General features: G+C 38.9%; 8 protein-coding genes and 1 non-coding gene across 15 annotated transcripts in view; 4 read left to right on the top strand and 5 right to left on the bottom strand.

Annotated features, from left to right (window-relative positions):
- Positions 1-4,524: 4,524 nt before the first annotated feature.
- On the top strand, positions 4,525-8,568 carry LOC124876006 (endosialin-like). Its single transcript, XM_047378469.1, has 2 exons — positions 4,525-5,404; positions 6,656-8,568. Exons 1-2 carry the CDS (start codon positions 4,975-4,977, stop codon positions 8,365-8,367), a joined length of 2,142 nt encoding a protein of 713 aa, XP_047234425.1. The 5' UTR covers positions 4,525-4,974; the 3' UTR covers positions 8,368-8,568.
- A 4,474-nt stretch (positions 8,569-13,042) lies between these two features.
- dpp3 (dipeptidyl-peptidase 3) lies at positions 13,043-27,620 on the top strand. 3 transcript variants are annotated; one of them, XM_047378376.1, is made up of 19 exons: positions 13,043-13,152; positions 17,584-17,744; positions 17,909-18,053; positions 18,148-18,237; positions 18,362-18,499; positions 18,864-18,938; positions 19,405-19,495; positions 19,611-19,741; positions 20,791-20,921; positions 21,236-21,294; positions 22,965-23,159; positions 23,268-23,380; positions 23,486-23,578; positions 23,717-23,779; positions 23,882-24,006; positions 24,904-25,024; positions 25,265-25,444; positions 26,695-26,857; positions 27,078-27,620. In XM_047378376.1, the coding sequence occupies exons 2-19, from the start codon at positions 17,620-17,622 to the stop codon at positions 27,218-27,220; spliced, it is 2,181 nt and encodes a 726-aa protein (XP_047234332.1). In that variant the 5' UTR covers positions 13,043-13,152; positions 17,584-17,619; the 3' UTR covers positions 27,221-27,620. The 3 variants fall into 3 exon arrangements, with proteins under 3 accessions (XP_047234332.1, XP_047234331.1, XP_047234330.1); XM_047378375.1 differs by lacking the exon at positions 13,043-13,152 and adding an exon at positions 14,247-14,374; XM_047378374.1 differs by lacking the exon at positions 13,043-13,152 and adding an exon at positions 15,542-15,690.
- Positions 14,116-14,197, bottom strand: trnas-gcu. The gene has a single exon. It is a non-coding gene; the product is annotated as a tRNA-Ser (tRNA).
- Positions 27,621-31,217: 3,597 nt separating the features above from the next.
- On the bottom strand, positions 31,218-41,515 carry LOC124876810 (ras and Rab interactor 3-like). Its single transcript, XM_047379823.1, has 7 exons — positions 41,338-41,515; positions 38,676-38,878; positions 37,994-38,197; positions 36,799-36,913; positions 35,528-35,600; positions 35,290-35,381; positions 31,218-33,233 (listed from the first exon to the last, which is right to left on the bottom strand). The coding sequence occupies exons 3-7, from the start codon at positions 38,195-38,197 to the stop codon at positions 32,182-32,184; spliced, it is 1,536 nt and encodes a 511-aa protein (XP_047235779.1). The 5' UTR covers positions 38,676-38,878; positions 41,338-41,515; the 3' UTR covers positions 31,218-32,181.
- Positions 40,865-52,170, top strand: LOC124876794 (RNA-binding protein 4-like). Its single transcript, XM_047379803.1, has 8 exons — positions 40,865-40,942; positions 41,555-41,734; positions 43,247-43,431; positions 43,592-43,774; positions 43,872-43,981; positions 44,226-44,495; positions 44,592-44,842; positions 47,740-52,170. Exons 2-8 carry the CDS (start codon positions 41,574-41,576, stop codon positions 48,233-48,235), a joined length of 1,656 nt encoding a protein of 551 aa, XP_047235759.1. The 5' UTR covers positions 40,865-40,942; positions 41,555-41,573; the 3' UTR covers positions 48,236-52,170.
- A 2,247-nt stretch (positions 52,171-54,417) lies between these two features.
- On the bottom strand, positions 54,418-100,318 carry LOC124876793 (phosphatidylinositol-binding clathrin assembly protein-like). Its single transcript, XM_047379801.1, has 19 exons — positions 99,478-100,318; positions 86,925-87,067; positions 78,338-78,413; positions 77,877-77,979; positions 77,697-77,790; positions 74,641-74,752; positions 72,549-72,655; positions 71,193-71,234; positions 68,095-68,180; positions 66,278-66,380; positions 65,708-65,841; positions 65,502-65,599; positions 63,388-63,501; positions 63,275-63,305; positions 62,459-62,600; positions 60,551-60,574; positions 59,965-60,021; positions 59,758-59,877; positions 54,418-57,448 (listed from the first exon to the last, which is right to left on the bottom strand). Exons 1-19 carry the CDS (start codon positions 99,605-99,607, stop codon positions 57,434-57,436), a joined length of 1,731 nt encoding a protein of 576 aa, XP_047235757.1. The 5' UTR covers positions 99,608-100,318; the 3' UTR covers positions 54,418-57,433.
- A 6,542-nt stretch (positions 100,319-106,860) lies between these two features.
- On the bottom strand, positions 106,861-113,287 carry rab38c (RAB38c, member of RAS oncogene family). The gene is made up of 5 exons (XM_047379712.1): positions 113,183-113,287; positions 112,812-113,003; positions 112,344-112,477; positions 110,245-110,382; positions 106,861-108,241 (listed from the first exon to the last, which is right to left on the bottom strand). Exons 1-5 carry the CDS (start codon positions 113,247-113,249, stop codon positions 108,086-108,088), a joined length of 687 nt encoding a protein of 228 aa, XP_047235668.1. The 5' UTR covers positions 113,250-113,287; the 3' UTR covers positions 106,861-108,085.
- A 1,380-nt stretch (positions 113,288-114,667) lies between these two features.
- Positions 114,668-119,601, top strand: LOC124876517 (ras-related protein Rab-39B-like). Its single transcript, XM_047379374.1, has 4 exons — positions 114,668-114,973; positions 115,818-116,050; positions 117,584-117,854; positions 118,676-119,601. Exons 2-4 carry the CDS (start codon positions 115,836-115,838, stop codon positions 118,829-118,831), a joined length of 642 nt encoding a protein of 213 aa, XP_047235330.1. The 5' UTR covers positions 114,668-114,973; positions 115,818-115,835; the 3' UTR covers positions 118,832-119,601.
- A 5,383-nt stretch (positions 119,602-124,984) lies between these two features.
- slc7a3a (solute carrier family 7 member 3a) overlaps positions 124,985-143,404 on the bottom strand; it is an 18,935-nt gene continuing 515 nt past the window's right edge. The window contains exons 2-13 of one of the 5 annotated variants that reach the window (XM_047379358.1): positions 133,152-133,268; positions 132,616-132,987; positions 131,590-131,751; positions 131,122-131,311; positions 130,933-131,048; positions 129,738-129,960; positions 129,507-129,646; positions 129,109-129,211; positions 128,713-128,942; positions 128,460-128,626; positions 128,265-128,373; positions 124,985-128,173 (exon numbers count right to left, since the gene is read on the bottom strand). In XM_047379358.1, coding sequence (XP_047235314.1) covers positions 128,019-128,173; positions 128,265-128,373; positions 128,460-128,626; positions 128,713-128,942; positions 129,109-129,211; positions 129,507-129,646; positions 129,738-129,960; positions 130,933-131,048; positions 131,122-131,311; positions 131,590-131,751; positions 132,616-132,982 — 1,962 coding nt within the window. In that variant the 5' untranslated portion in view covers positions 132,983-132,987; positions 133,152-133,268 and the 3' untranslated portion in view covers positions 124,985-128,018. Of the gene's footprint in view, positions 128,174-128,264; positions 128,374-128,459; positions 128,627-128,712; positions 128,943-129,108; positions 129,212-129,506; positions 129,647-129,737; positions 129,961-130,932; positions 131,049-131,121; positions 131,312-131,589; positions 131,752-132,615; positions 133,269-134,950; positions 135,070-142,925; positions 143,071-143,404 lie in introns of those variants that run through there. The other 4 variants (XM_047379355.1, XM_047379356.1, XM_047379357.1 and 1 more) reach the window with 4 other exon arrangements.

Here is a 143,404-nt window from a genome sequence, read left to right as displayed (position 1 = left end):
TATAAAACTTTCTCTCTGATCTCAATTCAGACAGAGATTTGATGTTAAAAGTTCATTGAAGAATGCTATATCAGGAACAGTAATTTGGGTGTTAAATGAGTAAAATCCAAAGGATTCAAAGCTTCTAGGGTAATCAGAGCCAACAGTGACATGTTGCAAGAGGTCAGAAGTCAAAGGCTGACTTTGAGAGGCGAAGATATAAAATAAAGAGATCTGTATGTTCCATTAGAGGTCTTTGGGTTGGTGTATAGAGAGATATGAACACAGTGTGTCTAGATTAATAGGAACAAAGGGAATTAGGAGAGCACGACTATGGAAAGGAGAGGTTTTGTCTGCTCTATAAATTATGTTTCTGGTATGTTTCTGCTGGCTTTTCTGTCTGAGAAAGAGGAGGAGCCAAAGACAGGCTCTTATGAATTCAGCAAGCAAAGAATGAAGGTTTTGGGGTGAAAAACTGATATCCTGAATGAGGAAAATGGCAGTCCGATTAAGACTAACAGAGAAAGGTTGGCAAGAGGGAGCTTGAAGGAGAAAAGGGACCCATAGGATTAAAAAAAGTTAAGAAAGGTGGTGATGAAGGTTTGATAGTAGTCCAAGAAAAGCAGAAAGAAACGAGAGATTAGGTTGAGAGGTGGGCAGCAGGACAGAAAGGCTCTTTAGGTTCTCCAGGATCCTGAGGTTTCATGTTCTCTCTCTAACTACAGAGGTTGTTACATAACTGGAAGAGACCGCTGAATAAAAACATTATATATATACTGTCTGCCAGAATCAACACATCTCATCTGCCCAGAGAGAACAGAGGCTTGGACAGAGTTCGGCTGTGGTTAATAACTGCTCTTGCTGCACTTAATGCTTCACTTTTCCATCTCATCATTCTTTGTTAGGAGGCTGAGTGAGTGAAATTGGGCTGTCAGTTTTTAATTTGCATTACACATCTGCTTTGTTGCAAATTTACTGGATTAAATTGACATTAAGTCTCCCTAATTTTTGTTGAGGCTGTCATATTTTCCAAAAATAGAAAAACTGATCTTTTGTGGAGTCTTTTGTTGTTTTCCAGTTGAGTTTATGTGCTAATTGTACAGTGCTTTCAACCTTTCCACGGTCTGTAACGTTACAAAAACTTCAGTTTATGTTAATAGTATTTTATGATGGACCAACATAACATAATTCAAAACTGGAAAGAGGAAAGAAGATCATCTGTAGTTTTCAAATTCTTTACAAATAAAAATATGAAAATGTGGCATGCAATTGTATTCAGCCCCCATTGAGAGGTGGAGTCTAAAGCAGGGTTATGTTTTAAAACAATACCCTAATCTTTAATATTGTTGGAATTGTACTTTTGTTTTACTATTTTTTCACTGTTGGTTCTATTAGACCAACAATAAATATCAATAAATTTGAAAATAAGATTAAATACAGTCACTGCATACAGCTTAGTGATAAGAACAACATTTTTATTGATGCTGATGGCTGTGTGCAGGAAGGATGTTCTTTAGCAGCCAGTCTTAAAGCGGATCTGAAGAAGCCTCTGACTGAACAAAGTTGTACAACGGTCTGATGTAGAGGATGCTCAGGGTTCTCCATAATATTCTTCATTTTATGAAGACTACTTTTTTGCTCCAGAGGTTCCAGAGGAGTCCCCAGAACAAAACAAGGCTTCTTTATTAACTTGTTTAGTTAAGTCATAGGCTCTGGTTCTGGTGCTGCTACCCCAACAGATGATGGCAGAAGAGATCGCACTCTCCACAATGGACTTATAGAAGATATGCAGCATCTTGCTGCAAAATACTAAAGGACCGAAGGTTCCTCAAGAAGTACAGTCTGCTCTGCCTCATCTTGTAGGCAGCTTAACTGTTGCATCTCCACTCTGGTCTATTGTCCAGGTGAACACTGAGGTACTTATGCTCCACCACCACCATCAATAGTTCTCCCATGATGGAAATAGTGTTTGACCTATTGCTGTTTTTCCTGAAATCTACAATCATTTAATTTGTTTTAATCACATTCAAGATAAAATGATTGTTTCCCCACTATGACACAAAGTATCAGCTCCCTGTACTCAGCTTCTTGTTTATCTCTGATACACCCCATGAGTATTTCAGTTGATAACATACGTTTGTATTGTACTACACGTGCAAGGTGTACACAATCTAAATGAATGGTGAGAGTATAGTCCTTTGTGGTGCTCCTGTGCTGCTGACTACCTGGTTAGACTCACAACCCTTCAGTCTCACAAACTGTGGTCTGTTTGTCAGGTAGTCTTTGATCCAGGAGATTGTTGAGGCCTCCACCTGAGTCTTCTGGAGTTTCTGAGAAAGCAAATCAGGTTGGATTGTATTAAATGCACTGGAGAAATCAAAGAACATGATCCTCACAGTGCTGCTGGCTTTGTCCAGATGACAGTGGGTTTGTTGAAGCAGGTGTATGATGGCATCTTCAACTCCATCTCCATGTTGATAAGCAAACTGCAGGGGCTCCTGATGGTTGCCTGTTTGCTTACTTAGGTGAGCCAGCTGGAGTCTCTCTAGGACCTTCATGATGTGAGATGTCAGGGCAACAGGTCTATAGTCATTGAGGACTGATGGGTGAGTTTATGTTGGTACTGGAACAAGGCAGGAGGTCTTCCACAACACTGGAACCTTCTCTTGGGTCAGGCTAAGGATGGAGAGGTGCTGCAGAATCCTACAGAGCTGTGCGGCACAGGCCTTCAGGACTGACACCATTTGGACCTGCAACCTGGTTCCAGTTCAGCTTCTCCAGCTGCCTCTTCACCTGACTTCTAGAGAGAGATAGGTGGAAGGTGGAGACAAAGGGAGCAATTGCTTCTTCTGATTTTGTTGAAGACAAACATGTACATGCAGTAGGGTCCAGGCTGGTGGTGGAAGATAAAACATTTGAGGTGTGACAGGAAAGCTTTGAGTCAAAGGAGGGTGGGACATCTGTTTGGCAGTGGGCAGAAGACGAGGATGCTGAGCTAGTTCCTGAACTGAACCTATTGAAGAATGTGTTCAGTTCAAAATGAGAAATACAATTTTTTAAATAGAATTTATCAGAATGAAAGAGCTACTCCACCATGCTGCCACCTTAAGCACGGCACAATTCTAGATTCACTCACTCCTAGTAGGAGCATCATGCTGTGGGGATGTTTTCCTTCAGTTGACACAGGAAAACTGGTCAGAGTTGATTCAACGATGGATGAAGCCAAACACAAGGCAATAGCGGAAGAAAACCTCTGAGATATGACAAAAGATTTGAAACTCGGGTGAAGGATCACCTTATAACATTACAATGACACAAACATCCAGCCAGTGCTACAATGGAATGGTTAGGATCAAATCTCTCCATCTAATCTAAATGTGCTTGCACACTTTTGCAAAGAATTTGTATTATATTTTAGCCTCTAGATGTTTACAGCTGGTGGAGATATGCCACAAAAAAGACTTGAAGCTGTAATTGCAGCAAATGGTTCTACAAAGCATTTACTCAAATTAAGTGAATACAAATGCATGCCACAGTTTCAGAATTATATTTGAAACAACTGAAAACAACTGAAAACCATGTATCGTTTTACTTCCACTTCATAAATATGCTCAACTTTGTGTTGATCTAGAACAAAAAAATCCTAATCCAAGACATTGGCATTTGTGGTAGGAATGAGAATTATTTTGCTGACACTGTAGATTTTACCTTGTGGCTTGCAGTTCCCTTCAAGGCTCAGGTCATAGCTAATGATTTCATTTAATATTCTCCAGCTTTATTCTTCACTCAGGCAGAAGGAAAATAAAGAAATCTGAGTTTTCTTTGGAAAAACGCAAATCCAGTCTTTGAATTCCCACCATGTTGTTGATAGTGGATGGAAAGTGTGGCGGCATGGAAGTGCACCCCACCGGTCACTCCTGCCCCCTTGACATGGAGAGGTCAAGCTGATGCACATCTGGCATTTCCTGTTTCTTCTCTATATGCCCCCAAGTTATACTCACACACACACTGAGGAGTACACATAAACATCTGTGCCTCTGCGGAGTTAATTTTTACCAGCAATAGGATGAAGTCACCCACACAACATTTCAACAGGTATTCTTGCTCCATAATGTTTCCATCGAGCAGTAAAAACTTCCAGCTGGCATGAACCAAAAGAGAGAAGAGGGGGAGTGAAGTTTATGGAGTGAATGTAAAGAGATTAAGGTCAAATCAGTGAAGAAAAACTAAGACGGACAAACATCAGAGGGACACGATTGCAGCATCTGCTGAAGCAGACCAACACTTTCAATGTGCTGATACTGTGCTGCATTAATCTTAATGTTTGTGTTTATGTGTGCACATACAGGACAGTTTCATCATATGGATTCATAGCTCTCTGAGGGTTTTCAAGTCTCCAGCTACTCCATTCACCCCGAGCTTCCCAACAGACAAACACATCATCCTCTCCAGTGCTCGCACATTTTACCAGCCCCCTCTTCCAAAAGCGCACAATTCCCCTCAATAATTTTCCTCTACGTAGCCTTCCATCCCCTCCTCAGTCCTCCCCAAGTCTGTCTCTCTGCCTAATGCTCAGTCTAAAGTCAGCCTTGAAGAGGCAAGAACCGGGATCAGATATAGCACAGGGTTTCTGCTCCGGATATTTACTGACTTTATATATGGAACAATTCATCCTTCCTTCTGGGACCTGGATAACTGGACTGTATTTTCAATTTTACAGGATTTAATTGAAGTTTGTGCAAGGATTCAATTCATGCTTCAAAAAATGTTTAATTGTCAGCAATACTGATAGTTTGAATGAAAGTTTATCTGCTTTACACTGGAGGGGTCTTTTTCCAGTAAAGATCATTTACAGATGTCAATTCTGAAGTTTTATCCTCCAAGATTTGACTAAAAAATCTTAAATTTGGCTAATATTTAGAGGTCAAAAAACACATTGTTAGAATATTTATTTTGAGTAACAACAACATTTTATGTCAGGTTGCATCCCACCTTATGTCATTATTGACAATGCTAATTATCAAAAGGAGAAGTAGCAGCAGCATGGCTCTCTTGTGCATCGTGTGGCTGCTGACAGTTTATTTGGCTCCTGGGAGCCACAGCCAGAGAATGGGGGAGCCTGACGAGGATCTGACAGCAGCTGGAGCTAAGCTGGGTGAAAGGGACGCCATCTGCAACCAGAACGGGTGCTACGCTGTCTTCTTCCAGAAGAGGAACTTCAGGGAAGCTAGGCAGGCCTGCCTGGATCAAAGTGGGACCCTGGTGACGATGCACACTCACGAAGAGGCGGGTGTGGTCCATAACCTGCTGTCATCAACCGGGGTGCATGGCTCCAGGGCAAGGCTTCGCCTCTGGATCGGACTGCACCGACCTCCACGCCAGTGTTCAGCCACAAAACCACTGAGAGGATTCGTCTGGGTCACAGGCAAAGTCTCAACTTTTTGACTTTTGCAATTCACAAGTTTTGATTAACTTTATATAAGTCATTCTATATTATGGTTGACTGTAGAGATGCACTGATTGGTTGATAAAATGTTCAGGTTTTTGTAGATGCTGAAAGAAAGTGCACCAAAGTTGATAGGTTTACGGACCAAAACCAATGAGAATTCTTAGCTTTGATGCAATTAATGAATTAAAAGAAAAATCTGATTTTTAGTGTTTGCTGATTGGTTTATTCTGTGCTCCTTACAGTACAGCCAGTGAAAACCCATTTGGCATACCATTAAAAGGACCAATTTGCCACACCCCGTCCTGTCTGGTCACTCAGGACAGTTGGTTGAGCGCTGTGCTCCCTGGATGGTTAATGCATTTTCTTCTTTTATTTCACAGACAGACTGGGTGCAACTTGGAGATTTTTACTCCTTTTTGACCCCATTATTACTCCCCCAGTCTGATTTAGTCATTATATACACTGACAAAAAACAGATGTGTCTCTCTTGGTCTACAGTTACAAAGGGTATTTGGGTTTTTAAGAGTTGTATGACCTGTTTACCTCTGTTTTTCCTGTGTCATGATTAAAATAATTGCTTCACTTACCCATACCAGCGCCTTGCCATGCAGACATTTTTTTTTTTTTTTTTTTATGGAGGATGACACCACAAGACATGATGGATGGGAATGATTTATCATTTCCATCAAGGTCTTAACAACATCACTCAAACAATGAAATTAGTTGCCTGCTTGTTAAAATCTTGCTTTGATCATCAGTATCTCCCAATTTGCTAAGAGGAAGCAATTCTAGCTCCATAAATGGAAATAACACGGGGACAAAAGGGCCCTGTTCCTACAAAAAGAAATTAATTCTAAACTCCACACGGGACTCTTGTTTATTTTAGTGACATCTAGTGGTGAAAAACAGGCTTTTCTCAAACTCGTAAAATAACTGCCATGCATCAATAACACGAACAACCCCAAAGAGTGCTGGAATATTCTTTTACAAAATGCATTTAGATTAATTTGTTAGAAAATAAAAAGCTGAATAAGATTTTATCAATTTTTCTCAAGATGATATAATGCTTTGATGTCATATCAAGTCAAAATAATACCATAAAAAGTACCATAAATAAGTTGAAAAGAAAATTACACCTGTACCATGTCAGGTCTGAAATAAAGCTCAAAATAAAATCCTGTCGTTAGTTTTTTAACCGAATAGGTATATGTCCTTCTCTTTTAACAGGAAACCAGGATGCCCAGTTTACCAATTGGATTCGTAAAGAAATGCCCAGCACCTGTGCCCTCCCCCGCTGTGTAGCCATGACAATGCATACGTCTGACAGCGGAGAGAGCGGCGATAATTTCCGTTGGGCTGAGGGTCCCTGTCCTATGAAACTCGATGGATTTATTTGCCAGTACACCTACAGGGGCATGTGTTCCCCCTTGGAGGATGAGGGTAGGGGTCCTGCCGTTTATGAAACCCCATTTCATTTCAAAAGCACCCAGCTAACCCATGTGCCCTATGGGTCTGTAGCTCACCTGCCATGTCCTACGGACAGCTCAAACCCAGCTGCACCTTCCAGGGAATCAGTGCTGTGTATTAAGAGGGATGACGGCACAGTGGGCTGGCCCAAAGATCCCCCTCTTTGTTCATCCAGTATAACTACACGGGATCAGGACTGGTGTAGTGGTGAGCATAATTGTGAGCAGCACTGCCAGAATACAGACGATGACTACTCCTGTTACTGCTCTGAAGGCTACATATTGGATGAGGATGGCTACAGCTGCAAGCTGGACCCTCTGAGCCAAACTGACCCACCCAAGCTGTCAGATTCTGCTTTTGCCCCAGACCAGCCCCTTGTCAATCGGATGTGTATGGATATGGGTTGCGAGTATGACTGCTCAATAACACCTCGGAGCATCCGCTGCACTTGCCCCCCAGGCTACCAAATAGGTCCAGATGGACGCAAGTGTTTGGATGTGGATGAATGCCAACAACAGCCATGTCCACAATTCTGTATCAACACTCCAGGCACATTTCTCTGCATCTGCTACCCAGGGTACCAGCCAGACAGTACAGACGAATGTGCAGACATCGACGAGTGCCTTGATGAAGGCACCTGTGAGGGCTCCTGTGAAAACACTGAGGGGTCCTTCACCTGTCTGTGTGACCATGGCTACATGTCAAATAGCGACGGAGACTGTATAGATTTGGATGAGTGTGAGGAGTATTCACCCTGTCACCAGCAGTGCCTTAACTTTGCTGGAGGGTACCAGTGCAACTGTGACAGTGGCTTTGAACTGAAGGAAGACGGACTTACCTGCCAACCTTCAAAATATGATGAAGAATATTCCACTCTGACCTCTGACCCCAGTAATTATGATGATCAGGATATTCCCTGGTCCACTCGTGATCCTTATGTAAAAGCTGATGGAAACTTTAGTGTCAATTGGCTGACAGACGCCCCTCAAGGACTCACCCCTGATATGGCTCATCAGTCAGATAACCACCTAAACCAATGGGATCATCTATCACCAAGGCAATATCAGACAGTTCCATCCCCAACCCAAAAAATGAGAACAGGCAACAACATTGAAGATAACGCTCCCACAGGAGGTAGCAACCCCAACAATCGGATGGTACTTGAAATGGCAAATAAGTCATCCAGTGAGACTGAGGAGGCTAAGAAGCCTAAAATGGACAGTACAAGTGAAACCAACACTACATCAGAGATTAAAGATGGATCTGTTGATGGGAAACGCAAGCATGACAAGAGCTGGCTGCTTGTGGCTCTGCTGGTTCCTCTGTGTGTGTTCCTGGTAGTGATGCTGGCGTTGGGAATTGTCTATTGCACTAGCTGTGCAGTAGACAAGAGCCTCAGCTTTGCGGACTGCTATCACTGGGTGCTCCCTGCAACACCCCCAGACAGGAGGGAAGGCAAAACCCATGCATGAACTTTATCATTAAGAATACAACAAAAGTTATTTCTTTACATGTTTGATAACATTATTCTGGTTTTTTTTTTTGACAAAATTGCTCACTAAATGTACAATTTAGATTTAATACCAAGGACAGACTCGAAACATTTCTGTTGCACAGCCTTTGTAAATAGTTGACTGTCATTTTACAAATTCAATAAAAACAAACAAACTGAATAAACACAGTGTGGTCTTTAAAAGAAAATAGGATAACATCCAACCTCTTGACATAACTCTCTTAGAATATTTATTTACTACAAATCCAAAAACATTGAAAGCTAGTTGAAAAGGACCTAAAAGAAAGCAGACCTATAACATCCTAAAGCAAGTTTGATCTCAGCAACTTCATAGTGCTTATGCAATATATTATGAATATTTAAACCACTCTCATGTCTGCATTGGGCAGTTATTCACATAGAAGTTTGATGAATATTTACACAAGAAATTTAGTAAGGAGATGGGGCAGAAGATGGAGTAACTGCCTGATAGAAAAGCGTAAAAGTAAAAAAAAACAAGGGTTGAATATGAAATGTTTGCTTATGACACCACTCTGTTTTTATATTAGATAGTTATTACATTTAAATGTTTAGTTTAAATGTGACGTATAGCCAATGTTCTCCAGGTACTCTGGCTTTCTCTCACAGTATAAAAACATGACTGTTAGGTTAAATAGTCTCTCTCAATTGCCCTTAGGTGTGAATGGGTTTGTGCATGTTTGTTTGTCCTGTGTGTCTCTGTGTTGCCCTGCGATGGACTGGCGATCTGTCCAGGGTGTACCCCGCCTCTCGTCCCTAGACTGCACCAGCTCCCCCCGCCACCCTGTATGGAAAATGGATAAATGCATGGATAACCATCTGTTTCCCCATAAATAACTGGCCAATGCAACAGGTTATAGACTCACAAAGAAGTAGTCACATGAACTGCAATGACCATTTGAGACTGGTGTTGTTTTGGGATGCTAGAAGTTGGCTTTAGTCAAAAAGAAGATGCCATGATAGTTGTCTACTGCAAGGAAGATGCTAACTGCCAATAAGCTTTTAACAGAACCAGAATTCTTAACTATCCCTTTAAGAGAAGTTAGCGAAAGTGTCACTTCCACCTACCATAAACAGTTATTTCTTGTAATATAAAATATAATGAAATTGTGCAATAGACAAAAATTTAATTGTTATCATTATTTTTGTTGTTCTCAAATTCTCACAAGGGTTCAGCCTACCTGCCAAATGTTGTATGATGTCTAGCTAGAAAAAAAGAAGCGGAAACTTTTTTTATTACCTTACTATTATTCTTTAAAGGTTATTAGAAATGATCTAGAGTTTAAGATAATAAATGGATTGAATGCTCTCAAAACACATTTTTGCATTTGCAACTTAAATTCGATAAATTGCATGCACTTAGAAAATTAAGGCTGACTGATCCTAATGAAGTAGTAACCAAACAGGAATCCGACATCTTGGTTGAAATTTAAATTCCCTTTGGTTCTTAAAGTGCCTGTGACATTGCTTTTCATGATAAATCCAATTAGGTCTACATTTATGAAAAGGAAACATAAAAATTCATGCCACTGAAATGAGCGGTTGTTGAGATATATGGTCCTAAATTTCACTAAAAAGGCATTTCCAGACTACTCTTTTGTGATTTGTTGCGCTCTTTTATAACGTCAGAGGGGAACCCCTGATAAAGTGACTGCTGCTACAATGGCTAGCAACACAGACAGCAGTGAAGAATCTCATATTCAGCCCTGATGGCTGCTGAAGAGGTCATGCAATCATATAAATCTGGTGGATTGGAACAGACCCACATCTAAAACATGTAGTGGTACTGGAGAAGCAGGGTTGGAAAACACTGGTATAGATGGCCCTCTGACATAATCTAAGGAGATTGTGTTGTCACCTATCATAATTCTGGAGAAATAAATTGCTGAAAGTGACACAAACGTATATAACAGATAAGCATTAGTAGGTACTTTGACCCGTTATTTCTCCAAAAATCTAGATAAAAATTATTAAATATTTATTTTTTTACATAAACATGTATATGAAAGCTGTAAATATGTATTAATATAAATGTTCTTAAGGTTACTTTTCTGTTTTCCTCTTAATTTCTCAACCGTTGCCTGGATAGGCGTCTGGTCTGCTCTATTACCGTGAAGCACCTTGTACAGGTCCTTCTCAAAAAATTTGCATATTGTGATAAAGTTCATTATTTTCCATAATGTCATGATGAAAATTTAACATTCATATATTTTAGATTCATCGCACACTAACTGAAATATTTCAGGTCTTTTATTGTCTTAATACAGATGATTGTGGCATACAGCTCATGAAAACCCAAAATTCCTATCTCACAAAATTAGCATATTTTATCCGACCAATAAAAGAAAAGTGTTTTTAATACAAAAAACGTCAACCTTCAAATAATCATGTACAGTTATGCACTCAATACTTGGTCGGGAATCCTTTAGCACAAATGACTGCTTCAATGCGGCGTGGCATGGAGGCAATCAGCCTGTGGCACTGCTGAGGTCTTATGGAGGCCCAGGATGCTTCGATAGCGGCCTTTAGCTCATCCAGAGTGTTGGGTCTTGAGTCTCTCAACGTTCTCTTCACAATATCCCACAGATTCTCTATGGGGTTCAGGTCAGGAGAGTTGGCAGGCCAATTGAGCACAGTGATACCATGGTCAGTAAACCATTTACCAGTGGTTTTGGCACTGTGAGCAGGTGCCAGGTCGTGCTGAAAAATGAAATCTTTATCTCCATAAAGCTTTTCAGCAGATGGAAGCATGAAGTGCTCCAAAATCTCCTGATAGCTAGCTGCATTGACCCTGCCCTTGATAAAACACAGTGGACCAACATCAGCAGCCGACACGGCACCCCAGACCATCACTGACTGTGGGTACTTGACACTGGACTTCTGGCATTTTGGCATTTCCTTCTCCCCAGTCTTCCTCCAGACTCTGGCACCTTGATTTCCGAATGACATGCAGAATTTGCTTTCATCCGAAAAAAGTACTTTGGACCACTGAGCAACAGTCCAGTGCTGCTTCTCTGTAGCCCGGGTCTGGGGAATGCGGCACCTGTAGCCCATTTCCTGCACACGCCTGTGTACGGTGGCTCTGGATGTTTCTACTCCAGACTCAGTCCACCGCTTCCGCAGGTCCCCCAAGGTCTGGAATAGGCCCTTCTCCACAATCTTCCTCAGGGTCCGGTCACCTCTTCTCGTTGTGCAGTATTTTCTGCCACACTTTTTCCTTCCCACAGACTTCCCACTGAGGTGCCTTGATACAGCACTTTGGGAACAGCCTATTCGTTCAGAAATTTATTTCTGTGTCTTACCCTCTTGCTTGAGGGTGTCAATAGTGGCCTTCTGGACAGCAGTCAGGTCGGCAGTCTTACCCATGATTGGGGTTTTGAGTGATGAACCAGGCTGGGAGTTTTAAAGGCCTCAGGAATCTTTTGCAGGTGTTTAGAGTTAACTCGTTGATTCAGATGATTAGGTTCATAGCTCGTTTAGAGACCCTTTTAATGATATGCTAATTTTGTGAGATAGGAATTTTGGGTTTTCATGAGCTGTATGCCAAAATCATCCGTATTAAGACAATAAAAGACCTGAAATATTTCAGTTAGTGTGCAATGAATCTAAAATATATGAATGTTACATTTCCATCATTACATTATGGAAAATAATTAACTTTATCACAATATGCTAATATTTTGAGAAGGACCTGTATGTGTGAAGCTAATCTTTAAGAGAGCTCACATCGGCTGGCCTGACTGTCGGCCCACCTGACCGCAGTGAACTATGCTGGGTGACACACAAAACACAACAGCAATAATCCTGATGGTTATGCCAGACAGGACTAAAGTATTGAGCTGCTGCGCTCTGCATATTCTATGCGGACACAGCGCTCAATGGTTCTTAGAGTATCCACGATGGCGTTGTCGATGCTAACATTCTAGAGAGCAATTATCATCCAAACAACTCAAAATGGGGTCATATGATAAATTATTCCCCTTCAATTTGATCTGCTAAGGTAACCAGAGCTGAATGAAGTTAAAGAAACTCCACCATCCTTTCTAAACTTTGATCTGGCGCAGTAGCTACTCAGGCAGAAGGTACCCAGGAAACAATCATGCTCAGCCAATGAGGATGCAGGTCCAGCCCGTTGACGCTCATTGGTCCCACAGTCATTATGTTGTAAAGTGACATTATGAAATAAATAGGCCATGGGAAAAATTGGCCCTTTTGAAATAAAAGCTGATTTTAAAAAAATGTCATTTTGAAATTAAAAAAACAGCTGGAATTACATAAAAATAGCCTCAACAGAAATTTCAATTATTAGGTAAACATTTTATGTGAAAATTATTTTTATATCATAAAGCTGATTTTAAATGGTAAATGAAATATATTTCATATATTTCAAATGAGCTGATAATTTAATATGGATTCAATTATTTCAGAATTTCGTTATTCAGTCACAATTTCAGTCACATTAAATCATTATGTATTATTTATTGATGTAGATACTTATTTCATAATGTTTAATTTATTTATAAAAATTTTAACACTTTGGCGTTCCATAAATATGATGGCAATTGCTGCCCAATTTCTTAAATATTACGATATTTTCTTTCAATATCTGTATTTGCGTGAAAAGCGTGTCTCAGGCACTTTAAATACAAAATTAAGTGAGCAGCAGTTGGCGAAGTCCGCTTCTCCTCCCTACTCCACTTTACCAAAGGGGGCTTCGAAGTAGTCCGTGAGTATATCCTAAACAGTAGTTTATTTTTCTTAACAACGAATAATTTAGAGTCATTCACTTGTAAAAATAAATAAAACGCGTTTGTTAGTTCAACAGAAACTCTTTTTGTTTAGGCTTGTTGGTGCGCTAGCCAAGGGGCTAGCAAGGAGCGGCCACGTGTTGTCTGATAGCTAATAGCTGTGAAAAGAAAGTTTTCTGCTAAATTAATTTATTGTGTGCTAGTACATGATTTGATTTGATTGACTTTAAAGTTATGGGGTAGGTGTGACCTCTATGATTAAAAATTCTTGGACACCCTCATAAACGGTCAAAAGTAACCCAATTGGAGTGTCATATGTGCCATATTGTGCATGGAGGTTTTCCTATTTTGTGATTTTAAACATCTATAAAGTGGGCCATACCAAATATTGCTGCCTAATGCTGTCAATCAAAATTAGCCTTGGGGGAAAAAGATCTTCAGAAAAGTAAGTAGGCTTATATTGTAACGTGAAATTCTACTAAGTTGACGCTCAGAGTTTCTTAATTTCACGGAGTTTCTATCAGGTGAAATCAGTTTTGACTTTCGCATCAGATTACGTTTTGCTTCCACTATAAAACTCAGGCTCATTTGTTTATAGGAGAGGAGAAGCTCCTAAAGTAGTAAATTACTGTGGGGGCATTGACTTTAATGATTCTGATCGGCGTACTTGAATGCTTTATGATACTGTGATCTCCGTTCTTGACAAGGGAATTCAGATGCCCTACAGTCTGCTCTTGTTGACTGGCTCTCGGTTTGGCTGTGTAATAACTGGATGGGCTCTGCAAATGTAGCTTTTTGATGCACGCAATTCCTGAGCTGAGATGTCGGACGTTAGGTTGTGACGACCAAAATGCTGAGAGGACCATTACTAGTTGCCCTACAAAAGAATGGAAGAAAATATAAATAAAATGCCACTACGTCACAGACCAAAACATAAATTTCGACGAGGATGGGATTCGAACCCACGCGTGCAGAGCACAATGGATTAGCAGTCCATCGCCTTAACCACTCGGCCACCTCGTCACGTACACGTATGCACCGCGGGATAAAAATGACGTTACAACACCCGCGGACTTGTACTCTTCTTGTTTTGATATCACAAGTGATGCCTGGTTCACACGGCACGCTGCCGTGTGTGGTGTGTCAAGAGTGATCTAGTCTACTCGGAAGCACGTCGGAACCGCTCCGACCTCAAATCAGGTTAATACAACACATTGGATAGCCTTGCCATGTCCCGATTTCCTACCGTTTGGAGTGTACGCAGCCTGTTGAATGTGATGTGTAGCCAATGAGAAAGCGAGGTGACAGAAACACGGAAGGGATTTACTTTGAACTCACGTTTGATCTCGAGAGGGTTTGAAATCTGAACGTTTGAGTGAAATCTGTCCGTGTGTGGTGTGTTGTGCTTGTCGTCCGGCTAGACACTGTAGGACCGACCCAGTTACACCTACGATTTTCATCGTCACCTGTAGGGTCTCTCATGTTTTGAAAGTCAGCCGACAATATGAAAGTACCGCAGTGTGAACCAGGCATAAGAAATCGGAAAAAGTTAAATGTGTCTACTTTCTTCTTCTTCTGTGTTATTTTTTGGCAGTTGGCAAATAACTTGAAGATGTGCATTACCGCCACCGACTGGTATGGAGTGTGGTTCTTCGTGGTTTTAAATCTTATTTACTATTACAACAATCAAATTCTATTTATTAATTTAGTGCTTTTGAAAAATCTAATTATAATTTGAATATGTTTGCTACCTAAACGTCTTTGCAAAGTATCTCTCAATATAAAATTGTCTTTAATACCTACAAATTCTCTCCTTGAAATTGTTCTTTCTTGTTCATATTTCTGACACTTCAATATTACATGTTCTATTGTTTCCTCCTCTCCACAATAATCACATTTTCCTGTATTATGTTTCTTTATCTTGAACAATGTAGAATTAAGTCCTGTATGTCCTAGTCTTAATCTTGTAATTCATCTTTCCTCTTTTCTACTCCTTCTTCCTGTTCTTACTTCTCCTACTATCTTGTTGATTCTGTAAAACCATCTTCCTTTCTTTTCTTCATCCCACCTTTTTTGCCACTCTTTCCTGATTCTCTGTTTAATTATATTTCTTGCCACTGACCTACTAATATTTATTATAAAGCTAATGTTGTTTTGTGTTGCCTTCTTTGCTATCCTGTCCGCCTTCTCATTCCCTCCAACTCCTACATGTGCTGGTACCCATAAAAACACTAATATTAATCCCATTCTTTGTATTCTAAATAAAGTATGTTTTATTTCCAACAAAATGTCTGGTCTACCCTCTGAATGATTATGTTTTAAACTTAATAATGCTGAACTTGAATCTGAACAAACGATTGTTTTTGTGCCTACTTTCTGGTTGGTTAAACCTTACATCAACTACAAAATACGACCTTCTCATTGGTTGAAAGGCGGGGCTAGCGCTGAATGGGCACAGGAAGTGAACAGCGTGAGATTGCACTTTGACGTTAGACGCAGACGTTAGCAGTTTTAAGGTAACGGATTTTTCAGTTTCATGTGGATCTTTTAAATCGCGTATTAATTAGAAGCCAAACGTGTATGTGATTGTTTTCACGTATGCTTGAAACCCAAGATATGATGTATTAATTTTATATCAGTGGGTTTGTACTCCAAAGATTGCAGTTTTTAGCCGCTAGGAGCTAATGCTCACATTGTTAACTCTCGCCTTTACTTAACATGTACTTTAAAAAAAAGACTTCAGTCGCGTGGGTTGCTTAAAGAAGCGGTACTCACGATAATTATCGAAAACGAAGGCAATTTCGAAATATTTTTCCAGATTGGTTCCTCTTAAACATATCTCATGGTGAAACAGCTGGCTCCAAAGCCCTTGTATGCTTGGTGCAATAAATCTGTTAGTCTTTGTGTTCTCCTTCATGCTTCTAAAGTATCCTTAAAGAATTTCAGGTTTAGAAAGAAAGCTGCAGACATTTTCTATTATGAATTATTATTAGATAAATAACTAGCAGCTTGATGGCAGCAATTAAAGCACCTTGAATTAGCTGAATTCTCACATCTTATTGCATAAAAAATGTGCTGTTTATTAAGAGAAATCAGCCTCTAAATTTATGAGCTAATTTATTGAAAGGAAGTATTTTTTTTGCTGCTTTGTCGAGTAAAACTCCATGGAAATATACACGCAAAATGTCCATGTGTCAAGGTATTTCACTTTTGATTTTGATTTTATAGCAAAGCATCAGTGTAATGTGAGCCATTTAATATCGTATATTTGGGGAACCAGATCACAGTAAGCTTAGTTCCATAAAGATACATTCAGAACTCATCTTACTTTAACATGGTTGCAATCCCACTAAATATAATGCCTATTTATGCTTCATTTTATCTTATGAAACAGCTAGTAATGAGAAGTGTACTATAGTTTAAATTTATGGGAAATAATGTTACAGAATAAAAAGCATCAATTTTAGTTTCTTATAATCAAGGCATTAGATTATGACCTTTTAAAGTTTTGGCAATGTGATGTTCGGCTATGTCTTTTACCAGAGCTCTATGAAATCTGTTTTATTCTTAATTCATTTATTTCAAATTTTTTTATTTATTTTGAATGCAATGTTTTACAAGTAGACTCAATGTAGATGCCTAAAAAGAATTTTATTCATAAACTTCATTAAAACATTTAAATCTATTGGGATTAAATTATGGGATTAAATGTGTTCATGAATCTCTTTACACCCTGCCTATCAGCATTTTATGGATGTTTTTGTAAAAGAAAAGTAGGAAACACCTTTTAAGATAGGACTTAAAAAACTTATAGACATGTAGATAAAAATGTCAAATATTACCTTAGAATGTGCCATGGTTGACAATAGTATTGTGACTGTTTATCTTACCTCTCTCATGAGTGATTTTATTTTTTTGTTTGTTTTTTGTGGCGATTAATATTTTGTCCCCACAGGCGAACCCGCTCTGTTTCAACATGGGGTTAACTGAGTGTAAAAGGGTTGCCATTAAATTCTAACTGTACTCGTTTACAGCCCTTCTGTAAGCGAGCATCTCATTCTGTTGACGGTCCCTGTATAGTTGAGCAGTGATGTGACTCGTTGATAGTTCAACTTGTAAGATTGTTTTTTTTTTTCTGGTACTGCCAGTTAATCCTGTTGTGTTTTACTTTCACAATCTGTTTTACTGCCCTTAAGATGCTGAAAGCAAAGAGGTGTGCTTTTAGAACTTTGTGAGCAAATATATTAGTTTGGCAGTCTCGGCTAAGTGATAATGGGGACATTACTTGGGTAAATTCATAGTTCCTCCATCGGTCAAGGCGTCATTGGGTAGGACATCCACCTTGACTTATTTTGTATTTGTGATTTATTTTTCCTACGTTTGTCTTTCCTTTTTTCACTTTTTTGCAGTACCTTATTAGCGTTACTCACTTCCTTTGAACAAAGATGGTGGATTCTCAGTATTACCTCCCCAATGACATTGGGATCTCAGCTCTTGACTGCCATGAGGCCTTTCGTCTGCTGTCACCTCGGGAGAAGAAGTATGCCCACTATCTGTCACGGGCCGCTTGGTAAGTTACAAACCTCTGGGTGGAGCCAGGCAGAAAAGACTGACAGAAGGTTAATCAGTCAAAGGAAAAAAGGCCATATTTAGGTGCTGAAATTGACTGGAGTTAGGCAAACTGAAAATTGTAACCTCAGTGATTAAACTATTTTTTGTGTGTGTGTGTGTTAGGTACGGTGGTCTGGTGGTGCTACTGCAGACATCTCCAGAGTCTGCAAACATCTTTGTCCTGCTGCAGAGAATTTTCAGGAAGCAGACTCCAGAACAGCTGGAGGACGTTGCTAAAGCAGCTGGTCTGAGCTCTGATGAGTACCAGGTGCATAGTCATATATTTTATAGCTGTTTTCAGTACAATCATTACAAAATGTTTCCTTTATATGAAACAGCATTTTTCTGCATGTTATCTGTAGGCCTTCTTAGTGTATGCTGCTGGTCTATATGCAAACATGGGCAACTACAAGTCTTTTGGAGACACCAAATTCATTCCAAATCTACCAAAGGTAAACAAACAAATAATAAAATGTTGGTTGTAAATGTAGTTCATCTGCTTTATAATCACTTTGAAAGGAGGTTATGAATTTAGTGCATACCTGAGCGGTGCACATCTGTTGAATGTTTATCCAGGACAAGCTGGAGGCTCTGGTGAGGGCCAGCCAAGCGTTTCAGGAGAATCCCACTGCGATGGAGGCTCTGTGGAACAGCAGCTCATGTCTGATTTACTCCCTGGAAGAGAGACAGAAACAGCTTGGGCTGGGCAATAAGGTGTTTTTTTTTTTTAACACAGATTCATTCTATTTTCTCAGGTGAAATCATTTTGCATTGTACAAAGAAAACATATTTAATAACAGTTTATGTTTTAGTCCATTCTCTATTGATTCCCTCTAACGTTTTTTTTTGCATGCAGTTAATTTTCCCAAAGAAATGAAACATTTGAGTCACATGTAAAGAGGTTCTGTTCTTGCTCTGGGTTCTGTTATTCCCATAGTTTTTGTTTTTGCCTTTGTTGGTTCTAATGCTACAGGAGAGCCCAGCTGGGGAACTGTGCTGTCCTACAAAGGGATGACTCTGAATAATATATATAAAAAAATTATATATATATATATTTTTTTTTTCTGTCTATTTTTAGGGGATTACTACATATTTCTCAGGAAACTGCTGTCTGGAGGATGCTGAGCTGGCTCAGAGGTTTTTGGACTCAAAAGTGAGCAAATCCATTTTAAAATTAAGTATTTTTTATCCATCATTCTGCTTTTTTTTTTCTCCTGTCATATCCTGCGATCTATAACATTTTTGTATCTTTGACCTCTCACATCTAATCTAGAGATGAAAAACACATTTGTTTCTACTTTCTTCATATAAAAAGTGATAACAGTAAAATTGTTAGTTTGAATAAAGCAAACGTTGACCAATTACCCACACCTGATAATGTTATATCCAGTGTATCTGAACATATTAAAAGTTTTTCGACAAGACATTTTCATACTAAAAACAGTGTTTTTAACTTGGTATAACTTCCAAATTAAAGAGTGGACCTGGCAGCGTTCGGGTATGGTGTGTTCACTCATTCCTGATCTCATCTCTTGTTGCGATATCAGTCGTGTGCATTCAAAGATGAGAATCAGTTATTGTTTAATCTGTTCAACCTTCTTCTTGTTGCTTGTGTCCAGAAACTCTCTGCTTATAACACACGTCTGTTCAAGAGGGACAATGGAGGAAAACCCTGTTATGAGGTGCGCTTGGCTTCGGCTGTTCAAAAAGGTCAGAACTGGTGGAAAATGACAACTGACATTATCATTAGTGACATAAATTGAGTGATTTATGTAATACGTTAAATGTAGAGGTTGCATAAAAAATGTCCTTTATTACCTGACAGACTGTGCGGTTGATGGGGAGTGTGAGTCGTCCTGTGGCAGCTTCAACTTTGAAGACAAAGAGTTCATTGTTAAGCGGGGAGACTATAGTCCTCTAATGGAAAAAGTTTGCCATTACCTTCAACAAGCCCAGGTGAGACAGGAAAAGAAACTATTGGCCATAAATCACCTGGTTTTATGTTTTTAGCTTTTTTGACAGTGACAAAAAAGCTTTTCTCCTTTTAGAATGAGACAAGCTTATATGTAAAAAAATAATGATATCCAATTTATAAAAAATAGTAACTGAAGTGATCATTTCTCAGACTAACATCAGTTCTGTCACTGGTTGATGTTAACATTATTCCTAATAGGCCAGTTACAGTCAACAAAGCTCAGTTCCCAGTAATAGTCTATATCTGTTCACCACTATTGTACTTGAAAGTTAATTAATTACATCATCACCCCAGAACAAAGAGAGCATTGATGGTAAAAAGGATTTCATGTTGACTTTAGTTGATAATTTATGCAGGTAAATATATATATATTACAAAACCAATGCAATGAAGCATCCCAAGGTTATTATTTTAGGGTTCCCATAAAGTCTTAATGTCTGGAAAAGAATAAAATTTTCCTTTATCATTTTACAAACATGGAAAGGGGGCAGTAAAGTATGGAAAATCTAGATAATTATTCAATTATCTAAAAAATCCAAATCAGAAATTTGTAAAAGAGATTGATTTATTTTTAAATTAGTGTTTAATACCTATGATTTAGAGGTATAAATCTAGATTAAATAGATTTAATTTATGACTACAGTTTAAAAATTTGTCAAACATATTGATAGTTAGTGCTTCTGAGTTACTGAGAAGCCAGAGATAAATGGATTCATTCAGAAATAAAAAGGTCACAAGACAAATCATTAGCCAACATCAGCATCGTGCTGTTTTATTATTTAAACAACTGATGTTGTAAAACCCGACAGGTAAATGTTTCAAATTCAAACGTGTAGAACATCGAGTTTGTGGCATTTTGAGATGGAAACTGAAGGAAGCTTGAAATAACAGCCTTTGAATGAACAGAAGGATGCAGTTGATTATGCTGCTTTAATTGGAAAGTTGTTGAGTGTATAAGAGATTTGTTTACCTCAGAGTGTTTTTCCTTTCTGCTTTCCTAATTCCGCTTGTATGTACTGATATCAAACAGGCCTATGCTGCTAATGAGAACCAGAAGAAGATGCTGGAAGAGTACCGGCGCAGTTTCGAATTTGGTTCTATCGAGGCCCATAAGGAGGGATCGCGGTATTGGATCAAGGACAAGGGCCCAATTGTTGAGAGGTGATAGACAGACTGAAATGATTTACAGTTTTAGTGGTCATGACATGACCTTACAGATGATATCAGAGTTTCTTACATGAAATTTGTATCATTTGTGACTTCCAAGTTGTTGCTGTGTACAAAACGCTGTAACCATGACAGTCTTTACTTTCGTTAACGTTCACTTCCTCATTGAGCTTGTTTAAATACGTTTTTTATTGGGCGCACACTTTCAACATCGACCTTTGGCCTAACTACAATCATTGCCTCTTTCTTTATTGACCTCTTAAACGTTTGTCCCTCTCTGCTCCTCATCCCTCTTCACTTTCTCACAGTTATATAGGTTTCATCGAGAGCTACAGAGACCCATTTGGCTCCAGAGGAGAGTTTGAAGGTAACTACAAAGCTGTCTGATAATACCTCTCTCTTAAAAACCTGGCTGACCTACTTGAAATTAGTTCTTAACCACATATTTGCTTCAGCAGCGTTAGATGATAATTTGGGGTTTGATGCTACTACCCTGTGGAACCGGTCATTTAAACCCTTACCTTTTTAAACCAGGTTTTCCAGTGATGTACGTAGTAGAAATAAAACAAATGTTAAAACAAAAAATGAACATGTTTTGAAAAAGTTGGAGTCGTATTAAAATGACCCAAAGAAGAAATCCAGCTTTCTAACCCACAGACCCTGTTCAGATCTTCTACTGACAATCATCCTGGTGACTGCAGATATAAATAGACAAGCCTTACAACAGCCATTTAAATCTCTCTTGAGGGCTCTGGGTCAATGATTCAATCAGATTTAGTGTGTAATTTAATTGTTATCACACCCTTTTCCCAATTATTTTGGTTGTAATGGACTTTTATGAAATGTGACAGATTAGGTCCCCTGATCAAAGCAAAATAACTCAGAAAGACCACCTGATGTTAGATATAATTTATTGGAGTCATAAAACTCCCTTTACTTATAGTAGATCATTAAAAAATACTTGAAGTTGTTGGTTGTCAAAGCAGGGGTGAAACGTCTCCTCAGGTGGGCACGGCTCTATTTTATACCCAAAACAGTTTAGTACAAAATGATCAGAACTACGAAGTCACATTGGAGAGAAATGACCAGCACCTTTCCTCAGCAATCAAGATTTTTGTTACCTGCGTTACATGCAAAAAAAAACCTATAGCCACGTCACTCAGTAGGCTGAGTAACTTACAGGACATCAGCAGGTCTACTGATGTTTCTGTGACATCAAAGATACGTTTAATAACAATATTCAAACAATACCTTGCTGGAGATTCACTTGATTTGCATTTTTTGCGACAGAAATCTTGACGAACCTAATAATGTAGCTTAATAGTTGCGATATAAGAGAAATAATGAGGAATAAATAGCTAAGCGTGGCTATTTTCACCAGTAAAACGTCTTGCTGGCTGTTTTCCTTTTAAACGCTGTTATCGAGCTCATGGTGCTATGTTAAAGCAAGTAAAAATGCTACACGGCACTGTAGAGCTCATATTCTGATTCACGGGGGCATTTTACAGTAGCGGGAAGCCTCCCATTGTCCCCAGAAACAATCAGAATAAACATCCTACTGCAGAGAAAACGTAGTCACCCACCCTGCGTCTCAGAATCCACTGATCAATATAATTTATGACAGATCATTTGTTACTAATGAAGAGACTGGCCAAAAGTTTGTTTATTAAAACAAGTAATAGAAAAAACGTTTTTTCTGTTGAATATATCACCTATTTTAATACGAAACTTGTTTAACCATTTTAATGTCCCCAGCAGTCGGATCCACCTTAAGTGCTAATTCCTGCCTCTCCATCCAGAATAAAAGTTAAAATTTAGAGCATCTTAATGTTAAAGTTTAGAGCATGATTAGAAAACTGAGGCTCAGTTGCTCTCGAATCGAAGGTCCAACTTTTTAATTCCGTGGAAATCTCCTCAGGCGAGTTACTGAACCGAGCTCTAGATTGATGTATTCATTGGTGCTATGCTTTGTAGAACCTAAAGAAAGCCTAAAGTGTGTGTATTGCATCTAACTTTGAGTTGTGACCTTGCTTTTAGGATTTGTTGCCGTCGTGAACAAGGCGATGAGCGAGCGTTTTGGAAAGTTGGTGAGTTCAGCAGAAGTCCTGCTTCCCGAGCTGCCCTGGCCCCAGGAGTTTGAAAAAGACAAGTTCCTTAAACCTGACTTCACCTCCCTGGATGTTCTCACGTTCGCTGGGAGTGGAATTCCAGCTGGGATTAACATCCCAAACTGTAGGTGCACAGAGAGTCGGAGCTAATTTTGGTTCTGCGGGTCAGTTCTTCTTTTCCTTTTGTTTTTTAAAAAGCCTTGAACGAATTGTGTTTTCTTTGTGGATACAGATGATGACATCAGGCAGTCAGAGGGCTTTAAAAATGTGTCACTTGGGAATGTGCTGGCTGTCGCCTACGCCACACAAAAAGAAAAACTCACCTTCCTTGAAGAGAACGACAAGGTAGCAGCCTCTCCTTGCTCATACATAGTGTGTCTCCTTAAGGATTTCCATAAGTATGAGGTCACTGTGTCTGAACGGATGCTTCTATGTTATTTTTTGCCTCAGGATTTGTTCATTAAACTGAAGGGGCCATCCTTTGAGGTGCAGGTTGGTCTTCATGAGCTCCTGGGTCATGGAAGTGGCAAGCTCTTTGTCCAGGTCAGTCAAACTCTTGTGCAATACTTTAGTTATACACTCAGATCAGCTAATTTTTTCTCTCCAGTGTATAAATCAGAAATGAGAGAGATTGTTGTGTAAGGAATGAAAAATGGATTCTTCCTTGTTTACGGATCTAAGGATGACCATGGCAAATTCAACTTCGATCAGAGTAAGGTGGTCAACCCAGAGACGGGGGAAAAGGTGAGTTTCACATGATTGTGCCGAGATTTCTGACTGTATAATAACCCTCATTACTAACTGTGGTCGGGGCATGAAAGCTAAAGATGTCCCATTACCTCACAGGTGTCCAGTTGGTATCGGGGCAGTGAGACCTGGGACAGTAAATTCTCCACCATTGCTTCTTCTTATGAAGAATGCCGAGCAGAATGTGTCGGCCTCTATCTATGCCTGAACAAGCAAGCGCTGAGGTATATTTTGAACTGTAGTATAATGTACCTTATATGTATCTGTTGAAATTACTTGACAATTTAGATTCTAAAGGTAACAGCATTTTTATATTAGTGTTATTGTCAGAGTAAAAAGAAAGTTCACCGTCTTTCAGTTCTAGCGTTTTCCGTATCAGGACATAAGCCACCAAAGGTATTTGATTTATGGATCATCAGCATATGTGACCACCTTTATAAAAGCAGAGTTTCAATGGTCTTCATCTTACAGGTGTGTGTTGAAACAAAGAAGGTAAATCAACAATAACTTTAGAGGAGTCATTTCTACCACCCCTCAGCCAGTGTTGTCAATTTAAAGTCCTCCATTTTACTGAGCGAAAGATTGCTTACACAATAGAGAGCATGTGACACTGTTGCCAATCTACGCAGGAGTGGATGTCCCACCAAATTCACTCCAAGATCAGAATGTCGAATGTCCAGCGATATGTTAAAAACCCCAAAGCTCCATCTCTGACTCAACAGGCCTTAGTTTGCATGCCCAATGTGAAAATTAATGATGGTAAAATTTGAAAAAGAATGGCTTGTTTCCAAGAATGCAAGGAGAAGTTACGATGGCCCAGTCAAAGTCCAGGACTCAACCTGACTGAAAAGCCTTGTCGAGTGTGTTTTTGTACACCTGTGCACATTTAAATGTTTGTAGAACCAGGACAACTGGACCTTTTTATGCTCTGATATGCAAAAACCCGAGATCTGAAAGAGGATCAACTTTCGATCTAACATGACTACTTCTGACAAACGTCTTAATAAGCTCATAAACAAACGAACATTTAAAAATGAAACATTTCTTTTCATTCCTATTTTGTGGTGGCTCATCCCCCTGAAGGAGGCCAACATGCCCTTACATGTATGTGTCTGTTTCAGTATTTTTGGCCATGACGCACAGGATGCTGAAGATGTGGTCTACATCAACTGGCTGAGCATGGTCAGAGCTGGACTTTTGGGTCTGGAGTTCTACACGCCTGAGAGCAAGAGCTGGAGACAGGTAATCCATCTACCTGAGGTGCAGCTGTAGTTGCCTTTACTTTGTTTTCAACATTTCAGTCCTAAAGATATCTGGTGTTTATATAAAATGTCATCTTACACGTAATTTAGCATGTCTTTCCTAGGATTCGTTTGCAGTGTCTGTGATGTTTTACGCTTTGTTTATGTTAAGTCAGACTTTGTGCTCACATGATTGTCAGAAGATGTATTCAGTATGTTACCTTATATCTGTCTGCCTCAGGCTCACATGCAGGCCCGATTCGTGATCCTGCGTGTTCTGCTGGAGGCGGGAGAAGGCCTGGTGGGCTTGGAGGAGGTGACTGGGCAGGACGGCAAGCCCGACGCACGAATCACACTGGACCAGAGCAAGATCGGCACTGTGGGCAAGAACGCCATCCATAGTTTCCTCTGTAAACTGCAGGTACGTCCAGTTATGAGACATACACAACAGCTATACTATACACCATTTGTTTTCAAGTTTATAGGAAATTAAGGAAGAAAAACTTTAATCATCAGTTGGAGTGCCTTGTGAAAATGATTCATTCCCCCCTGAACTTCTTGACATTTTGTGACATTATAAACACAAATAGATTGTATTTTATTTGGATTATATGCAATAGAAAAAAAACAAAGTAGTGCCAGATTGTCAAGCAGGGAGAAAATTATATGATAAATGTTAGGGTTTTTATTGTCAAATAATATAAAATGTGGCATCCTAAACCATTAAATTGTAGCGGTGGTTGAGTGTTTAGGGTAGTTGTCATGTTGGAACATGAACCTCCGCTCCAGCCTCAGCTATTCTGCAGCTTCAAATAGGTCTTCTTCCTGAATTTTCATGTATTTAGCTCTACCCATCTACCCCTCTATTAACTCTGACTGTGATGTGCAATGTTCACTTTCTGCCAAACAGGCCACAAAATCTTAATTTTGGCCTCAACTGACCAGTGCACGTTCCTTGACCCGTTTGCTGGGGCCCCTACATGGCTTGTGGCTAACTGCTAACTGGACACCTTTTTTTCCCATTCATTCATTCATACTTCTATACAGCTTATTCCATAGTGGGCCTTTTTTTCCATTTCAGCAAAATAGATTGAACTTCGCTCTGTGAGATGTTTAAAGCTTAAAACTATGTTTTAGAACCTCACTCTATTAAACTTCTTCATTAAGCTTTATCCCTGACCTGTGTCACCTATGTCATGTGTTTCTTATCCTTTATTATTCTGTTTGTTTACTAATGTTCTAGAACAACCTCTGCTGCCTTAACAGAATAGCTAGATGTATTTACTATTTAGATGCCTTCTGAAGGGAATTTGTTGTACTTTTATTTTTGAAGTATTGTAGTAAAAGGGGGCTGAATACAAAAACATGCCACACTTTTTAGATTATTTGTAATAAGGTTGGAAAACCTTATTAATGATGCATAATAAGGAAAACAAAACCAACTGTTGCGTCTTTTAGTTAGTGAAGAAGTGCAAGATAAAGGTGCAAACATAAGTCGTAATGTCAGCTTCAAAGAGAGGTTCTGTGAAATGATCCTGAGGTTTCTACGTATTGTCTAATCTAAGCCACAGCCACATAATTTCTTAAGTGTTACTATTAATCTTCTCTGTTTAATTGCCCTGTTGAAATCTAAATCCAACAAATGCCTAATTTGATCCCACCCATTTTCAGGTCTTTAAGTCAACGGCTGATGTGGAAGGTGGCAGGGCTCTCTATGAGGGTTACTCCACTGTCAGCGACACGGGAGCTCACAACTTCCTGCGTCTGCGTGAGACCGTGCTGCTGCGCAAAGAAGCTCGCAAAATGTTTGTTCAGGCCAACACCAGAATCAGTGGTAAGTAGCTAGAGTTCAGTGACACAAACATGAGTCCGATTAGAGGTCAATTAAATGCTTAGGAGAGACTCAAAAAATAAATTATTGCATCCAGTGCTATAAAGACAAACATGACATTTTCAATGCCAATATATTATGGCTACAATGCTGCCAAATCCTGATGATTGATTGTTTATTAATTCCCATCATTCAACTTGCATTTACTCTGTGGGGTTTCCAGGGGAGAATGTTGAGCTGGTGGAATATGAAGGCAGTGCAGCAGGTTTGATTCGCTCCTTCACCGAACGCTTCCAAGATGACGCAGAGCAACTGGAAGCCACCCTTTTGGATCTGAGCAAAACAGATGCCTCCTGCTGGTGTTGATGAATGATTGGCTCCACAGGTTTGAAAAGTAACTATGAAAGTCAGTTGTTATGTACTGAAAAGTCAGAAAGAGTTTAGAGAAGGCTGTGAAAACATCAATTCTTAAACCAAGTAAGCTGTAGGAATCAGTTTTGTTTTTTTGTTTTTTTTGCATTATGTTGGATTTTCGAAGTGTGCTTGATCATATTCAGGCAAATACAAATGCACTGATTTGTAATGCAACAAAGCTCTTTGTAAAAGGCACTCGGAACACGTTTTCTAATGAGAAGTATAAGATGCGACCTGGAAATGAAACGGATTCTTAAATAAGGTTTTCTTTTGTCATGGCATTTGACATTCTGTACCTGAACTGATTTTGATGGTTAAGTTGTGGCTACAAATAAAAACGAAATGTGTCTGACTTTTGTGTTGATTATTTTTACAGGTTTTAACAGTTATCTTCCTGAAAGCAAGTTTCACAAAAAGCATAAATAAAATGTCAGACGCTTTTCTCCTAAGCTTCCTGCTTGCTTGCATTCTTTTACTCCTAACTTTTTATCTCTTAGCCAAAATTACGGAAATATTGGACTAAAACTACTTCTTACCAGCGACTCCCGAGGATTATTATTATTTTTATTTTATTTTTTTCTAAAGGATTTTGATGTTTTTATAATCGAACTCCAAAGAAGGACAAGTTAACACCAGCTAATCAGCACAAAATGCCTCCCTTCACCACAGAGGACTTTGACAAACTTTTACAGAAATTGGCTGTTTTGGAAATTAAAATCCAGCGACTAGAAGTGAATGTGGAGATGAATATGGGGTACAGCGATGATTCAACTCTGCCTGTGATCCCAAACAGTGACAGCCAGCTCAACAACTCACCCGGCAATCAGAACACTGAGAATAAACCTACCTGCAGACCCCCCTGGCATGTTTTAGGCGTATGCCCAAAAAATCAAGGTGGACGACTCACTGGAAGATCCCAACAATTAAATAAATTAGAATGGCCGGAATTACAGAGAAATATCCCCGTTTCCCCTGGGAAAAGGAGACTTCGACAGCGAGATGCTGTCCCAACAACTGATAGGAGTGAGACAGCTGGAAATAATGGAATTCCCCTCCAAAACATATTTACTCCACTACAGAACGAAAACCAGGGAAATGATCCATCTTCTGAGAACAATAAAAGGTTTGAGAACAACCTTCACTGTAAACAGTCTTCTCCTAAGCTGCCAGAGAAAGAGCGCCCCACCAGACCAAAAACCCTAATAGTGGGCAACACGGCTGTGGATGGGATTAAAAACTTCTGCAACAAGAAAAACACAGAAGTTATGATTGGTACCAGTAATGTGGTGTACGATATAACTGATGTTGCCCTATCTGACTACTTTTCTGTTATTTTTGAAAGCATCATCTGCAATGACTCAGTTTGCCAAAGAGACATGATAAGAAAACGTATCTTTAAGGACGGTGCTGCTGAAACCTTTAACCAGATTTACTCTTCTACCTCCACTTTGCCCTGTAACACTGTAGATGAGCTGGTAGAAAACTTTCATTCTAAAATCTCAGACATCATTAATTCAATTGCTCCAATTAAAGTGAAAGTCGTTTCTGGGAAGAAAATGTCTTCGTGTAGAAGTGCTCCACCAGTCAGAAGTGAAAAAAAGGCTGAACGCAGGTGGCGAAAGATTGGACTCCAGGTTCACTATATGATCTATAAAGAGAGACTATACAGATATAACCTACAACTGAAAAATGTAAGGGAATCTTTCGTTTCTGATCATCAGCAAAAACATTAACAATGCTCGTGCATTATTTGCCACGGTCGACAGGTTAACAAACCCTCCTGTAACTTTAGCATCTGAACTCCATTCTACCAGGGCCTGCAATGAATTTGCTAAATTCTACACTGAAAAAACCCAAAAGATCAGAGGGGCAGTCAGCATATCCACACCAACTCCAGTACCAAGGTTGTCTCCAACTAGAACTGATTTCGACAAAATTTCCCAATTTCACCAAATAAACTACAAAAACTTAGAAGAAATCGTATAGCAACTAAGCTCTTCTTCCTGCTGTCTCGATGTTTTACCCACAGCTTTCCTTAAGAAAGCTTTGCCTGTAATAACATCTGATTTAACTCAAATAATAAACACATCCCTTTTGTCAGGTGTTTTTCCCCAGGCCCTGAAAACAGCAATTATCAAACCTCTATTGAAAAAGAGCAACTTGGGCAAGCTGCTACTACAGAACTACAGGCCCATATCAAACCTCCCCTTCATCAGCAAGATTATTGAAAAAGCTTAATTTCAGCAGTTAAACAACTTCCTAACAATGAACAACCGCTTCAATGTCTTCCAGTCAGGCTTCCTGCTCACCGCAGAGACTTCTCTTGTCAAGGTGTTCAATGACATCCGTATAAATGCAGACTGTGGAAGAACCACAGTGCTGTTATAATTGGACATTAGTGCAGCATTCGACACTGTTGATCACTACATTTTATTAGAGCGCCTGGAAAACTGGGTCGGCCTTTCTAGTACAGCACTCAACTGTTTTAAATCCTACTTGAACGACAGGGACTTTTTTGTGTCAGTAGGTAACTTTACATCAGAGACCACAAAAATCACATGTGGCGTTCCCCAAGGGTCCATCTTAGGGCCCCTCCTATTCAATATCTACATGCTCCCCCTAACTCAGATTTTAATAAACAACAACGTAAGTTATCATAACTATGCAGACGACACACAGCTATACGTTACGATGTCACCAGGTGACTATGAACCCTTTCAAGCGCTGGGTAAATGCTTAGAAGAAATCAATGCATGGATGGGCCTAAATTTTCTTCAGCTGAATCAAAACAAAACTGAAGTAATAATCTTTGGACCAAAGGAAGAGCGTTTAAAAGTTAGCACACAGCTTCAGTTAATACAGCTAGAAACCACCAGTCAGGCTCGAAACCTGGGTGTAGTGATGGACTCAGACCTGAACCTTCAGAGGCACATAAAGGTAGTAACTAGGTCGGCCTTCTATCACCTAAAGAACATCTCCAGGATTAAAGGACTAATGTCTCAGCAGGACCTTGAAAAACTAATTCATGCGTTCATCTTTAGTAGAATTGATTACTGCAACGGTGTCTTCACAGGTCTGCCTAAAAAGTCGTTCAGACAGCTGCAGTTGATCCGGAATGCTGCTGCCTGCGTCCTCACCAGAACTAAGAAAGTGGAGCACATCACCTCGGTTCTAAAGTCCCTACACTGGCTCCCTGTAGCTCAGAGAATAGACTTTAAAATACTTCTGTTAGTCTATAAATCAATTAATGGCTTAGCACCAAAATACATTACAGACTTGTTGTCAGTGTATCAACCACCCAGACCTCTAAGGTCATCTGGCTCAAATCTACTCTGCACACCCAGAACCAGAACCAAACATGGAGAAGCAGCTTTTAGTTCTTATGCTCCACTAATCTGGAATAAACTCCCAGAAAACTGTAAAAGGGCCGAAACCCTAAGTTGTTTTAAATCAAGATTAAAAACTTATTTGTTTAGAGTGGCCTTTGACTGTGCCATCTAAACATTATTAGTTACGTTTTCAGTCCAATTTTCCTTTCATTTTCTTATCCATCATTCTATTCTCTTTATTTTATTTTTTTTAATTACCTCTGTTGTTTGATTTTCTGTATCATTGTAATGTTTTTCCTTATGTACAGTGCCTTGAGTGCCTTGTTGCTGAAAAGCGCTGTATAAATAAACTTGACTTGACTTTAATCCAGTCATACAATACTATATATTAATTATATTGATTTCCCACATATTTTACTATTTGCTAATATTGTTCAGTGTAATGAGAAAAAAGTGCACCTCTTCTAGCACAGAAAACTAATCTACTGCACAAAAGTGTTTTTGGTTAGAAAAATAAACTGTTTTTACAGGCTTTTAACAAAATCTGTTAAACAGTTACTGCTGTTGAGGTATTTTCAAGAACAATAAAGTCACAAAAATCCAAGATAAAGAATACCCAGTGATAAATAATGTCCTCTTTTAATGCAGTTATTAATTTCATTAAATCAATTCTAAAGTTTTACAATTATTTTTTATCTGTCAGAGCAGTACAGTCACAGTAGTGGTCAAATTATAAGGTAAAATATAGCCAGTGATGCATGATGTCCGTTATAATGCTTAGATGACGGCCTTAATGTGTAGAATTCAGTCTTTTGAACAAGTATATTAGCCCTTAAGTTATTAATTAAACTTTACATTTTTCCTGCCTTACTATAGAAAGATAATCCTGATGTTTTTGGAAATGTTGGCAGTGTTGGACATGTGAGTCTGAAGAACCTTTTAGTGGACTTCTAGTTGCCTGGTTGGTGGTGCTGTATAGAGTGAAACACCAGAGTCTGGACCACGGCTTATGAATAGCTAGTGGCCACAATGTGTGAAAGGATCTAAGATTTCATTTAAGTTTTACAAAAAAAATCTTTATTCACTTTGAATAGCTTAGATCACGCTCTACTGAATATTTTATTCTTGTAAAATAAAAATAAGCAAACTCATTCACTAAGGTTTCATTATTCACAATTTGCAAGTACAAAAATCTCTTCATAGATTGAGGATGTTATTTTTATCTAAAAAGCTGGATTGCTAAACGTTTCAACAATTGTTGCTATTTTTTGGTGGGTTAAATTTGAAAAAGACCTGCTCCCTAATTCTAAATGAAGAGCAAATAAAACACTTTTAAGAGTCTTAAATTTAAATTATAAGAAAAATCTCACATAATTTCTGTCAGGTATCACTGCTCGATTTAAAAATTTAATCTTTGACTACCTAGAAATTCATAAACAGTCTTAAGGCGTTTGCTCTTCGCATTGTTTAACCATGTCCTGTTTATGGGATGACAAAGGTGGAGTCTCTGTTCTTTCTTTAAGATTACTCTCCACTTCAGAGCTCCTCTTTACATCCACATCGGTTTACCCTTTCCCCACCTTTTCATCCAAATCCTTTGTCATCCTCTTTGCTCTTATCTGTGTGTGCTGCTTCCTCCTCAGCCTCCCACCCTGATCTCTGCTCATCTGGCCCTGAAGAAGCAGCATCTGCACAGCAGACTTGTTCTCTCAGTGGAGAGGAATTCAGAGAAGTTGCAGGAGAGAGAGAGGGAGAAATGTTGGGTGAGTCGTATGGAGAGAGAGACTGAGGCACTGTGGGGGATAAAGATGGGGACTGATAAGGTGAGATGGATGGAGAAGCACTGGGAGAGTCACGAGGAGTGAGGGAAGGACAAGTTTTGGGGAAAAGAGGTGGTGCTCTTGGAGAAATGGATGGCGACTGGTAAGGAGAGGGTGAGGGAGAGTGGGCACTGACCACAGGACAAGGCTGCATGTAATCATCTAGAAGATGCTCCATTATGGCTGGTAGCTCAGCTGAAGCCACTTCCTGTTTGATGTCAGCTTTAGTGTGGCCAGTTTCACACATCTCTGACCAGAAATAAAGATCTGATGGAGGCTGCTCTCCTAGCTCAGTGGAAGGTTGGTCAGCCTGAGCAACACGAAGCGGACCTCCTCCTCCTCCTCCTTTTAGACCTTTACTTCTCCCTTTGATTTTAGGCATGAGGGGCGGAGGAGGCGGCGGGGCGAGCGGAGGCGAGAGAGAGGTCGATGTCTCTGTGGAAACTCGAACCTTTAGGCTGCGTTTGAACATGCGCCTTCTGGAGAAAGCATTCTGCGACTGCAAGAAAAGAGGGTTAATGAAGCAGAGGGCGCCCTGGCCGGAACCGCAGTCCAGTTCTCTCGGGGTGCGTGTTGTGATGGGACAGAACTCCTGGAACAGAGTTGGATTTGAATCAGATTTAGTGCCGTTTGAGTGGGATACGGCTGCATTGAGCTGGTTCTCTGAATCTGGTAGGAGACCAGAATCTGGCTGAGCTGCAGAGTTAGTCTGTAGAATAGCAGGTGTGGCTGATGTTGCACCATCTGGCTTCTTCTCTTTTCTGGGCTTAGGAGCCTCTCGTGGTCCACGGACATTCAGATGGGAACGCCAGAATTCTAGAAAGGATTTTTGATGTTATTATAGTAAACTTTTTAGTCAACATCATTTAATAAGTTGATCAAATATATATTTTTTTCAACTGTGAAAGATCATTCCTACATTCAGAGTACGGCAGTTCTCAAACGTGTACACACAACAACGAGGCCAGGATAAACCACGTGAAAACATTTTCTACATTTACTATGGCATTTATCTTGAACAATTGAACAGAAAAACAAATCTGTTAGGAGCAAACAATATAAAAGGTGCAATAACCCAGTTTGCATAAGTGTGCAAACCCTCAACTAATACTCCATCAAAATCTTTACATTTTTACATTGTCCTAATCTATCAGATATTGAGGACTTGTCCACAGTCCTTCTAAGGTGAACCTACAGATTTTCTGTCAGATTCAGGTCTCTGGTCCCAAGAGAATACATGTGATTGTTGTCAAATGTAGAAGAGAACTGTTCAGACCAAAGATTACTGCAACTCCTTAAGTGTTGCTGTTCTCTTTGCTTGCTTACTTTCTGTATCCTTCTCCTAACTGATACATGTGTACAATGCCATCCATTTGGCCCCTTTGTTGTTCAGTTTTAGCTAAAGGATGCAAAGTTGTAAAGGTCAGGGAAATCCAACTAGAGCAGCTGAACTTTATTTCATGTTAATTTCGACACAGCATAATTGATGGCAGGCATGAACTCTAGAAGACTGAATGAACAAAAATGAATCAGCTTTAGCCAAGCATGTTGTTTGTTTAATCCTAGTATTAGGTTTTGAAATAATCTACCATGGTCTGGTTTTTTTTACAGCACATAAACCCAGATCCATCTAAATAAAAGTAACCCTATGGCAGCATTCTGCCACTACCGTGTTTCACTGTGTGTGTATATTGTATATTTTGAGTGTTGTTAGTGTTGTTTCTACCTTTTTGGAATTAAGGCCAGAAGGTTCTCCCAGATGTTCTGGAAGATTTTTGCCTGAACTAAAAAAGTTTTCTTTGTAAGAAAAGGATTATGTCTTACAACCCCGCTCCTTTTTCCAGAATCTTGGAGAATATGGAAGATTTTTGTCACATGTACAGTAAAGTGTTAATTTTTGATTTAAAGTAATATTTGAAGAGTTTGGAGTGGCCCAACCAGTCCCAGCTTGAATTTGTTAGAAAATCTGAGGTGGGAGCTAAAGATTAGGGTGATGGCAATGACGTCTTCTAACCTCTAAAACCTGGAACTCATCACCAAAGATAGATGGTAAATGGCCTGCATTGTATAGCGCTTTATCAATGTTCACAGAGACCCCAAAGCGTTTTACACTACAATGTTTTTGTTCAAATTGGTATTCCTTTTACCTTATTAACATGTTTTAGAGATGCCTGCCTCAGTTCCTGTCAGAAATGAACTTCTTGGTTGAATTAAAAGTCGTTTTAAATCTAAATCTGCCAGGGGTATGAATATTTCTGAGCTTACCTGTAGAACGCAGCCAGTACTTAACTTCTGATTAATTCTGGAGAGCTGTCAAGCTTTTTGTAATATCCTTAATGTCGCATATGTAATGCTAGGGATTTTTGGTATCCTCCTGGCTGACACCTTTTTACATATATTTTTTTTTATCCTTTGTAACTTTAGCTGGTTTTAGCTAAAGGATGTAAGCAGCCAGCTATCAGTTATATAGTACCAGAATGGTTTAGCTTTATTTCAAGTTCATCAGATATGCTATATTTGGCAGCAGCTGTTAAATTAACAAGACTGAAAGATAAAATTCAATAAAAACTTACTTTAACCAAGTATTTGTTTTTCACCATTTACAGCTACATAACTACGTTTTAACACATTTTATTTTTTTTATATTATTTTTAACGAACCGATGTCTGTCATTATATATTAAGTTTTGAACTTTTTTTTATTACTGTCTCATTGTTTCCATCGCAAGAATTAAAAATGTAACAAGGGTGTGTACACTTTCAAGATCCACTGTCTGTGAAAGAGTCTTGTAAATACATCCCTCCTTCAAAGCCTTAGATAATTAGAGGTTAGGTTGCAAAATCTGCTGTGAGGAAACAGGTAATTCCCTCACCAATTCCCATGTGGGAGATGGACTCGAGCTCTTTGTGTGATGCTGCCTTTGCAATGGCTTCAGGAAGCTCCAGCGGGAACGGTAACACGTCTCTGAAAGACATAAGCGAAATGCGATCACACAAGTAGCTCTGGCAACTCAATATTTAATGATTCAGGATGAAAAAGGTTAAAAATATAGATGGAAGAAATTAATAGAAACAAAAATGGAAAGGAACATTGTGGTTCCTTTGTTTTACCTGCTGACACAATAGAAGGAAATTAGTCTTGGGAGATCTGGAAAGCTGATGGCCGAATTCTCCAGGGACAGAGCTGATTGAAACAGGTATAAAAATGAGTTCAAACTTCTTCCGATATTGATTTCTAAGCAGATTGTATATATAAAATCATGTGGGATCTAAAACATACTACCTGGCTACAAAATTTACTGTAGAAAATTGAAAGAAGAGTCTTGCAAATGTAAAATTACTGCGGTGACATGTTCAAGCAACAAGTTATTTTCAGTAGCTGAAGCAGGAAGTGGCTTATTCATTTAGATAATCAATAACCAGTTAGTTGAAAGAGCAAATATGTGACACTGTTTCAGAACATCCAAGATATTGGTTTGCATAAAGCTCACCTAAATAAGCAGGTTTTGGGAATGGTTAAACGCCTCATTAGAATCTGGAAGAATCTGGAATCTCGTTAGAATCTGGATGGACAGCTGTGAGCCATTATTATGGGGAGAGAACAGAATCGAACATGATCCTAATTAAGAATCCCTAATACCCTATCTTGAGCTCAAACTCAGTCAGACTGGATAAAGATTACTTGTGAACATCAAGTATTTTCAAGTATTCAGGTGGAATAAAGTCTGAACTATGACTGGGCCATTCTAACGCATAACTATGCTTTGTTCTAAACCATTTTGTTGTAGCCCTGGCAGCATGTTTAGGATTGTTGTCCTGTAAAAATTTGAACCTCTGCCCCAGTCTTTTGCAGCCTCTAACAGGTACTTTTCCAGGATTGCCCTGAATTTAGCTCTACCCATCTGATCCATTAACTCTGTCCAGATTCGTATCCCTGTTGAAGAAAAGCATCTCCAGAGCATCTTGCTGACACAACCAAGTTTCATTGGGGCAATGGCATGCTAAGGGAAAAAAATACTTTAGACAGGAGTGTCTCCCATCTTAACAAAAAATGCAGCTCCAGACAAGAATTGCATAAGCTTGTCAAAATCATGCAATACAAAATGTGTGCTTAAATCAAAGCTAAATGTAGTTCAGCAGAATATTTCGGCATACATGGGCTAAAATAAGCTTTAAAGAGGCAAAACATTCATTAATACTGGCCATAATGGCTGTAGATTAAAACAAAATATCCAAAAACAGACTAATCTGTCTTTCTCAGACAGTCTCACCGAGAATGTCCTTTGTTGCATAAAGTATATAATAATCTGTGAAATAAGCTTTAACTGAGATAAGTGAGACAAATGAAAAATGAGGTGTTAGAGGTAGATTAATGTTCTTACTAGACTGTTCCTCCCTGATGCTAAACTCCTGCACAAAGGATGGCACACTGTCATCTGCCAGTCGAACACAAAGCACGTTCCTTTGGGATGTGTGGGACTTCCTCACCAGGAATGTCTGTAGGACAGCAAATGTGGTTACTGAATGTAGGGGAACTGACAGGAATTACATGTGGATATATATATAGTACAGTGAAAACGTATTTCCCCCATTACAGATTTCTTCTATTGTTTGTCACACTTAATTTTTTCAGGTGATATTAATTTTAATTTCTCAAAAAAAAAACATAAATTTCAAATAACAAATTAGCTTTTTTAAAAGTTCATTTCAGTTTCACTGCACAGACCTGTACAATAAAACAATCACCTAAATAGGACCAGTCTAACAACATAAAGAAGGTTAAATGATTCATAAAGCAATCAATCTAGCCTGAAAATCAAAAACAGACAACAAACAAAGTCAATAACATCTACTAGCATGGAAAAGGTTAGAAAGTTCAAATCAAGGTCAGTGATCATTATTCAACAACAAGAAACAGACTGTCTAAAACCGGCATCCATGGAAGAGTTTCAAGATTAAAACCAACCAAAAATATCTTGAAGATCTCAAGCACTATTGGGAAAATGGTCGGCAGACTGACAAGACAAAAGTGAAAATTTTGGAAGGTCTCCTTCCTGTTGCATTTGGCATAAAACAGACAGAGCCTTTCAGAAAAGGGATCATAAAGACAGCCAAACATGGTGGTGGTAGTGTATTGGTCTGGGCCTGCTTTGCTGCTTCACGACCTAGACAGTTTGCCCTAATTAATGGCCTTGGAATTCTTCTCTCAGTCAGAAAATCCTGAAGAATAATATCCGGCCATCAATTTGTTACCTTGTACCATTCAAACACACCTCTAAATGGTTCAAATAAAAACTTGAGTGGTGTAGTTAAGGTTTGCACCAAAATCTGATTGAAATGGTTTAAACAAGCCATTTATGCACAAAAAAACATTCCACTGTGGCAGAATTCAAACAATTCTGCAAAGAAGAGTGGGCCAGAATTCTTCCACAGTAATTAAAAAGACTCATTGAATGTAATGATCTGAAACATATGTGACAAAAAGCAGCAAAAACTGGTGTAATCTGTAAGTTGCCAGATACTTATTTATGACAGTGTGTGTGAAAAGAAAACGTGCTGCATAGATATGTGTCAGACCCCAGGAGGTTCTCTTTGCAGAATGTGCAGTGCATTTGCTGGGTTGATAGACAGCTGCAGCCAGACAGGAACTGTAAGCAGGAGACGGTCCAGCACGCTGATGCTTCTCAGGGAGCCTCTTCCTCTTTGAGGCCTAAGAAGCTTGCGCTTTGATGGCTGGGTGGGCTCTGGAAAGTCATACAGAGGCTCCTCCTGCTGTGCCATCTGAAGACACAAACAAACACACACCAGTAACTACACTGGTATTAGCTGTACCGACCTTTAATGGTCACGCAGTCCCATTATATTAGCAGTGTTGACTGCTGCACCTAGAGACACACACCTGCGAAGAAAATCTGCCTAGATTTGGACTGCAAGTCCAGACTTGGTTAACTGCATCGGCTCAGAGACAGGGTTTAATAAAATGGCAATTCAAGTCAAAGCTTTTAATTAAGCAGACAGGAAAAGAAGACTGATATCACAGCACAGCATTAGATGGTAAAACGGTCAAACGTCATTGTTTCTATTCTGTAATAATCATAGAAATGATCAAAACAGCATGTATGCCAACATGTTTCTGGCTGCGCAGCATGCATTCCTATAAATTCCACTTTGCCTCCTCATACTACTCTCTCCGTCATTTCTACAAGCTCCAATCTACAAACGTTGACATCACCAGTTTTAGTGTTTTGTGTCCAGTTACCTTTCCGCTCAGTTCCTAATTTGTTTTTATCTCTTCGGATTCCAATTTATGGAGGCGTGCTCCATGTTCTTCCTTCTCCAAGTTTACAATCAAGAAGAGTTCACTTCTCTTTTCCTCCGGCTTGTCATGACGTGCGTCTACAGATCCACAAATGTGTGCGTGGCTCCTCCTTCCTGCTCACCTGATCTCACCTGAAAATAAATCTCCTCATACGGTCATGTCAAAAGAAAGAAAAGAAAAGACAAAACTGTATAAGCCAGCGCACTAATTTTGGGAAAGCTGTGGGTCAGACAGCAGTTATTATTGAAAGTGTGTGACATTTTATGTCTGTGTTGATCTGGCGAAACAGCGCCCCCTGTAGGTAACTTGATCTGAACAAGCAGGTGAGCTAGGAAAAAAAGCAACCTTTTACAGGAAGCACATCTATGGAGAGCCGTTTCATTCAAAATTAAATAAATACTGCTATTGATAAATTATTAATAAATATTCCATGAAATAAATAAATATCCCCATGAAATAAAACAAAATAATTATGTTAAAAGAAAGTTTCATCTTCATTTCAAGATTTATTTAATTTATTTAAAGATTTATTTAATTTATTTAAAGATTTATTTATTTATTTCATAATGCACTTTTGTTTTGTAAAGCTACTTTATGTATTTCAGTGACTTTTACTTTTTAACCTCGTTTTTCATTTTAAGGTTTTTTTATTTCATGTTCTTATATTCAAATGAGGGGGCGGAGTTTTATCCGCTAGGTGGCGCTGGGACAGCAGGACCGAGCTCCATTCGTGGCAGTGGCTGGCAGAAGCATGGCGGAGGGAGCCAGGGGATTCTGCGAGGATGCCAGAAGGTGCCAGACCGGCCCGTAGAAGCCTGTCACGGCGGTTGCCGCTGTTTTTGTGGAAGCTGGGTATGCAATAAGTCTTCGTCATCCTTTCAGCACGTCATACACACACATAGTGCTATTTATTTCCCATCTCAAGTAAATGCAGCCACCTTATGTTATGGGTCTAACACTGTTTATTAAAATCTTTATGTAAATTAAATAAATCTTGAAATGAATTAGATAAAATAAGATGAAAATTTATTTTAACATTATTATTTTGTTTTATTTCATGGGAATATTTATTTATTTCATGGAATATTTCTTAATAATTTATCAATAGCAGTATTTATTTATTTATTTAATTTTGAATGAGACGGCTCTCCATACATTTCAAGGTTTTACAATGAAAAATATTGATAACATATATATATATATTTTAATTATACTTTATACATTTTTATATTGTTTATTTTATTTATTTATCTTTTTTTCGTTCTTCTTAGGGATGGCAAATGTTTCTTTTCAACAAAGCAAAAAATAAATCAATAAAATATTGCTACAATTGCTACTGCACTACTACTACTACTACTACTACTACTAATAATAATAATATTAGTAATAAATAGCCTACTCCTGGTTTTTAACATGCTTAAAGACATAGTGATTTCTTGTACTGCTTGCACTGTATAAATAAAGGGTTCCCCACTAATCATTGGCTAATAATACAAATTAGCAGTAAACCTCTTTTTTTCTGTGTGACATGTTGCAAGGGGGTAACCACTATGTGAGGTTACTCCCTTGTTATTTCTGACCAAGTACTAGGCTGTCACAATTTACTTATAAAAATGAAAGAACTGTTTGGAATATCTGTCTAAACAGACAGTATACAGAGGACATCTTGTATACCATTATCTTAACTTCTTTTTACCTTCTGTTAAAAATACCGATTTGAAACATAGTTTGCTGTAGACATGCTATGTTGACATGCTCTTATTAAACCTAGATGTTGCCATTGTTTTTGAAACAAATCCAGATTATTGGATGATGCACATTAAATGATCCAACTTTAATGATTATTGCTAAAGGAAGGTGAATAGAGCCATGTGGAGAACGTACAATATGTTGGTGAGGTTCATTGATTCTTTTGGTTTGTTTCTGTAAAATATGTTCATATTATTCACATTTTATGTTTATATTCTGCGAATCACGGTGTAAATAATTTATTTATATACAGAAATTATAGCTTTTTGTAGTTTTTATTTCTGTTCTGTTCTAAATTTCTAATTCACAAATTAAAACGGTCGCGCATTAAATAACAGACAAATTATTAGCAACAAAACTGAGCTAAACCTAATTTTGATGGCAGGGGACTTCTTTTAGCGCAACACCGCAGCCACCGGATGTTACGTCTGAACCTCATCGGCTTAGGACCGCGTTGGGTAAGCTATTTGTGCAACATGTAGGCTCAGACGTTTATTTGCGTTTAATTTAAGTAAACAACTCTATACATGTGTTAAATATGCTTCCTTGTAGTTGTTCTAAGTAGGATGGCTTCAGACGTAACAAACCTTTGCAAATTAATTCATAAAACAGCATTGTTAGCTTTAGCTAGCACGGCTAACGCTGCATCGTTAACGCTAGCTTTAAACAAAATGGCCAGGAGTTTTCGATAACCGTTAATCATGTTCTATGCCGCACAAACATTGTTTTGTTTCCATTCCTGTACCATTTGATTCGGGCTGTCAAGTTTATCTGTCTTATGGTATGCTTCGTACACTATTACACCCATTTTCCACTGCTAAAGTTAACGGTTATATTAGCTTAGCTTACAAACCTGTCCGTATGCTACACGTCTTTGTAAAAAAGAGTCTGGCCTTTTTTGTACCGTTGCCCTTGTTACGACGTTAAAAGTAAACAGTATGTTATAACTGTGCCACTACATGATGGTTCCGGAAAGTCGCGCTAGGTTAACAAATGAATTGCTAACGTTCGGCCGGGGTATCCGTCAACCTAACGGCTTGTCCCAATAAATCCTGTTTGTTCTTTTTCAGATGTCTTGTTGATATCGAGATGAGCGTTGAGAACGTGAAGCTGTTTGTGGGGAACCTTCCTTTGGATGCAACTCAAGATGAACTAAATAAGCTTTTCTCTCCTTATGGGGAAATCGATACATGTTCTTTGCTCAGACAGTATGCGTTCGTGACCCTGAAGGGGGAGGGCGCAGCAGACAGGTATGCTATGAAGTATGGCCAGGTTCTCTGATCTTAAATTTCATTTAATTTTTTCATATGAAAGTTCAGTTTTGTTGTTTTATGCTGTGACTACCCTAAAGACCCAATGATGTAGGGAAGCAACAAACCCAGTCGGTCAGCCCCCCTATGTACTACTGGCTCGTTCATCGTGGAAATGTTTATATTTGGCTTAATTTGGCTGAAACAGGGATTTCCATATTTGGCTAAAACCAGCCAATAACTGTGGGATTATGTTGAAGTTGGGTAACCTCAGTGTTTCTCTTGCTATTACCCAAGGGCGGCCCCCACCAAAGAAATCAGGACATTTAGTAAATTATTAATCATCTGTACGGGCATTTATTTACCGCAGCGAGAAAGGAACTATATTTTTTCCAATTTATGGCAGAGGAACACGCCTATTTAAGTCATGATGTAAGGCTGTGCTGTGCAGAGGCACAAACGAGGACCAGGGAGGGGGAGAACCTGGAAAAACATCCGTGTTTGTTCCCCTTGTAGTTTTATTAGAGTGGCGGGACAGACCCCCCTTCTGCCGACAGTCGTTAATTTTTTTCAATTTATTTTTGAAACAACACTGGAAAGCACATAGTGGAGAGGAAAAGAAAAATCAGCCATTGTCTCTTATGCCCTTGAATAGCAGCTTGTATGGGCCTAAACTCTAATTAAATTCAAGGGCTGAAAACGCCAATATAAGTTGACTAACCTATCTTAAGGTAATAAGTTCGGTTAAGTTATGATGTAAATTATTATAGTATTCTACGTAATTCAAAGGGGAGTTAAATTTAGTGTCTTAAAGTATTTAGGAATTATGTTTACTTTTATTATGTTTATTTTTTTCCCGCGCTAAATAGTTACTTTATAGCTCAAATGACCCAGCTGCACATACAGACCTGCACACATATATGATACGCAGATCGGCTCGGCAGCTTAGTGATATGTCTTGCCCAAGGAGACATTGAAATGTTGCAGGGAGGATGCTGAAACTGAACCCACAACTTTCCGATTGGAACATGACTGCTCCACTGAGCCACAGATGCCAAAAATCTATATAAATGCAAATTGCAGACTATATTTGCAAGAGCTGTACCAGCTATAATAATGAATGTGCACTTGCAATTTCACCTGCAGTTGTACACATTTCTTGGGCCTAAATGACTGTTGAAATATGGGAAGTGAAATATTCCCTTGAGCTTTAGTGCAAAGTTAACTCATGTTTTTTTGTTGAAACGGAGAATGCTGCTGCATCAGCACCTTCCCTTATCTTGTGCTTATAACTAGTTTGCACATGGAAACTCTCTTTCAGAGAACCACCTGGGACAGATTTCACCAGAACATAACATTCATTATTAACAACAATACACAACATTAATTTCAATGTTTTGTACAGCACAAGCTCTTTGCAGAGTTTGTTCAAAGACATTTTCAACCCGTTGAATTGTCCTGTGATTTCCGTTCAAAGACAATAAGTTCTGTGTTTGGGTTTCACTCCCTCAGGGCCATAAGGCATCTAGATGGCAAAGAGTACAGAGGAAGACCCCTTGTGGTTGAGGAGTCTCGTGCACGCCCACCCAACTCCATTAAAGTGTTTGTAGGGAACATCAGTGCAACATGTTCAGCAGATGACCTACATGGGCTTTTCTCAACCTTTGGAAGAGTTTTAGACTGTGACAAAGTCAAAGGTAACACATTTTTAAGTTAAAGTCAAATTATGTATTCAAGCACACTGGTTAAAGGTTTTCTAGCACTTGATCCAGAATTGATAACGATACTCTAAAGAAACATGGAAATGATTGAACATTTGTGTCTTTTAAGCTGATGGCCACATAATTTCTTTTGCAGCAAGATTGTGCTCAAATGTTGGGTATGCATTTGTGCATATGGAGAGGAAGGAGGAGGCCCTGGCAGCTATTGAGGCACTCAATGGGACCATGTTCAAGGGGCGTCAGCTGGCTGTAGAGCTGTCCAAAGCTCAACCTTTGATCAATCAGATTGCAGGGGCTGGAGATTCAGCTACATCTGCAGGTGTTGTAACTGATGATGAAGAATCCAGTTTTCTGTTCGTTTTTATTAAAAAAAGAAAACTGGATTCCCACATCTGATCTTTGCTCTTTGCTTCCAGGTGGCAGAGAGGGTCTTCTTCCACGTCCTCCTCCGTCACTCGAACATCACCAGAGTCAAGCAGCTGTGCTAGCTGCAGCTGCTGCTGCAGCCGCTGGCCTGCCCATACAGGTAAATTAATGATTTATCAGTGTGATTACTATATCCTCTATATGATCAGTTTTAGTAACATACACTCTAATGGCTAAAATCTCTTAACAACTCTTTAGATTATGCCAGTTTTATAATCTGTCATTTTAGTCTCTGAAAACATTAACTCTACACCTTCCATTTCATATTGGTGTTTTAATGCTTTTTAGTCCTGTCCGATTGGAGTTTCCTGTCATTTCAAAAATATTCATTTTTCTTCTTTCAGGTTCAACAAAGTGTCCATAACTCATTTTACAACACAACAAGCTTTGACCCCACCTACGCTGCTCTCAAAGGCCTTACAAGTTCTAAGGGTGCAGATGGGGTCATATATGGCGCTCTTGCCAGCCAAGTGTATGGAGCTGTTGCTGACCAGGTCTACCAAGAACTGGCCAATCACAATCCTGCTACTGAAGAGGCAGAGCAGCCCGCTGTGCCAGATCCAACAACACTTTTTGAAGCAGCAAGAGCCAAGTTCTTTCAAGAAGGACAGAAGGTTTGTGAACTTTTGCATTGAAACATATTTTGTTAATATAAGTGCAGGAACAAAGACTCTCCTAATGAATATTTACTCCAAAAAATTTAATTAAAGGTTCTGGCAGAGCAGCAGGCAGGAAGAAAAGCTGCGGCAGCAGCAGCGGCGGCAGCAGCAGCAGCATCAGATAACGAACGAGACCGCAGTCCAATAAGAGGAAACCGGGCCCCTCTTCTTCCTGACCCTGTTCCGGGTTCCTTTGCCCAGATACGCCCCAAACGACGCACCCTGCTGCCTACACCACCTGGAGTCTCTGAAGACGCAGCACCTGTCACCACAACGTCTGAAGGGGCAGATCCGGTTGCTAGGTAACACATTCCTGTAGGATGGAGCCTAAAGAAAAATCAAAATTTTTATCCTATTAAAAGTCATTGTGCGATAATTCTAATGACCAAAACTTTAACAATAATCACTTAGTATTTATCAAGAACTCAACTTCATACACGAGTGCAACAGAAATGAAAACAGGAAGCAGTGTAAAAAAACAAAACAAAAAGTGAGCTTAACGAGGCTAAACTTAAAGAGAAAAAAACAAATGAGTAAAGAAAAATAAGATTGTTTATAAGACATAAGCATTTATGAAATGAAAAACAATACAATTAAATATCTACTTTTAAATCAACCAGCTAGTATAAATGAATGCCATCTGGGGATTTTTACAGTGAGGAACCTCATAGTTACAAATCTTCGGAATGTTTTGGGAGACCAAAACACTGAAATGGGGTCCCAGAGTGGAAATATTTTAAACGCCGGTTGCGTGTTTCCGTGAATTCATGCGAAACGCATCTTTTCTGAAACGTCGTAGCTCCCACCCGCCTGCACCTCTTTGCTGCCATGTTGCTGCTTACCTCGCTTGAGTTGTCTGCACATGCATTTCGTTTCATTACTTTGTCATCGTACCCTGTTTACAATGAAATTAGAGAAACCCACACTTTTGTGCAAAAAAAAAGATAAATAGCATAAATAAAGCACCATAAATATGATATTAAAACAATATAGCAATCAATAAAAAACTAGCTACTAAGTCTGACACACACATCCCTCATGTATTACCTGTAGTGTTATTCAGCAGTCTGATCGCCCAGGGGTAGAAGGTTTTTCTGAGCCTGTTCGTACGTTGCTTCAGAACCCTGGATCTTCTATACCTCCTGCTGCAGGGCAGTGGAGTAAAGTGGCTGTGGCCAGGGTGGGATGGGATGGATCGGTAAGAATCTTCTCCACTCTGTTTAGCCCTCGAGACTCTGCAACGTCCTCCAAAGAGGCAGCCGATGATGTCCTGTGCTGAATTAATACTCTGCAGGGCTTTCCTGTTCTTAACTGTGCAGCTGGCGTACCATGTTAATATGCCATATGCCAGCACACTCCACAGTGGTACAGTAGAAAGTGCGCAAAGGTTTGTCTCCAGGTGACACTTCCTGAACATTCTCAGGAAGTGCAGCCTCTGCTGGGCTTTACGGACCACTGCTGTTGTATTGATGTTCCAAGTGAGGTCATCAGCCACACGGACACCCAGAAACTTGATTGAGGAGACTCTCTCCCATAGACATCAATACGTAGACGCCCTATTGAACGCTGAACGGCGTTCCGATGTCGCTGCCATATTTGTGTAGTCAAGTCGGAGAGCCAAAATGCCTCTGATGTGTGCAGCATGGAATGGTTTGAACCATTTAGGTGTCCAAACCAAATCATAAAGAGATGCGCTTTCTTGTAAGAGTTCCCAAAATAAAATCTGACTTTATTCTTGTAATTAAAAAAAAGAAAATTCTCTTAGCCTGGCCCTGCTTCTCTGTCGTACCTACGAACACAAGTGTGTGAATAAATAAGGTGAGCCATTAACGTAAATCTCTGTTAAAATGTTTTTTAATGAAATAAAGTCCCTTTTATTTGTATTAGTTCACATCACAGTCTTGCCTCCAGCAATATGGTGGACAAACGGTTACGTCTCACCAGTGGGCCAACCCAGTCAAAGAGGCGTCTACGTATTAATGTCTATGCTCTCTTCACTCAGACTTTGTTTATTTGCAGTGGGGGTCTGCTCTCTTTCTCATGCCTGGTGTCTTTGTTCACAGAATGTGGTGTGTTTCTGTGGCAGTGTCACAGCACCACCAATAGGCCCCGCATGCACACTACAGCGTTCTCAGGGGTGCTGCAAGCACTCGTTTGAACCCGCATTTGTTCAAAATCATTTTTGACACAATACCGTTTTGTCTTTTTGTGGACTAAGTCCAAGAGGCCGTAACAAATATCACTTGATTTTCAAATCTGGCATTGTGTGCCATGTTTTAACAATCAGTCAGGAACAGAACATTGCTTTTCTGAAATACAGGGTTGTTCATTACATTCCATTTTCTTTACTCAATAATAAATGAAGGGGGTTCTTGTTCTCCCCAGCCAGCAGCACTGCTTTGTGGTTTCCCGCTGCATCATGGACCACCATCCTGACCAATTCCTGACTAAAACAGACCAAAGTGCTCCACTGCTGACCATTCAGGGTCATTTTCAGTTTCATTCAGCGCATTATTTTGATGGGCTATTTGGAAACATGAATTGGAAGTGTCCACACCGTGCTTTACTGCGTTTCTACAGAACTAGGTAACACAGAGATCTGGCATTTTTCTGTAGAAAAACAATCAATTTTTTTAGTAAATACTCAAGAAAAAAAACTCAAACTCTCCACACCTGACCTGTTTCGAGCAAAGTTCGCTCCCTTACGTCACTGCCAGTATAAGCAAGGATATAGCTGGGCGTTATGGACAAAGAGAAATTGTGACACTATGGAGTAAAAGTACACATATAGAGTACTACTATATCATTTGCTTCACTGTTTAGAACAAATATGTTTCAGTACACATAAAATAATGCAAATCAAGTTTAAACTACAGGTTATAAATATAATAATAATGGTGGCCCTGTGTACTGCCTGATAGACCACATGTATTATCCATCTTATTGAATTTTAAAGCTTACCTTTATCATTGCATTGATACCAGATACAATAATTGAAATTGTGTTGGAGCCAAAAAATACAGGAGATGACGTTTAGGATGGATGAAACTGGGAATGAATAATTTTAAGTCAGTTAGGCCAAACCAAAGAAGTTCAATGGTTCTCAAATTCATAATTTGTTTTTCCATATTTTGTGAGAAATTAGATTTTTAAGTTTTATAATTGTTTTTTTTTTTTTTCTGTTTCACTAACATATTAGGTCATACTCAGAATACTACCAGCAAATGCATCAGTACCAACAGTATCAACAGTACCAGCAACAGTATCAGTACCTCCAATACGCCTACACCAATCCTCCGCCGCCGCCTCCTCCACCAGCCGGTGCACAGACACAAGCCCCCACTACAACCCCTGCACCGCCAGGGACATACACGGCACCGCCAACATACGGCACACCGGATGCCTATGCAGCCCCAGGAACGTACGCGACTTCAGGAGGTTACGACGCATCATCTGGCACCTATGACACTTCATCTGGGAATTACAATGCTTCTTCAGGAAGCTACGACGCCTCAGCAGGATATGACACATCTGGAGGCTACGGGGCATCAGGAGCATATGATTCATCTGGAGCTTACCCAGCAGCGGGAAACTACTCCACATCCACACCGTATGAGCAGACACCCGCACACGGGCAACCCACGCCCCAGCGTCACGATTACCCTTACCACACGCCAGAACCCCCTTATCGATAGTCCCCACCCCCCACACACTCCCTACACACTGCCCATGTGTGTGCTCAATTATATGTATTTACATGAGGGACAGTTCAAAAAGGAAATTTAAACAGGTAGCCAGGTTGTATTTGAATGTGCTTTGAATCTAAAGCATCGTTTCTCTTTCTTGGCTAAATGTTTTTCCCATTATCGTCGAGTTAGCAAGGTCTTTAGACACGTGGAGATAATTTGGCAACTTAAAACGAGATTTTGTTCGGCATTCAAAGTTTCTTTTTAGATGTTGTAATGGCAGAGCTGGTTCCTTGTTGGATGTTGATTGTTAAATATTGCCTGGGGCAAGGCTAGAACTGGAGGCCGAGGCCATTTTTAGTTAGTTGCTGAATCAAGGACCCTTTTATACCCTACATACTTTCTTCTCCACAGCTTTGCTTATATGTTACTCAGTAGTTTTTTTAGGTGGATCCAGTATGTTGCAATGTGGAGGAATGTCCTCTATTACTTTGTCCAACAACTTATGAAATTGTCAGGGTAAGCTTAAAAATGTGAAAAATTCAATCTCTTGTCAATTCTATAATGGTCAACAACAAGAATCAATAAAACATAAAACCAATCTGCAACTGTACAAAAACCTCTTTCTAATCCATGCTAGAGATTTATCGTCAGGGTTTTCTTTCAGAATACAGTTTGATCTTCGTGTAACTGATGGGTGTCCTTCAACAAGACGAGTTCTGAGTAACAGATCTTAGATGAACTGAACTGCAGAGATCCGTTTTTCTAGTAATCTGTTTGTTTGGTGATTGCTAAAATTAATACTTGTAATTAGAGGCGCACCAATCAATCAGCTTGTTCGGTGATCAGCAGGTCAGTTATTGAAAAATCTTATTTTATTAAATATGCATAAAAACTAAGTATTCCCCCAATTTTCAGTGCAAAAACACATCAAAGATACTTTTCAGTTCAATAAATATAAGATGGAAATGTGCTTCAGCATTTTTCCTTCCTCCATTTTCTGTAGGATTCATAACTTCTACCTCTACCAAATCCCCAGAGCACAGGTTTTCTCCTATGCGTTGTACTCCTTAGAATAAAATAATCTCAATCAGAAAGTCAAAACGTATAATTTAAGGTAAAATTGGCCTCAGACAGGAAAAACCTGAGCGATGTTTTCCTAATTGCACTTCAGAAAAAACACAAGAAATTGGTAATAGATTTGAGCAGTAAATCAAACTGGCTTGTTTTTTACCGAAGAAAACCGAGGTGACACAATTTACCATGTAGCTTTATCAGTTTTCTTTTTTGGCTGATGACAATTATCTCCTGAGTTATGCACAACTCGGGCATTTAGTTTTTGCCGTCATCCGCTGTTGGTTCAATGTTGCACAGAAGGACTTGTTTGGATTGAAGTGATGGCTTAGAAGTTGGGTTCAGTCAGTTGACCTAGTATCAAAAATGGTTTTGTAAAAATGAAAAATTTAGTGAAATGTTAAATACTTTGGTTAATTTGAATGTGTTTTCCAAAGTTCTGACTCATTTCTTGCTAATACGTCCCAATCCTGAGGTTAGGTAGCGGAAAAGCCTAGAGGGCGATCGAATCGCATCACAGCTTAACAGAACTGGGAGGCTGTTCATTTCGCTTCTTCGTTAATTTGTAACTTCATAGATTTGGTCATTTGAGTGTTTTGGTAATGAAATGGTGCCGTCTGCCGTAGGATGTTTCATTCCAACCCTCAGTTTGTGCCCACCAACGGGGACGTTGGTACCCACAATTTAAAAGTACATTTTTTTTATTCCGCTAATATTCTACTGTAAGGAAATGTGCATATATCTCTAATAAATATTACCAAAAGGAATTTACTTATTTGCAACGTTATTTTAGTTTGATCAGGGATCATCTGTCAAATTAAGTAACGGTCAACTAGTCCAAATGGGTTCAGAACGAAAATAAATTGAAATAGGTTGCAGCACACAGTTTTAATATGCAGTTAAATTCAGTCAAACATTTTTTTTTGTGCATATTTTCACTTTCACGTTTGAGTACAAATTGGAAGTAGGAAGGGCCAAAGTGACAACACGTGGGTACAGGAGGGGGGAACAAACGGGCCTTATGGGTAATTCCCGTTGGCTGTTTATTCTTCAGGATACTGTGTTTGTACAGCAGGGGTCCGCTGTTTTAGCCACTAAAGCATCAAATCAGAACCTTTGGAGAGTTCACTTTTGTGTTGAATGTTTCATGAGAACATTCTTTAATGAAAGCAGGTTTAATGCATTCACATCGATGCATAATTTTAGACAGCCGATGAGCTTTTTTTCTTGTGTACATATTCGAAAGTAGCTGTTTTTCCTTTTTGTTACCATCTGTTGCTAGGACCCTTCCTTTTATAGAAAGCATCAGAGATATCAGGGAAATGTACACTTTGGTACTCATGAATCTGAAAAAGCATTTCCAGCCAACATTCGCTGAAGATGGGTGACTGTTAGGAATCAGAGAAACTGATTGTAAACGTTTAACGGTGGTTTTGTCGACCCTAATTCTTCAAAACGAGGCTGTCTGAAGGTTTGGCGGTTTAACATTGAGGTTGCAAAAATTGATGACTGCAGCGGTTCATCTTGCGAGAGAACTGTAGGATCGTTTCTTCCGTTATGTTGTGGCTTTGTTCGGTTGTTGACCAGGTGGAAATGTGCTGATGTAAAAGTTGTTTTTGGATTTCTCCAGCGGCAGTGAGAAGGGCAAATGACTGCTTTTCTCGTGGCTGTTTTCACAAGAGCACATCTTTTTTGTTTTAATGCAAAACAAGGATTAGGCTTTTTTTGATTCCTTTCCTAGTTAGATAACAGCTTAACTCATCAAAATGGATTTTACTTGGTTAATAGCTTTTTACAACATAAAAGCAGACTAAACCTACTTATAACCCTCCTGTTACAGTAGTGTCTTACAGTAGCCATCTTGTTTTTCATCGGGCACCGGAACTGACAGCGTTAGGTTCAGATGACACATAGCAACTCAACATTTCCACATTATTCCACCTTCTCCATGTGAACTGTTAGTTGCATGCCTTGTTGTTGCTGCTGCTCCAGCCACCTTCTTCCTCTTGCTGATTATTACAGCTAGAGTGGGAGGGAGCCAAACTGAGCCCTTGCCCTGGACGTACGCCACACGCAGCTGTAGAGTGGGATGGGGAAAACAGCAGCGTTAGGCCTGAAACTGCTGTGGACGATGGGGTGTCTCCCCACTAAGGTAAACACTCAGACCACACACTCCTGCCCCGCCCCGAAACACGCGAACACACTCACAGGCACATTTTGTTTTGTTTTTTTACTAAACAGGAACAGCTATATCCATGCTTTCTATTTCCTTTTCCTGTCTTTGGGATTTTAATTTGTCAGGAATTCAGATATTTGAAAAAATTTCTCCTGTCTTTTTTTTTTATTTTTTAATGGGAGAGAATCATTTTTTCCTTCCTTGGTTTTCCGGCTTATTTTTCTTCAAGCATACTGAGCTCATACATTCCTGTTTCTGATTTTTTTTTAAAAGTCACCTAACTATCCTTTGCGGACATTTATACCACCTTTATATTTAATCTGATTGTTTTCAGCAGACATTTTGTTTTTACTGCTACCTGACATTTAAAGAGTACCAGGCAATCACAGCCAGAACCAGAATCGGGACATTTCAGTGGAATGGGATGTTTTAGTTTTTATACATGTGACCCGGCGGCCACTTTGGGGTTAAGTGCCTTGATGAAGAGCCCTCCATTTCAGAGCTGAATAACCTGGCTGAGGATCAGTTGCTGGTTCGACGCAAGACTCCCTGTCTCCCAAAAACAATTTTTTTTGATGCCACTTTCAACTTGTAAGAATGACAATGAACACAAATTCTACCATGTTGTTTTAAACTACTTTTTGTCCTTTTGTTCTTTGAAATGTTTCATTATCAATAAATGAGTTTCAACCAACCTGTATTTTTTATTCTGTGTAAATATTTGAAAAAGTCACACTTTACCAGGAATAACTCAGAGATCAACATCAGATGATGTTTTTATTCCATTTTCTTCCAAAAAAAAACATCAATCTATGCCTTTTTAAAAATAAAAATAAAAACAATTTGAAAACAATCCAAACCTGATGGTAATCTGATCACTTTAATATTTTCTAAAAAATTAAATAGCTGGAAGAAATTTAAAGTACAAGAACCTACTCCCTGCAAGGAAGAGTTTTTCATAGACACTGCTGAGTTTCATGCACTCAACAACAATGAACAGCTAACAGATGGACACAAGTGGACTGAATGAGTGTAGTAAATGAAGTATACACAAATGGCACGCTGAAGTAATAAGATGAGTTGGTTTATGCATGTATGTTAACATAAAACTGATGCTGAATGTGGCTTTTAGTCAGCTAGCAGGATGGGAATGCAGCAGCTTCCAGTAGAAACAAGTCAGGTTAGCTATTTGCCTTTTTAAACGCATGATGAAGAGTATCAAAGAAACATTCCTTGGGCCTTTTTAGAAATGCTAGAGTCTAAATACATTTTTTTATAAATTCTTTAATCAAAAAGTGGTATGAATATTTTACTGAACTGATATTTTTAGGCTAATTTTTCATTGCGTCTTGGATCGATTTCCCCACAATATATCTTATACATGCAATGGTCAGTTTAGTTACATTTGTTCAATTACTCCAGCATCAGTTGTTTGGACCGAAAAATGTTTCTGCGATGTCTGAGAAGAACTGACAGGCCGGTTTGAGCTGATAGAAAGGCAACAATAGTTCAAGTAACCACTTGTTACAACTCAGGCATACAGAATACCCTCTTAACGCACAACATGACAAACCTTGATGCAGAAAGGTTACTGCAGCCACGCCTGGGATCACGCCTGTCAGCAGAGAACAGGAAACTAAAGCTGCAATGAGACAGGCTCTCCAAAATTGGACAGGAACAGGAAATAAGTTTCCTTGTCTAATGTTTCAATATTCAGCTGGTTGGCCACAACACGAGAGCATTAATCCATGCTGCATTGTATCAACATCTTGGACTGCTTTAATGGTGTTTTCTTGGCACACTTTTGGGCCCTTTGGTAGCAACTGAGCATAATTTAAAACATTGTTTCTGACCGTGTCTTTCCTTTTATGACCACCGTGTTGCCATCTTCTGAAAACTTCCTTCCAGCAGGATAATGCACTATGTCAAAGCTCAAATCATCTTAAACTGGTTTCTGGACCATGTGTCCCCGTGGCCTCCACAGCACCAGATTTCAATCCAGCGGAGCACCTATAATGGTACAGCGGAAATGTGTCACAGAAATGCAGCAAACAGACCTGCTACACCTCCATGATGCTATCATGACGTTATCAACCAAAATCTGTCAGGAATGTTTTTGACACAGTTCTGAAGGCCCTAAAGGGGTCCAATGCGCTACCAGCAATTTGTACCTAATAAAGTGGCCAGTGAGTGCAGTTTTTGAGTATTTGATTATGCACATCTAGAGTTAAGCCCAAAATTATTAGTACCCCTTTCAGATTTTAAAGTAATCCTTTAATTTTAGCAACATTACTCTTCTGACTGAAAATGTTAGCTGTTATAAGTTGCCCAGCCAAGGTCTTGACTTGAAGTTGAAATCTGTAGCAGGAGATGGCAAAGAAGCCTTCTAACTTCCAAGATAACTCACCAAAATACCTATAAAAATGTGCATAACGGTGGTCACCAATCTCTTGAGAGAGGCCTGTGGTATTTCCTATGATAAAAAAAAATCCTCTTAGTTGAATGAAAGTAATGTTAAACCTAGATATGTTTGGAGTATTACTGATTCTGGGCTTAACTGTGTTTTCCTTAGCTATGCAGAGTGAATGGAAATGTCTATACATCGCCAGGGCTAAAAAAAACGTTTATTTTATACATCTGCACTTATATTATTGAGTTGCAAATATTGTAATAAAAAAAAAAGATAATGTAGTTTTCCTGATTTTCTTCATCTTAATTGTTGAAAACAAACTGAAAGCTTCCAGTGAAGGATGTCTGCAATTCACTGCATTGTGGAGGATGACTGGGATCTTAGTATTTGATGAAGACAGGACGACACCGAAACACTTTGAAACACCAAACAATGTGAACCAGACCAAACACGTGTTACAGTACTTTGAACCACAACCTCCCAAGATACTGCTGGCTTGATATGAAAAAGGAGCGAGCATTCAAACACAGGTATTGAAAATAGCAACGCTTTAATAAAGAACGGTTTTTACAAGACTGCAATGTCTAGCTAGTTAGGTGGTAACCGGTGTTGACATCCATGGCGTTTTACAGAGATGCAGTCGTGGTAACTGGGTTTGAAGTTTGATGGGTTACTTGCAAGTTGCATTGATCCATGCGAGGCAACCTTCAAACAGTTACAGACCCTGCATCGTAAAACAGTGGATGATGAGAGGTAAGTTTAAAAAAAAAAAAAAGTCTCAATGAGTAAGTTTGTTAACATTTTCCAAACACACCGGTAAGAGTGAGTTCACACTATGGTCATGCTTTTACCGGGCACACAAGCCAATAAAAAGACGACACGTAATCATGCAAAAGAGACAGTTTTGTTTGTCTTTAGAAAATAAAAGAACCAAACAAAAATCCTTTGAGTTCTGATATCATCCATCCTTAGTGACCTTGGATAAGAAGCTGCGCTTTGATGATGACTTTGGTGCAAAAAATGTTCCTGTTTCAAAGAGGACAGACCCTGTCCTGTCCTCTTTTTTTCAATGAAGACACTCTTGGTATTGACCAGTTGTGATAGTTTACCCTTGACCCCCAACCCACTTCCACCTTGAGATGGACACAAAGAGCACAAACATCGACCCATGCCCACCTGCCCATCCCTGGATGATGACACCTTCAAAAACTACAACCATTCAAACACAGATACAGCAATAAATTGTCCAACATACAGTAAGTCATCCAACGGGGCTTCGATCACTTTTACAGAGAGAACGTCTAAAAACACATGAACAGCATTACCTATATACAGAGGGGACACGGTAACAGTCAGATCCCAGGATGGGTTGAGTTGTGGAGCTGAAGAGCTCGTTGAATAAAGCTTTCAGCTGAAGAAGGACAAACCACTGGAACAAGAATGATGGAGGAGTATAACAACAGCTGAACTTGTCAAATAGGTGAAACCTCAGAATATCTGCATGCTTAGTGATGATTTCTAATATAAGTCTCTGCTGGTAGCAGAGTCTTAGCTGCAGGGAGCCAGGTGTCATTTGAATTTTAACCTTAAATCACAGTACGCTAATGTACTTTTGGTCGTCTCTGAAGATTTGGTTAGAAATCACCCGCCGTCTGAGGAGATCAGTGTGTACTCAGCAGGCGAATGATCCTATAGCCACCTACAGCTGATGTGTTGTACAGACTCGGACACTGTCACAAGAACACTCAATGCTAAGTTAGTACACGCTACCATCTTGCTTAGAGACCTTCCATCTCTAACCAAGGAACATGACCCTGTTAATCTCTATGCGTAGGCATGTGCACACAAACACACTAAGTACATGTACATAGAACAGACACAATCAATAGAAAACGACTTCACCCCCAATCGATTATTGCCCCTTTTCACTGTACATCCCAGCAATGGTTTTTAGGTTTTTGTGCAGCAGAGCATTGTTCCTTCTTTGAAGGTTTGTGCTATAAATATATGTATATATATATTATCAGACTGTGCGTCTGTCTTGACCTTGGATCTGCCAGAAAATCCACATTAGCATTTAATGCCTCATTAAGGCTCCTCGTCTCGGGCTGTCTGGATTGATCTATGCGCCATCACTGCAGGCGTTACCAGGGTTCTGATGAGAAGACATTACCCTCAGCCGCTTTATGATCGTCGGATGTTCACTGGACTTCTCGCAACGACCTTTAGCTGTCCTGTTTGTATATGATAAGACTTGATGAACAAAAGCCCAGGTCCTCTGGGTAAAGGTTGCACATAAGCTGGATTGCTTGCCCAAATCCAGATTTTCTGAGGTGAACAAGACTTTAAATGTAACTTATTCAGGACACAGAGAAAATTAAACAATTTCTGATTGGTTAGACCGAAAATCCCCTTCTAGGTTTCACTAATAGAGCAGTACAGGTATACAAGAGAAGATTATAAAACAACCGGAAAAATTAAAAAGAATTCTATACAGAGAAACCATGTGGACAAGTAAAGTATAGTGCAGCAGAAGAAAGCTTCTACGCAAGGTAAAGATGTGAAAAAGACAGTTTCACAATATCACGCAGTTGCAGAAGGGGGAAACAAAGAAGGAAAACAGTGTGTACAGCATGTCCCCAAGTAGTAAAGTTAGTATGAGAGGTCTGTTTACATCCAAATGCAATAGGTGGGTCTGGCTCAGTGCTTTCATCGTTAAATTCCAGTGCAGTAACACATTGGCACCTGGCAACATATAGTCATGACATCAGGTACCAAAAGATAATTTACACACACACACACAAAGTTCTCACTCTAAAGAGCTACGTCCATCTACCATCACACAGGCACACCCAAAAATCATTGTTTTACGCATTTAAGAACAAATGAAGATCATAAAAAGAAATGATGTTGATGCAGCTCGCTGAAATGTAGAAAATAAAAAGCAAAAACTCGCACGCATTCAAATCACTTGCAATATCAGATGATGGTTGACAAGCAATCAGGAACCAATCGGAACAAGATTCTAGAATCATCTACGCAGAAACACACCCTTGGCAAAAGTTCACATTGAGTAAAGTGCCAGCAAATGATCGAATCAGAGATAGAGATGCTTGCCCTCCAAGTTTGATTCAGGTGTTGAATGGGGAGAGATGTGGGTAAGTTTTCATATAGGTTATTAACAGGGGTAGTGGCTCAGGAGAAGGTGAAGAACTTCCATAATAGCTGTCAGTTTATGCAATGTCAGCATAGGCTGTGATTGCCATTAGAAGAGGCCAAACAAAGATAAGTTGGGTGGAAATGATGAGGAGCCTCTGATGCTCAACAGCTATTAGTGGGGGAATAGAGGGTGGAGTGACAGTAAATTGACATCAGCATTTCATCTTCTATTAATCCTCTGCTCTGGTCCTCCTATTCCCTTGCCGTTTTTTCTTCCTCTTGCACCGGATTTGGTTCTGTATTTGTGTTTGCTGTCAGCTCTTTCTTTTCCATCTCTTTCTCTTGCCTCTTCTCTCTCATCTGTGCTGCTATGGTTCCAACATCATCTCTACATGAAGTGCATCTGTAGAAGGCAAAGAGGAGAAATTAGAGTATTTTAGTCCAACAAAACAACTCAAGATGCATTCAGGCAACTATTAATATTGATAAACACATTCCTTGCTGCAGTGCCAGGAAAACAGCTTTTGAAAGGAGTGTAACATAACCCACATTTCCAGTCATGTCATGAGACATTATAGCAGTGTTACGGTTCAGTCACTACTCTAGGTGACTGTGGCTCAGTAGGTTGTGGGTTCGATTCCAGCTTCCTCCTGCCATAGGTTGATGTGCCCCTGGGCAAGGCACTTAACCTCAAGTTGCCTACCGAATCTGTGTATCAGTGTATGAATGTGTGAGCGTTAGTGAGTGCGATTGGGTGAATGTGGCGCTAGTGTAAAGCGCTTTGAGCGGTCTGTATGACTGGAAAAGCGCTACATAAGTTCAGTCCATTTACCATAAACATTCCACCTTCTACTACATTATTTAAATATGTAACGCATTGCAATTCTTGATAATTCCAGGGCTTTAAGAAATTGCAATTCTTGTCATATAGGAGCAATTAGGCATGGATAAGTGATTCTCACAGTGTAATAATCCAAATTAAAACAATATCATGGTATTTACAAAACTTTAAAACAAAAATATATATAATCTGATTGCTTTGATTTAAACTGGAAACTGTTTTAACAATTATTCATACATTAATTCTATATTTTTTATGTTTAGATTGCAGAAAATTAAGCAAAAACAAGAATTTAACAGTAGTTTTCTATTAAAAGATTTTTCACAGGCTTTTTGTCGTTTTGCTTTAAAGCAAGTAGTACAACAAGCTGATGTTAATTAGTCGGGCTATATGCTCAAGTAGCTAGTCTGCTGTCGGCTGTTAGGTGGGCACGTTGCTCGTAGCTTGGTAAATGTAAATTTAAAATAACAGTCCTTCTGATTAGAGTGATGGGTGTTGCTTCTTTAGTTTCACACCATAACTGTCCATGTTGTGGCATTATGAAGATTAAGACATCTGAGTTTTGTGTACATGAACACATTTAATACTCTGAGGAAGACTGTTGCAGTAGGCCTTCGTCATGACATGAGATTTATCCGAAAATAATCTTTTATTCTGCAGATGATGTGCCCGAGACTGTCAGAATATGCATTTTTTATAGTCAGAAATATTTTATTTAGATGCCTTTGAATACATGTTAAATAGTTAATCCTTTTCTACTAGTTGAGAACTTATTAAGGGTTTGAAATGATCCATAGTTAGTTTATGACCAGTTAGAACTTTTAGACAGTGTTTGATAAAACTCTAAATGCTACTTTGTTTCTGCTTCGATGGATGGCATGTTAATAACCTTGCACTGTTTTGTAACAGTCTCGCCCCAGAAACAGTAGGGTTTGAAGAGATTGATGGACTGACAAGACTAAGGCCTGTTTCAGATCATGCTTAGTTTCTTCTAGCTATGTTTTTTTTTTACCGTTCATGATCAACATCCCAACATAATAAACCACTATGAACTGTAAGGGGTAGGAACAGAGACGTTGTATCAACCTTGAGTGTGCGTCCGATCTAAGAAATACGTCAGTCAGTCATTTTCTACCGCTTATTCCATAGTGGGTCGCAGGGGAGCTGGTGCCTATCTCCAGCAGTCTATGGGCGAGAGGCGGGGTACACCCTGGACAGGTCGCCAGTCCATTGCAGGGCAATACACAAACAACCATGCACACACTCATTCATACACCTAAGGGCAATTTAGAGAGACCAATCAACCTAACAGGCATATCTTTGGACTGTGGGAGGAAGCTGGAGTACCCGGTGAGAACCCACGCATGCACGGGGAGAACATGCAAACTCCATGCAGAAAGACCCCAGGCCGGGAATCGAACCCAAGACCTTTTTGCTGCAAGGCAACAGTGCTACCAACTGCACCACCGTGTAGCCTTCTAAGAAATACATTTATCAGCAAATTCTGATGAAGATAAGATTTGGAAGATGGATGGTTTCTCTCTTCCAAACTTTTCCTTACAAATTAGAAATGTAGAACTGGTGCCTAAATCCAGCAGTTAACGCGTGAGAGGCTGGGTACCCTCTGGACAGATCGCCAGTCCAACACAGAGACACACAGGACTAACAACCATGCACACACTTCTCTTTTTGAAAAGGTGTGATTTTTTTGTTGGTTAGTTTTGTTTTTTGTTTCCTTACAAAATTATTAATCAATTAGTCTTCACCCTGCATTAATTTTTCTCTGGCGTCTTGGCCCCTTATGCCTTAGTAGTTGGTAGAGTAAGTTGAATTTGCATAAATGTATCAGTGTCTCTGTGCGTCTGTATTACCTGTGTACCCGGGATGGGTCCAAAAGGATTGGTGGGTCTCAGGACAGGCTGGTTATACATGACAGGCTGCGCAGGAATCATGGGAACACCCCCCATCTGATGACTCATCTGAGGAGGGAGCTGGTCAGAGAACAGGTGGATGGACATATTTTAGCATTTGTTTTATGAACGTGTTATTTCTGCAAGCTTAGCAAAGTTATACTTTACCATTCCGTACACAGGCACTTGGGGTGTCGTCATAGGAAAAGCCACTGGTGCCGGAGCCTGTAAAAAAAATCAACTCAAAAATGAGCCAAAAGTCAATTATAAATAATTTTATGTTGTTAGTCCTATAAAACTATATATACACTCATATTCAATAAATTAAAATATATGTTCCGATGAGACACATTTGTTGAAATAAAAGTACCTTTTGAAAGTAACTTTTAAGCAGGTATTAAACATACTTTTCATTAAGGCCACATTTCTGTTTTTTATTAGTCTGATGTTATATTTTAGTCTTGAATGTATTTTTTTCATTAGCTGTAAGTACAAAATGATCATAATTAACAAAAATAACTTAGTGAACTGAGCTACAGAAGTAAATGAACTTTTCAATAATATTCAAAGTTATTGAAGGGGTCAGTATATAAAACTATATTTGTAGCTGGTATCCAGTAAAAAGGTGTTTGTTTGCCTTTCACTAAGACGACAAAAAGAAGTACATTAATGTGAGGTGGCAGTAAGAATAAGCCACACAGGTTAAAACAACAGGACAGGGTTGGTGTTAAATTAATGTATTGAGTAAACTTACATATCCCGTATAGATCATCCCATTCTGTAGAGAGGTAGAGAGAAAAGAAAAGAGAAAAAACAGTAAATGATGGTCCTGCTCAAAGCTAAACTGTCATCTCTCAAAATGGCCAAAAGTGAGGAAACCACACCTTTGTCCATTCATCATGATAAAATCACTTCCACTTTGTATTCAAGTCTTGCCTCTGGCTTTCTGAACCATTTCCTTACAAAATGAGCAGTTTGAGTAAAGAGCCTATTCGGTCCAAAAATTCTGAAGATGAAACCAGATTGAATGGAAGAGACAGGGAGATAATCAGAGTGGAGCACAAAGGGCAAAGAGGGATAAATGATGGTGTCCTTGATGGTTCAAGGCTGTGTCGAGAAGTCATTTCTGCAATTTATACAATGTTACGAAAAGGTGGAAATATGCAATCAAGTATGGAGATGGTTAGGACTATTCAGTGTGTATCATTAAATGAAAGCAAAAGAAATAGACCTGACAATGAGAGGAAACAAAATATATTTTCCAAGACTAACCGTATCCCTGCGATATTCATTTTCTTGTCTTACAATCTTGGAAAATGAGGAAAAATTGCTTTGTGAATACTTTCCCCCAATCAGATTAAAGTCTTAACATGGTAACTTCTATGTGCATTTTGTCCTGCCTCTGAAAAAGCTGACTGGGGGGTCTCGCAAGCATTTTTGATTGGCGGATTTTTCTAGCATCATATTTCAATAGCCTCAGTTAAAACTCCTATACAGCTCAAATTTTGTTCTAGGGGATTTTAAATCAAAGACTTTCAACGTCTGTGGAGACAGAGGGAGTATTTCCTCCAGTCAAGATAATATTTTAGGGATTAAAACCTTTTATGACAGAATGTTTTAAAACGTTTATTTTCCAAGGCACAAATAAAAAGGAACCACAAGCTTTGTTTTCTACGCTCTTTTATAACATGTCCGGTTTGATTAATATTGCCCCTTTTCTCTCAGTTTGGTGTGATTTAATTTAGTTTCATAATGAAACCGTAATCAGAAATGAACATTTGCTTTATGTTGCAATCTCTATCAGAGGTCTTGGTTGTTGTTTTTCTGGTGCAAATGTGAGCGAAGGTGGAAATCTGGGTCTGAGAAATTCATTTTGACAGTGTTGCTTTCCAAACCTTATAGAGTGAAGACAATGTGTAAGAGACAATAATTATAATATTTTATTATACATTTTAGTTTTGAAAATGTATTACTATTGCACCTTGTCCTTTTTAAAAGGATGTTTTTGATTGTAACTGCTTTGATTAAAGATTTCAGATTGTTGCCTTTTTCGTCTGATTTTATTGTTTTCTGCTGCATTTTGGATCTGACTGCCACTGCAGAGGTAAGGAGGTCTCCTCAGCTAGTTAAGGAAAAGATAACGTTTGAATTTTGTCTTTGGAAGCAAGGACTAATATTACAACTTTAAAACTGAGAGTTATACATTTGCAGTATATCTCTTTTTTTAGATTTCTGTCCAAAGCAATAACACTGATCCAGGCAGGTGGACATAATGTAGGTAAGAGCACAGTTCTCTTTGGCAGTGGATGTGCACAAAACAAAAAGGCCCAGGAGAGATTTATAGTTCTCGATAAATCTGTTCTTAGAACAGGAGTTCCCAAAGTGGGGGTCAGGAGATGATTTTCAGAATGTTACCCCTGAGGAGTACGGAGGATCAAATGGCCAAAATAAAATAAATGCACTATTAAATGTCCAATTTAAAAAAAATAATGTGCCATTTATTTATTTAATACATTATTAAATAATTAAATATGCAAATAAATAATGAAATGCTGTATATTAGCAACCACACCAACACATAATTACTGTCTGACCAACTTTGTCTTCCCGAGCATTTTTAAACACAATCAGTGAGGTGAAACTTGAGCACAAGCTTTGTTACCATCTGAGGGATGGGCATGGGTGCAGGTGCCATGGGATGGGTAGCATGAGTCCAGTTGGTGTTGGTACACATAGTCTTTGGCTGCCAGCCACTCCCTCCAGTGGGTTTCTTCTCCACTAGCTGGCTCCAATGGAACTCTGGCCTGATGATGCAGAAAACACAGAATAGTGCTTTACATACAAGTGCATTTCAATACATTACAATATCATTGAAAAGATGTGAGTTAAAAAATAGTGAAACTCAGATATTATATAGATTCAATACATACAGACTGATATATTTCAAGGATGTATTTCTGATAATTTTGATGACTATGGGTTACAGCTAATGCAAACCCAACCAAAAAGGATTTTTAACAGACATGTTAGGTGCAGCCCTGAGACACCAGAGCCAACAATTCAGACGAACTGAAAGCCACTATTAAGGCAAACAGGGCTGATCGCCACCATGCTATACTGCATTGATGTAGTTATTCATGTAAATGAGGCAAGACTAAGTTCTGAGTATATCTACTATGTGTGGGCTTATTTTCAGTAGGTCAACATTTCTGTATTAAAATGTATTTATTTGTCTTGTGTAAAAGTCACATTTTCTGATAAATTGAATTTTGGGCATTCATTAGCTGTAAGCAATTATCACTTGAAATATTTTAGTCTGTGTTCTGAATCAATAAAACATTTCACTTTTTGAATTTAATCAATTAAATTTGGTAACCTTATTTATGATATTCTAATTAATTGATATGCATCAAAGTCATGCATCACAGACAGAAAAAGTCTTGTGTCTAAAGTTTTGGTTTTAGGTAAGCTCACTCACTTTTTAGCCGGTGTGCCCCCAAACTGTAGGTCTATGAAAAGAAACAAAATTTATATTTCTAAAGGGGTGTAACTAGAGAAGAAAACATTGCAGCAATGACAGATTTTACTTACTCCCAACCAAGTTTGCTAATGAAGAGTCCAAATCATTGGGGAGCATTTTACCAGAGTGCAATGGAACTCCAGGACTGTGAATCTGAATAGGTGGGGATGGCTTTAGCAGGTCTCCTGGCATACAAAAAATAAATAAAAGGAGAGAAAAGAGTAAAAGAGTGCAGGACATGATGCAACTGGCAATTACATTTACAGCATATCTGGTTCTTATTGCTGGTCTTTGAGCAAATGGGAATTGAAAAGGCATACATGTATATAATCATTTTTACAATTTTTCCTATTCGTTTGTTTGGAGGCTTGTAGCTCTCAATTGTTATTGTAATTTTCATGACCAGAAGCAAGAAATTTGTTTTTTAAAATAGGATGAAAGAGCAAAAACAGGCACAGTGCAGCCAAGAACACAGCCAAAAGCTACAGGGTGATAATATTAGTTCAAAACACTTAACTCAGAGAGGAAAGTAAGGATAACAAAGTCTCTAGCTTGAAATTTGGTTCATGAAATAAATATTTTTATTTAATTCTTGAAGTGAGGAGGAGGAAATGTCTGAGGGCATTAAATTGTAGACCTAACAAATGGCCATCCTATAGAGGGATTTAAAAGTGTTCTGTCACGAGACCAGTCTGCGTGAAATTCACCACTGCTCATGTCAAAAACTGTCATTTTGAACGCTTAAATTCTGCCAGTGTTTTAAATAGATGTAATTTCTACTCCAGTTCTGACCAGCATTGTTTCTCTGGTGTGCTCACAGAGTGATGTGTGAGTGCTTTCATTCAAACATGTGTCATCAGAGTAACCAACCTTATATTAGAGTGCCATGCAGTCGTTGTCCAAGCCTCACATTTATCATCATCATAATCAGTTTGTGATTTACTTGTGAGGGTTTAGATACACTACAGTAATGTAGCTGCCAAAACATTAGTGTGTTGTGCCACTCAAAATCTATAAGTCTGTCTCCAGTTGGTTTCCTAAAATGCTATTTTGCTCTAGGAAGTCACTCTAAGTTAATGGTAATCATGTGGGGGATAATAGGGAAGTAAAAATTCTGCTACATAGTGAGACTGCAACTTCAGTCAAACACACCATCATTCATTTAGCTCAGACACAAAGAAAAAAATGAGTTGCAGCTAAAGCTAAGTGGTAAAGCAAAGCAAGGGCGCTCAACATCAGGACATTAGGATAGACTGACATAAAAAGTTAAAAACCGCTGTAAAAGAAGGCCTTTCTTACCTGATACTGAAACTTTATGCTTACAAACGACAGCTGTCATAGGCTCGCATCTCTGGCTTTTTATGCCCTGTTCAATGTATCTGTCCTAGCTCATCTACTTTTCCTTCGTACCAAAAATGCACACTCCAGCCTTTCCTTGTGTTGCCAACAAACTGGCGCACATCAAGGGCTGAAACAATTAATCAGATTAACCGTGATTAATACATTATTGAAATAATCGTTAACTAATTTGGTAATCAAATAATCGTTAGCTGGAGAACACAGACTCTAAAACATGTAATTTGCTGAAAGAGCAACCCTCTCAGAGAATAATTAGGCCAAATTTGTACAAAAATATATACACCCTGTTTGTTTGTCAAAATGCAGTATTCAGAACCCCAAGTGGCATAGCTTTAGCTTCACCTGATTCAAATTCTGTAAAAAGTCTTCTATTAAGCACCTTACTATCTGCTATCTGATTATTAATCGATTAATCGTAAAAATAGTCAACAGAATAATCAATAAGCAAAATAAACGTTAGTTGAAGCCCTAGTCACATTTATACACTATAATCCCACAAAAACATTTTTTTTTATTAGAAAAACAACCTATTTGCTCGACATACAAACAGACATACAACAATGCTCCATTGCACACTGCGGATCCAAAGGTCACATCATCATCAATAAATGGTACTCATTTTCAGTTTTTTTATGAGAGGGGCTTTTTTTGTTAGTGTGTTTTAAAATAACTGATCTGCTTTGAAAAACAACCAACAGGGCTGATTAGGATTTATTTATGTTTTTTACTTTCAGTATTCATAGGTCTTACGTCTTTTATTTGGCCTTTAACTGCATGCTTTCCTAAATGTTTACAAGGGTATGTTTGGCTGTTTTTGCTGTCCTACCTCCCCAGGCATTGTTGTTGTGGGGCACAGTGTGTGTGGTCTGGATGGGGGTGAAGTGGGACTGCAGGGTGAACAACTCGCTGGTCAGGTTTGGCACACTAAAAATAAAGAAAAGTGAAGATTTACATCTCAGGCTTTTAATTTAATTTATAATGGTGGCTGGGCATTCAAATTATGGTAAGAGGATAAGATGAAGTTGGACTCACTGGTTATTAATGGGTACACTGGGTGAGTTTGAGAAGAGATCCGTAGCCCCTCCGCTGCTGTTGGCACTCCCCACCGACTGGGTGCTGGGCGAAACAGTAGGCGTCTGAATGTCGATCACTTTGTGACCATCCTCCTGCATGGAAAGTAACAGGAAAATATGCATATCTTTTCCTTTATCTCCAGCTTGTAAAAATGTTAATATTTTTTTGTGGTTTTATTTAAAGAAAGAATCTGCTGCAAAAGTGCCTTATTTACACACTTCCTTCATTTCTATTCACTCTGCACTTCTCTACACCATGGGCTTGCAGCCAGACAGGCAGTTTATTTTATTGCACGGCAGAATTAATGCACAAGCCTATTCAACTCTAACAACAGTGTGGAGCACAACGAGACTAACATATGGATTTCTTCACAGTTCACTTGCATTTAAGGGCTTTTTTCACCTAAAATAAAATCTATGCTCACAATCATATTGTGCTGTAACCATGCATCATTTTCAGCCATTTAGCTGTGGAAAGGTATCATCAAAATCTGCATTCAAGTTTAGAGGTGGACTGTAAATGTCTCGCCTTGTGTTGCTGCAGTCGGTTGTCCTCTGTCTTGTCCTCCATACGACTGAGAGAGATCCCTGCACTGGAGAGAGACGATACTGCGCTGGACAAGGTGCTGGATCTGGTAGTGAGACATATGCTTAATCTCTTTATGTTGCCCTGATATGTTTACAAAGATTCACATAAAACAATTTTTGTGACTTTCCTGTTATCTCTTAAAAGATATTTTGCAGCCAAGTGCAATTATGTTAATAATATATGCAATTAAAGGGCAGATTAATGCGTCAGCCAGTGGATGAGGCCAATAAATTTGTAGTAACACAGTGAAAGCAGGCATCAGCGGTTATTTCACTGCATCAGCTGCTGATAATCTCAGATGGCTCAAAAACCATTGATGAGTGTAATAGATTGCCATCAGACATTAGTGGTATCAACCATTATCAATCACTAATACAGACCAATTTTTCCACAGGGTGTGCAATTCAGGGCTTTTTATCTATTATGGATTGGGTTTATTAAGATTAATTGGAAGTACAGTCAAGGCATGTGGCTTAACACTACACATTTTGCAGAGTGATTTATGGTCTGCTGATATATGTTTGAAATGAAAGAAACGAACGGTTCACAAATAATTCACATTTTTCCTCTTGTCTGAGCGTACAACACTAGTGATGCTCCAAGGATAGTATCCCGTTGGTCCAGATCAAAGCCATTTGATAGATTGCATTAGAATTTATTTAAAATAATACAATGAAATTGTGAAGCATCAACATGTACAGAAAATGCATGGGACGAAGAAGAACTAATATTATCCTATCCCTACATTAACTCATTCATATCTTACATAACAATAATTGTGTTAATAAGAGCACAGCATCCGTATCATTTGAAAATCCGTAATATATTCATACTTTGTTTGATTCCCCTATCATGCTGTTCCACAAGATGACTACACACGTCAAAATGTCTATGCAATAAATTTTGTTTGAGCCAAATTTTGTTTTGCGTTCAATTCTTACCCGTTATCAGATTATTTGCTCTATGAAGTTAAAAGGTAAATTATTCAGCCGCCTGGCAGATTTAAAGGTTTAACTAAATATTTTAATTTGACCACCATGTTTCTTCTGGCAGGCAGTATTAAGATTATGGTCATGGTAAAGAGGTGTTCTAACTGGAGCTCATCACCATAAATCATCAAAATGCCAGTGGAAACAACATGGTCATGAATTATTAAGAACAGTATAAATATTTTTTAATATATATTTTCTGATAAAATGTAAATTAAACCATATAAATTATTTTTTTTTCTAAATTGGTGCTCCTTTTACATTGTTTTGTGAGATTTTCTCACAGAAGCAAACTTCTTGGACAAATGAAAATAATTTTAGTCTGGCATTCGTTTGACAGAGTTTGCTCCTAACATGATTGTTAACAAATAGGGGTTGATGACCTTTTCACATAGGGCCGGTTGGTTTTCACTTTTTGTGCTTTAATAAATGAAATCCTCAGAAAATACACAATAAATTAAAACTTCAGCACCTAATCCTGTTTTTTAAATAAATGAATAAGACATTCATGGTGATGAACTGCGGATATAAACTTCTGACTGGAACTGTTCAGTTGCTGATCTTGTTCAGTTGTTGATTTTGGAACAGGTATAGTTACAAAAATCCTGCTGATTGCAGCATTTCTAGTTGTAGACCAACAGTACAATACAATAGTGTTAGTGGTGATAGGTTTTACACAGCAGCAGTAGTACCAATGAAAGATTTAAAGTAAGACAAAGTGGCTGGTGTTGGAGACCTGACTTATTTGTTTTGTCCATTTGATCATACCTGCTGGCAGTAGACAGATCTTTGAGCTTCCTGCCTTCCAGGGAAGCAAGATGTTGCTCCAAAGCCTCCAGGAGGGAGCTGGGAGCCTAAAAAGTAGCGAGGGAGGGAGGGATTTATGAAGTTAAGGAGAAAACGTTAGAATCCCAGCCAGGGACAAAGTGGGGTAAAAAGCTCTCTTTCACCCCCCCGCCTCCTCAATTGTATCTCACATACACATAAAAAGCAGCAGCGAAATTAAGATACCGATCTCATATTCATGTTCTATTCTACGACAGCACGTTTGTTCTGCTTTTGCATTGGTTTCATCAGGTTTGGTTGACTGGCATGCACACATTAGCTGCTGGATCATGCAAGTGAGTCTGCAGCAGAACCGGCAGATCGGGACAGAGTAGAGCATCGTTGTTGAAGGGCTTCAGAGAAGAAACTCAACATACTCATCTCTGAACCATCTAATGAGCCCATGCAGAGGCCAGCAGTAGACATACGCTCTCTTAAGCACACACACTTACACCCGCGTACATGTAAAGATAATCATCGCTCAAAAGAGTTAACTCATGGATTCCATTTCTAGGGCAAAGCCCTGTTAATTCATGATTGATTTGATTTGGAGACTTGTTACCAATCAGTCAAATAATCTGAGCAAAACAAATGACTGGAAACCAAGTTAACTCAATCAAATGTAAAGATCTGATGAAAAACCAGGTATACACATTGAGCTGCTGGCTAGCACTCTTAACTGGAAAGCAAATAAAATGATGAATGAGTTTGTTTGGACCACATGTGATACCGTAGTTTTCACCCAAAGCTTTACATTTCAGCATCAGAGAAACACAGCGCAGACACAACAGGCAAAGAAATGTCTTCTCATATACTTATTTCAAAGGGGGAAAAAGAGTAAAATGCAAATTCTGCATATCCTTCATCAGAGAAATCTAGAATATGCTAAAAGTTTAAAAACAAAACAGACAGAACTACAGCTCAGTAAAAGGCATGGCTCACTATGTTGTTGAATAAGGGCATATAAGGGCATATAAGCACTGCAAGTTGTTAGTTTTTTACATAAACCCTTTTCAGTTTTTTTACTTGATTTTGTGAAAATGTAAACAACCAAATATGCATCCACCGAAAAGGAGAAGCTGTGTTGAAGTCCTTCAGGATGTTATGCAGTACTTATGATGGCATTATGTACACCTATCCAAGTCATATTTGCAGAAACCTAATTAATTAAAAACCATTCGCTGCTCTCCCCACAGCTAAGGAAAAGGGACAGAATTATTTCCAGGAACAAAATGTTCTGAGTTTTGCTTTTATTAGTAAAAGGCTATTGTATACGGTTGTGTTAACTTGTTTGTATAATGAGCTTTCAGTAAATAGAGAGGCCCTGACTTTTACATAGAAAAAAATGTCAGAAGGACTAATGAAAAAAATTTGACAAATTGTACAGTACTTTGAAAAGTATTCCTGCTCCTTCAACTCTTTCATGTTTTGTCTCATTAAAACCACAAACTTCCACCTTTTTTTCGCCGGCATTTTGTGTGACAGACAAACACAAAAGATTCATAGTTTGCAATTTGGTTTTTAAAAATAAAAATCTGAAATGTATCTTTACAGAATAGCTCGCAATCAGAGGGTCTGTGAGCATCAATTTTCAAGTCTTGCTGCAGATTCTCAATTGAATTTAAGTCTGGACTTTGACTGGGCCAACACATTTACATGATTTGATTTTAACCATTCCATTTTTCTCCGGTTGTGTGTTTAGCTTCGTTATCCTGCCAGAAGGCTAACCTCTGCTCCACTCTCAAGTCTTTTGAAACCTTCAACAGGTTTTCTTTTAGGATTTCCCTGTATTTAACGCCATCCATTCTCATCAACAGAACAAACGCACCCCTGCAGCATGGTGCAGGCACCACCATGTTGCATGGTGGGGATGGTTTGTTCAGGGCGATGTATAGTTTTAGTTTTTCTCCACACTTTGTTGCATGTATACCGAACAGTTCTTCCACACGTGGAAGAAGGTGCTCTGGTCAAATGAAAACAACATGGCTTTCTGCTTACCATAAAGGTTAGATTTAAGAGTGCAAAACTAAATTTCGCTGTAAACAGATTTTTCCACCTGAGCTGGAGATCTCTGCAGCTCCTCCAGAGTTTCAATGAGCTACTTTGCTGCTTCTCTGATAAATGATCTTCTTGCCAGAACAGTTAACTCAGGTGGATGGCCATGTGTTAGTAGGTTCACATATGTAACATTTTATTACTACGTGTGCTTTGGCCAGTGCTATGTGAGATGTTTATAGCTTGGGATGTTGTTTTAAAACCTGTCTCTGCTTTAAACCTCTCCTGAACCTCATCTCTGATTCCTTGGTCTTCATGATGCTGTTTGTTCACTAATGTTCTGTAACAAACCTCCGAGGCCCTCACAGAACGTGTGTATGTGTAGTTAAGTATGTATAGTGAAAACTACACTAGATGTTTTTGTGGTATCGTAGTAAAGGGGGCTAAACAGAGAAGCACTACACCATTTTCTGAATTTTCCTTGTAAGAAATGTATCCTGCTCCTACCACTTCACAATTATGCACTGCTTTGTGTTGGTCTGTCACATAACACCACAATCAAATGGATCAAAGTTTGTTGTTGCGACGTGACAAGATGTAAAAAGGTTCTGTAAGGTACTGTGTGTCCCTGTCATGGCCGTCTAAAATAAATCTGCACTTGACACTAAAAAAAGTAGTCATCCAGCTGCTTAAATTATTTTCAAAAATCTTACCTTTGAGCAAAATTGCTTCTGCAATGATTCAGATAAGAAAAAACCATGAAATCCCTCAGATAATAATTGCAGAAATTAAATGTTGCTTCAAAACTATTTGCAGGTTTGTTTCCTCTCTGTTCTAGATTCAAAACAGAAAGAGAGGCAAAGCAAAGGATTCAAGGAGAGTGAAGAAGAGAGGAGGAAGACGGGGCAGCTGCAGTGTAGGGAGGTCTGTAGGGTGAGTAGGGAACGGGAGCTTAAAGAATGAAGCATTATGAGACTGACTGGACGGATTTATAAACTAGTTGACTGGCTGGTTGATTGACTGATTGAGATGAGATGTAGACTGACCTGTGTGAGATCGGGGCTGTCGCCCTGATCTATCCCAACTTGCTGTGTCACAAAAAAGGGAAGGGGAAGGGGAGGGAGGAGGGAGGCAAAATGAAAGTAAACCAAATGTTGTACTGAAACAAGAAATAAACCAAAACAAAACCCAACAGACCATAGAGTTGGGAAAAGAAAGGGGAAGAGGTACGTGAAGGAGGAAGAGGAGGAGGAGGAGGGAGAAAGAAGAATCAAACCCAAGCATTCATTACATCATGCAGTGGCTGAAAAAGAAAACAAACAAAAGACAACAGAGGAGGAAGGGAAGGAGGGCACGTGCACACACATACAAACACCTATATATACATATGCTGTACATATACAGAGTACTTGTGCACGCACACACACTGAAATCTGGAGACTGGTTGGAAATGAATGCGGAGCACATCAACTGACTTAACAGGCGGGGTGGAGAGAGAGGGAGGACAACAGGTCAAAACATCCAAAAAGGAAGACACTCAACTAATGTTGACTTTGAACAGAAGGAGAGGGGGAGGGACACAGATGACACACAAAACAGACAAACACATTTTGTTAGACAGATAAAATGAATGGGTCCTTAAAGTCAACGTTAGTTCGCGTTTTTTTTATTTTCCTTTCTTTTTTCTTTGGATCAAGCGGCTGCACCCCAAACCTTCTTCCAAATGGGAACGAAATCAAGCAGTGAGAAAGCCTTTGAAGATGACGCATGGCAAAGTTCTAGGATAAAACTATTTATAATCACTGTGAAGTCTGGCACAAGCTGCTCACTGGATAACAGCCATTAAATACAAAAGATATATTTTTTTTTATAAGGAGGAGGAATAAAGGACAGAGATAGTGATAGAAAAGAGCTTGCTTGGGCATGCAGTGCAGGCATTTGAACAGGCAGCACACGAGGGATCCCTCAGCTGGAATGCTGTACATGAGTGGCCCTCTGAGAGACTAAGACTCAACCATTAACGGCTGTCTTGGTGAAACACAATCCCCAGCTCAGGGCAAGGGGAGACTGTGAGAAACAGGAGAATATCTAGATGCAAAAAGAGATTTAAAAATTGAGCAAGAGAAGCCCCTAAGATGCTGATCTGCAGTCCATTTGGGTAAATATTGACCGCAGATCAGAATCTTGGGGTGACAGAAGTCTGGAGCAAATCTCAACAGTTTTAAGGTGTTTTTTTTGGGAGGGGGGAACACTGTAAATTATTTTTTGTCATGGGGGAAGATAAGAAAAGCACATTTGGTGGATGTATACAAGTCCAGATGAGAGGAGACTGCTGAGATTCGCTCCAAACTGATATTCCCATCGTCTCCAGGTTAGCACAGAGGAGGATAAACAAACGATACCTCTGCCACTTTGAGAAACTCAGACAGTTTTGTCATCCTGTTCAGGAAGTTCTTGTAGATCTCCAACGCTTCTTTGCACTGACTCTTCTTCATGTCAAAGTATTTCTCTGTCGGGCAGAAAAAAAAAATAATAATGACAAGACCATCACCACCTAGTTATAGATATGGTACAGCACTTTTTAATGTTTTGTCACACAACAGCAACATGCTTCATTGTATTCTATTGAGTTTATGTGATTGACCAGCACAGAGTGGTGTATAAGTGTGAAGTGAAGGGAAAATGATTCATGGTTTTCAAACCTTTAGCACAAATAAAGATTTGAAAAATATTTGTATTCAGGTCCTCTTTGTAGAACCACTTGATGCTGCAACTTCAAGTCTTTCGTCTCCACCAGCTTTGCACATCTAAAGATGGAAATTCTTGCTCATTTTTCTTTGCAAAATAGCTCAAACTAAACCAAACTGGATGGAGAGCATCTGGAAACAGCACGAATTCTCAAATTGTCTTTAGGTCTGGACTTTGACTGGGCCATTCTAAACCATCAATATGCTTTAATCTAAACCATCCTGTTGTAGCTGTGGTCGCATGTTTAGAGCTTCATTCCCTTTGCCCAAGTATTTTGCAGCTTCTGCAAGGTTTGCTTCCAGTTTCCCCTGTATGTAGCTCCATCTATCTTTCCATCAACTGTGACCAGTTTTACTGTCCTTATTGAAAAGTAGCATCGCCACAGCATGACGTTGTCATCATGCTTCAGTGTAAGGATTAAGTGTTCACCGTTATTTCCGTAAAATAGTGTTTTGCATGAAGGACAAAATGTTCTATTTTGGTCTCATCTGATAAGAGCACCTTCTTCCACATGCTTGCTGTGTCCCCTACATGGCTTGTGGCAAACTGCAAACAGGATTTCTTTTAACAATGACTTTCTATTTGCCACCCCTCCATGTAGGTCAAATATGAAGAGTGCATGAATAATAGTTGTCTCTCATCTGCATCTTCACCAGTTACCATGGGTCTCTTCACTCTAAATGCTCTCCTTGCCTGGCCTGTTACCTTAGGTAGACCGCCATGTCTTGGTATGTTTGCAGTTGGGCCATACTCTTTCCTTTTCTAGATCACAGACTGACCAGTGCTCTGTGAGATGTTCAAAGCTTAGGACACAGTTTCATTACCTAACGTCTGCATCACTTTATCTCTGACCCGTCTGCTGTGTTCCTTGGTCCTCATGATGCTGTTTGATCACTAATGTTCTCTAATTAACCTCAGAGATCTTCACAGAACTGCTGGATTTATACTGAGATACAATTATAAACAGGTGGGCTCCATTTACTAAATTAGGTCGCTTCTGAAGGCAGTTGCTTGCATTAGATTTTATTCAGTGAAACACAAATGTACGTCACATTTTCCAAATTTTTTGTACAATTTAGAAAACCTCCACCTTTCTCTTTCCACTTCAGAATTATGCACTACTTTGCACCGGTCTGACATAAAATCCCAATAAACTACAGTGAAAGCCAAATTATCCCCTTAAAATCTTCAGAATTTTTGTAGATTTTTATCAAATGATGAGAATAACAAACAAACATACTAAATTGACCATGTAGTAAAAAGGAAGCAAAACTAGATACAGGGAACTTACAATGTGGAATCTTAAGATTATTTATATTGGTTAACTTTAGTTTATAATAAGAACAAAAATAATAGTTTTCCTCCTAAACATGATGTTATTATATGGGAAATTACAGCTCTTATACACTTTTTCCAACTAATCTCCCTTAGTGGTTTAGGTAATGGAACATTGAGGGTCAAAGAAATATAAGAAATAGATGACAGTTTAAATTATGTAAAAATGTTGCTCTCTTTTACTAACAGCATGTTACAAAAACACATTCCCCTTTCTTTAGTTATAAAACAGCACCAAAGATAACATGCATAATAACATTGTACATTCATGTCAGTCAAAGGAAGGAAAGAACATGATTGTTTTGTGTCTAATTGAACTTTGGATAAAAGCAGCAGAAGAAACAGTAATCTTAGAAGGATCAAGTTAAATTGAATGAATAGTGAGTTTGTTTTGTTGTGTTTCCCACTTACCCAACATGTTGATGACACCCTCATTGAAAGCAGCAAACAGCCGTATGGAGTCCTTAAACAGCAGCATGAACGCTGTGTTGATCACCCCATTGGTCAGCTCGTTGGAGTTTGGCTGTAGGACAGGTGGAAGGAACACGAGTTTGGGTCAAGTCTTTGCAGTGACTGCTGCATTCTGCAGTGCTTTGTAAAAGTATTCATACCTCTGGAAATCTTTCACATATGTTCATGTTACAGTCATAAACTTACATTTATTCATAAATTATGAAGCAACACAAAGTAGCACCTAATTCTGAAGTGGAAAGAAATGAGTGCATCAAATTATTTAACAACTGGAGAACTTAACAAGAGGTTCAGCCCACTTTATTCTCATAATTTTAAATAAAAACCTCTTAATACACAAACAGCGTCATGAAGACCTGGGAGTTGTGGAGTTTAAAGCTGAGTTAGGTTTGGTTCAGTCGTCTGAAAATGGAAAGAGTATGGCAAACCTACCAAGGCAAGGCCATCCAAAGCATTATTCAGAGAAGCACCCAAAAGGTGCATGGCAACTCTGAAGGAGCTGCAGAGATCCACAGCTCAGGTAGGAAATCGAAATGTAAAAAGTTAATCCAAAGAAGTAGGTTGTCACAACCTATACAGGGTAGAGGACCCAGCAAACCTGCCTGAGGAGGTTCTCTGTGTTGTATCTTAATTGCAGTCTAACTGGATTTGGTTATACACATATCTGATCTAAAGACAGCAATTTAAGTTATATTTATAAGTAATTATTGTATGCAACAGATTTATTAAGAGTTGGTTTTACAGATTTTATTTTCACTAAGAGGGTAAATCAAGTCAAGCTGTCCCTAAAAGACTGTAATTCCCATGACTCATTGCAGTAAGAAAATGGAGGAGAAGGACCTCAAGCTTTGCTAATGGCAGAAAGGTGACTAACACTCTAGAAAACATTTTCTATTATTCTTGTTGAACAATTTGTGTAGTGCACAATTTAAAGTCTTATTTGAATATTTATTGCTTCCATTGCCGATGTCCTGTCCAGTTTTCGCTAATTTCTTGCTACAACACTCTGGTCAGAGGAGACCAAAACTGAACCTTTGGTCCTACATGCAAAATACCCCATGAGGCAGAAAACTAAGACTATATATCATCCTGAACACACCATCCTCACAGCTGAATATGGAACAATCCTGTTAGAGGATGCACAACACTTGAGACTGGCCCACCTTCCAGCAGAATAGTTGAATCCAGTCTCTACAGGTCCTTCTCAAAATATTAGCATATTGTGATAAAATTCATTATTTTCCATAATGTCATGATGAAAATTTAACATTCATATATTTTAGATTCATTGCACACTAACTGAAATATTTCAGGTCTTTTATTGTCTTAATACAGATGATTTTGGCATACAGCTCATGAAAACCCAAAATTCCTATCTCACAAAATTAGCATATCATTAAAAGGGTCTCTAAACGAGCTATGAACCTAATCATCTGAATCAACGAGTTAACTCTAAACACCTGCAAAAGATTCCTGAGGCCTTTAAAACTCCCAGCCTGGTTCATCACTCAAAACCCCAATCATGGGTAAGACTGCCGACCTGACTGCTGTCCAGAAGGCCACTATTGACACCCTCAAGCAAGAGGGTAAAACACAGAAAGACATTTCTGAACGAATAGGCTGTTCCCAGAGTGCTGTATCAAGGCACCTCAGTGGGAAGTCTGTGGGAAGGAAAAAGTGTGGCAGAAAACGCTGCACAACGAGAAGAGGTGACCGGACCCTGAGGAAGATTGTGGAGAAGGGCCGATTCCAGACCTTGGGGGACCTGCGGAAGCAGTGGACTGAGTCTGGAGTAGAAACATCCAGAGCCACCGTGCACAGGCGTGTGCAGGAAATGGGCTACAGGTGCCGCATTCCCCAGGTCAAGCCACTTTTGAACCAGAAACAGCGGCAGAAGCACCAGACCTGGGCTACAGAGAAGCACTGGACTGTTGCTCAGTGGTCCAAAGTACTTTTTTCGGATGAAAGCAAATTCTGCATGTCATTCTGAAATCAAGGTGCCAGAGTCTGGAGGAAGACTGGGGAGAAGGAAATGCCAAAATGCCAGAAGTCCAGTGTCAAGTACCCACAGTCAGTGATGGTCTGGGGTGCCGTGTCAGCTGCTGGTGTTGGTCCACTGTGTTTTATCAAGGGCAGGGTCAATGCAGCTAGCTATCATGAGATTTTGGAGCACTTCATGCTTCCATCTGCTGAAAAGCTTTATGGAGATGAAGATTTCATTTTTCAGCACGACCTGGCACCTGCTCACAGTGCCAAAACCACTGGTAAATGGTTTACTGACCATGGTATCACTGTGCTCAATTGGCCTGCCAACTCTCCTGACCTGAACCCCATAGAGAATCTGTGGGATATTGTGAAGAGAACGTTGAGAGACTCAAGACCCAACACTCTGGATGAGCTAAAGGCCGCTATCGAAGCATCCTGGGCCTCCATAAGACCTCAGCAGTGCCACAGGCTGATTGCCTCCATGCCACGCCGCATTGAAGCAGTCATTTCTGCAAAAGGATTCCCGACCAAGTATTGAGTGCATAACTGTACATGATTATTTGAAGGTTGACGTTTTTTGTATTAAAAACACTTTTCTTTTATTGGTCGGATGAAATATGCCAATTTTGTGAGATAGGAATTTTGGGTTTTCATGAGTTGTATGCCAAAATCATCCGTATTAAGACAATAAAAGACCTGAAATATTTCAGTTAGTGTGCAATGAATCTAAAATATATGAATGTTAAATTTTCATCATTACATTATGGAAAATAATGAACTTTATCACAATATGCTAATATTTTGAGAAGGACCTGTAGATGTGCAAAGCTGATAAAGACATAACTCAGCTGTAATTGAAGTAAAAGGTGGGTCTACAGAGTTCTTACTCAAATGGGCTGAACACAAATGCACTTTACACTTCAAGTTTAGGGAGTTTATGGACAGGATGTGAAAAAGATAAAAAACTATGAATATTTTTGCAAGGCAGTGTACAAAAATTGTGTACTTACCTGAAAATCTAGCAGTGCATCCAGCTGGTTTTGTATGATGGGCAAAGTCTTAATCAGCTTCTCTGTGTTCATAGTGCGCATCACACCGTCAGCTCTGAAACACACACAAATATGGCTTACATAAGAGGAACATTTAAATGTACTGTGCGCATCATCAGTTTATATGTGCAACAGGCATACCCTCTCTTCATCTTGGTGAAGTCCACTGCTGCTAGTCTATAAGACATGGCTTTTTCATTCAGGTATCGACTGTAGCGTCTGATGAAGGTTGACATGTTGTATCCTGAAGAGCAGAGAGTTACGGACCGATTACATCTTATTTGCATCGCAGAATCAATTGTTCTTTCATTTTCTTACCAGCTTCCACTTCCTGTTGTGTTAAACTAGCTCTTGCTCTTAACTGCTTTTGATTTATTCACTTACTTTACCTACTGAGTACATAATCAGACACTGAGCACTGTTTCAGTTTTCAGCAATGTTCAGCACCTTCTTGTATCAAACAAAGAGCACCTTTTTCAATCCCAGATCTGAATACTGGTTTATTGATGGCATATCAGAGCCAGGGAGAGCCCGACAGAAAGCCGTTTTGTCAGACATACAGCACTGCTGAGTCTACAAACAGTCAAATGGCATTAAATCACCTTGCAGTGCAGCCTTATCTAGAAAGTTATTGAGGTTGAAGAGCGTGTTTCTGGAGGCGAGGTACTGCATCAATCTCTGATGGAGGAAAAACAGACAAAACAAAGAGGACAAAGTTAGTGATTTATCTCTTCCGGTTGCCTGACAGTATCAAGTAAAGTCCACAGAGACACATGGGCAGACATGGCTGTTACAGAAGAAGCATCTCTGTATAATAATATAATATAATATAATATAATATAATATAATATAATATAATATAATATAATATAATATAATATAATATAATATAATATAATATAATATAATATAATATAATATAATATAATAATATTCAGCCATGATTAAAACTTAGGATGCCCTACAAGAGCCTGTGTGGTTTTTAAGATATTTAGGAACATTGATATTTTATTTAAATTTTAAAAGAATAATAAAAAATAACTAAGAAACTGACATTTCGGAATTTCAGTAATTTCATGATTTCGGTAAATTTGTACATTTTTTAATTTTCAGTAACCCTTAATAAAAAAATTTTAAAAAAGTTCTGTTGAGGAATAAATTAGGACACCTCCACAATTATTTTCCACTTAAAATGCTAAAATGAAACACAGGTGTATTACATGAGGTGTACATGATGAGAACGTTGCTATGCATCATTTTGAAAGGGTTGTTATGCTTAGAACTCCGACATTTAGTGTGTTATGTTCCTGACTGAGGTCTTCAGAAGGAAGACTGTAGAAGCTTATGAGTTTGATAAAGAATTAAAAGTAAGGACTTTTAAAATCATTCATACCAATGTATGGAAAAACATCGACATCATCTGGCGGACATTTTGCCAATATGCCCAGCACTGGCAATCCAAGCAAGTTCACCCTGAAAGCAGACCGCAAGATGCTACAAGAAGTCTCCAAAATTCCTAAAATGGCATCATGTGACACACAGCAGGCTTATGCTACTGTTATTTAAAAGTTCATGGTTCTACAATAAAAAAAATATATATTTCAACACCAGAACAGTGCAGATGCTTGACATAAACCAAACATCAATCCAGGGGGAAAAAACCTCATACCGACTGTGAAGCATGAAGGTGGAAGGGTCATGGTTTGGGAATGCTTGGCTGCAGCAGGAGTGGGTCAGCTTACGTATTATGTATTCATTGAATTCATCATGAATTCTACCGTGTCTCACAGGGTGCTTGAGAAAAATGTGAGACCATCTATAAAAAAATTAAAGCTGAAGCATAACTGAACCCTGCAACAGGACGATGATCCACAACAAACCGGTAAATCCACCAAGAGCAAGTTGAAAACTGAGAAAATCCCAGGCCAAGTCAAAATCCAGATCTTGATCGCACTGAGATGCTTCTGGGGTGAGTTGAAGCAGGCTGTGTATGCAGGAACACCCTAAAAAATATCAAAGGAGTGGTGCAAACTTTCCTCAGTGCAATGTCAGAGACTGGGAGATGCTCCGAAAATCATCTCAGTGATATAATTTGTTTAATGAGTGAAACAAGGTTAATTTAGTGCAATTAAATTCCTTCCTTATCCAGAGATAATTCTAATGAGATTAGACATGAAGATGTGAACATTTCTTAATAACAAAGTTAATATTTAATGAGGTGTCCTAATTTTTTTCACAGCTGTACATGTGATGGTTGATTCTTCAAGTGTGTCTTATCAACTATTAAAGCCAACCAAATGTGGGATCATGGTTGGAGTGGCATATATATATATATTTTTTTTTTTTCAATGGAAAACAACAGCTACTGTAATAAAAAAAAAAACTGTATCTAGATAGTGGCAGCTTGTACACAGACCTACAAGCTGTGCGTTGCTGAATTTTGACTCTTTCTGCCTCTAAAACGAAGATTATCTGACATCCTTTCTTTCACACAAAAGGTGATTGTATGTGTCAGAGGACAAATTACCCTCCCAAGCATTTACTACACTGGACAAAAGCCCACTTACCCTGTTTTAACGTGTGTTCACCCAGGCTTGCTGTGTCACATGCATATTTGCTAATATCTAAAATTATGGAGACAATAAAGCCTTACTGCCTCCACTGGTTATCTCTGCAACCCCTTTTTATCTCAGCAACACATTTTAATTATTCATAAAGGGCATGTAAATCACCCAGTGTGGGTTTAGTTAAGAAAAAGCTAATTAGAGGTTTAAAAATAGACACTTAATGAACTTTGGTAATGTTGGAAAAGAAAAGCTAATCTAATGTTATTATATTGTATTGTATTGTTGCATGTGTATCAATGGAGTAAGGAAGTAGTGTTGTTTTAACTCTGCATGTATGTTTAGTAAAATCTACAAGCCATCCCAGAATTATGAATAAATCCATAACATCTTATGTGTTGTTGCAAAAATAAACACCCTGCAGGGTTTGGAAAGTGAAATAACAAGCCTGCACTGATCATAGCAAATCTAAAAAATAACAACTCTAACTAAACAACGTCACGGAAGGATGTAGAGGTTTAAAATTTAGAATCAGAACTGTATGATGTTTTAAAATGATTTGTTTTATATGCGTGAAATCTGCTGTGTGAGGGGGCTTGGTCTGAATTGCAAAGCAAAATTATTCCGTTATTCCGTTTCTCCAAATTGAGTCTACATAAGAAAACTCCAACCAGGTGAAATGTTGCAGGAGAAGACTAAGTGCTGTCTTATTGTCAACAGGGGTTGTACAAAGTATTCGCAGCAGCAGTGCTAATAGACATGGTGCCTGTAATTTTATGGAAAAACTGAAATTTTCCTACTAAATAAATGTTCTCAAACCAAAGGTCAGATCTTTCCAAAATGTTCTGCAGGAGATTATGCTGCTGCAATCAAAGATTAATTTATTCTTAGGCTTTTACAATTTTTTTTAGTACAAATATTAGAGTACAAATATTTATTGCCATCTGGATTCAAAAACAAACATTCAAAAATATAAAACACTGCATAAAACAATCAAAAGATAATTTTAAAGTCTGTCAAAACAAAATATAGATGGTAGGGGCTGTTGAAAATATGGGTTGAAAACACATGTAGTGTACAGAGGTGTTATTTAGCAGCTAAACCAAAGGTTTTTCCTTTTTTTATTTGCCAGAATAGGGATGATTTTTCTTCTGTTTGTTTCTTGTTTTTGTTGGCTAAATGAGAGCAGCAACATTTTGCTGAAGATCTTCTATCTTAGCAGCAATTTTAACCTCTAAAACCATTGACCATCTGCTTGTTGGAGTAATAAATGAACCTTACATTCCTAAATCATTTTTTTTCATTATTTTATTTCATTGTAAAAAAAGAAGCTGTCTTGTTTTTGGTCACTAACCCTCACCAATTTCTATTCCTGTGAAACCAGCTGAAAAAGCCAGGCTCAGACAGTTTAAGCAGCCCTTATAAACCATCAGGTCACAACTAGAGTCACTAAAAGCTTTGCTGTTTGCATGCTTTTAGAGAGTCATCATCCTCCTGGTAATATCTGCTGCATCCATTCTGTCTCATCTGATCTGAGCTGCTCATCATTTAGTGTTTGATGTTTTCCTCTTGCTCAACGTGCTCTAGCAGCAGAGCGGGGCAACTTATCACTCTGGCCACTGAAATGTCAGCGGGTTGCTTCATCAGTCCGCGATGGACACGAGGAAGAAGTCCGTCTGAGAGACAGAGAGAGAGCTGGAGAGAGACTGCAGTGACCTGCAGAGCAGCAAGTCAGGCTTTTTAGGGGAGGTCAATAAGTCGGGATCTCTGACTAGAAAACATCCATCAGTGTTTCTCTTTAAAGAGCCTCAACTAACACACACAATGTATTTATTATTTGATTTTTGAAAATTTGGTTTGGGAATATATCCCTACAAACTGTTCACATCCCTGTTAAAATCCCAGGTTTGTGTGACATAAAAAAATAGAAATGAAAATCATCTAAAATGTTTTCCTCCTTTAATGAGACATCTACCATGTGCAACGCAACTCATAACAAGCAAATCTGTGATGAGGAAAAATTTAAAAAACACACCTAGCTTCATAAGTGTGCACACCCTTCAACTAATGCTTTGTTGAGGGAAATTTTAATTTAATTTCAGCGTTCAGTCTTCTTTGGTATAGGGGCCTATAAGCATCCCAGATCTTGACTTGAATGCTCACTCTGTGTTGGAAAATGTCTCTAAATGTATCAAATCATAATGACATCTTTTGTCCACAGCCCTCTTCAGGGGACCCCATGGATTTTTTGTCAGATTTAGTTTTGGACTCTGACTAGGACCTTCCCAAACTTTAATTTATGTATCATCAATTCATTCTTCTGTTGTTTAGGATATCTACCTGAACACACAGTGACGCTAATAAAAATAATAATAAAATCTATTTTCAGCATGGAAGCAGACACATGAGGGTTTTGGGTCGGAACTGACTGGCAGTTGAAACTAATCAGAACTCAGCTGCATCTGAAGAAAAACTAACCCCAGATCATGATGCCACCACCACCATGTTTCACTGTGGGTTTGGCATTCTTTTTTATAATCTTCAGTGTTGCTGAAATTATGAACAAAACCTCAAGTCACCTTTCATCACACAATAACAAATTCTCCCACAAAGTTTAGAAATTTTTACCCAGGCCCGGATGTTTTCTTTTTGCTATTTTGGAAAGAAATGCTTCTCTTTTACCATTTATGTATATGATGGATGGATGGATGGATGGATTATTTATACCCCTCAGATATTTAGCTTTAAAGTAATATTTTATTTTTACCAACATGTTTCGCTGACTGGAAGTATATTAACATTTTGGAGGGGCCCAGCCAAAGACCTGAGTTGAATCTGATAGAGTGGGAACAAAAAATTAGGGTGATAGCTAAGAGGCCTTCCTACTTCAAAAAGACTTGCAGCAAATCACCAAAAATAAATTGTGAAAATACCAGTGGAAACATGCAAAAAGCTGCTCAGCAATTATAGGAAGTCTTTTAGAATATTGCAAATTGTTGTATTATTTCATTATTATTTAATTTTCCTTAACTGTTGTAAGACCGAGTTTCATACATAAAAAACAATGCTCTTTATATTTCATGATGTTTAGACAAGTCTGTTTAAGGTTTTATGCAGTTTCTGCCACAGAATAACAGATCTGTTTAATTAACAAACTCCTCCCATCTCACAGTCTCCTGTCAGCCCCAACATTTGTGTTTACAACATAGAGCCTATGACGCTCTTTCACTCGGTTGCTGAGCTTATAAGCTTGTTGATTTATTGTTAACCAATCCTGTAACTGCCCCCCTAGGTGAGGGAGGGGTATTTTGTGATCATGTATTGTTATACAGGTCCTTCTCAAAATATTAGCATATTGTGATAAAGTTCATTATTTTCCATAATGTAATGATGAAAATTTAACATTCATATATTTTAGATTCATTGCACACAAACTGAAATATTTCAGGTCTTTTATTGTCTTAATACGGATGATTTTGGCATACAGCTCATGAAAACCCAAAATTCCTATCTCACAAAATTAGCATATTTCATCCGACCAATAAAAGGAAAGTGTTTTTAATACAAAAAACGTCAACCTTCAAATAATCATGTACAGTTATGCACTCAATACTTGGTTGGGAATCCTTTTGCAGAAATGACTGCTTCAATGCGGCGTGGCATGGAGGCAATCAGCCTGTGGCACTGCTGAGGTCTTATGGAGGCCCAGGATGCTTCGATAGCGGCCTTTAGCTCATCCAGAGTGTTGGGTCTTGAGTCTCTCAACGTTCTCTTCACAATATCCCACAGATTCTCTATGGGGTTCAGGTCAGGAGAGTTGGGAGGCCAATTGAGCACAGTGATACCATGGTCAGTAAACCATTTACCAGTGGTTTTGGCACTGTGAGCAGGTGCCAGGTCGTGCTGAAAAATGAAATCTTCATCTCCATAAAGCTTTTCAGCAGATGGAAGCATGAAGTGCTCCAAAATCTCCTGATAGCTAGCTGCATTGACCCTGCCCTTGATAAAACACAGTGGACCAACACCAGCAGCTGACACGGCACCCCAGACCATCACTGACTGTGGGTACTTGACACTGGACTTCTGGCATTTTGGCATTTCCTTCTCCCCAGTCTTCCTCCAGACTCTGGCACCTTGATTTCCGAATGACATGCAGAATTTGCTTTCATCCGAAAAAAGTACTTTGGACCACTGAGCAACAGTCCAGTGCTGCTTCTCTGTAGCCCAGGTCAGGCGCTTCTGCCGCTGTTTCTGGTTCAAAAGTGGCTTGACCTGGGGAATGCGGCACCTGTAGCCCATTTCCTGCACACGCCTGTGCACGGTGGCTCTGGATGTTTCTACTCCAGACTCAGTCCACTGCTTCCGCAGGTCCCCCAAGGTCTGGAATCGGCCCTTCTCCACAATCTTCCTCAGGGTCCGGTCACCTCTTCTCGTTGTGCAGCGTTTTCTGCCACACTTTTTCCTTCCCACAGACTTCCCACTGAGGTGCCTTGATACAGCACTCTGGGAACAGCCTATTCGTTCAGAAATTTCTTTCTGTGTCTTACCCTCTTGCTTGAGGGTGTCAATAGTGGCCTTCTGGACAGCAGTCAGGTCGGTAGTCTTACCCATGATTGGGGTTTTGAGTGATGAACCAGGCTGGGAGTTTTAAAGGCCTCAGGAATCTTTTGCAGGTGTTTAGAGTTAACTTGTTGATTCAGATGATTAGGTTCATAGCTCGTTTAGAGACCCTTTTAATGATATGTTAATTTTGTGAGATAGGAATTTTGGGTTTTCATGAGCTGTATGCCAAAATCATCCGTATTAAGACAATAAAAGACCTGAAATATTTCAGTTAGTGTGCAATGAATCTAAAATATATGAATGTTAAATTTTCATCATGACATTATGGAAAATAATGAACTTTATCACAATATGCTAATATTTTGAGAAGCACCTGTACACTACCAGTCAAAGGTTTTAGACACTTTCTCATTGAATGGTTTTCTTTATGTTTATGACTATTTGAATTGTACATAGATTCTCACTGAACGCATCAAAACTGTGAATGAACACATATGGAATTATGTAGGAAACAAAATATTGAACTTTGCTGCCACCCTTTGCTGTGATGACTGAAATATTAACATTTGGCCGTCTCTCAGTGCACCTCTGGGAAGTTCTTTCAAGACTCTGAAAAACCATTTCAGGTGATCACCTCATGAAGCTAATGAGGCAGTGAACAAAGCAAAAGGTGGATATTTTGAAGAATCTAAATTATTAAAAATGTTTAGTTATATTACAACTTATGTTTGCTATATCATTGCATGTGTAATCATTCACAGTTCTGTTGCCTTTGGTGAGAATCTACAATGTAAAGAGACCCATTAGGTGAGAAAGTGTATCTAAAACATTTGACCAGTAGTGAAAATACCCTGTTACTCCTTTTAATAAATGAGAAACATCCTGCTTGGGGTGTTTGGTTTTTCTCCTTGCTGCAAGATAATGATCTAGGACTGCACATGCACAGTCTAGAACCACAGGCAGCCTATTAGGGATCTGTAATTTAGTTTGGGACCAGCTGTTAATTTTTTTCTCTTTCTTTTTTTGGCCAGCTGTTAATTTTTTCAAATATTCAATTCAATTCAGTTTATTTATATAGCGCCAATTCACAACACATGTTGTCTCAAGGCACTTCACAAAAGTCAGGTACATACATTCCAATTAATCCTAACCATTGAACAGTGCAGTCAGATTCAGTTATTTATTCAAATTGGATCAAAGTTTTTCTATCTAAGGAAACCCAGCAGATTGCATCCAGTCAGTGACTTGTAGCATTCACTCCTCCTGGATGAGCATGTAGAGACAGTGGACCGTCACTGGCGTTGGCTTTGCAGCAATCCCTCATACTGAGCATGCATGTAGCGACAGTGGAGAGGAAAAACTCCCTTTTAACAGGAAGAAACCTCCAGCAGAACCAGGCTCAGTGTGAGCGGCCATCTGCCATGACCGACTGGTCGATATCACAGGTTTAATAAGATGTTTACTGATCATAAAGAAGGGTTTGAATAATCTTCCAACATTCCATTTTTTAATAAAATGTAAATAAATACACATAACTCTCTTTTTTTGCAAAATTGATAGTGCTTTTACACTGTTTGATGTTTTTTTGAAAGATACCTGAAACCAGAAAGAAACCTTTTGGCTAAATAAAAAGAATGCCAGGGTTGTGAATAATTTTGGGCCCTTTGTATTTTCTCTGAGAGGATGAAAATCTGGAAGACTCTACAAGGACAGGTGAACTTTAGTTTGGGTTGATCAGATTATCTGAAGCTGATGTTAAGTGTAAACCAAATTAAATTAAGTACTAGCTGAAGGGTGTGAAAACCTATGCAAACAGGTTATTGTACTTCTTTTTGTTTTTTTACATTTCCTTTCCTGACATATTTGTTGCTTTTCAGTCTAATTGAACAGGATATATGTCACATTAAAAGGTGCAAAAAGTTTGGAAATTTTTAATGAAAGTGTAATTTAAAAAAACACACGTAATAGATCTTATTCTTTCTTTCTCAACGCTTGAGGTGACAAACTGCTGTTCTGAACTTTGTTCGTCTTGGAAATCCGTGCATTGATATGTTTGGCTTACCTCACTGCCGTACATCATGAGGTGGTGTGTGGTGATGAGCGCTTTGAAAACCACAATCCAGCTGTTGCTTGTTGTGCGCTCCAGCAGCGTGTCTGCCAGGTGGGGGATGCTGACGTTCAGCTCATTGGTGCAGTGGATCAGGTCTGATGGACACAGAAATAAAAAAATAAAAAAACAATCCACCATAAAATGATCTGAGAATGAAGAGAAATACAGACTGAGGCCAAGAGGTTCTGTTGGCTGATTTAGACACTCCTTCCTCAAACTGTTACACTGTCCAGTAAAAAGCTTAGAGATCAATTCATGTGTTATTGCAGTCGCATAATAACATTTTGTAAAAATATAACAAAATGCAATCTTAAGTGAGGGGAAAAATACTTCCTTAAAGACATAATTTGCTTTACAAAATCACAGATTGTAATTGTGAGTTGTTGGGACCCTTTACAATTTTTGTCATAAAAATGTGATCGAAACATTTGTTTTATGTATAATTTCATGTTTTGTGGTGATCTGTCTAAATGTTAGTTATTACACCATTTCTTGTGATTAAAAAAAGTGCATAGTGGCCCATTTCTCTTAGCCACTCTTAAAAATGATAAACTGGAGAGTACACCAGTTTATCATTATCACACATAACTGTGTTAAGAGTCACCAAATCTTTGTCCTACCATCACAAACTTAACTACAAGACATTTCATTAACTCTACTGGGCCTTTAACTGGCGCTGAGTGCTTTGGTCAGATGAAACCCGTATTGATCTTTTCAGCAACAAACATCTGAGGTGTACCTGCTATAAAACAGGTGATTTATTTGTAGAAGAACTCCTAATGTGCAATGTTAAGTATGGTGGAGGATCCATAATGCTGTGGGCCAGTTTCCTTTTCAAAGTTCTCAGGAATCTTGTTAGAGTTCATGCCTACATAAACTCTTTATATTTTTATTTAGTGTCCTTGTTTTTAATGTATAAGATCATTATCTGAAATATAATGTTATAAAAAATTGGCCAAAATCAACATAGAAATGGTAAAAAAAAATAATAATTCAACCTTTCTTCATAGCCATCTGAAATGCCACACAATACCTCAGAGTGAGCTGAAGAGCGGAGTGCATAAGCAGGGGCTTAGGTTTATGGAGACATTTTCCAAAATAGACAAAGATTCCTCTTTCTGAACGCTCCAACCTTGTAAAATGTTTATTACTTAGCGTAAGATTAAGCTGTGGTAGTAAAATATTTATTAATTTGAACGCTTTTTACACACTTCTACCAGAAGTGCCAATAAATGTGGAGAATGCTTTAAATTACTGAGAGAAAATTACTGAGTTTTTTAGGAAAAAATACAAATTTATGTCTTTGCAGAGCCCTGAATCAATGGAATAAGGAGAGTCACTGGGATTCACATTGACTGCTGCATTCATTTTCACCGACTCAATAACTGCACCAAATCTAACAATAAACAACGGTTTTAATAAGAGTAAGTGTGTAGGCAGATGAATCAGAACAAAAACCACATTTTTCACAACCCCATTATGTAGCTGCAACACTGCACAGCTTCCCACCTATTCCACTTAAATGTTTATAGAGCAAGCGGCAAAATCTCATTTGTTCCATTTTCAAACACATGTTTGAACAGATAGTGAGTAATGAATGGGAATTTTCCTCTGGAGCATCCTTGTTACTTTGGCTGAGATAAAATTCATCTGTCTAGAGTATTAATTTCCCACCTCAAGGATACGTGAAACACATTTCAATGGGGTAACGGCGCCATGTTGTGCAGGTTTTTTTATATTTAAAGGTTTGTTAAACATCAGGCTATTTCGAATTTCTATCCTGAAGTGTTAATTCAGGGACAAAATTAGTTGAAGATTGATAAATGCCTTTTGCAACAACCATCACATGCAGTACATTGCAAAAGTATTCATGCTGCTTGAACTTTTTCACATTTTGTCACATTACCACAAAAAACCACAATGTATTTTACTGGGATTTTATGAAAGATCAGCATAGAATGAAACATAACTGTGAAGTGAAATAAATTTTGTTTTACAAATAAAAACTAAAATGTGTGGCACGCATATACGTTCAGTCCTTTTTAACCTGATGTCTTTAAACAAAATCCAGTGCAACAAACTGCTTTCAGAAGTCACGTAATTAGTATAAATCAGTATAAATTCATATGTTCTGTGAAGACCTCAGGAGGTTTGTTGGAGAACATTAGTGAACAAACGTCTTGAAGACCACAGCAGACAGGTCAGGAAAAAAGGTTGCAGAGACGTTCCAAGCAGAGTTAAGCTATAAGACAATATGTCACGCTTTGAAAGTCTCACAGAGCAATGTTCATCTGAAAATGATTTAGAGAAGCAGCCAAGAGCTCCATGGTAACTCTGGAGGAGCTGTAGAGATCCACAGCTCAGGTAGTAGATTCCTTGGTTGGACACTCCACAAATTTGGTCTTTATAGAATGGTGGGGAGAAGTAAGCCAGTGCTGAAAGAAAGCCATGAGAAGTCCAATTTACAGTTTTCCATAAGAGAGAAAAATGTGGAAGATCGTGCTCTGGTCAGATGAGGCCAAAGCTGAACCTTTGGGCCTAGATGCAAAGTTCTGTGTGGAGCACAAAACTAACGCTGCACATTGTTCCCCATCCAGTTTGACTGAATTTGAACTATTTTGCAAAGAAGGGGCAAAAAAGCTCAGTCTCTCAATGTGTAAAGCTGGTAGAGACACACTCCACTTGCAGCTGTGAATGCAGCAAATGGTGGTTATATAAACTTTTGACTCAGAGGGACTGAATATAAATGCATACTACATTATTCAGATTTTTATTTGTCAAAATAAGATGTGAAAACCATGCAACCTTTTCTTTCTGTCTCACACTTATGCACTGATTTGTGTTGGTCTTTCATAAAATTCCAATAGAATCCTGTATGGTAACATGACAAAATTTCAATTTTACCAGTCAACATAAAACTGGGCCAGACTGCAGGAACTGTGGCCCAGTTTCTTTATGGATTCTGGCAAAAGAACTATGCATGGCATCTGCTAAACCCTAAAGACGTACTGACTCCTTCTAAAATGGCACTAAAGCATTCTCCTGCTGCATGTGCTTTAATAGATACAGTGTAAGTCTGCTAAATTGTGTTTTTCTAATTTTCTCATATACAGTAATGAAAAGACTGTAGGTTTTCATTGACTTAGTTTTTTATGTTTATATACATTTCTACAGTAAATGATGATCACCAGACTCTAATTTGATGAGACTGTTGATTCTGTGCAGCAACATTATCTGCAAGTTTGAGTTTTTGTCTTGCATACATTCTGCAAACTTAAAACTGAGCAAGAGAGCAATCGATGAACAGAAGGAATACACTGCAGGACCTATTAGATGCATTGGACAAAAATAACTTAACCATTCAGAAATTAAGTTTATCGCTCCAACAACACAATAATTAGGAAAGCACCAACCCACAAAGATGGAAGTAATTAAATTAAAATTATACTTTATAGAGGAAGAAATTAAAATACTGAGAAAATGCAAAATTGTTTAACAATCAAACTGAGGTCATCAGGGCCTTTTGACTTGTTTAGCTTTTTTCCCTGGTTAGCAGTGTAAAAACCTCCACGGAAACAACACCCTAAAATAATAATAATAACAAGAAAAACGTGGATGTTGGTTTACTGACACATTCGTGTTTGCCTGCCCAAATAAAAAATGAACTCAGCCACACTCTGCTGCATATATGGCGTGACATTTATCCCCTGCTTAAAGGGCAAAATCAGTCGAAGGTCTTCACGCCTTCAGCGTCTGGAAGAATGCATAGAAAACAAACATGTCTTTAATATATACAATAAAAGTGTCAATAAAATTGGATCAAAATGCACAGTTTGATGTCTGCATCTCTTCATATTAAGAGATGTGAAAAAGTATTTTCCCCTAACAGTTTTTTCCGGTTTTTACTTTAAGTCAATTCTCACGTTTTAGATAATAAAACAAATTTTAATTTTAAAGATAAATGACTACGGTACTTCATTTATTAAGGGAAAAAGTATTCAAACCAACCTGGTTCTGTGTGAAAAGAGTACTGATTTTGTCAAAACATAAATTAACTGTGATTAACCATATTTGTTGGAAAGCCCTAGTTACACCCACTCCTGATAACTGCCTGCCACATCGACAACTCACCCAAAGCACTGCAGGCCTCACTTGCCTCAGTCAAGGTCAGAATTCATGATTCAACAATAACACAGAAACTGGGCAGAAATGACATCCAACGGAGAGATTCAAGACCAAAAAACCCCTTCTGACCAAAAGAGAAAATAAAAGCCCATCTTACATTTGCCAGAAAACATCATAATAATTCCCAAGACTTTCGGAAAATTTTTCTGTGGACTGACAGGACAAAAAGGGGGACATTATGTAAAAAGAATGTCTTATTACATGTAGTTTTAATTAAAGAGCATTTAAAAGAAAAAGAAAAGTGTGCTGGTCTTGGGCTGCTTATGCACCAAGACATTGATCCGAAGCACACCAGAATGTCCACATCTGAATGCCTCCAAAAAACCCTAAAATTATGGTTTTGGAGTGGCCTAGTCAAAGTCTGGAATTGAATCCAAGTGGGAAGCTGTAGTATGAACTTAACCTGGCTGATTTAAAACAATTCCGCAAAAAAATGCTGGTCAAAATTCCTCCACAGCAATTTAAAAGACTGGTTGCCAGTTTCACCAACACTTGATGGCAGTTGTTGCCACCTAGAGTAGCACAACTTGTTATTAGTGGAAGGGAGCAATTATTTTTTCCACAAAAAGCCAACTTGGTTTGGATAGCTTTGTTTCCTCAATAAATGAAATCATTATTTAAAAACCTCTTTTTATATTAATGCAGGAGGTAGAAATGGCGCCATGTGTATGGAAACCACCACATCTGGCATCTGTTTTTACTCATTTGCTCATATCATACTTTTCATGCTAAAGCGGGCAGTTGCCTTCTGCTCTGAAGCTCTGACGCACAACCTGACCAGCCTCACAGAGACAAAGTTGACAACCAGCAGCTGAAGCGAGTAGATAGCTGCTGACACACCACTTATTTCCCCGGGGGCTGGTGGTCATGGCTAAAATCAGAGTAAGGAGCGTGAAATCTCCAGGTATCCAGAAAACCAATTTACTTCCAGGTTTTAATCAGCAACTTTTTGCAGGAAACTTCAAATGTTGATGTTCATTTTCTAGTAGCTGGTTATGATTTCATTCTGCCAACACGCTGTTCAATCTAAATGACAGTGGTCCTTCTGTCAGATATTTTCATACACAAAGAAATATTGGCAGGGATTTAACCAAACAGCCAGAGGGAAGTGATGCAGTATTGATTATATGATGGCCAACTGTTACTGCTGATAACCCAAAGTGAACACTGGAAATCATAAATGAAAAACTTGATTAGAAATGGCATTGATGTTATCAGTGTCAGACAGCATGGTGTTACAGTTCCGTCTTTTCCAAATTCAAGACATGTTTAATGCTCGTTAGGATAAAATAGAAGGCTGTGAGAGATTTCAGCTAATAAAGAGACTTACTGTAAAAACCCATAAAACTTTATTCAGTCTTGGCTTTAGATGGAATAAAGAAATGGCGAGTGTATGAAATCTACTGAAAGGATGAGGTCATTAAAATGACACACAGATGTGGGAGTAAGTGGTGCCAATTTAAGAGCGCCTGTGAGGCGAAGCGTCATCATCAGCTGTGCTTTTGTTCTTCTCTCTTCAAATCTTAGTTTCTTTGTGATGTGTTTTGCCTTATTTAGTAATTGCGTGTCAAAAAGAGAGCACCTGACAGCACACTCCTCACTTATTGGTACCCCTGCAAAGGACACGTAAAAACAGATTAATGTTTCATTTTAGTAGCATAATCTCACAGTGGAAATAATCGGAAAAAAAAAAATCCTCACTGACGCAAATGTTGATACCACTGCTGTCAATACTTTGTACAACCTCTTACTGCATATTTGACAGCACTTAGTCTTTTCCTGTAACATTTTATAAGGTTACAGCAGTCTGGTGACTAGAAGAAGGTTGATTTTTCTGTCTGGTGAGCGTGTCTTGGATCATCATCCTGTTGGAAGACCGAACAACGACCAGTTTCCAAATTTCTAGCACAGTTTACAGATTTTATTTAAAATGAACTGGTATTTGAAAGAGTTTATGAAATCATGCACTTTAATAAGGATCCCAGGGCCTCCACCGTCATAGGTTCTCCACCGTACCTAACTGTAAACATGGGACACTTTTCTTCATATTCATCCTGTGTTTAATTCCAAACATCTCAAGTGTTTCCAACCGAAAAGCTCAACCAAGGCACATGGTTCTGACTGAAGCCCTAGTAACTTGGCAAGATGCACTTTGGACCTCCTTTTCCCTTTTGAAGAGTGGCTAAGAGAAACAACCCTCTGTGTCACATCATATTTGTAACTGAGGCAAACAAGAATTCATGGAATGCTTACAAAAAGTCCTAGACATTCCAATATATTTAAAAAAGTAAAGTCAGTCATTTTCTACCGCTTATTCCATAGTGGGTCGCGGGGAAGTTGGTGCCTATCTCCAGCAGTCTATGGGCGAGAGGCAGGGTACACCCTGGACAAGTCACCAGTCTATCGCAGGGCAACACACAAACAACCAAGCACACACTCATTCATACACCTAAGGGCAATTTAGAGTGACCAATTAACCTAACAGGCATGTCTTTGGACTGTGGGAGGAAGTCGGAGTACCCGGTGAGAACCCACGCATGCACAGGGAGAACATGCGAACTCCATGCATAAAGACCCTCGGCCGGGAATCAAACCCAGAACCTTCTTGCTGCAAGGCAACAGTGCTACCAACTGCGCCACCGTGCAGCCCACTAAAAAAGTAAAGTTTATATTTAAAATGCTTTATTTAAATCTAATTGTGAGTACCAACAATGCACTGGTGATATTATTAAAAACTATTTCCTAACATAGGATCTTTTTAAATTTCTCAATAAATCTGCTCCAAATGAACGTTGGAACATGACATTTCAGCCTCAAACAACATTCAGTTCTTCAAGGCTGAAATGTCATGTATGGACTGATTATTTTCGCAACATCCATCATGTAGAGTTGAAAAAATATTTAGCATCACCATTAGAAAACAGATAAGGGTTAGCTGATTCTGAAACGCTTCTCTGAGCAGCTTTACATTTGATTAGTGATGCACTGCAATAAGAGGGGCTATTTTGTATTAATCTAAAATATAAAAATGTTTAGAGTTATTTCACACTTTTTGTTTACTACATAATTCCATGTGTATTCATTCACAGGTTTGTTGTCTCTGGGGAGAATCAATTTAAATAATCATGAAAATAAAGAGACCAATTAGGTGAGAAAAGCGTTCTAAAACTTTTGACCGGTAGTGTATATAGATATCATTACTTGCACCTTTGAGAAAAGTTGTAAAGGGCCAAAAGACAATTAGAGCTTTATTATTAAAAAGCAAAATATTTCTATCAAACAAATCATAAAAATCCAACCCTTTACTTTCAGAACATTTAAGTGAAGAAATATATCCCAAATTATGATGAATTATGAATTATTTAGTTGTTTTTTGCTACATTATTGATAGCACACTCATTGGAACAATTCCCATAAAGGCAATTTTAAAAATTTTGGTTTTGTTTTACTTTGTCATATGTATATTCTATAAATATTTTAATTCATGTACTTTACACAGAGGCTTATTTCTCTTAGCCACTCTTCAAAATGGCAAACACAATTGAAGACGCCATTCAAATAAGGCAGATGTGTGTTGATCTGCTACAAGAAAGCAGCTGCTGGTCTAAACTTGCCTAATAAAAAATTTAAAACTGTAACAGAAACAAACAAGGACCCAAATCTATTTTGCCAGACAAATACACTCGGAAGAAAAGATCTCAAAAGGTCACTGTTAGAGAACTGCAACACAGAGTGGCATCATGGTAACACCAAGTCACCAGAAAATCACTTTCAAAGATTTTTAAAAGTCTCTAACAGGATTAATTTTGGAAAACATACAATCTTTGAACGAGAATAGATAACATGATCTAATTGCTTTTATTTAAAACAGAAAAGCAGCAATGACTCCTACTGCTGCTGAAACTTTAATAATAATCATAATAATCACATAATAATCACAATAATCAATAATAATAATAAATAATAATCTCTCACAGTTTAATAATGCACTATTACTGCCTATTAATGCTTTATAAAGCCTTTACAGTTTTATTAATGGCTGGTTTATTAACTATTTAGTAGCCATTTATAATTGCCTTATATAAAAGTGGTACCTTTAGTGTGCTTCTTTACTAAAATACTTTTGTTATTCAAAGCCTAAAAGTGGCTAGTAAGTCTGTTAATAACGAAGCTGTTTCTATTATTTTTCTTTCCACCTAATCTTAACCTGCAGCTCATATCTCTCCAACTTCAAAAGTTGCAACCAATCTTATCATTAACCCACACCCTTAGCATTATCACATACAAAAACAATGCTGAGATTTATAGAAGGATGCACTGGACAAATTTTCAAATATTACCAAGGAATTTACTTTTTATTTTTACTGAGGCTTCCATCCCTTCAGCTCTACATTCTGTTCTCCACACTCATTTGGTCTCACTTTCTGGTCTCATTCCCACCAAGAGCTTTTCCATTATAAAGTGCCGCATTTTAGGACCTTGTTTACCAGGCAGCATAGGGGAAGAGAAAAAAAAACTAGAACACAGCAACGGTTGCACAAAGACAACATGGGAATCCAGACCTGACATTTATAGCTAAAACTAACTAAAACTACAAATATGACTCATCAGAGTCTCTGTTACAGAGGTGTTGTTGCTTCTTTGTTCGCTCTGCCACCAAGGTCCGCTCAACCGGTCGCAGGTTCAGAACCACTGATCTGCTCATCACGAATACATTTCCTGCTGCCTTCAACATTTCATGCTCTGCGTGTTACACCCTGCATTACACGAGAGAGGCCCTTCAGTTGGAAATAGAAAGTGTCTCATTCTCAAAGTACAAAACAGTTAAACAAGTAATTTAAACCAGATTAATGGAACCAGGAGTTTCTTTCAGGTACAATAAATAGTCTCATGTAAAGTCCTTGGACCTTTCTAGTTGAAAGTTTTTTGTCCTTGAGAACAGTTACATAAAATCCATTGTAGAAACGGGAAAAACTTTGCTTTTAATATTCTGAATACTCCCACTCAGGACAGGCACTGAAGTGGGCTGCCTTCTACAAATTAATATCTGTACAGCTACTGTGCTTGAAGATTTGCCAGGAATGAATCTAATTACTTGGGTCACTTTGATAATTTTTTAGCATTTATATCAATGCTGTATTTGAAGTCTTCCATTGAATTAAATTCATGTAATCAAAGTGTACAGCAGAAATCTTCAGCTTCTATCTGCAAAACAACCACCTCCCAAAAAAACAAAGCCCACTTTAAACCTTCATAATTAGTTGGTGCGAGGCATCGATTAAATCAAAGAAGCAGTAATTACTTATTGTTGCACCAATGCTTTTTGATGATTTTTTTACTCACTCTAATGAGTTTTTGTTTTTCTTTGTTTGTTTTTAGTTTTTAAATACGGGCAAATCAATACAGATGTTAGAACGCCCAGTGGCAAACCTCCCTAAAGGAGCCCACAATCCCCAGTGTCTCTACTGTGGACACAACTGAGTCATGTGCTGCCAAACTTGCCGGCTGACTCGCTGGGCATGCAGCTGGATGACTGAGTCTGAGGCTGTTTGGCTACTTGCCTCATAGTGTCTCTCCGGCTGATTTCTCCACATTTTCCTCCTGATTAGCCATTTTACTTTTTCTTTTTTTTTGCTTTTTTGCAGGCTGTCAGACTCAGCTGCGTTGATTAGATGTGCTCTCCATTGATTATGTCAAGTGATTGTAAAAAAAACTTGAAAAGGCTACCTAACCTAATTATAATTACTAGTAAAACTTACATGCAGGGGAAGCCAGTGCAGGTACAGTCGAATAGGTAATCTATGTGTATATGGATGATATGGCTTTCTGCCCAGGGCACCATGGCCTGTAGGGGACCAAAAGATTAAAAAAAGCAAAACACTGTAATTTGTATTGCTTGTTTACCACCTAATCAATGGAAATGGGCTCCTCCTGTGGTGTAAGATAAGGCTGCACACAAAGAGTAGCTGATGATGCTGATGTTTCTATCTGATTGCATCTTTTGTTTCAGTGCTACATCAAGAAGATATTCTGTGTTTTTTGAGAGTTTGGGTTTCTTCTGATCATCTCATCTGGTTCAGTGTTGTACATACACTGTTTAAACCTTAGCTGCATTATTCTACACTGAACATGGACTCTTTTAAATAGGGTTTGAGAACCTTTAAAACCTTTATTCTATTTGCGAGAACACACACACACACACAATACATTTTCAATGCTTTTGTGGCATTTAGATAACCTCAGAGTGACATAAATGTAAAAAGTGCTACATGTAGACTAGACACAGGCTGATATAATGCTCTCATGGTATGATAACCTTGAGTAAAAATACCAAGGTATTACAGTTTTTACACAAAAACTTTAAACAAAAATAGATAACATGATCTAATTGCTTTTATTTAAAACAGATAAGCAGCAATGACCCCTATTGCTGCTGAAATACATTCAACATTTATTTCTTATTTTGATACCTAAATTGTCTACTACCAGTTTTTAAGTGCTTATTACTCAGAATGCTATTCCTTTTTGGGACTCTGGTCTTTCAATAGTTGCACAAGTATGAAAGCTGATATTAGGTGGTTAATTGGAGGGGCTACCAGCTTGGGTTAACAGACAAGCTGCTTAGTGTTTTAACATGAAAACTCATCTGTCTGTCTGTCTGTCTGTCTGTTTTAGATAAATCATTTTCGGGTATCACTTTACAATAATACTACTCATATAGAGGGAATTGAAATAATGTTAATAACTAAGCTTTTAATACTTTATAAACCCTTAATACACAGTTTTAAGGAAGACACTTCTCATGCCCTGATGCATAATCACTATTTGACAAGACACTGGTCTAGCCAAATATTGATTCTCTCTCAGGTTTTAATTAATCTCTTGCAGTTTATTACTGCAATATTACAACTTATTAATGCTTCATAAAGTGCTTACAGCTTTATTAATAAGTGGTTTCTTTACTATGTATTACCCATTTATAATAGCCTAATATATTATAAGTGGGACCTTTAGTGTGTTGCTGTACTAAAAGACTTTCATTATTCAAAGCTTAAAAGTGGTTAGTAAGTATGTTGATAATGAAACCGATTACACTTTATAAATTGTTACTAAACAGTTATTCAGGCTGGCCAGTAGTCACTTTTACCTTCACTCTCACCCTTTAAATAAGTCTCTAATAATCCTTCATGAAACGTTTATAGCCTTATTAAATTACAGTTTATCATCGATTTATTAGTCACATATAAATGGACCATTTTTGTATGGTGGTGGATTTTGAACTCCTTAATGTTTCTAATTAATAATGGGTTATAAATCCCTATTGATGGTTTATGAAGTGTTTACAGCTCTTTAACTAGTTTATTAATCATTTTAAAGCCTTTTATTAGGGTAGTGCTATTGTAGTGTGTCGTGCCATTTTACAATTGGACGACCCTAATAAAGGGCTTATAAAAATTAAGTGTTATAAATTCATCTGTTAGACCTCTTTAAACCATTATTGAGCAGTTAGTTTTAAGAAAGCTACAGGAGACTTTTCATACACTGATTAATAAAATAAAGTGTTTACAGCTTCATTTATAACCGATTTATTATGTGTTGGACATTTATAAGGGAAGTTCTACTGTAATGTGCCTTTTTAAGTTCTTAACGTTTTAGATAAGCTACACAGTAAAAACATTTCCTTTTATTGCTTTAAGATAATAAAGGATCAACATTTTTGTTCCCTAACGCCTTCTCATAACCAACAGACAGTGGTATAGCTAATGTGCGTTCAGGACTGACAGCAGGACATTCATCAATGATGAAACCCCAGAGGACGCGACAGTAAACTTGAATGCGCGGTTGTGGAAATGAAGAGGAAGATGTTTGGTGATGCTGCACGATAATGCACATCATGTACTGAAGTGTCTCCAGGGGATGTAGCCTAGTGCTGCTGCATGCATGCAGACTGCTGCTGCTGATAGTGGCGTTAATAATGGATAGGCCCACACTATAAAGCGGCTGGTTGCAATGTGATTAGCCCATACCAGAGTGGCCCATTTCCCCCGAATGACATGCCCAGATAGTGCCCTACTCCCTCGCCCCTTTATTTAAATGTTGCACTGAAGATTCTCGGGCTCATTGTTGCGTGTATTCTCCCCGCTCATCTAGACGCATATAATTATTTTATATAAAAAAAATAAAAAAAAACAGGTTGCAAACATAACCTGTCCGGATGCTATTGGTACAGGCTGTCCTTTGTGAGGAAAAAAAAAGGTGCATGCAGGCTATTCTATGTACTACAGCAGCTAGGAGCAGTGATGGCATGCTTTCAACCTACAGTCAAGGTGTTTCTTCTTGGGTCCGCTGACTTCATGCGTCGTGGCCTTACAGACGGCTTTGCTGATGGCAGACCCGGTCATGCTGTGCTGCGCGGCGGCGATCCGGTCCGTCAAAGACTGTCCCGACATGTTACAGTGGAGGAGGAGGAAGAGGAGGTGGTGGTGATGGTGGTGCTGGCGATGGTCGTGTCCGGGTGGGGGGAGCTGGGCAGGACGATCAAAATGTCTTTAGTGGTAGGGAGGAGGGTAGTGCCCTCTGTGAGAGTCAGGAGGAAGAGGAGGAGGAGGACAGAAGCAGCAGAGTACACCGACGAGGATCCGGTGGGAGAATTCATGCGGCGGACAAAAAAATTAAAAAAAATTACAGAGGACCGTCACTTTCAAGCAAAATTATGAATGCAGGTAGAAATCTGCATAAAGAGCTGGCTTGCACACAATGTAGCCAATGAACAGTGAGCTATCCCTGAAATAGATGCTGCCCAAAGGGTGAGATGCCGGTGGCAGGGTGCGTCGGTGCCAGTGCTGAATCCGAAATGTCACTAATCTAAAAACGGACGGTGATTAATTGTAAAATCTGCGCGGTCCTCCAAATAAGCGAAGAAATGACACGAAACAGCATTGTCCTTTCTTTCCCATCGGTCCCCCTCTTCTTGACCCGGTTTCTCCTCCAGAATCAAAGCGATCCGAGCGCAAGCACCTATTTGATCCCGACAGCACCCCACGCAGGCAGCAGCAACCTCAGTCTCAGACTCTTTCAATCAGCTCACTAAAAAAAATGAGTATTTCTCCTTTAAAGGTTACAGATAGGCCAGTTCCTATTTTCCCCTCTCTCTTAATTATTATGTCAATCAAACTTGTGTGTAAAATGGCAGCACATGAATCAGGTGACTGAGGGAGAAGGGCGATTGGGCAACTTCTCGGGTCTGGGGAGGGCATCTTAAAGCATAAGACCCAGCCACCCCCTTACAGTTTATGAGCTAATTATCTGGTTTAGTCACCTTGTTGAACATTGATGTTTCAATCTAAAACACAAATTCATTATCTGAACAAACCCACCTTTACTGTTTAAGGGGCGTCTGCTTCATTAAGTTGTGATATATTAATACCAACATATAGCCTATTATTATTTAAATTAGCCCGTTTTTGTTTTTTTTTACAATGTGTGACCCCTCAACTGCCAGAGATTTAGAAGGCAAGACAAGGGAAGTTTATTTGTATAGCACATTTCAGCAACAAGACCGTTCAAGGTACTTTATGATCAAATCACAAGAAAAGAAAATATAATAAGGCAATGTTAAGAATTTCAAGGCAACCTGCAAAGGAGACTTTCAGCAAAAGTAGACATAGGTTATTTTTTATGTCAGCATCCTGTTCAAACCTAGAATTTTTCATCACATTTATATGACTGAAACAGTCATGAAGGTTTCTTGTCCCTAACGTCAAACAACACCCAAGCATACTAAGATTTCTCTGGAACAACACTGCAGAGTATTTAGCCTCATAGAAGTTACACCTGGTCCAGTGATTCTTTGTAGGTGTACTCTGTTTTTCCCTGAGATGGAAAGTACCGCACAGTGTTTTTTGTGTGTTTCGCGGGTGGGGATTTTGATGGCACTATTGCTGCCATCACCTGGGTGTTTGTTTTTGGTCCTCCATAGAAGGTATTCCTTGCTCTGTGCCTCCTTTTAGGATACAAATTTTATGTTTCTGTCTCTTTCCAAGACAGAACCTATGACAAAGCTATTGGTGCCACTAACTCAGTATAATTTCTTTTCTCTTGTAGAAAGTACTCCTAGTTTGCTGATTCTGTATTTTGCTTTATCTTTTCTCTGGACAAGCTTGTTGGCAGAGACATTGTTGTAATTACCGTTTGCACTCCTTATTTATCTTTCCCATGGAAAGCACCTATGGCTTAGAGCTCCTCTATAAAGCTGCATCTCTTTCTTGGATGAAGCTATTGCTGAGTTTACGTTTATAACCAATTGAAGGTACTCGAAGCTCAGTGTTTTTTTGTTTAGCTGTATCTTTATCCTTGACAAAGCCATTAGCAGAGATTTTCTTTCCCATAGAATGTACACCTGGCTCAGTGTTTCTGTCTCCTTTCTGTCCTAGCCTCTGACCATTGTGGCAAGTGGCTGCTTCTATTTACACAGATTCTGAAGGAGGTTTCTTCCTGTTGTTGTTGTCCCTGCTTGCTCAGGAGGAGTGGTTGCAGCAAAGTCAACAAATTAATGCCATCGACTAGACTTTCTTAGATAAATAACTTCTTCTTTCACCAATTCCTATTAAATGAACAATATAATTAAACTGTATTGTGTCATAATGTGCATTGAACTGGACTGTATGTAATTTAATCTGAATCTAATTGTATTTGAATTAACTGGACGTTTCTGAACTGAATTTGGATCCAATTGGATGGGTATTAGTTAAACCTTTCTGTCTTGTAAAGAGCCTTATGACATTAATAGTAAGTCAGCACAGTATAAATAAATAAAACTGAATAGATATTAGAATTAGCCAAAGAGTTCTATCTCTAAAAGTTAATGTATTATATAATTATCTTGTTATGTCATAGTGAACAAAGTGGATTAACTCATGACACAATGTAAACACCACAGAATGTATTTTATTAAAAGTAGGGATGCACCGAAATGAAAATTCTGTTGTGGTTGATAACTGATATTTAGCAATATTCTATATTGTATATATATTTCCCTACCCTTTCAAACACAGTGAAAGAAACAGTCACACTGCTGACATTGCTCTCTGCATCAATTTAATTTAATTCAATTCAATTCAGTTTATTTATATAGCGCTAATTCACCACGCATCGTCTCAAGGCACTTTTACAAAGTCAATTCAATCAAATCATACGGATCTTAAGTCAGGTACATACATTCTAATTGATTATAATTATCAAACAATGCAGTCAAATTCAGTTTATTATTCAAATTGGTTAAAAAGTTTTTCTGTCTAAGATAACCCAGCAGATTGCATCGTGTCAGTGATTTGCAGCATTCACTCCTGCTTTTTCTTTCATTACAAATGTTAAGTTTACCACACATGCATTTTAAGATATGATTGTCCCCATCCCTTTGATGGGGACATAAATGTGTTTTGTTAAGTATCTATTGATCTTGAAAGTGGTTTTGCTGTCTAGAAATTGGAATTAATTAGAAACATGGTTGCAGACAATCTTTAAGCTCTCATACTGTCTGCTGTTTTGGGATTTCTTTATTAAAGTGTCTTGTAATATATGAAGAAACCACAAAAAACAAAAATTTTACAAATTGAAGCTGGAGCACATTGGAGGGTTAGAAGTAAAATGCAAAGCAACACTTAATTGAAAATACAGAATTTTAAGTAACATTCAAGTTAAACTTCAACAAAAGCACCCAGATTCTCTTTGCTGCTTTTGAAGAGAGAAAGAACAGACGAACAGACTTTCTTTCTTCAAATGCTTTGGAAAGATATTGATTTTATAGCCGTGAACAACGACTTACAACAATCGAGCAACAGTTTGACAGGTCTAATAGAGTTTGCTTTTCATGTCTGCAGCCAGTATCCATCTCTCCAAGGATGTTTTTGCATTTTCTTTGGACGGGAGTTCTCAGTAACTAGACATAGAAACCACAACACTGCATTAAATCAACATTTTCATTTTGACCATAAGGGATGCTTGTGAGTATTTCTCTATGGAATGGAAGACCAGATCCTTCTGTCCAACAGTTGATTCACTTGTTCATTAATTGTCATTTAAATAAAACAAATTTAAAAAATCAACTAGCAAGAAGCTAAAGAATATTTTGGTTACAATAAAAAATCTCTCTGCTTCAACTCTAAATATTAAGACACATTTTATTAAATGAAGTAGGAAAACCAGATACCCAGGTGGGGAAATGCTTTTTGGGTAAGTTCTGAAGCCAAAGTAGCTCAACTATCATTTTACACCTGGAATACAGAACAAACCTAGTTACTTGTTTTCCATATAAAGATGTTGCGACATGCAGCAAAACCAAGAATAGCCAGCTAACTCATCAGGCTTGAAAAGTTCAAAGTCACTAAATGACACCATTGCCTAATTTGCCTAATTGACAATTTGAATTATAAATGTAGTTGATGCTCTAGAAGGGAGGAATAAAGCCATAAGAGAGACAAAAAGTGAGTAAAAACATTCTTAATATGTTGTTGACTCTTGTTTAATGTTACAGTTTCAACACTGCCCTTTGTATTGCTTGGGGTCAACACAACAAATCTGGGTGGACATACTTAGGATTTATATATATCCTAAGTATATATATTTATACTTATTTTTTATATACTTATATTTATTTCTTTATTTATTTGTTTATTAGTTCAGATTTCTGAAGTCTGTAAGTCTGGTTTGATTTTTAACCAACAATCCAGTGTAGGGGTCATCCATTTTGGTCGCACATTTTGACATGCGCAGCTCAACAGACATTGCAGCTCTGACGTCACCGGGATTATAAATCTGCCAAAAAAATTAGTTTCATGGCCATTTCCCGCGTGTCTCACGGGACAATGCAACGGAGGTGCATATCTGGAGAGACTAAAGCTCGCAGGCGAACTTTTGCTCCACAAGGCCATTCCCGGAAGAGCTTGAAAGCTGGAAATATGTCTGATACAAGAAGGTCGGAAGATTCATACGCCGATCGAAGACCACGCCGACCCCCGGCGCAGGTGAAAACCAAGGAGAAGAGTTTCCTCCATGTTGATTCAGTCGACTAAACGGTTCTTCATATTTTCCCCTCCTGGATGGATGAGAAGTTTACCGTTTTTTTTTTTTCCTTGAGGTGATCACGGACGCGTGGTCCCCCCTCCCCTCATTTTTCTTCAGACCTGATCCATCGTCAACCAGAGAAGAGAAGAAATCAACGTCAAAGTAATTTCGTTCTTTTCATATTAAACTGGATAGTTGCATTTATAGATCTGGGCAGGATGAGGCAGTTAAGGTGATTTAGAATCACCAGTAGTTAATCTAAGGTATTAACTTGTTGCACACAATACTGACTGAAGTGTTTTATGCTGAGTGGTGTTTTGATTTGTCCGGCTGATCTCAAATCAGCCAGGAGTTAGAAGTTGGACTCTTAAAAGTTTTTCATTCAAAGCAACTGCAATCTGTACCTCGTGGTCTGACCATTCTTTTGTTCCAGTTTTATTACTGGAGTTTTTGTACTGAGTTCCCACCTCACAGTTTATGAGTCTTTGTTCAAGATTTGGAGCAATCAGCTGCTAGAGGCTAAAGGGGCGTGGCCCCACCGTTTTATCAGCTGATCGCTGGAATCGAGACATCAGAAGACCAGGGAGGACTTCTCTTTCCATTTAACCCAAATTGCACATTTTGTCCATAAAGCTGCTGGTTCGATCTTCATAGACACTAAATGGGCATATATTGTTCTTTTATTATTATTGTTAGGTAGTCATTTTTTATCCCCTTTGTGTAGAATAGTGCTTATTAGTTAGGTGAAGGTTTTTGGACCAGAATAATAGTTTATCAGAATTATTTGGCTTCAATAAATCTTCCTTTATATAATTAAGAGAAGAGTTTGTGCTTATTTTGTGCAAGAGAGATTTATCTATTATCTATTTATTTGAGCCCATAATCACAACACCAGAGGACATCTCTGATTTCTATTCGTAAGTGATGATTTTTGGTTAAGAAATTAATTTTTTTCAAATTATAATTTTAAATCATAATTCTTAATAAATATTAATTAATCAATAATCATAATTCTTACACCAGCCAGTGACAGTTTCATTCATGTGTCATTTTGTCACGTTTGTGTGGATTTGTAAAGGACCAAGGCACAGGGACAGACTGTTAAATACTTAATTAATAAATAAAAGAGAAAACTTACAAGGCGTCACCAGAAGACCTGACAGGAAACAATGGCAAGCACTGGATAACGGGCATCAGAATGGTACCAGAAGGGAGGCATGTTAACAGAAGAATCCAGCAGTGAGCAAGGAAAACCAGAGAGCTTAAACACAGGGGAGAAATGAGTAGAAAGGGATGGCAAGCAGGGGAGAGTAATCAGGTGGAAAGAAGGAACAGCTGAGACGAATGAAGGTGGAGAAGCTGACGGAGAAAAATCAACAGGAGAGAAACACAGGGAAGAAATCTAACAGAATAATAATACATATCATCACAAGAATGAACAAAGAACATAATCTACAATGAATGAACTAGGAAATAAATATTCAAGGGAATTAACTAGAATGCCATTACTAGGAAAATATAAACAACAGGGAAATAAAGGGACAGGAACATGAGATAAACTTAAACACCTAACACTAATGGATCATGACAGATTTGTTGGCAGACCAAACACAGCTAGTTGAACGTCTATTGCTCTGACTGCAGCTGGGAGCAGGTGCTGCATAAGGACTGGCCCGTCTGAGAGTCCTTTGGGGCTGGGGCACGCCCACTGCTCATTGAAAAAAGTAAAAATGTTTTGTTAGAGTTTCCAAAGGTCTCATGTAACACCAGAGAAGTCATCAGTCACATTTCTTTTTTAAAAAGGGAGAATTTAGAACAGTCTAACTGTTCATTAAACATTGCTGCGAAGTCATCAGGTTAGCAACACCAAGAACCACAATACGCACACGAGTCATGACTGCATTCGTTTAGAGCTCTCATAATTAAACAAAAATAGCATAAAAATATTATTAGAAAAAGGAAAAAAATGTCTATGTCTTGAATTATCCCAAGTACTGGATCTAGGTCCTGGAATTTTTAGACGATCAATATGTTAGAGTCCCTGACAAAACCCAAGTGCCGACACCTGTTTTTGATTTACTGTCCCTGGTTTTATGTCAACTGCGCCCACAGTATTAGCTAGTAAGTCTTACCACTGTGTTTTGTGTGAGTCCAATGTTTTTGGGGCACGGCTTGCAAAACTGTAACATAGAGCGTGCATATTATTTAAATATGCTAATAAATCTGGTAAGTACCACTTATTAACTACAGCTTCCCTTTTTATCTGTCATGTGACCTACTCTGGGCTAAAACAAGTCAAAAAAGCGGCAAGCTTAAAAATATTTTTTTCTGTACATTTCTTTCCCCCAACACTATTAGCTGGAACCACAATGAAATATGTCAGTCAGTCATTTTCTACCACTTATTCTATAGTGGGTCACGGGGAAGCTGGTGCCTATCTCCAGTAGTCTGTGGGCGAGAGGCAGGGTACCTACAACCTGGACAGGTCACCAATCCATTGGAGGGCAACACACAAACAACCATGCACACACTCATATATCTAAGAGCAATTTAGAGAGACCAATTAACCTAACAGGTATGTCTTTGGACTGTGGGAGGAAGCCAGAGTACCTGGTGAGAACCCACGCATGCATGGGGAGAACATGCAAATTCCATGCAGAAAGACCCCTGGCCAGGAATTGAACCCAGGACCTTCTTGCTGCAAGGCAACAGTGCTACCAACTGCGCCACCGTGCAGCCTATGAAATATGTTATGAGCCAAATTATCAACAATATTAAAACAGAGAAGAAACAAGCTAGTGTTAGTCTAGAGGAGTATTGGAAAATGTTTTATTGCATTTTTATGTATTTTCGTTTGTGGTTGCGACATACCATGCACGTGGAAGGAGCTGAGTTGCACAGATGTTCTTTGTGTATCATGCCATTAAAGGCACCATGGTGTTCCTGCCACAGAATGACCTAGATTAACACACTCCCCAACCTTACATCCTCCTATGAACCCAAGCATTGTTTTTATAATGTAAAGTTTATGACACACTGTCTTTGACTGTTGCTGAGCAGATAAGCTTCTTGCTGTGGGAATGTAGAGTGTTAACCAATCTTAGAGACCGCTTCTAAGTGGGGAAGGGGTGTGTTGTCTTGTTATATAAACCTTGTTACTCCTTTTAATAAATGAGAAAAATGTCATGTATTGCATACATTTTGGTGCTATGGCTATAAGAGTTAACTTATAACTTAGCATCTGGTCAGGGATGAGAAATAAATGAACTGCACAGTCTATGTGTGTAATAGTTAACTCAGGTAATCTAGTCCAGGACAGGACAAGCAATTAAATTACCTGGTGAAGGACCAGCTGAAATTTCACCTAGCATCACAGCAAACTGCTCTGCATGAAAACATAAACAGCAGGGGTACATTGAAGACTGTAGCTGTAGGTTTCAAGTCAGATCTTTAAAGAGACAAAAAGCTGTCCTACAGAAGCTCCTGTTCAGAAAATATCTGTCTCTGTCAAGAAAAACAGAGACTGCAGCATTGGACGTCATCAGGGGGTGGGGTAATTGGGACCCAATCAAAATATAAGCAGAGAATATGTTATTAACACTCAAAATAAAATAACTCAACTATATGAAAAGGTTCCTATTTAATGTGTTAATGTATACCCAGAAACATTTCAAACCATTAGTTAAATGAAATATTTGGGAATCACATTGTTTGTGACTTGTCGGTTATGACTAACAGCTAAAAACAAGGTTAAATCTTTCTGAGAATGTATACATTTTATGTGCATACATTTTCTTAGTTTGTTAAAATAACAAAACAATTCAAACTATACAAAAAACGAACTTTTGACATTCACTTTGCAGCTATTATTTTAAACATGAACAGTTGAAATTACTACTTGTGGTGCTTGTGCATCCAGACAGAAGGATGGAGTTGGGCTCTCGCTCTGTCATCAAGCTCTCCTCGTTGTTCAGGATGTGCTCCACCAAACACCATGCGGCCTCCTTGATGTTTGTGTTTTCCTGATGGTCAAAACACAAAAGCGGGTCTAAACAGATGTCCTTTACATCAGGCGCACAACTTGTTTTGCACAATCACCAAATGAACACAAATGTTTCTTTAATGTTTTACCGACACCACAAGTTGGATTTTAGAGGGTCAGAGTAAAATATCTGGTGATCTCGTAGTGAGGTCCGTGTGAATTTTCATTAAAATGTTTAGGTTTTTAAAACCCAGATGTTTTACCTTTTCATCTTGTGTTACTGAGATGTCAAATTGATGTTTTTCCAGCTGTTCAAGAGCATATACAGCCCAAAATTATACGTACCCCCACAATATTAATATTTTAAATTACTTTCATTCATGTAGGTTGGTTTTTGATAGGAAATAGGACAGAGATAACTCACAACATAATAAAACAATGTACAAAGGGTTTGAGTTTTTAAAAATATATATTATAATATTATTTATACCCTTCTTAATATTCAAAGAAAAAGGCCATTGTCACATCCTCATAAAATGTGAAGCATATTTTAGAAAAATGTTTCAGTTAAATGTATTTTATAGAAATTGTGAGTGTGGCTCTTTTTGATTATGTAAAATAACAATTATTTTGAAACATGGGGTTTATTTTCCGTACTGAATAAATCTATTCAAATAAATGGATACAATTGTTTTTATGTTTTATACTACTGCAATCAAAGATGAAATGTTTAAGGCTTTTAACACATCTTTCCCAGGGGTGCCAATACATAGGCCTACATGAGGTCTTTACATGTTATTTTTAGGTTCCTTAATGTGTGGAAGAGATTTTAAGATCATTTTGTAAACCTTTTCAGACAAAACTACAGTTTTCCGAGGCTATTTTAAAACAATGTTTAAGGTGTAGAATGCTTTCAGGAAGCAAGTTACGTCTCAGCCCACAAAAGAAAGAAAAGAAATCATCTCCATTAAGGATAAAAAGGCAAATTTTGTTGTTTTGCAAATAATCTTCCGATTTAAAAACAAGACAATTATTGCTTCTACTCAGGTTCTAATTAATTGATTTAAAGATGTACAAACATTGATGAAAATAAACGTCCTTTTCCTACACAAAACTGAAATGGTTTGGTTGGATATCCTCTTATAGTGTATATGTGAGGGTGTTTTGGGCCTATAATATTCTTACTGTCGCCTAAATCCAAGGCATCATGATGACAGTTAGAATTTGTTTTGTTTGTTCATAGGAGTGCAAAATGTGTTAGTTAAAAGCTAATATCATTAGTTAAACGTGTTATTAATCTTGCCATTATTTCTTCAACACAAAGTTTTAAGAAATAATCTGATTAGCACTTTGGTTTGTTGGCCTTTTTCTTCTTTGTTATGACTTTGCCTTAAACATATTTTCACTAACATTTACAAAATATTGATTATTTTTCCATATAATGCCACAAGTTTCCCAAGAATCACTCAGTAATTTAGCTTTTTAATACAGCTATGAAAATGTTGCTCATGTGCATAAAATGTGCAATCAAAGCTCTCGTAGAAATTGGCTATTATCTCAGAAAAAGATAATAATTAGTATAAACTAGCAACATTCAGGTTTTGGAGCCAAACCCTCAATAATGAAGACTTGGCTGATTACCTTCTTTATACTTCCTCTGAACACATCCTGCTGTGAACCCACAGCTGTTTCTGTCCTGATCTCACTGAGCTGTCTGCAGAGTTTACAGATTCTTCAACTGAAACGGTTTCTCTGACTTTCACTCTGACTTGATGTAATTCTCTAGACATACTGAATCAGAAATGGAAAAAACTAAATTTGGAAGTCGTGCTACATTTCCTCTGTCTCTTTGAGAGCTGACAAAATACCTCTTATGTTTCAAGCTAATCTTTTGATTTTACAGTCAGCTTCAGTTGCCTTGGTGACAACTCAAAATGTTTAAATAACAAGTAAACCTTTTTTTATTCTTATTATTTATAAGTATTTTTCCTTTTAGAGGTCTATAATAGCAATAATTATTTATGATGTCAAGAGTGATGTTACCTTTGCAGAAGTCTCAAACCAGTCCACAAACCCGTTCTCCCTGCAGAAGGAGTCCAATTTGGGCAGCTGACACGCTATTTGGTCTGACTTGTTGGCAAGAAGTACTGCAGGAACTGGTCTTCCATGGTTCAGAGTCACCTTAGGAAACATAAAAATCAGGTCACACTGTAGAGTCCTTCAAAATATGGACTAAAGTCCCTGCTGTTCAAAATATTTCTAAAATAACTTTATTTTAATAACTTCTGATTTTACTCTTTTTCATTCTACTTTGTTTTTTGGGTTTTTTACACTCTAATTGTGGCACTTTGGGATCGGTAGACTGATGTAAAGTGCATTATAAATCAAATTTATTATTATTATTATTTATTATTACAATTGTTTATTTTAAAGTGAAGCCCAAAAAGATTCATACCTCTGTGAGATTTAGATTTAAAGTAATCTTTGTATTTTACCAACATGTTTCTTCTGACTGGAAGAAGTATTTTCATCAACCTCCATAGGGTGTTTTTCTCTCTTGGAAGCGAAGGATGAGACATGCAGCGATGCAATTTGAAATTTCTACAACTAGATGTCACCACATCCTACATATCTGACTTACATTTCAACTCATTGTGGGAACAGCTTTACACAAACATCACCTTGTTGTTCTTCTGTTCTGTTTCCTGTTATTATTTTATTCCTCTACTTTGGAAGCCCTGGCATTGGATTTCTCCAAAACAATACTCAACAGAAAGCTGGTAAAGCTACTAGAAATAAACTTTTGATATAGTTTGACACCTAAGTTAAAACATAACAGGATCAGTTTTCTATTTGTTTTGCAGTTTTGTTGCAAACATCTACTGACCCAGTTTAATCCTACCAGTTAGCCTCACCACGCGTACACCTCCAGTACAGCATACATCATCGACACCATTCCAGTCAACAACCATCCACAGTTCATGACCTGAAATCCACCACCTTCTGCTTTGACATTGTGGCTATGTATTTTTAGCTGTGTTGCACTTGAAATATTGCAGATGGTATATACTTTTCTTCACTCGTGTTTCCACAGGCCCTAAAAACTGTATTGATCTACCCTCTTATAAAGAAACCAAATCTAGATGCCTAAATAATACCTAATTATGGACCTATATCTAGCATAGCATTTTTGTCAAAAATCATTGAAAAGGGGATTTATGAACAAATTTACTTTAAATAAAGCAAAATTTGTCTTCAACGCTTTTTAACAACACTTTGTTTTTGTTTTGTTTTTTACCACCAAGGGGACGACTTTGTTTCTTTTGGTGATTATAAATCAGAGCAGACAAAGGGGGTTCCTCGAGGTTCCACTCTAGACTATAGAGTAAAGATGACACTTAATTTAGTATTTTTGTCATCAGATGTTCACAGTCCACTACAATTTTAAAGTTTTTGATGAAAAAAAGCAATCACTTTAATGCTTTCCAGTCAGGTTTTCGACAACACACAGCAATGAGATTGCACTAGTAAAGGTTTTAAATAGCATACACCTTAACAGCAATGCATTTAAAAGTTGATCAAACATAATAATCTATAGACTGGAAAAGTGGGTGAATGTCTTGTACAGTGAAATTGGTTAAATTCTTATACAGCAGATCAGCATTACCTTGTATCAATTTATAATTATAAATCTGAGCTAACAAAGATCGTACGTGGGATTCCTCAAGGCTCTATTCTCACTCCAATTTTATTTAATATCAGAAAATGGAGCGTTACAACACTTATTGTTATATCTATGCTGATGACACACAATTTTATATTTCTGTGTCACTGCATGGCTACACTCCATTACACTCATTTATTTATTGATTGAGTTGACTCACTTCTGTCAGTGTGCCCCAGGGCAGCTGTGGCTACAATGTAGCTTACCATGAATGTATGAATGGGTGGATGACTTATGGTAGTGTAAGGCACTTTGGGGTCCTCGGACTTGATAAAGCACGATACAAGTGCAGGACTTTTACCATTTAGTGTTTCTATAATATTAATAGGTGATTGTATTGGAATTACCTTCAGCTTAGACACAGTATATTCAGAAAGGGACAGAGAATTCCTAATCCTAAAGCCTCATTTTGTGCCACCTTAGAGTCCAGGTCATCTTTCCACTTCAGCACAGCCTCAAATGTGGAGGCCCTCGTGACATCAAACACCACCAGTGCTCCCACCGCCTCCCTGTAGTAGACACGGGTCATGTTCCCATATCGTTCCTGTCCCGGGAAAAAACAGCAAGTCAACTCAGTCTCACAAATATGTGAGTGTGTTCATGTGTATGAGAGAGACAGTTTATTCTACATTAGTTGCCATCATGTGATTTATATTATTGATCATGGGACCACTTTACTGTCAGACACAAGATCTACTTTCCACGAGGAGGCATCAAAGACAGGGAGGAACAGAGTCATGCAGAGAGCACAGATACAGTGGGAGAAAGATTTATTGTTTAGCCATTTCTGACACAATAAAATAATTTGCTATGAAATTATTTTATAAATATCGACCCTAAAGATGGTTTTTCATCTTATTTTGGTATGCAAAGTTAGACAGGCCAGCTATGTCCCACAGTTGTAGCCGGATCACAGTGTCATTGTCCCACTGCAGAACTTTAAGCGCGAAGTCCACTCCGATGGTCGCTCTGTAGTGCTGGGAGAAGATCTGATGAACGTACCGCTTGATAATAGACGTTTTCCCGACACCAAGGTCCCCAACAACCAGGACTTTGAAAAAATGCTCCTGCTGCATGCCTGTAGCTCGGTAGGAAAGACAAAAAAATAAAAAAAAAAAATAAAAATAAACACTACACAGCGATATGAAAAAAAACTTGATACTGGTTACATGTAGTTTGACAGCAAAATTAAAAATAAGCGCATGCAAAGTCATGGAAATTTGTTTTGTTTTGTCATCATTACGAACAAAATGTTACCTCCGTACTGTCTGCAGGAAAAACACAGCGTTGACGGTCTGCGCTCATTATTTTGAAGCCAACCCATTATAAATTTGAACGGGTCTAAGCCGACTGACCGTCTGAGTTGATGGTGCATTTAAATGTTGCTCGTGAATCTAGCCATCATTCTTTTTTCAAGCATGCAAATCTTCTGGGTTTCCCCTTATAATAATAATAATAATAATAATAATAATAATAGTAGTGGTGGTGGTGTTATTGTTTGCTGCTGCTGATGCTAATTGAGGAGTACTATTCTAACTGAATATAGGCGACATCAAGGGTAAATGCAAAGCAGATTAAACATAAAATATTTAAGCTACATACACCATTTTACCTTCTGGCTACTGTAGATTTTCAAGGAAGCACTCGTTTTACCAAGTTTTAAGCTTTGTCAAAGGATCTTCATTTTGTCCTTAGTTTGTGAATAACGACATCCTGTCCCTGCTGTACTTGAATGCAGCATACAGGGCCTTTGCAGCTGCGCTGTTGCCAAAATACAAACTAAAAAAAGGTTGCATTAGTTCTCCCTGCAGGAAAATAAAGTGTTTAACGAACTTTACCGTTACATTACAGTTTTAAACAGTCTCCAACTTCCGCCTCAGTAAGAGTAGCTGGTGCTTTCAAGCGCTGCTCGTAAATATTGTCATCAGTCTCAGCATTCTTTCATGCAAACGTCACGATTACCTGAGTACCTTGACAAGTAAATCTGCATTTATTTATTTTTTTAATGCAAGTAACCATTAGTTATGCACATGCTTAATTTCATCAGGTGAGGTGGGGTATTTAGGATGGATATCATGAGAATGGGAGTTCTATTTGAAAATGGAAATTGAGTGGAATTCATAGATTTTCCAGTTACATTCAACTCCATTCTTTGTTAGATCATTCCATTGTGTTGTTAGCTTAATACCCGTTAAACATATAAATATAATACAACAGAATAGAATAGCTCTGTATTTGTCTCTGAGGGGAAATATACAGAGTATCTGCAGCAAAACGATAAACAAAAACACACAGGTGGACACAATAAAAATAATAATACCAAAACTGAAAGTAAAATCTATACTGTTGTAGCAACAATACGCAATGCAAACTGTACAGCTATTAATAAACAGGAAATGTATTCCCTGTAATGTAGGAATATGTCCGAATTGTGCTATTTTATATTTGTGCAAAAGATAGACCATGTACAAAAATACTGATTATGATGTTAAACTATTTTTACAGCTAACTTCAATATGTGAAAATACAGAAGTTACACAAGGTTAGTTGTAAAAGTCCCGTAGTTATTTAAACATTATTCCTTGCACAAAGTTATCAAGCTAAATGCAGCAGTATCATGTAACCCTTGTTTTATTTGGGTTTTTATGGCATTCTGTTCTTGCTGTACTGAAAGCAGCATCCTGAGCGTTTACCGCTGCGCTGCTGTCGGTGCAGTTACGGTATTGGTGCTGATGAGGGCGAGGAAGAGGTGTTCGTGCGTGATGCCGCTACTGCTGTTACTGCTGGTGGTGGTGTTGTGTCCTGCTGCCATTTCGGATGATCACACGGAAATATCAGCAGCTCCCATCATCAGCTGATATGCTTCCTCAGCAGCTAGATTCTATACTTTTTGCACCGTGATGCTGGACGGGTGCATGTGCTGCATCTTAGGGGGTTATTTCTGTAAGCTGCTGCATCACAGCCACCGACAGCCTCAGGGGTCATTTTCAGAAGACACAATCTTCAACATGGAGCTTGTTTTTCACAGCTGCTGAGCTCTGAATCGAGGTAGCCCATCATTTATAGACATAAACTCATCTGTATCCTAAATACATAGAACAAAATATGCTTCTAGGATGATGTGGGCATGGTCTAAGGAATAAAACAGCTTTCTTTTATTTTTTAGGGAACTGGGTAACAACATGTTATTGATGCATGTATTTCTTCATTGAAAGTGAATATGGCTTGCTTCAACGCCTTTATTTGGTGTTATTGCTGCCTATCAGCTACTCTACAATCCACATGGGGGCTGACTACACCACTGTTTATTGAGTTGGAGGGGAGTGGCCTTCCCCTCCCTCCCTTCCCCTCAAATTAGATCACCCCACTGTGCACGGGGCTAAGACGATTTGAGCTCATTAATCGGTTGTTATAAACCAAAACGTATTCCTATGATCAACTCAAATTCTTTCAGTCTATTTAAACAGATGCACTATTTTAAAGAAGAAATTAGATTTTGCATGTATGCCAGAGAGTTCGATTCTAGACTAATTTCACCAGATGGCATGTGGCAAATTATAATCTGGATGCCTCATGGCTTTCTTTTTGCCACTCTCCCATAAAGGCCAAACCTAATTAAAATACATTAAGGTTTGTGGCTATAATTTAACAAGATCTGACAGAAGTCTAAGGACTGTAGGTACTTATAGCAAGACATTGTATATGGAACTAATGGAGGAATAGAAAAATATATTATTTGAAATAAAAATGACTAATTTAACCAATGAATTCATTATTAAAAATGATCTGAACTATTCATGATGCAAAGTTAAATGTTTTATTAGCGTGAGCTTTAGCTTCTTATTTCTCATTTCATGCTCAGTTAAAAACCTAACATCTTTCTCTGTGACAGATTAAACTCACATGAGTCATGGAGACAATATGGCTTTACCAGTTCCGTCTGATCGTCATCGGTGACTCCACAGTGGGAAAGTCATGTCTGATCCGGAGGTTCACAGAGGGCCGCTTCGCCCAGGTGTCAGACCCCACTGTGGGGGTGGACTTCTTCTCTCGTCTGGTGGAGATCGAACCGGGAAAAAGGATCAAACTTCAGATCTGGGACACTGCAGGACAAGAGAGGTTCAGGTAGAGACAACATTTTCCTGACCTCTTCAAGCAGCTCTGTTTGTCAGCCTTATAGATGTATGAACAAGAGTGCATAATATTTACTCTCCACTCATCTTTGTCCTGCTTTGAAAAAAAAGCATATTTTATCCTCCATCCCTGCAGGTGTTTTTGTTTATCTTAAACGAATATGATTTATTTCCATTTGCACATAAAACATGTCCACTTTTTAACTCATTAAACAACAGATATTAATTAAAATGCCCTTTCAAACTGAGGAAAAAATAGGACACCCTATCCCCTTATGGTTAGTGTTACCCTTTCTGACTAATTAACTTCAGAAAGACTTGTTCTTCTACCAGTCTCAGAGATTTGTCTGAGGAAGGTTTGCCCCACTCCTCACTTTTAGCTGTGAGACGTTTGAGGGATTTATTGCATGCACAACCGATTTCAAGTCACCTTCAACATCTCAATGAAACCGAGATCTGGGCTTTGACTCAGCCCAGGATTTTCCGTTTCTTAATGCTCACCCAGACCTTGGTATGTTTTGGGTCATTGCCATGTTGCAGGGTTCTGCTTCAGCTTTAATTCTTTTATAGATGTTGTCACATTTTCCTCAAGCAGCCTCTGATACACACTAGAGTTCGTGGTGGAGATCTGTGATGGTGAGCTGGTCAGCTCCTGCTTAAGCAAAGCATCCCCAAACCGTGACCCTTCCACTTCCGTGCTTCACAGTTGACACTCCAGGCTTCGTGTTTTTCTCTAAGGGTGTAAAAGTCTCCTCCTTGTACACCTGATATGAAAGTTAAACTTATACTCTCTTTGTGATTGTACAGGTATGCACTTTTATATCAACATCGCCCAGAGGCTGCCATTGGTCCCTTGATGACATTTTAGGGTTTTTGGAGGCTTCTTTTAGCATCTTGGAATATGATTCTTGGGTGTACTTTCTTGGAGGGCACACTGGCAGATGTTTCAATGTCCTCTTATGTAAAATACTCTCCCTACTGTGAAATGGCAGATTTAAAATTAATTTAAGACCTCTTTAAATCCCTTATCAAACACATAAGCTGCTACAGTCTTCTTTCTGAAGGCCTCAGACAGCTCTTTGGATCTCACCATAGTGTTGACTCTCGGTCAGGAGCACAACTAGCAAACTCACAAATTTTAACTAGCAAATACAACTAGCAAATACAAATTTTAACTAGCAAATACAACTAGCAAATACAAATTTTAACTAGCAAATACAACTAGCAAATACAAATTTTAACTAGCAAATACAACTAGCAAATACAAATTTTAACTAGCAAATACAACTAGCAAATACAAATTTTAACTAGCAAATACAACTAGCAAATACAAATTTTAACTAGCAAATACAACTAGCAAACACAAATTTTGTATCTTTTTCTCTGTGCTTTGTTTTGGTCGGTCACAAATATTCCCTCAATTATTTGGCTGCAGTGGGACAAAATAAGGAAACAAACACCAGATGTTAAGTATGTACAAACAAATTGATTACACCAGTAATCCCACTTTCATCTGCCTATCCAGGTCCATCACCAGAGCCTACTACCGTAACTCCGTGGGCGGCCTCCTGCTCTTCGACATCACCAGCCGCCGCTCCTTCCAGAACGTCCATAACTGGCTGGAGGAGGCGCGGAGCCACGTCCAGCCGCACAGCATCGTCTTCCTACTCGTCGGCCACAAGTGTGACCTGGAGGCCCAACGTCAGGTGACCCAGCACGAGGCGGAGAAGCTGGCAGGGGCCTATGGGATGCGTTATGTGGAGACATCGGCACGGGATGCCATTAATGTGGAGAAGGTCTGAATATGGAGTAATGTGTAAACGTATTTGTACCCCCAGAGATATGTTCTACTTTTTCTTTGTGGCACGCTAAATTGTTTCAGTTTTCAAATGATAATTTCATTTATTAAAGTAAAAAAGTTCTCCATGTGAAAAAGTAATGGCCTTATGCAATACCTTCAAGCATTTTTGTCATTAGCCAAAATGGTTGCAAGCTGATCTAAACTTCACTAGCCACACCCAAGCCTACTGCTCAACCTGTGCAGTCATGATATCACTTCAGATAACATGAAGTAGGCTAAAAGGTCTCAAAAGGTCACACATCATGTGTCAATCTAAAGAAAATTAAGAAGAGATGGGAAAGTCAATGACACATTTCTGCTGGAAAGGGAAACAAAGTCATCACCTAAGCTTTGGAACTCCAAGAAATCACAGTGAGAATCGTTATCCATAAATGGAGAAAACATGGAGCAATGGTGAACCTTCCTGGTAGAGACAAAAAACAACAATTGCAATTTAACCCACTCTTCTGTGCAATTCTGCACAGAAGAGTGGGTAAAAATTATTCCACATGTGAAAGACTTACTGCAAACACTTGATGGCAGCTGTTGCCATCAAGTTATGGGGTTTAGGGGGCAACAAATTTTTTTTTTTCATTTACTCGGGTTATCTTTGATGGATGTAAAAATTTGTTTGATTATCAGAAACATTTAAGTGTGACACAAAAGCAAGTATGGTACACAGGTTCAGCCATTGTTCCCTTTTTGTCTGTTAGGCCTCATTCTAAACCCACACACCCATGACCACCTTTAGCGCTGACTGAACTTTTTTTCCTTCAGGCCTTCGTGGATCTGACGAGGGAAATCTTCGAGTTGGTCCGGAGTGGTGACATCCAGATGCAGGATAACTGGGAAGGCGTAAAAAGCGGATTTGTTCCCAACACAGTCCATTCCTCCGAGGAGGTCACCAAAGGGAATCGGCAGTGTTTCTGCTGATGGATGCAGCACCTGAGCCGGAAAGCGGTATAAACATAACCTCACCGGACTGAAGTTCTCTGCTTTAAGGCCAGCTTTTTGGGACTGTTAATCACTTTATTCCTACATGTACAGCACTGTTAAATCATCCGTTTAACGCTATGCTCAGATTCCCGACAGGTGTAAAAGCACAAGAAGCCTCCTGACCCTTTATCTTTCCGTCTGCATGTATACGTGTCTGTAGCTTTCAACAACACTGCAGCCACCTTTGGCCTTTTTCTCCAGCGATAACTCCTGTGGCTGGTTATGTTGTGGCCAGAGACTCATACTGCCAGTTTGGTGTCCATCTGCTCGTGTATCCACATAAATTCAGTCTGGATCGAGGATACGAAGACTGAGCCTCATCACTCCGCTATCCATATCAGAGGAAGCAGAAGAAAATGTTGTCACTGTCCAAGTGGACACCTGCGCTATAAATATGACAAGCTTTATACATGGTGAGAAGAAACAGGACAATAGAAGCAACCAACCAAGCCAACAGCTGAGATGTTACCATTAGTTTGCCTCTAACCACTGTTGGGAATAGTCTGTCAGAAGTAAAATCTTCTATAGCTGCTCACTGACTGCCTTTAAGACTAGTTAATAGGAAGAGTATAATTAGGATAATTTTCCTACTTATGTTTCTGGTTGACCTACTGATAAGAGTGTATGCATTTGTGTGGATGCATTTTAAAAAGTTGTAGCTTCATGTAGTGCATCTCTGTAATTTATAAAATATACCTTCCATGCTATTGATCCGTTCTGTGTGCTGTTGCTTTTTAGGTTTGACCAGTAATCGTCTGTATTCAGCCTAAAAAAATGCTTGAAATGTCACTTCTTCAGCTTATAGCTCCCATCTAAATTTAGCCTAAACAAAGACGTTGAAAGTCATGCTTGGTAAGCCCTGTGGATCAACCCTAGCCCCCTTTTAATCCCATTTAGACATCCATAGATGCCTTTCTGTCTGTCTTAAATGAGTATATTTAATGTTCAAACACACATTATTACATAAGTTCACAAAAATGAAATGAGTTTGCAGATTCCTTGATTTATAGAACTAAACAGTCAAAAATATTATTAAACTCTATTCTGGGGAGTCAGAGGTGAGGTAAAACTGTTAAATCTTGATTTTATAATACAAGAATACCTATACTAGGTGACGGAGAGCCATAGAAAATATTTTTCCTGCGTTGAATAGGCCACTTGTATGTTTAATACTCCAATTACATATTAATGATTTCCACATATTTTATACCACACTAATAATACCTATTGCTGGTATGGTGTCTGTGATTCCATGTCAGTGCACAAAGCTTAAAATGTTTATGAACCAGAAAATGAACTTTTTTTGTATGTTTTGTCAACAGTTAACTGGAGCTGCACTGAAATATGCAATGAACTGGATTATCAAGGAGTCATATCAAAACATAGGTGTTTCCTTTCACTGTTAAAGTGAAATGTTAGAAATGTTCAGAAATGTTCCCAGGTAGTTCTAAGAATCACATCTGGTGTGAAATCCACCATCAGGGAACCTTTGGACAACCTTTTATGGAATGTTCCAAGAAGGTTCTTGCATGAATGGCGTCCTGACGGAGCCCTTCCTTTTGCCGTAAACCAACAAATTAAAATAGAAGAAATAATCTAAGTTGGTTGGTGGGATACAACGCAGTGCAGTCCCAAAGGATGCAACCTAGCCTCCCTATGTTCAGCAACAAGCAGGGGGCGCCAACTAAACACATGGGGGTGCCATTTCCCCATTGAGTGCACATGCATAAAAGCAAAAGAAAACCCATGGTTTTCATATGAGCCATATGAAAACCATCACTTAAGAGAACATTAAGAAATGTTTCCTTAAGATTCTCTAAAGTTACATAGTTAAGATTTGCTATAACCTTCAGGTAAAGGAAAGGTCATACTGTAAAGGTTGTTGATAGCCTTCCAGGATCCTTTGGAGAACATTCACTGATAATTACCAAAATGTTGCACGGTCATTGTTAAAACTAACCATTGGAGAACATTTAGGGAACATTCAGCTGTAAAACATTTGGCATCACCATTTCAAATGACCATTTTAAAAAAGCCTATTTTAATTCCTTTTCTGATTTTTCTGACTTTATTTAAGGGATTGTCCATTCTCCAGTTTCATATGTTGCTCCCACCTTTAGCCACTGGCCTAAAGCTTTTGTACATTAGCATTATTTAGATCAAAAATCAGGTGTTAGAAAGCAACCTGGAATAGTATCCATTTTACAGGTTCACCATAAAACACATAATAAGTCTAATCTCATCTAGAACTTCAGGTCTCTATTCTTTATGTTTATTGACGGCTTTGCAATCATTAACAATGCAGATTTAGAGTAAAAAAGTCATTATTTTACTAACAAGAGGGTTGATGTTTATAGTAAAAATAAATATAGCTTAAATAAAAAAGATATACATTAACTTAAGCCAAAGTGGAAAAAAAATCTTGCTCTAAAGTGATTAATATATCAAGTGATTATTATTGCCCTCAAACAAATTTGTTGACAGTTTTTAAACTTTATCTTCAGTTTTATCAGCACATTCAACACACTTCAGTGCAACAAGCTGTTCATAAACTCAATCCTATCTGCATCCCACCTTCTTGGATCAAAGTTCCCAAGAGAAGTTGTTATTTATCTTTGATAAAATATGAGTTGGTAATCCCAGTGGACTGCATCTGAAACCTCCTAAGAAAAGGACAATAAGTATGAATTATTGGGAGCAAACATGATAAATAAACAGTGGATGAGTCCATTTACTTTAACTGTTTAGAGGTAGAATCACCAGAAACACATCAATATTACAGTACACCTAATTTAAATAACTGATTTGAAACCAAACCCGGTTAATAAAGGTTTTGTTTGTGAATTAAATGCAAGTAAATAATGTTTAAGAATGAATGTAAATCCGTTTTAATTTATAGCTGAACTGGTAACAGACTGAATTCCCATATACAGGTCCTTCTCAAAATATTAGCATATTGTGATAAAGTTCATTATTTTCCATAATGTAATGATGAAAATTTAACATTCATATATTTTAGATTCATTGCACACTAACTGAAATATTTCAGGTCTTTTATTGTCTTAATACGGATGATTTTGGCATACAGCTCATGAAAACCCAAAATTCCTATCTCACAAAATTAGCATATTTCATCCGACCAATAAAAGAAAAGTGTTTTTAATACAAAAAACGTCAACCTTCAAATAATCATGTACAGTTATGCACTCAATACTTGGTCGGGAATCCTTTTGCAGAAATGACTGCTTCAATGCGGCGTGGCATGGAGGCAATCAGCCTGTGGCACTGCTGAGGTCTTATGGAGGCCCAGGATGCTTCGATAGCGGCCTTTAGCTCATCCAGAGTGTTGGGTCTTGAGTCTCTCAACGTTCTCTTCACAATATCCCACAGATTCTCTATGGGGTTCAGGTCAGGAGAGTTGGCAGGCCAATTGAGCACAGTGATACCATGGTCAGTAAACCATTTACCAGTGGTTTTGGCACTGTGAGCAGGTGCCAGGTCGTGCTGCAAAATGAAATCTTCATCTCCATAAAGCTTTTCAGCAGATGGAAGCATGAAGTGCTCCAAAATCTCCTGATAGCTAGCTGCATTGACCCTGCCCTTGATAAAACACAGTGGACCAACACCAGCAGCTGACACGGCACCCCAGACCATCACTGACTCCCCAGTCTTCCTCCAGACTCTGGCACTTTGATTTCCGAATGACATGCAGAATTTGCTTTCATCCAAAAAAAGTACTTTGGACCACTGAGCAACAGTCCAGTGCTGCTTCTCTGTAGCCCAGGTCAGGCGTTTCTGCCGCTGTTTCTGGTTCAAAAGTGGCTTGACCTGGGGAATGCGGCACCTGTAGCCCATTTCCTGCACACGCCTGTGCACGGTGGCTCTGGATGTTTCTACTCCAGACTCAGTCCACTGCTTCCGCAGGTCCCCCAAGGTCTGGAATCGGCCCTTCTCCACAATCTTCCTCAGGGTCCGGTCACCTCTTCTCGTTGTGCAGCGTTTTCTGCCACACTTTTTCCTTCCCACAGACTTCCCACTGAGGTGCCTTGATACAGCACTCTGGGAACAGCCTATTCGTTCAGAAATTTCTTTCTGTGTCTTACCCTCTTGCTTGAGGGTGTCAATAGTGGCCTTCTGGACAGCAGTCAGGTCAGCAGTCTTACCCATGATTGGGGTTTTGAGTGATGAACCAGGCTGGGAGTTTTAAAGGCCTCAGGAATCTTTTGCAGGTGTTTAGAGTTAACTCGTTGATTCAGATGATTAGGTTCATAGCTCGTTTAGAGACCCTTTTAATGATATGCTAATTTTGTGAGATAGGAATTTTGGGTTTTCATGAGCTGTATGCCAAAATCATCCGTATTAAGACAATAAAAGACCTGAAATATTTCAGTTAGTGTGCAATGAATCTAAAATATATGAATGTTAAATTTTCATCATTACATTATGGAAAATAATGAACTTTATCCCAATATGCTAATATTTTGAGAAGGACCTGTATGGCCACTAGAGGGCAGTGTCATTCTGTACAGATGGAGCACTAAAACTGTGATCACTTCCTGACAAAACAACAGCGGCAGGCAAGAAAAAGCTCCAGATAGCATCAGTTTTTTCACCGATAAATTTAATATGTATTTAACCAGAAATATCACTTCATCCTCTTTAAAACAGCCACTACAGAAAAACGTGTCACCCTAAAAAGTGAACTCAAATCTGTAAAATTAGAAGGCGTTTAGGTGCCAATACGCACAAGATGGGTTCATTGTAAATTAAACTTCACACAGAAAAACACAATTTTGACATGAATATGACAAGCAAGCTAGAAAGTTATAGTTAATTAAATTTAAAAGCGTGATGTATTAAAACAGTGATCTTGGTAGAAATACATTTTATTTCCTATAGAGCACATATGAGATAGGCAACTTACTGAATGCTGACAGGTTATCAGGGGTTGCATTTGTAGGACACCTATGGAGTATTTACAGGGTGAAATAGAACCGATACGTTCTGATCACTGATTAGATTGAAAAAGAAACTTTATTGGAGGCCTGTTCTGTATCTCAGCAGATCTTTTTTTTTGTTGTTGTTTTTAGTAGCACAATTATTTCTTAGCAAACTAAAATGATTTAAACCTCATCTTTGTGAGTGCAGATATTTCAATTTTGGTGAGGGCCTATTCATCAAATTTGATTTTATTCAGATGTTATACGTCAGTAGGGGTTAGAAAAAATATATATTTGAATGGTCCAGGGGATCTGAACAGGTAATCAGAGTCAGAGTTAAAATGCAAGCATCTGTCAGGATATCCTGCTACACCACTACAGGCAACACATAAATATAATGGATTATTTGTGAGCAGATAACTGAAATAGCACTAGGTTGATTTTGAATATTATCCGTTTAGGGAAACACCTAAAACACACTGCTTCCTGGTGTGAGCTTTTTTCCCTAAATTGTGAAAGCGTTTTTATATTTACTCAGGTTATCTCTGAATGATATTAAAATGTATGTGATGTTCTAAAATGTTCAAGTGTGACAAAAAAAGAAAAAGCAAAACAGAATAAATCTGTAAAGGAGCAAATACTTTTTCATAGAACTTCATTCAAATATATTTTACTACTCTCATAGAGGCTAGGTAAAACAGGATGTAACAGAAGCGTAAAAAAATGGTAGAACGGCTGATGTCATGAGCTTCCTGTTTGCTGTATAAATATTTGGTTTTCTAGGCCGCAGAAAGTTTGGCAATCATTTTTATATTTTCAGATTTTTATAGTTATAATTCTTCTAAAAGCCTGACTCTAATCTAAATAAAAGTATTGTTTATAAATGTAGTGTTTACTCAAAGAGGAAGTTTTGAATTAACAATTGTTCAAATCTTTTACATAAACAAAATAATGTAATTAGGAAGTAAACTTGTTCAATCCTGCTTTGTTCGGTTTTATAGACGGGACGAACTTCCCAAAAGGTACGGCTTTTGCAACCAACAGAATCTGACTGCAGGCCCAGAAAGGTGAGTAATCAGTGAGTCACGGTAGAACTGGGACGTCTAGCAATCAGCTCCGATCAGACAAAAAGAACAAGCAGAGGCACTGGTGCCAAGAGCATAAATCAGTTTTATTTTTTTTTTTAAAAAGAGAAAAATTAAAACGCAGCTCATTTTACACAAAGAAGCATATGTACTCAATATAAAACTGAAGTCATGTGTTGCTCTAAATGATATGTGGGGGGAATGATTGGATTGATTATATAAAAAGGCACATGGGCGGGTTGTGATGAGCTGAGTGAGTCAATGCTGCATCACAAAACATTTTGGTGGCAAGTAAGTGTGGAAAACGTAATGTTCGAATCAAAAAGTTCAAGAGCAGATTTCACATTCGACTTCACAAATGGTTCTTTAGCACCATCTGTAAAAAAAAATATCTACTTTTTACCCTTTAACATTTTAAAGATATGTTTTAAAGTAGAATCTAGCTTCCATGGGAGCAATTTTATCTCATATAGTTTAATATTTTGGGCATCAGCAGCAACAGTTCCTTCAAGAGTAATTTACAAAAATCGTCTCATCGTGTATATGTGTAAGGTCATGTGTCAAAGAAAGCACATTTGCATAATTTACAGCAATATACAGATATATTTAAACAAATACTATACACTCTACAGTAAAGCACTTGTACTATAATAAAAACAACACAAAAAAGCTATTAATAAGTTATTGATCTGACTGAAAAAAAAAGGCTTGGGGAAAATATATTCAGAACAATTTAAACACCAGCTTGTTGCGTTCAATGTTTAGTTTTTGAAAAGTACAAAATAGAAAACAGTTTTGGTCAGAAAGGATCAGAAACGAAATATATAGCGTAAAAAAAAAAAAAACAAAGAAAAAGATCCCCACTCGAAAAACTGTACAGCTAAAAAGCACGTTAAAATGAATAAGTAAAAGTGGAAAAAAGTAAAGCTTTCCCAGACAAACCATACAATGAACACTTAAATATTAACATTACTAACAAACAAAAGTAAATAAAGGTTATAAAACTAAAACACAAGTGATGAGAATTTAGCTAACAAAGTTTAAATGTTCAAGTTGTAGCAGAAACAACCAGGAGCCATTGTGGAGAACAGGTGTTTTTTACAAGAAGGTAAAAAAGGAAAAATATGATATTCCAGGAGGTAAAACTTTACATGGACCCTGGCTTAATAACAACAACAACAACAACAACAACAGACAAGGTAGACAAAATCCTAAATCGGTAAATTATTAAAATAGTTTTTAAATTCATACAACAGGTTTACGTTAAAGTTTAACCAAACAGATGTGTGTTTTCTGTACATTTTAGTCACTGCAGTTGATATTAAAGGCCACATAATGAATGCAAACCTGTGAATACTGTAATAAAATAAATAATAATAATGTCATACCTAGGCATGGGCAGGTTATCAATGGCAAGGTTTTAAAAAGTTATGGTTTGAAAGGGGCAAAAATGTTGTTATGCTGTTTATACAGGGTATTCTCCAGCTATTTGATATGGGCGGTTACCCAGGGCAGCCTTAGAAAAAAAGAGGGTGGGGCGAACGAGCCCCACATAAAAAACAAAACATAAGTTGAACAGATTTTCTCTTTTTTATGTATATGCAGTCAATGGGGGGTTGGCGCCCCCTGCCTACTGCAAAGAACAGGTTGACTATTTTACATGCTTTTTGCAGGACCACGCTGCATTTTATCCTGGCCCAGGAATCAGAGGATCTCCTAAATGTCTTTTGGTGTGGCGGAGGAGTGGCAGAAGGTGGAGCTTGCCCTTTGGAACGCCCTCCCTCCCCTAAGTGTTGCTGCATACTGCCGGTCAACTGGGTGAAAGAACTCTAACTGGAGCTTTCCGCCGCTTACAAGAAATATTCTCTTATAAAATATAAATAAATAAAATTGCAACTAGAATTGTGATTTATTGTGAAAGCAGTAAACTAATTGAGTCTACCAATTTTACAGTTTGTAGTTCTGTTTTTAGAGCAGCTGCTGTGTTTAAAAGGCTTTGACAGGCTGACGAATTTTAGCAATACTTTTTAATCTGCACTTTTGTTATTGCAATAAATAACTAACATATTGTGATAACCCATTCTAAATTGAAATTTAGAGTTGAATTTAGTAGTTTCATATTCTATAGTTTTGCTTTTGTCCATCTATCAACATAAAAATCACAAATAAATGCTATTTTAATTAATGCTCAACTATTTCAGCAGCAAAAACAACACGCTTTGCTTTTGGGTTTTAAATTAAAAAAAAAAAGTAATTTGATCATGTTGTACGTTCTTGTTTAAAATGTTGGCGTTCATACCAAGAAACCGTGGTATTTTAACTTGGCTCATGTCTATTTATACCATAAAAATATTGCAGCCAGCAGATTAACTACGACGGTTTCAGGGAGTTTCTATAATGTTCTAAAGAATCCCATCCGGTGAGAACTTCAGCTGCACAATATCAAACATAAACATCAGCACTGACCAGACGCTACCTGTAATAAACCTCACAGCCTCTCATACAAATGGTGAATACACTAGTAACCTACTCTACTGCACCACATTCATAAGAGAGGGATTATTGCCCTCTCTGCCACTTTGCTGCTGGACTCACTGAGTGATCTTACAATGGTCAACTTACTGGCTCAAATGATGACTCATTGGGATTTACACTGGGATTCATACTAGTGGTTAAACAGGTCCACTTGGGGACATTAATAACATAAAAAAACAACAAAAAAGTAACATTGTTCCAGTTTACAGCTTCATGTAACGGAATAAAACACACCTCCATGAGGAGCGTTTAATGCTCCAGGTTAGTCAGATCCATTGAAAGCATGTGATACAGGCAGGTAAATGTTTGATGTGGGCTAAGGCTGAATAAAACTAGGTTGAAACTCAGACGAGCCGGGAACAGGCTTCATCACAGCATCTAGTAGTCAAGTAGGTAATCAGCCTCAGAGGTAAGATGTGTGTGGCGTTTTTCTTTTCCTTCTCCCGCACTTTAAACCCAGGGCTGCGTTCCGAGCTGCCTACACTGCAGAGGATCAGGGTTGGAGGTGCAGACGCTCAGAAAAAAAAAAAAAAAAACCACACCTCAGGTCTGCGTCAGTCTGTATCAGGGGCTGCTGCCGGCCTCCATGTCACTCTCGTCGGGGGCGCCCTTGTAAATCGGGCTTTTGTTCTGCAGCGCCGGCTCATATTTGCCTGAGGGCGACCTGTTCTTAGCTTCGCTGCTGTTTCTCATACCGTACAAGAAGTAGATGGCAAAGCCTACAAAAAAGAAGATAAATAATATTATGAGCAAGTGACCCTAGTGTGAAGGTATGGAAGGAAAAACTGGTTTGGGGGTGTTCAAACGCACCGATAAGCATCCAGACTGAGAAGCGGCACCATGTAGCCATGTCTAGCTGCATCATGAGGTAGATGTTGACGAAAACACTGAACAGGGGCAGCCAGGGAAGGAAAGGGACCTTGAGAAAACAGAGATAGCATTTAGGAATGGCTCAGTGCAGCAGCACAAGTTCCAAAACATGTTCCCAAAAAGCAGATATCTTACTTTAAAGGTGAGAGCCTCTTTGCTCTCTGGCTGCCTCCAGATGATGACAATGCAGACGACACAGAGCAGGGCCAAGAGGACACAGGGCAATATGACACAAACATCTCCGGCCAGCAGCTGCGGCAAACAGTTTGCCAGGATTACACACAGAATGGTGATGAGAACAGCTGTGAAAATAGGAGAAGGAAAACAAACTTAGATCGGTGTGGACATAATTATAACAAGAAGATTGAGTGCTTGGTAGCAGACTTACAAATAATAGCTGTGGTAGCGTAGACGATCATCCCGGAGGTCTTAGTTGGGCATTTTCCACTTGGACTGAAGAGCAGCTTGGCGGTGAACGTCTCTTGCAGGGGCCTGTCTTCTGTCTCCATGCCGTACTCGTCTCCACTGTCCCCTCCACTCACGGCTAACTTCTCACCTTCCACCAGCTCCACCAGCTTCTCCATCTGACGGGACGAATTCAGATTGCCTGGCTGATACCTGTGCAGCGAGGGAAGTGTTTTTTTTTTTAAACTGCCATGAGAGGGGGAAAGAAAATCTGACTGAATCCAGAGGGAAAATGGCTTCCATTCTGTTGTAAAAATGACACCATGTCCTGAAACAAAAAAATTTAAATGGGATTTTTAATCCTTAAAACAAAGCTTACCTGAGAATTAAGACACAAATAGCCACCAATGAGTACGCCAGCAGGGTCCCAATAGACATGAGGTCCACAAGGGCTGCCAGATCAAACAGGAAAGCCATCAGGGCTGTGAGGAGGAAACCAGATTTTAGAAAAACTCCCACTGTAGACGTAAACATTTACTTCAAAGCCATCTGAGATTTTTTCTGTCTGCTTCGGGAGGCGTTATTGACCCTGAGCTGACAGTCTGACAGACATGCTGCTTCTAGGGCTGAGTCAGGACATAGACGAGGTGAAACCTTTACAAACTATAATTAAAGACTCTTAACCCAACAAAAAGAACCTTGCTGACACTACGAGATAAGAAAATACAGGGAGAAGGACACAGATCCGAAGCCTACCAACAAAGAGAGATACGTTACCTGCAAAAATGCCAGAAGCAATGGTGGCCAGGATGGGGGTCTTTGTGCGAGTGTTTATTCTGGAAAGAACACGGAACAACAGCCCATCCTCGGCCATGGCGTAAATAACTCGAGGCATGGGGAACATGGAGCCGAGTAAGCTGAGAGGAGATCAGCAGTGAGCACATAATAGACTTTTAGCAGCTACTTATATTGAATCATCTGTGTTAGGATTTGGGTTTCCTTCCTCACCTGGTGGACAGAGCACAGAGAGAACCCACGGCCACAATGTATCTGGCTGGCCCCCAGCCCACATAGCTGAAGGCCTCGGGCAGGGGGCTGTCAGTGTTCAGCTGATAATACGGCATCATCATGGTCAGGGCTGCAGACACGCCGAAATAGGCGAAAAAACAGATGAGCAGCGACGCCACGATGCCGATGGGGATGGACCGCATGGGGTTCTTAGCTTCTTCACCTGAAGGAAGAAAGCAGAGAAAGAAGGATGAGTTGCAACTCAAATTTCATTCAAAGTTGCATAGAAACAATGAACCAGACCAGAGTTGCTCGAAGCCGATATCTTACACAATACAAAATCAAAACCAGTTCTACTGCCTTGCAGAAGTAGTCTTAAATCTGTCCATGTTTTATCACAGCCCTAAACCAGAATATTCTGCATTAGTGTTTTATATAAAACAAACACAAAGTTGTGCATATTAATGAGTGATAAAAAACATTCAACATTCAACACAAGGAAAAATCTAAAAAGTGTGATGTGGGTTTGTAGTTACCCCTCTTTACTCTGAAACCCCTAAATAAAATCCAGTGCAACTGATTTAGCCTACATGCACAATGCTGTGTTGTGGAAAACTAAAACTACACACTAAAAATCTGAAAAGTGTGGCATGCATAACAGCTGCACATCTTTTTGGCGATCTCTTTGCTTTGCTAAATAGCTAGATTTGATGGAAAGATGCTTGTACACATTATTCTGCCACTTTTTCCTTCCACTCAACTTCCTTGGATATAGCACCCTGAACTCCAGCTTAAGAATGTATAAAATAGATAAGGTTCACTTTTTGAGTTTAATTACTAAAAAAATATTTTTCAATTAAATTCTAATTTACTAAAAAATGCACTTGAACTACTTTGTGTTGGTCTGTCACATAAAATCCTAACGAAATACATTGAAGTTTGGGGTTGTCATGTGAGAAGATGTGATTACCATAGTTATGATTACTTTAGTAAAGAACTGTGTCAAAGTAGCTTTTACCGTGTGGAAATTATCAAAGTATTTGCGTGTTTTGCATTTATGACTGTAAATATGATCACGTTTCCATGTGAAAGAAGACTATTGGCATAGAAGTGGCAAACACTTGAGATCAGGTTGAAGTTAGTGGTCATATGGGTTTTCATGTTACTCTCTTTGCACGTTGGAAAAAATACTCACTCGTTGTGGCAATGCAGTCAAAGCCCACAAAGGCATAGAAGCAGGTGGCTGCACCAGATAAGATTCCGGGGAGGCCAAACGGAGCAAAACCACCTTCACCAAATTCTTCTTTCAATCTGAGGAGAAAAGAAACATTTAGAACGCAAACACAACATGTAAGTAATTTTGCCAACAGAATCACATTCTCACGTCGCTTGGGTGATGTTGGTGATGTTGGTGATGTTCCTGTACTCGAGGTAGTCATCTTTCACAAGGTTCCAGTTGCCAACGTCCCCCTTGACGAACCCGGATATGATGACGAACCCCAGGACCACCAGATTGATACCAGTGAAGATTTTGTTCACCAGCGCAGACTCACTCACACCAAAGGCCAGGAGCCCTGAGGGGAGCAGGCGCAGCAGGAAGTGAGGGAAAGAAATTCATACTCAGGATCAGTAACTCCATGTCCTGTTGCGTGGGCAGATTTGTTCCGACAAACCATCACCCAGCAACAGCAATCCTCTGAATACATCTTCCCAACACTGCTGCTGGCATGTGACATTAGCTACAAGACTGGTGTGACTGGCTGTCTCCTAATAAGGTCTCTTTAGCTGTATAACCAAACAGGAGGTTTTTCTTCCTCTTCCACTAAAACTTCTAAGCTCTCAGCAAACTCACCGGTTAGCAGCAGGACCAGGATTAGGGCGAACAGGTCCGGGTAACCTGCTAGCACATTTCCAGGCACATTCATTGCCATGGAGGCTTTAAAGAAGCCGGATATTTTTTGTTCAACCAGGTTGTCGAATGTCGAGCTCCACGCCCTGGCCACACTGGCCGTACCTAAAAGAAGACAGAACGTAAATCAACAACGTGGTTGGGCTTGCCATGAGACGATACCACATGGGTGTGTCTTAACAAATTATTGAAAACCTAATTAATTTCAGTAGTTCAATTCGAAAACTGAAACTCATATTATTTAGATTCAGTACATTCAGAGTAATACATTTTAAGTTATATAAATATATATTTTTTTCTTATTTTCACGATTATGCCTCACATCTTATGAAAACCCAACATTCAGGAAACTTCTAATTTAAATAAGATGTACCTCCTCTCAAGTATGTAGTTATCCCTTTTATATATATGCTCTTCCTCCTGTCATTTTTTCCTTCCACTTAACTGTCCACTTTGTGCCTTCAGTAGGGCGTCGATAACTGCCGATGCCTGCCGAGTCAGCAGCATCACCTATGATTGTGTAGTCCATACAGGGCCATAACATAACACTTGTGTGTTTAAAACCTTTTTTTTATTGGACAGCCAGCCATTGACACCCTCCACAAGCAGAGTAAGCCACAACACGTTAATAAAGCTCGTTTCTTATAGAGTGCTTTATCCATTCTCATTATTGGAAAGTTAAGTGGAAGGAAACAGTGTTGTGGAAAAGTGCACACACAGAGATAACTGGTAAAACTTAATTTGTATTGGTCTGGTAAAATTTTCTGAGAAACTAAATTAGGTTTTTTTTTTTTTTTTATAAACTAAGCCGTAATCGCCTAAATTAAACAGAAAAACAACTGAAATTCATAACTATGTATTATGAATCTATCTGATATATGGTTTTCACTTTCTGAACTGAACTCAATTACATTTTAATTTAACGAAATCTACTTGTTCATCAATGATTCCACATAAACTGAAGCTCACCAATAACATAAGAGAGGATGAGGTTCCACCCAGTTATGAAGGCCCATATTTCTCCCACCGTCACGTAGCTGTAGAGGTACGCAGAGCCCGTCTTGGGGACACGGGCGCCGAACTCGGCGTAGCACAGGCCGGCCAGCATGGAGGAAAGGGCAGCAACGAGGAAGCAGAGGACTATGGCTGGCCCCGCCTTCTCTCTAGCGACCTCGCCTGCGAGGACGTAGACGCCAGCGCCCAGCGTAGAGCCCACCCCCAAGGCGATGAGATCCAGGGTGGATAAGCAGCGGGCGAATTGGGTCTCTTCACTGGAGAAGTCCAGCGCCCGGCGGCGCAGCAGGTTTTTGCCAAAGCTGGACAGCATGTTGGCCATGCTTGCTGTGATTAGGCGTGGGTGCAGGAAAAAGCAATGCTTTTGAAACGATCCTTGCGTAGGTGGCTGTGTGTGTGTTTGAGTGGCACAGCTTAAACAGAACACCTCTTATTCACTTTGAATCAGGACAGCAGAAACGCTTAAGACAAATAAGATAAACAGGAAGTACTTGAATACTATTGGTCCTCTGATGCATGTGTGTTCACTTAGGCAGGAGTTACTTAAGTACACAGAGCAGGAAGTGGCAGGTGTGTTGTCACAGTATTTAGAAGCAGCAGATTAGGACCTATGAGGAAACACAACAAGAAAACAAGAACTCAAAACAAGGCTCTCTTTCAGCGACTGCCTAAGCTTTCACTTTTTACAGCTCAGTTCTCAGAATCAAACAAAGATTATAACATTCTGCTTGTTTCTACGAATGAAAAATCAGGGCAGGTAAAAAAATAAAATAAAATTACAGAATATATCAGCTCTGAAAAAGATTTTCTGATTCTCCTGATAGGATGTAGAATACCCTAAATAACATTGTGTTACAAGAGCATCCCCCTATGCTTCTTTTGTCTATTAATTCAGTTATTTACCGCTTCATTACATTATGAGATAAACAAGCTGTCTACGGTGTTTTGCAAAAGTATTCCCACCCCTTTGAGGTTTCCATGTAAGGATATCAGCATGTTAGAAGCTGCTTTGGTCAAATGAGGCCAAACCTAAACGTTTTAGCAAAGGAAAACGAACACTGAACATGAGCTTGAACAAGCCATTTCTACAATGAAGCATTGTGGTGGCAGCATCATGCTATTGGGGTTGCTTTTCTTCGTAGAGGAAAAGGAAGTTGATCAGGGTAGTTGGGGCAGCAAAAGACCCGAGACGGGGAGTTTATGTTTCAGCCGGACGATGATCTGAAACATGAAGCCAGATCTACAATGGAACGCTACAGATCAAAACACGTTTATTTGACAGAATGACCCAGACTAGAAACCAGTTTAAGACACTATCTGCCATTCACAGATAATTGAGCTACGTTGGAAAGAAGGCTATGAGACATATTCAAAAACATTCCAGCTGTAATTGATGAGCTGAAAAGGTGAATTCGATATAAGGGGAACATTTCATATCCATTACATATCCCACTAGGCTTGTCAGCCGGCCAGTTTTCACCGTAAGGCAAAAAAAAAAAAAAAAAACACTCAAAAAAAAACAATCAACCTCCTGACAGGAGAACCTGTATTATTACAGGTTACACAACTTCCAGGAATTCATACATCTTTCCACCTTTTTCCAGCTTAGTGCACGATCACAGTGGGGCACATGGAGACCTCTTGAAAACAAAAGGAGATCCAGTACTATTCTCCCAGGCGTAATTCTTAATTTTTTCCCGCCGCATTAACAAATAAACCTGCCATATGACACGCCCTATTACAGACAAAAGAACGCCTTGGCTAAGCCCTCGTCACTCCCTGACTGCGAGAAAGGGCAGATTACTGCTGGTTCTATGTTGTTCTAAAAGCCTGGGAAAGGCTGTGAGTAGACGATTGGATCAAATCAAGCTAATATCAACAAGACAGAGGTGGAGAGGACAGCAAGAACCAACAAGGTGATAAGGAGAACCTGTTGCACTGCACTGGGAAAACACTGATAGAGTTCAGTCCACTTAGAAAAATAGACTCGATCTGCAGAAACGTCAAATTAACCAAAAGCCAACTTTTAAGGATATTAACACTTTCTATGTCATTTTAGGAAAGAGGAAATGTTAATAATTAAAACAGTTTCTGCAAACATGGGATCAACAGTCCAAGGACATTTAGGAGTCCAGCTGGAGTGAGCGGAGCCAGTGTCTTTCTATAAAGCTAATCAAGCTATGCGATGAAGGAGGAAAAACACACAAATGCATATCAAACTGACGTCATGTGTGACCAAGCTCAAACAAAGCACAAACTGACCTTTCAGGCATTCCTGATCGACACTTACGGCATTTGCTGTAAAACATGAAATTGGTTCTGCAACAATCCCTCTCTGCAGCCCGGAACAGTTTCAGTTGTAAATGCTTTGGCCTTATAGGTGTAACAAAGCCAGTGTTCATGTTCAAACTAGATTACATTACTGAGTTACACTTCCTGCTTCAAGTTCTTACTGGCAACGGAATCCCAATCAGTCAGTCAACTAATCAATCAAGTTTGGCTGAAACAGGTCGGTCCAGGAAATAAACTCCACCCTGACATTGTTTACAATCAAGCTCCACCTACTCGAATCAACAGATAAAAGTTAACTTGGAAACGTGTGAAGGGTCAGACAACAGATTTACACATTATAAACTGAGCGCGTTAATAACAGCATCCCACTTTTCTCTCAGTGCATTGTGCTATTCTACTGTCAGAGATCACACAAAGGCAAGCATGTGCAGTGATAACAATGTGATAAATGTGCAAAGATCTCCCTCCCAGATTTACAGTAGCCCCCCTGTTGGCACATGTACTGTCAAGCACAGTGCAAGTTGATCTATTCTGCAAATGCAACACCATTCAGGCATTATTCAATTCAATTCAGTTTTATTTATATAGCACCAATTCACAACACATGTTGTCTCAAGGCACTTCACAAAAGTCAGGTTCATACATTCCAATTAATCCTAACCATTGAACAGTGCCGTCAGATTCAGTTATTTATTCAAATTGGATAAAAAGTTTTTCTGTCTAAGGAAACCCAGCAGATTGCATCCAGTCAGTGACTTGCTGCATTCCCTCCTCCCGGATGAGCATGTAGAGACAGTGGAAAGTCACTGGTGTTGACTTTGCAGCAATCCCTCATACTGAGCATGCACGTAGTGACAGCAGAGAAGAAAAACTCCCTTTTAACATAAAGAAACCTCCAACAGAACCAGGCTCAGTGTGAGCGGCCATCTGCCACAGGGTTTGAGAGAACAGAGCAGAGACACAAAGAGAACAAAGAAGCACTGATCCAGGAGTACTTTCTATGGGAAGGAAAAGTAAATGTTAATGGATGTAGCTCCTTTAGTCGTTTCATCTAGAAAGAAAGAACAGATAAACCCTGAGCCAGTTTTCAAGGTTAGAGTCTGAAAGAGAGCACATACAGGTCCTTCTCAAAATATTAGCATATTGTGATAAAGTTCATTATTTTCCATAATGTAATGATGAAAATTTAACATTCATATATTTTAGATTCATTGCACACTAACTGAAAAATTTCAGGTCTTTTATTGTCTTAATACGGATGATTTTGGCATACAGCTAATGAAAACCCAAAATTCCTATCTCACAAAATTAGCATATTTCATCCGACCAATAAAAGAAAATGTTTTTAATACAAAAAACGTCAACCTTCAAATAATCATGTACAGTTATGCACTCAATACTTGGTCGGGAATCTTTTTGCAGAAATGACTGCTTCAATGCGGCGTGGCATGGAGGCAATCAGCCTGTGGCACTGCTGAGGTCTGATGGAGGTCCAGGATGCTTCGATAGCGGCCTTTATCTCATCCAGAGTGTTGGGTCTTGAGTCTCTCAACGTTCTCTTCACAATATCCCACAGATTCTCTATGGGGTTCAGGTCAGGAGAGTTGGCAGGCCAATTGAGCACAGTGATACCATGGTCAGTAAACCATTTACCAGTGGTTTTGGCACTGTGAGCAGGTGCCAGGTCGTGCTGAAAAATGAAATCTTCATCTCCATAAAGCTTTTCAGCAGATGGAAGCATGAAGTGCTCCAAAATCTCCTGATAGCTAGCTGCATTGACCCTGCCCTTGATAAAACACAGTGGACCAACACCAGCAGCTGACACGGCACACCAGACCATCACTGACTGTGGGTACTTGACACTGGACTTCTGGCATTTTGGCTTTTCCTTTTCCCCAGTCTTCCTCCAGACTCTGGCACCTTGATTTCCGAATGACATGCAGAATTTGCTTTCATCCGAAAAAAGTACTTTGGACCACTAAGCAACAGTCCAGTGCTGCTTCTCTGTAGCCCAGGTCAGGCGCTTCTGCCGCTGTTTCTGGTTCAAAAGTGGCTTGACCTGGGGAATGCGGCACCTGTAGCCCATTTCCTGCACACGCCTGTGCACGGTGGCTCTGGATGTTTCTTCTCCAGACTCAGTCCACTGCTTCCGCAGGTCCCCCAAGGTCTGGAATCGGCCCTTCTCCACAATCTTCCTCAGGGTCCGGTCACCTCTTCTCGTTGTGCAGCGTTTTCTGCCACACTTTTTCCTTCCCACAGACTTCCCACTGAGGTGCCTTGATACAGCACTCTGGGAACAGCCTATTCATTCAGAAATTTCTTTCTGTGTCTTACCCTCTTGCTTGAGGGTGTCAATAGTGGCCTTCTGGACAGCAGTCAGGTCGGCAGTCTTACCCATGATTGGGGGTTTGAGTGATGAACCAGACTGGGAGTTTTAAAGGCCTCAGGAATCTTTTGCAGGTGTTTAGAGTTAACTCGTTGATTCAGATGATTAGGTTCATAGCTCATTTAGAGACCCTTTTAATGATATGCTAATTTTGTGAGATAGGAATTTTGGGTTTTCATGAGCTGTATGCCAAAATCATCCGTATTAAGACAATAAAAGACCTGAAATATTTCAGTTAGTGTGCAATGAATCTAAAATATATGAATGTTAAATTTTCATCATTAGATTATGGAAAATAATGAACTTTATCACAATATGCTAATATTTTGAGAAGGACCAGTATGATTAGTTACAGTAAAAGCTCAGTCAATTTCCATGTCTAGGAGAGAGAAAGGGTTAAACACTAAAAGACAGGGCTATGTGGATCATTGGTAGAGGGTTGTTGCCAGCAGAAGCTCAGACAATGCCCCTCTCCAGAAAGGTGTCACAGGCAGACACAGAGCCAGGCCAGGTGTAGCTTCTAGGAAGAGAAAAGAGAGAGAACAAAGTTAAAAGCTGAAATAACAGCAAATAATGCAAAATTGGAGAGTAGTGTGAGAATGTAGAGAAGAGGGTGAAAGTGGTCATTAAGTCCTCCAGCAGCCTAAGCCTATAGCAGCATAACTACACAGATAGTTTCAGTTCAGGTTATTTAGTTAAATGGCGCTTATTTTCAACAATGTCGTCTCAAGGCACCTCACAAAGGGTCCCACTGATGGTCATTGTTATACTAAAAACCACAAGGATCGGGATACTTCTCTCTGTCAGACTGATTATAACCATTGGAAAAGAGAAGGGGTCATACAGGTAGCAGAAATGGAGGGTGTGTTTGCACCTCAACCATAACTGAGCCGGTTTAGGCTAAACCTGACTCCCCCTTACTCCAACCAACGGGGAGGGAGGAAGGCTCCCTCTCTGATAAACTAAGCCACTCGAACTATAAGCTTTATCAAAAAGGAAAGTTTTAAGCCTAGCCTTAAATGTAGACAGGGTGTCTGCCTCACGGACTAAAGCTGGGAGTTGGTTCCACAGGAGAGGAGTCTGATAACTAAAGGATCTGCCTCCCATTCTACTTCTAGAGACTCTAGGAACCACCAGTAAACTTGCAGTCTGAGAACGAAGTGCTCTGTTAGGAACGTATGGAGCAATCAGATATCTGATGTATGATGGAGCTAGATCATTAAGGGCTTTATATGTGAGGAGGAGAATTTTAAATGCTATTCTGGACTTAACAGGGAGCCAATGAAGGGAAGCTAAAATAGGAGAAATATGATCTCTCTTTTTAATTGTCATCAGTTTTTATGGATAATTATAAAGAAGCAAAATAATCAGAGCAAGAAAACCGTCATTACGATTTAATGCAACCGTGTTGTTACCATCCCAGTTATCAAAACAAGTCGACCTTTGTTCCGTTGATCAAGAACGTTTTTGATATTAGAGCAAGGATCAAAATAACCTGATAATTGAGTTAGTTAAAAAGATAAAAACACATTTTAACTGATTCAATGCTTTATAACACGATTAGAAAAGATAGACACATTGGCCTATTGTTCTTTAACAAACTGACTCTCCTGCCTTAAAGAATTATTCACACCACGCCGTGTTGGAAACATGTTAAAGAATGTGCTCTAGTCAGATGAGATCAGTAAAGACTTGCATGCAAAATGCTATGTGTGTTGGAAAGCTAACACCAAACAGCAACCTGAGCACACCATTCCCATTTTGAAACATGGTGGTGGTAGCATCATGCTGAGGGGAGGCAAGATACACCTTTCTGATGCCATTTGTATAAAAAAAAAAAAAAAAGGTAAACACTATACCTTTTTCATTCCGCATCACAATCATGAATTTTTAAAAGCACCATAAATTACACTGAATTGTGTGGTTGCAACGTGGCATAATGTGAAAAGGTTAATGGGGTCTGAGTACTGTTAAAGCACTGTACTCTCGGCATTCAGGGACTCTGAGAAGGCATCAAAAGCAATGCTACACCCCGTCTGAGGCCATTAAAGCGGGTGACACCTGATTCCTTCACCTATCAGTACAGTCGGTCACTTCACTGTTCACCCAGCGAAGAGGGGAAGAGAAACCTTAACCCAGCAGCACAGGCTGGACCGTCTCACGGACACAGTGTGGACATCTAAGTATGACCGTCTACAAAATAAGGATCTATTCTCTTGCCAGTTCAGTTTGGTGCAACATGGCGTGCAAAGCAAAAAAACAAATCACAAGTTCAGCTTAGGCTCAGTTTTAAAAGACAGGAATCTAATTTTGGCTGCATTTGGTGCACAGGATATAAACTATCACAATGATTCAGTACAGACAAGATTCTATTAATACCACAAAAACAATATCAGCAATTAATCAAAGCATGCTTCAGTCTCCCAGATCACAAGAGAATATCCTGCCCCGTACGGTTTAGGATTGGGAGAAATAAAAGACAAACACTGTGAAACAATGAAATCAAAATACCAGACCGCCGCCACAATAAACACGCGTCCCTCTGAAGACAGATGGGAAACGGGTAATGGGTGGAAATGCTTCCACCTCCTGCTTTGTGTGACATTCCAGCAGCATTTTTTCACATGCACACCAGGAACTGAGATCTGAGGGGGCGTCGGCGTTGTGCTAATAAACACATGAACAAACTACCATGTCCGGCTGGCAGTGAGACGATCAGGTGTTCACCCAACACCACACAGAGGTGCTTGAGTGCAAATGCGGTTTTCACCCGCTTGCCTTTTTTCTTTTTTTTTAGAGTAGAATGAACCTAGAGGGTTTAAGATGGTCTCATTAAAATGAGCTATCGGTCACATCAACCCATTCTTAATCTTTTCCTTGTGGTTTTCACGAGCATGTCTGTGTGTGGATGTTAGAAACTCCCCAAGCCCACACACAATCAGGTAAAAAGACCGTCTATCTACAGTCCGGCTGAAAAAAATGACAAAACTTTACAGGAAAGTAAATATTCATAATCATGCGAGTATCTGTGTACAACAGCTGGGTCACTGTTGTACTTTTTCCCCAACAGAGACTTTAAGAAAGGCTGTTTATGCCAGAGGACTGGTGACCCACCGATTTGGGCCAACTGTGCTCCGGTTCTAACAGGCTTCGGGGATAATGGTTGTGTTGCTTGACTTAGCTTCTCTGCAGCTGCTTGCTACGTACTGTACAGTAAGAGGATTATTCAGGGAGGTAGCAAAGCTGCTAGCATCATAAGGTACTTCTGCGCCATGTTCTACCCTGAGCAACAAATGGGTTTTGTTTTGATTGCAGTTACTGATGATGATGTTGCCACCGTGGTTACAGAACTGGGCAGGAAGTAAGAGACTTTGCAAATCTGTTCCACGGTAGCAAAATACATCGTGGTAGGATGCAAACTTTGCATCATGCAGAGCTCATTTAAAAGATAAAAAAAAGTTCAATAAAAAGACATGGCCTGAAATTGATCAAAGTATATCAAGATGCACAGGTACTTGAATATTTGCATGAGAGAATCTATTGTAGGGTGTTGATCTGAGCAACTATTCATCTATTAATTACTACTACAACATCCGGTAGAGTATGACTCACGCCAAAACAAATTCGCTCGGGGTCCAGAACTTATCTAAGCAGCACAAACGTGCCTGATTAGACGAGTTTCTTGTGCCCGAGTTGGAGGGCTTTTGCCAACCTTGTTTTGTCCTGAGGCATGGCTTTATTGTGAATCACTGCACACTTATGTTAAAAATGAAATAAAGATCAACAGAGGAAGGACCGGGACTATCCAAACCCAAAACAGAGAGACATCAATCAATATCAAAACCCTCCCAATCTGATAGAACACCAACTCCACTGGGTGCAAACAAAAACTAAGATAGGTAAAACCCCTGTCTCTAAATGGGATCCTTAAAAAGCATGCCTATAGCCCCACTAGGCACTGGTATCAAGATATTCCAAAGTTAGTCTTAATAATGGCTACAAATTTCCTTTGGACCATACCTGTTAAAGTCCTTTTATTGAGATTCCAAAAAACGTGCAGGAGGATTTTTTTTTCCAGATTTCTAAACTGCCTGTTCTCCACATGTTGCTGCACACTGCCAGTCAGCTGGCTTAAAGATGGTTACTACACTTGTCCCTAGCCTGCAAGAGAGACTAGTTTAACTGTTTGTAAATATTTCTGTGTTGTAATAAAAAAAAAAAGGCCTTTGCTGCAGCGACAGTGGGGACAGTTGTTGCTTTTCTATTTAACAAAATCTGTTGGATCCTGTTATAGATTTTGATGAGATTTTTTTTTTTTTGTAAAAATACTTTGAAATCATGGTATGCCTACCCAGAATAATCCTACTGTGAAAATCTCAGGCCACCATGTGTTATCTGGGAAACTCACCAGCTGCACAAATGGAACATGACGTAGATTGCACTGCAAAAGCAAACACTGACCAGAAGAAGTGAATGTGACCCTGCAAAGTCTTTCAGGGTGCAGGTATGTAAAAAAAAAAAAAAAATCGTTTCCATTAAAACGACTTTATTGTTGCAAAAAATACACCCCAAAGGCCGGCTGTGTAAGATACACCATATCCCCATTCTTCAGCAATTCTACAATATTTTCTAGAATTGTGTGTAGCCCCACTGAGTAAAAACAAATATATGTTTTATTAATTAAAAAGCCTAGAGAAAAGACCCCAAAAAAGGCCCTTCATGGTCTTTTGTTGCTGAATCTTTGGGAAAAGGCCGACCGCTGGGACTGAACTGACTGACCTCTCAGATCACCTGGTAGGACACTGCAACATTTGCCAAAAGCTGCTCCCCCTTGTTAACTGGAATGTGACACACTGAGAACCTACCTGCTTTCCCATGACCAACACCAGCTCTTACTTAACAGGACCCGAGAGCAGCAGCATTAAGCCCGTGTAGTATTAGAGAGGATAAACCACATCTTAAATGCCAAAGGTGTGGCCGCTTAGCTGCAGCACAGCATGAAAAGATAGCTCAGGACAATCTGACAAAACAGAGAAACTCTTAATAAATTCAGCTCTAAGGCAAATTTATAAAATAAATAAATAAACCTTTGTGGGATGTAAAACACCAGACTTAACTGGGCATACCCCAGATACCAGTAGAAAGGTAAAAAAAAAAAATAATAAAATGAAAAGTGTTTTCACTTCAACACTTAAAGGGCTATTTGTGTGCATTTCACCATTCTAGTTAACAGTCTGAAATATTTCCACTGGCTGTAATGGGGTCGAGGAAAAAAACATGACATTTCAACCTAACCGCCGTTAACTGGCACGCAGCCGTCTAGTGTGCCAGCGTCTTTACAACTCCACCTCAAACCAACTGACCTTCAAGCCAAGCAGGTTTAAATTACAACAGAGCAAAGTCTTCTTACTACAAGACTCTTAACTATGGCCGGCTGATGCAACACACATATGGGAACACCCTTCAACGCGGGCTGCTTGTCAGCGGCTACCGAGGAAAGACGGCTCGCTTTAATGACACTCACGACTTCTTGTGGTTGAGACTACAGAAGCGCTTGAATTAAATAACAGTTTAAATCTATACTTACGAGCAGCGCCAGACATACCGAGTGATGCTCTGGTGTAACTGAAGCATCAGTTAGCTACGTGGCTTCCAGGCGCTCATCTCGTGTTGATATTGTTGCTTTCAGGTTTAAACGGCACTCGGCGGTTGTTGGTTCTAGGGCCATAAAAAACGCGGCAAGGCATCAAACAGCGGCCGGACAGCTATGTATTTTCCTCATGTCTGATTTGGTGACAAAGACAAAAAGTTAAAAGCAAACGTTTCAACAGCACTAACTGTTCGTTTGGGTTACTTGAGGGGAATTTTCGTCGCTGTTTGGAGGTCTTTGAAAGCAGCATTCCGTTTATCAACACGCCTTGATAAAAGCGGAACATCAGCCACACAAGATGCTAACGGGGGCTAAAAGCAAAAAAATGCATGAAAATGTGAGGTGCTAAAACTATGGGTGTCAGGTGTACGTTTTAAAAAAGAGAAGACTGTTATTAAGTTTCCTTGTTTCTGCTC

Source organism: Girardinichthys multiradiatus, chromosome 11 (genome assembly GCF_021462225.1).
Source record: "Girardinichthys multiradiatus isolate DD_20200921_A chromosome 11, DD_fGirMul_XY1, whole genome shotgun sequence".
NCBI classification, from domain to species: Eukaryota; Metazoa; Chordata; class Actinopteri; order Cyprinodontiformes; family Goodeidae; genus Girardinichthys; species Girardinichthys multiradiatus.
The sequence above is the reverse complement of the archived record's forward strand: the minus strand, read 5'-3'. Positions and strand labels throughout refer to the sequence as shown.

Excerpts from the sequence above, each read along its gene's own strand:
- LOC124876006 (XM_047378469.1), top strand. The coding sequence starts at position 4,975 with ATGTCATTATTGACAATGCTAATTATCAAAAGGAGAAGTAGCAGCAGC. Across the intron at positions 5,405-6,655 it reads AGGATTCGTCTGGGTCACAG|GAAACCAGGATGCCCAGTTT; the intron begins GCAAAGTCTCAA and ends CTCTTTTAACAG.
- dpp3 (XM_047378376.1), top strand. The coding sequence starts at position 17,620 with ATGGTGGATTCTCAGTATTACCTCCCCAATGACATTGGGATCTCAGCT. Across the intron at positions 18,939-19,404 it reads AGAGGTTTTTGGACTCAAAA|AAACTCTCTGCTTATAACAC; the intron begins GTGAGCAAATCC and ends GCTTGTGTCCAG. Across the intron at positions 23,160-23,267 it reads TGGGATTAACATCCCAAACT|ATGATGACATCAGGCAGTCA; the intron begins GTAGGTGCACAG and ends TTGTGGATACAG.
- LOC124876810 (XM_047379823.1), bottom strand. The coding sequence starts at position 38,197 with ATGGCACAGCAGGAGGAGCCTCTGTATGACTTTCCAGAGCCCACCCAG. Across the intron at positions 35,382-35,527 it reads TCCTTCTATTGTGTCAGCAG|AGACGTGTTACCGTTCCCGC; the intron begins GTAAAACAAAGG and ends TATGTCTTTCAG. Across the intron at positions 33,234-35,289 it reads CATCTCCCACATGGGAATTG|AATTCTGGCGTTCCCATCTG; the intron begins GTGAGGGAATTA and ends AATCCTTTCTAG.
- LOC124876794 (XM_047379803.1), top strand. The coding sequence starts at position 41,574 with ATGAGCGTTGAGAACGTGAAGCTGTTTGTGGGGAACCTTCCTTTGGAT. Across the intron at positions 43,982-44,225 it reads CCGCTGGCCTGCCCATACAG|GTTCAACAAAGTGTCCATAA; the intron begins GTAAATTAATGA and ends TTCTTCTTTCAG. Across the intron at positions 44,843-47,739 it reads GGGGCAGATCCGGTTGCTAG|GTCATACTCAGAATACTACC; the intron begins GTAACACATTCC and ends CTAACATATTAG.
- LOC124876793 (XM_047379801.1), bottom strand. The coding sequence starts at position 99,607 with ATGTCGGGACAGTCTTTGACGGACCGGATCGCCGCCGCGCAGCACAGC. Across the intron at positions 65,600-65,707 it reads AGTGTACCCATTAATAACCA|TGTGCCAAACCTGACCAGCG; the intron begins GTGAGTCCAACT and ends CTTTATTTTTAG. Across the intron at positions 60,575-62,458 it reads CCATGCCCATCCCTCAGATG|AATGGGATGATCTATACGGG; the intron begins GTAACAAAGCTT and ends ACCTCTCTACAG.
- rab38c (XM_047379712.1), bottom strand. The coding sequence starts at position 113,249 with ATGGGTTGGCTTCAAAATAATGAGCGCAGACCGTCAACGCTGTGTTTT. Across the intron at positions 112,478-112,811 it reads GCTACAACTGTGGGACATAG|CGGGACAGGAACGATATGGG; the intron begins CTGGCCTGTCTA and ends GCTGTTTTTTCC. Across the intron at positions 108,242-110,244 it reads GGTTTGAGACTTCTGCAAAG|GAAAACACAAACATCAAGGA; the intron begins GTAACATCACTC and ends TTTGACCATCAG.
- LOC124876517 (XM_047379374.1), top strand. The coding sequence starts at position 115,836 with ATGGAGACAATATGGCTTTACCAGTTCCGTCTGATCGTCATCGGTGAC. Across the intron at positions 116,051-117,583 it reads GCAGGACAAGAGAGGTTCAG|GTCCATCACCAGAGCCTACT; the intron begins GTAGAGACAACA and ends CTGCCTATCCAG. Across the intron at positions 117,855-118,675 it reads ATGCCATTAATGTGGAGAAG|GCCTTCGTGGATCTGACGAG; the intron begins GTCTGAATATGG and ends TTTTTCCTTCAG.